General features: G+C 42.2%; 4 protein-coding genes and 1 pseudogene across 8 annotated transcripts; all 5 read left to right on the top strand.

Annotated features, from left to right (window-relative positions):
* The first annotated feature begins 11,378 nt into the window (after window positions 1-11,378).
* Window positions 11,379-26,180, top strand: LOC114444316 (alpha-2-macroglobulin-like). Its single transcript, XM_028418776.1, has 36 exons — window positions 11,379-11,512; window positions 11,615-11,795; window positions 12,054-12,210; window positions 12,776-12,828; window positions 13,208-13,228; window positions 13,436-13,601; window positions 13,682-13,766; window positions 13,845-13,989; window positions 16,118-16,235; window positions 16,334-16,443; window positions 16,525-16,692; window positions 16,828-17,055; window positions 17,453-17,516; window positions 17,613-17,758; window positions 17,917-18,066; window positions 18,398-18,541; window positions 18,784-18,874; window positions 18,966-19,116; window positions 19,206-19,431; window positions 20,007-20,133; window positions 20,246-20,367; window positions 21,577-21,628; window positions 21,810-21,893; window positions 22,015-22,191; window positions 22,277-22,352; window positions 22,884-23,040; window positions 23,294-23,368; window positions 23,660-23,822; window positions 23,897-24,084; window positions 24,812-25,024; window positions 25,116-25,234; window positions 25,362-25,452; window positions 25,534-25,602; window positions 25,680-25,785; window positions 25,911-25,952; window positions 26,107-26,180. Exons 1-36 carry the CDS (start codon window positions 11,427-11,429, stop codon window positions 26,109-26,111), a joined length of 4,356 nt encoding a protein of 1,451 aa, XP_028274577.1. The 5' UTR covers window positions 11,379-11,426; the 3' UTR covers window positions 26,112-26,180.
* Window positions 26,181-33,475: 7,295 nt separating this feature from the next.
* On the top strand, window positions 33,476-61,549 carry LOC114444313 (alpha-2-macroglobulin-like). The gene is made up of 36 exons (XM_028418773.1): window positions 33,476-33,620; window positions 33,723-33,903; window positions 34,130-34,286; window positions 35,003-35,055; window positions 35,457-35,477; window positions 37,318-37,483; window positions 37,564-37,648; window positions 37,727-37,871; window positions 45,342-45,459; window positions 45,558-45,667; window positions 45,749-45,916; window positions 46,056-46,283; window positions 48,056-48,119; window positions 54,416-54,561; window positions 54,722-54,871; window positions 55,046-55,189; window positions 55,376-55,466; window positions 55,556-55,748; window positions 55,838-56,063; window positions 56,664-56,790; window positions 56,917-57,038; window positions 57,181-57,232; window positions 57,414-57,497; window positions 57,619-57,795; window positions 57,881-57,956; window positions 58,463-58,619; window positions 58,843-58,917; window positions 59,212-59,374; window positions 59,449-59,636; window positions 60,050-60,262; window positions 60,366-60,484; window positions 60,624-60,714; window positions 60,796-60,864; window positions 60,942-61,047; window positions 61,173-61,214; window positions 61,371-61,549. The coding sequence occupies exons 1-36, from the start codon at window positions 33,535-33,537 to the stop codon at window positions 61,373-61,375; spliced, it is 4,398 nt and encodes a 1,465-aa protein (XP_028274574.1). The 5' UTR covers window positions 33,476-33,534; the 3' UTR covers window positions 61,376-61,549.
* A 2,167-nt stretch (window positions 61,550-63,716) lies between these two features.
* LOC114444315 (alpha-2-macroglobulin-like) lies at window positions 63,717-78,958 on the top strand. Its single transcript, XM_028418775.1, has 36 exons — window positions 63,717-64,062; window positions 64,165-64,345; window positions 64,572-64,728; window positions 64,875-64,927; window positions 65,332-65,352; window positions 65,565-65,730; window positions 65,811-65,895; window positions 65,974-66,118; window positions 68,913-69,030; window positions 69,129-69,238; window positions 69,320-69,487; window positions 69,622-69,849; window positions 70,198-70,261; window positions 71,149-71,294; window positions 71,455-71,604; window positions 71,764-71,907; window positions 72,093-72,183; window positions 72,273-72,456; window positions 72,546-72,771; window positions 73,371-73,497; window positions 73,624-73,745; window positions 73,888-73,939; window positions 74,121-74,204; window positions 74,335-74,511; window positions 74,597-74,672; window positions 76,064-76,220; window positions 76,424-76,498; window positions 76,801-76,963; window positions 77,042-77,229; window positions 77,451-77,663; window positions 77,767-77,885; window positions 78,025-78,115; window positions 78,197-78,265; window positions 78,343-78,448; window positions 78,574-78,615; window positions 78,765-78,958. The coding sequence occupies exons 1-36, from the start codon at window positions 63,977-63,979 to the stop codon at window positions 78,767-78,769; spliced, it is 4,389 nt and encodes a 1,462-aa protein (XP_028274576.1). The 5' UTR covers window positions 63,717-63,976; the 3' UTR covers window positions 78,770-78,958.
* Window positions 78,959-81,380: 2,422 nt separating this feature from the next.
* LOC114444448 (alpha-2-macroglobulin-like) lies at window positions 81,381-102,570 on the top strand (annotated as a pseudogene).
* Window positions 102,571-104,230: 1,660 nt separating this feature from the next.
* On the top strand, window positions 104,231-113,654 carry tbcela (tubulin folding cofactor E-like a). Of its 5 annotated transcripts, XM_028420506.1 has the most exons (12): window positions 104,240-104,307; window positions 104,427-104,533; window positions 105,815-105,936; window positions 106,062-106,129; window positions 107,726-107,908; window positions 108,012-108,151; window positions 108,235-108,416; window positions 108,516-108,772; window positions 110,960-111,086; window positions 111,239-111,355; window positions 111,702-111,813; window positions 113,350-113,654. In XM_028420506.1, the coding sequence occupies exons 5-12, from the start codon at window positions 107,758-107,760 to the stop codon at window positions 113,554-113,556; spliced, it is 1,293 nt and encodes a 430-aa protein (XP_028276307.1). In that variant the 5' UTR covers window positions 104,240-104,307; window positions 104,427-104,533; window positions 105,815-105,936; window positions 106,062-106,129; window positions 107,726-107,757; the 3' UTR covers window positions 113,557-113,654. The 5 variants fall into 5 exon arrangements, with proteins under 5 accessions (XP_028276310.1, XP_028276305.1, XP_028276307.1 ...); XM_028420509.1 differs by lacking the exon at window positions 104,427-104,533 and having other exon boundaries at window positions 104,231-104,307; window positions 107,749-107,908; XM_028420504.1 differs by lacking the exon at window positions 104,427-104,533 and having other exon boundaries at window positions 104,231-104,307.
* Window positions 113,655-113,963: the final 309 nt, after the last annotated feature.

The raw sequence follows: 113,963 nt of genomic DNA, 5'->3' as shown, positions 1-113,963 counted from the left end.
CTCATCCATCAGTTGCTCCTTATTCTCTTTCAAAGATAAAAAGAGCGCCCATTTGTTCTTTCCATGTGGTCGATAATCTCTCCATGTATACACAGCGCTTTTCAGCTCCTGGAGTTTCCTGTCCAGTTTACTATTTTCCATACCTTGCCTCTTCCATGAGACAATCTTATCTTTCCCAAGTGCCTCAGCCCAATCAAAAGCTACCTTGTACTGCATCACAAGAGCATCTATGTCTGGCTCTGCATACTTAGACCACAGGATTTCCAAGACTGAGCCCTCGGTTTCTGTAAACTTTTTCTCATTGGCATCTCTCTTCGCCAGGGCATCCAGTGACTCACTGTTGTCATCTGCTGGGTCTATCTGCTCCTGTGCTTCAATGTACTCATTACTAGCATCAAGGAGTTTCTCATAATCGTCTCTCAGTTTTGTTAATTCATCCGACAAATCAGCTTCACGTAAGCGGGCAGCCCTGATGCTGAGGCGGTTTATCTTTCTTGTAAAGCTCCGCTGTGCGTTAGCACGCTTCTGCTTTAAGCTCTCTACATCGGGCGCATTATCCATCATTTTTCTCCAGACTACTGACTTGTAGCTGAATGGTCTCACTGTTATATGTCCACAGCTGCGTTGTGGACTGATATCCTTATGCAGAGTTGAATCACTATGTCACAGCTTTCTGATTTTCTGATTAACTACGGTTTAATAGCAGCCCTTCAGTCTAGCAATCGCCATGTTATGAGCTCCGTAGCTTCCAGTAATCAACACAGCTTTACTCACTACTATGATGATTACTCCGCCTTCTAACGGTCCCGTTAGCTCTTGCCTTCAGCTCTCCCGTTGTAAGGCGTAATTGACGGTAGTTTCCTTCCAGGTCTCCGGTCCTGTCTGGTAATCTTTGTCTGGCTCGTGTACTCTCTTGCACGGCTCCGACCATGGTTTACAACTGTCCAGATTTACTCTTCGTTAGTCTCCCCTCTGGACAGGTTGTCGGAACAAGCACGGTGGATACAACTCGTAGTTTCCACACTCTTTATTTCACACACACACATACTACATGAACTGTGAGCTGAACTAACTTCCAGCTGAACTATTAGTAACTCTTAGAACCATTAGTAAGCCTTAGTGGTATTAGAACCATTAGAACTATTAGTAAGTCTTAGAACTATTAGTGGTATTAGGTTGTAAACCTGCAATAAAACACACGAACAAACCATTATTAACGGCTAACATTTTGACTGTAACATTTCAAAACTAATAATGCCTACTCACGGACGCGTCGTGCGGGTTCCGACGGGCAATCAGAAATAATAAACAAACTGTCGCTATAGCTGCACTCCAAAGCAACAAGCGTTGCTATGGCTACACTACAAACATCGTTGCTATAGCTGCACTACAACTGTGCATACTTCGCAGTTGCGTCATTCATGTATACATCTAACAGTCATGAACAACTATTACAGTCAAACACATGACACAGTACCTTAAACTTCCCACACCCTCATCAGGAAATACAGTTTTCTACTGGAAAATCCTACACCTATTGAGTTTGTTTTTATGCTTCATGTAGCTGAACAGCTATCAATGTGTTATGTTAGCATACCATACACCTATTCAGCCTGCTGTTCTCTATTCTATTGTTATTACAGTTTTTTCTGATTGCTTACAGTTTTTTCTGATTGCTTAAACACTAACAATGATTCTTATAGCACAATTTCTAAAACTATTAATAGTTTTAACAAAATCACTCACTGAGTTTGCAAAACTAAAATAGTGCATACGGCACTCCAGGAGATATTTTCCCCGGTGCCTTGGACTAGAAGACATTGCATGCGACGTTGATGAAATTCTGTGGCCGGACCCAGAGAGACAATGAGACTGATTTTCTCTCTCTTTCAGTGAAATTGTATGTTTTCTTGTGTTTGTTTTGATGTGTGTGAATAAACATTCATACTTGAAATTTGAATCCCTGTGTGTTTATAGAACTATTTATGACAAAAGTTTGACCTCACATGGACAGACCTTATGCACAGAGAAAGCAAAAGCCAGATGTGTTTTCAGTTAATACCATCAGTGTGTAGTTGGCACATTGTGTGCTTAGTAATATGATGGTTTGTGTTAACTGTGTGGTACAAAAATACCATTTTTACAAAGGTTTGAAGAGTTAAGCAAGATGTATTAGCTTTTGCAAGAGATCTACAATGTTTTGCTGATTTGGTGTAAGGTTTTTTTATTTGTGTGTAGAGTTTTGCACAAATAGCCAATAGTTACAGAAATGTGCTTAAGCAATCAGAAAAAACTGTAAGCACATTTCTGTAGAGTAAAAAAAAAAAAACAAATAAAATCAGTCTCGTCGTCTCTCTGGGTCCGGCCACAGAATTTCATCAACATCGCATGCAATGTCTTCTAGTCCAAGGCACCGGGGAAAATATCTCCTGGAGTGCCGTATCCAGGCCTGACATGATGCCTGGTCAATATCATCGCATGCCTCCTCCATTACAGTTTTTTTCTGATTGCTTAAACACTAACAATGATTCTTATAGCACAATTTCTAAAACTATTAATAGTTATAGCAAAATCACTCACTGAGTTTGCAAAACTAAAAGCAAAAAAACTGCTTTACACTCAGTTTGCACTTTTGTAACACACAATTTGCAATTGTATAAATATAATCCACTGCACAGCACTCTTTTTGCTGAACTGTAAACACAACTCACTGCTTAACACACAACTTCCAAATGATCAACACACTCCTAGTAAAACTACACACATTTATGGCTGGTATTTACACTATTTTGCCAACTGTCTGGCTACACTGTCACATGTGAAAACTGTTTTACATCATTAGTTCACTTTGCAATCAGCATGAGCTCTGTGAATAAGCCACAGGTAAGCTTCAGTGTGGAGAACAATGGAGGGAGAAGAAGACTGAGAAGAGTGAGAATTAGAGGAGGATGAGGACATGAGGAAGCAGGAGGAAGAGGAGGAGGACGAAGACTAGGAGGTGAATTTAGAGGAAGAGGACGAGGAGGTGAAGAGGAAGGAGGAAGAGTAAGAAGAAATAGAATAGCTACAATAGTGGATCATGTGATCAACCATGGAATGACCCTGTGGGAAGCTGCCAACGGGTTCAGCCTGAGCCGCTACACTGTAGCAAGCATCATAAGGACATATTGATGAGAATGGGTTAGTACAGTTCCCTCACACTAAGTTTTGTAGGTGTACCATACTCTAATGAGAAAAACAACAATACTGTACATGTAAAACTGAAACTGTTACTCCACAGAATTACTAGACATCCAGCATCTGGAAGGAGGCATGCGAGGATATGGACCAGGCATCATGTCAGGCCTGGATACGGCACTCCAGGAGACATGTTCCCCGGTGCCTTGGACTAGAAGACATTGCATGTGATGTTGATGAAATTCTGTGGCCGGACCCAAAGAGACAATGAGACTGATTTTCTCTCCCTCTCTCTCTCTTTCAGTGAAATTGTATGTTTTCTTGTGTTTGTTTTGATGTGTGTGAATAAACATTCATACTTGAAATTTGAATCCCTGTGTGTTTATAGAACTATTTATGACAAAAGTTTGACCTCACATGGACAGACCTTATGCACAGAGAAAGCAAAAGCCAGATGTGTTTTCAGTTAATACCATCAGTGTGTAGTTGGCACATTGTGTGCTTAGTAATATGATGGTTTGTGTTAACTGTGTGGTACAAAAATACCATTTTTACAAAGGTTTGAAGAGTTAAGCAAGATGTATTAGCTTTTGCAAGAGATCTACAATGTTTTGCTGATTTGGTGTAAGGTTTTTTTATTTGTGTGTAGAGTTTTGCACAAATAGCCAATAGTTACAGAAATGTGCTTAAGCAATCAGAAAAAACTGTAAGCACATTTCTGTAGAGTAAAAAAAAAAAACAAATAAAATCAGTCTCGTCGTCTCTCTGGGTCCGGCCACAGAATTTCATCAACATCGCATGCAATGTCTTCTAGTCCAAGGCACCGGGGAAAATATCTCCTGGAGTGCCGTATCCAGGCCTGACATGATGCCTGGTCAATATCATCGCATGCCTCCTCCATTACAGTTTTTTTCTGATTGCTTAAACACTAACAATGATTCTTATAGCACAATTTCTAAAACTATTAATAGTTATAGCAAAATCACTCACTGAGTTTGCAAAACTAAAAGCAAAAAAACTGCTTTACACTCAGTTTGCACTTTTGTAACACACAATTTGCAATTGTATAAATATAATCCACTGCACAGCACTCTTTTTGCTGAACTGTAAACACAACTCACTGCTTAACACACAACTTCCAAATGATCAACACACTCCTAGTAAAACTACACACATTTATGGCTGGTATTTACACTATTTTGCCAACTGTCTGGCTACACTGTCACATGTGAAAACTGTTTTACATCATTAGTTCACTTTGCAATCAGCATGAGCTCTGTGAATAAGCCACAGGTAAGCTTCAGTGTGGAGAACAATGGAGGGAGAAGAAGACTGAGAAGAGTGAGAATTAGAGGAGGATGAGGACATGAGGAAGCAGGAGGAAGAGGAGGAGGACGAAGACTAGGAGGTGAATTTAGAGGAAGAGGACGAGGAGGTGAAGAGGAAGGAGGAAGAGTAAGAAGAAATAGAATAGCTACAATAGTGGATCATGTGATCAACCATGGAATGACCCTGTGGGAAGCTGCCAACGGGTTCAGCCTGAGCCGCTACACTGTAGCAAGCATCATAAGGACATATTGATGAGAATGGGTTAGTACAGTTCCCTCACACTAAGTTTTGTAGGTGTACCATACTCTAATGAGAAAAACATCAATACTGTACATGTAAAACTGAAACTGTTACTCCACAGAATTACTAGACATCCAGCATCTGGAAGGAGGCATGCGAGGATATGGACCAGGCATCATGTCAGGCCTGGATATGGCACTCCAGGAGACATGTTCCCCGGTGACTTGGACTAGAAGACATTGCATAAGACGATGAAATTCTGTGGCCGGACCCAGAGAGACAATGAGACTGATTTTCTCTCTCTCTCTCTCTTTCAGTGAAATTGTATGTTTTCTTGTGTTTGTTTTGATGTGTGTGAATAAACATTCATACTTGAAATTTGAATCCTTGTGTGTTTATAGAACTATTTATGACAAAAGTTTGACCTCACATGGACAGACCTTGTGCACAGAGAAAGCAAAAGCCAGATGTGTTTTCAGTTAATACCATCAGTGTGTAGTTGGCACATTGTGTGCTTAGTAATATGATGGTTTGTGTTAACTGTGTGGTACAAAAATACCATTTTTACAAAGGTTTGAAGAGTTAAGCAAGATGTATTGGCTTTTGCAAGAGATCTACAATGTTTTGCTGATTTGGTGTAAGGTTTTTTTATTTGTGTGTAGAGTTTTGCACAAATAGCCAATAGTTACAGAAATGTGCTTAAGCAATCAGAAAAAACTGTAACTGTAAAAGAGCCACGCGTTGATGGGGATGACGGTCATAGACCTTCCAGCGCCAGGCAGAGAAGAACTCTTCAATTGGATTCAGGAATGGGGAGTAAGGCGGGAGGTTGAGTACAGTGAAGAGTGGGTGATCTGTAAACCAGTTGCGGACCAAAGCAGCCCTATGAAAACTAACATTGTCCCATATGATGACATACCTGGTCTGCTCTGGTCTCTGAACATTAGTGAGTATATGATGTAGTCTGTCCAAGAATGTAATAATGTGTGCAGTGTTATATGGGCCCAGGGTTGCATGGTGGTGAACAACACCATTTTGACTTATACCTGCACACATAGTTATGTTACCACCACGTTGTCCTGGGACATTGATTATGGCACGGTGTCCAATAATGTTCCTGCCACGTCTCCTCGTTTTACTGAGTTTAAAACCGGCCTCATCCACAAAAATCAGCTCATGACCCATAGCATCTGCCTCTAGCTCCATCACTCTCTGGAAAAGACAAAACAAATGCAGCACAGCAGGCCCATGCACAGCACTACAGTATACAATTCCAGATTCAATATCAACGATACTATAGCTTACCTGCACAAAATCATATCGCAGTTGTTTTATGCGTTCGCTGTTTCTCTCAAAAGGGACTCTGTAAATTTGTTTCATTCTGATTCTGTTGCGTGCCAGTACACGAGATAATACAGAGATGCTCATGTTGTTTATGTCTTGGAAGGTGGTGTCATCCTCTATTATGCGCTGCTGTATTTCTCGTAGCCTAATTGAATTATTTGTGATCACCATATTTACTATATGGGTCTCTTGTTCTTCAGTGAATGTTCTTCCTCTGCCCCCAGATGCTGGATGTCTAGTAATTCTCTGGAGTAACAGTTTCAGTTTTACATGTACAGTATTGTTGTTTTTCTCATTAGAGTATAGTACACCTACAAAACTTAGTGTGAGGGAACTGTACTAACCTATTCTCATTTCGAAATGTCCTTGTGATGCTTGCTACGGTGTAGCGGCTCAGGTTAGGCTGAACCCGTTGGCCAGCTTCCCTCAGGGTCATTCCGTGGTTGATCACATGGTCCACTATTGTAGCTCTGATGACATCTGTAATTCTGTTTCTTCTTACCCTTCCTCCTCTTCCTCTAAATTCACCTCCTAGTCTTCGTCCTCCTCCTCTTCCTCCTGCTTCCTCATGTCCTCGTCCTCTTCCTTGTCCTCGTCCTCGCCCTCCTCGAATTCTCACTCTTCTCAGTCTTCCTTCTCCCTCCATTGTTCTCCACACTGAAGCTTACCTGTGGCTTATTCACAGAGCTCATGCTGATTGCAAAGTGAACTAATTATCTAAAATAGCTTTCACATGTGACAGTGTGGCCAAACAGTTGGCAAAATAGTGTAAATACTAGCCATAAATGTGTGTAGTTTTACTAGGAGTGTGTTGATCATTTGGAAATTGTGTGTAAAGCAGTGAGTTGTGTTTACAGTTCAGCAAAAAGAGTGCTGTGAAGTTGATTATATTTATACAATTGCAAATTACAGTTACAAAAGTGCAAACTGAGTGTAAAGCAGTTTTTTTGCTTTTAGTTTTGCAAACTCAGTGAGTGATTTTGCTATAACTATTAATAGTTTTAGAAATTGTGCTATAAGAATCATTGTTAGTGTTTAAGCAATCAGAAAAAACTGTATTATAACTTGCCTTTCAAGATGAAATGTCTGTTCTTGGTCTCGGATTTGGTCAAATAAATTCTGCCCAAAAATGCAACTTATACCTGTATATGTTATTTTTTTTCCTTCTCTATTATGGATTTGTTTGGCTGGTGTGATTAATAGTCCGATGTGACTTATGTATGTTTTTTATTTCTTCATTACACAGTTTTTGTCTGGTGCGGCTAATACACCGGTGTGAGTTATAGTCCGGAAAATACGGTACTGTAGGTTTATCCAGCTAAAATTGTTTTAGGTGCTTAAACAATTTCAATCTCAGTGCCTATGCAGTGATTTGTATGATTTAGTGGAATAGTTCATTAGTAGTTCATATAGGCTATGTTTCCAAGGCTGAAAAATATGAGCTGAATGTTTTTGGTATGTGAAATTCTTTTGATAAAATATTAATGTTAATATTTTATATGTGCTGAGTTCCAGTCTTCATCTTCATCATGTTCTTAAATGTGTCAATTTTCATGTGGTTTTCCCTCTGGGGGAACTATAGTGAAAAGACGTATTACTCAATATAAATACTTATTGCTGTCATATGCTACAGGATGGAAACATGATTCTACTTAAAAATGTGAGGCATTAAAAATAGATATGTATGTTAACAAACTCCTGGTGTGTTTCAGTTTTAAATGGTTGTATGTAATAGGTGATATCTGTTAAACTATACAGGCTTCAGAATTGAGACCTGGCAGCCAGTTCAGCCTTGTTGACATGCTTCTCATAGTAAAACTGTGGTGCTGTAGTGCAACCTCTGACCACTTGCAAAGTCACAATATTGTAATGCGTTACAGCCTCTGTACTGCCTCGTGATATGCTCCTGCTTCTAGTTCACTGTTACTCAGTGTGCTGCAGCTCTTTTAAAGCTTCATCTGTAGCATGTTGTATGTGTTGCCAACAGCAGACAGTATTTGCAATCAAAATCGCAGTTTCTCCAGGAACCGCCATTCTAGTTTGATTTCTTAGACCAAGAAACCAGCGTGAGATGATCTAACCTTTGTTAAATCAATGGTGTGTTATCCTGCTGGAAGTATCCATCAGAACATGGTACATTGTGCTCAATAAGGCAGCAGCATAACTCAGGCAGCATTTCAGGTGGCATTTTAAGAATGCTGGATTGGTACAAAGGGTCCCAAAGTCTGCTTAGATTAGATTAGATTAGATTAGAGGGCACTACTATCGTGCCTCATAGTGGCCCTCTTTACCTGCAGCCTCTCAGCGGTAAAGATCAGCCAGATCAGATTAAGCCAACTTTTGCTAAATGGATATGGAACGAAGCGGACAATCATAACGCCAACACACATGAGAAGCGGCGTGTGGAGGTATTTTGGTTTCTACACATTGGATGGTAAAGTCGCGTGTTCTCGTTGGCAGGAAATATTGTGAACAAAAAAAAGAGCCGCACTTGAACCCGATCACGTTGATAAACTCGTGTTTCTTGCAAATAATATCAGGAAGTGATTCTGTTAGTAAAGTTCGACTGTTGCTCCGTTTAAACTTGCTACAAACCTGTCGAAGCGCCTCCCGTTATCTGTGATATATGTTTGGTTCAAGAAATTTTTTTCAATTGCTCTTCCTCCGACACTTTGACACTTACAGCGACAGGCATTAAGGCAAGTTCGAAAGTTCATAAATGATTTATTTTAAAAAGCAGATTGTTTTACAGGCTTTGCAGTTAATAAAAAAACAAATGAACAGAGCAATTACTGTGTTGTGGTGTATTGATGGGTTATATCGGTGTTGGAATATATTCGAACATTTTTCGTTTTTTTCTAGATTCGTTAAAACGTGACAACACACTAGATTAGATTAGATTAGATTAGGTTCAACTTTATTGTCATTACACATGTGCAACTATAATGCAACGAAACACAGTTTGGTATCTAACCAGAAGTGCAATAAGCAGCAAATGCAAGATTTATCATATCTACAGCAGGGGTGGCTTGCAAGCTACTTTTTACAATGATCAAGTCAAAATGATCTACTCTCTGATCTATCCTCCAAAAAAAAAATCATCCATATCCATTTTAGGATATAAACAGGTTAAAATAATCAAGAAAAACATTTAAAATTAAAAATGTGTAGTTAAATTACATTTTCAGTACAAACATCTTACAAAGATACCCATAACCATCAAGTCAAGTCTGTGTCATGGGGAAGCTTGTGGGCATCAAGTGAAGAGAGAGGCTGCTAAATGGATGATAATAAAGGGCAATAAAAAAAATTCCTCTTTTTACTATGTATTATCTCATAAAACTAGCTGACAGCAAGCAAAGTTTTCCTACTTTGGTTTAATGTTAATCAGCCCATCATTGACAGCTAAAAAGGTAGCCAAGTAACAAGTCAGTGCATCAAACAGTGATTGAAGGACACAGCGCACAGCATTCAGTCTAAACTCTCAGTCCAGCATTAGGCTGCAGTCCTCTGTCTCTGGGTCCGCAGCATTCAGCCATCTGTCCAGTTTGTTGTCATGGCCTAAAAACTTCAGTGTTGTAAAGATTTTGTAATAACGGTAAAAGCTCTTTGAAGCATCGTGAGGACAGATTATCGACCAACATTAAATCATTTTCTAAATGGCACGCGATCAACATATTTGGCACCCCTAATATGCAGAATATACAGGATAATGTGTAGGTGACTATGATACAATATATATTGTAAACATGATACACTGATGGTAGACATGCTGATTAAAATACTATGACCATACTATACAGATGGATGTGTGCAATTAAATGTGTGTTCAGTGTAGCTAACAGTAGTGCTGAAGTGTTCATCTGTCACACAGAGGTGAGCTGCTGTACAGTGTTACTGCAAAGGATAGGAATGATTTCCTTTAGTTCTTTACTGTTTAAATGGGCTCCGCTGTCTCTGCAGTGTGCTGTGAAGGGTGGGACGGACTGTCCATGATGGAGAGCACAGCACAAACATGGTGATCCTTGATAACAAAATGCTCTCTGGATTTGTCCCAGACCCAGAGTCCCTGAAGATGGTGAGTTATCACTGTGACTTTCACCTCAATAGAAATATAAGGATGCATCATTGTTGTTGTTGCGATGACAGTAATGTGGATGAGAATAAACATTGTAACATTGTCACAGCTCAAAATTGGTCAGCTGGTGGATCATGTTGAACATGATCATGTTGTGGTGTATCTACAAGAGGTGAAAAACAATTGATTATGCTCTGTGGCTTTTTGACTGACCGTGTGTTGTTAAATACCAACAGTTACCACAGTGTTTAAATATATATACAACCTCAGACAAACAACAAAAATGTGTAAAAATAAGTACCCTGTGTTCAGTAACCTGTAGATCCACCTTTAGCAGCAATAAGTTAAAGTAATGTTTCCCCGTTTTAATTAATCAGCCCCTCTCAAAACCTTAATTATTTCATTTTTCACTCATTCTGATGTAGATTTGCTGTTGTGCTTAGGATCATTGTCCTGTTGTATGTCACATTTTCCACCAGGTTTTCCTTCTTTCCTGGTTATTTTGGTATTTTCATGGTTGGTTTTGGTTGTTTCCTGTTTTATTTTGAAAGTCTGTTTCCTTGTGTACTCCTGTGAGGTTTGCTTGTTTTCCCTCCGTTGGAATTGCTTGCCCCGCCCTAATGTGTCTCACCTGTGTCTTGTTTACCCTCATGTATTAAGTCTTGTGTTCCCATTTGTTTTTTTTAGTCCGCCTGTTTTTCCACTGTGAAGTTCTGTGTTCCTGTGTTCCTTGGTGTGTTCTAATTGTATTCAGTTATCTTGGATTATCTATGTTTTGGTTTGTTACAGAATATTTTGTTTGTATTTTGTGGTGTTGAACTTTTGTGTTTCTGGATGGTGGCTTTTTATTTAGTAAAAGCTCACCTTTGTTTAATTTTAGTCTTTTGAGTTGTTTGGGTCCTATTAAAACGACCTCACGTAGCAATCGCTGCACAAAAGTTTACTCATTTAGTGAGATTATCTACTTTGGCTGTAGTAATAAGGTTAAAAGTTATTTGCATGACAAAATCCAACAACCCACACTGGGTAAAGGGCACAGAATCATCATAATCATGATATTAGATTTATTTTCAAACTGCTAACTGTTTAAAATTGTTTTTTTAATTGGAGCTAGTAACACTATATCTGTAAATGATACATGGAAATCAAACAGAACGCATGTGTGGTGAGTAGGTGTGTTGGTACTGATGAAGCAGGGGTGGGCTTCTGTCAGCAGATATTTAACAGAAGCCGACTCTGAGGATCATTGCAGTCAGTCATGGGTCGTCCTGGGACTCACATGTGGACGTGGACAATATGTGTCTTTTTGAGCTGGATGTGTGCGAGTCGAGCGGCGGCTGACCCGTAAGTGTATCTGTACTGTACTGATTTATAACATGAAAATAGTACTGGAGTTTCTTTAGTGTCAGATCCAGCTAGTTAACAGCTGTGTGGATGTGTCTGTAGGCAGTACATGGTGGCCATTCCTGCAGTCCTTGAAGCTGGAGCTCAGACCAAATTCTGTGCAAGTCTCCTACAGCCCACTGAGTCTCTGCTGATGACTGTCACTCTGAGATCCCAGGAGAAGAACACCACTCTGTTCACACAGACTTCCAGTAAAGAGTTCCACACCTGCTTTCAGTTTCAGGTCAGCACATGGGCAACGCTCTTTTTAATTTCCTCGAACATTCTTAGACAGTGTGTTGGGTCTGTTTGATGAATTGGAAAATACTTTCATTAGCTTAGAAGGAGCCATAAGATAGGACTTTATTGATCCCTGCAGGGAAATTAAGTATACCTCTAGGGGACCAGGTCTGTCATAAAGCCTGTCATGTGTGCACCACCATGTCTCCACTGTAGTCCAGAACTTTGAAAATAGGTCAAATATCATCCCCACTTGTCACAGGTTCCATTAGTGCAGAATGAAGCAGTGCAGGAGTTTGAAGTGGAGGTACAAGGCGACACCTTTCACTCAAGAGAAGTCAGAAAAGTCATGATCAAAACATATCGACCAATGACGTTCATCCAAACGGATAAACCAATCTACCTTCCAGGACAAACAGGTAATCGATTTTTAAAATGCCATGAATGTAAACCTTAGTGTTGGAAAGAGGTGTATACAGTTATCCACAGACTGTCTGCCTGTCAGTGTTAACACTGCTCTATTTGTTCTTGCCACCCGGGGAGCGAGAAGAAAGTTCTTTGTTCTCGTGGAGTATGGATCCAGCATTATGCTGGACTGAGTTTAGACTAAATGCTGTGTGCGGTGTTTTTATAATGTCCTTCAATCATGATGCCGGTGCACTGACTTACTTTTTAGCTGTCAATGGGCTGATTAACATTAAACCAAAGTAGGAAAACTTTGCTTGCTGAGTTAATGCACAGTAAAAATGGGGATTGTTATTTTTAATTGCCCTTCGATATCATGTATTTGGCAGCCTCTCTCTTTTAATAAAAATGTAATTTGACTACATATTTTTGATTTTAAAATATCACTTTCATGATTATTTTAACCTAAAATGATTATTTTATATCCTAAAATAAAATAAAATAAAATAAAATAAAGTACCTTGCGAGCCAAAAAAGTGTGGGCACTGCTGATATATGATCTTGTTTATTTCTTGTCAGTGCATTTCAGAGTAGTCTCTCTGGACACCAAGATGAGACCTGTCAATCGGCTGGTGAGTGTGAACTCTCATTTACACACAATGTGATAACTGTGCCTTATATTATATGTGCCCAAGTGAACTGGAGTACAAACACTAGCAGAGTGTTGTGTGGAGTCAAAGAGTTATGCTCTTTAACCTGAGTTGCATTAGTCAGTTTTCTCTGATGGATCAATAGTGGAACCAGGGCCTCTTGATGAAAACCTCTATGTGCTGAGTTAGAACTTTAGTTGCTGACGAGTTTGACATTTTGTTGCAGAGAATGTTGGATATTTGAACGGGGGTAAACTTCAGTATGAAAGATGCTCATTTTCACTTTAACGTGTTATCTGTCCACATGGATTCATATGTAGTCACACCCATGTTTTCCTCTCTCCCCCTTCTTTTCTCACAGTACAACATAATCGAGCTCAAGGTGAGAAATTACTTTTATTACTTTCCATCACATAGACACGATACAGCCAAACTTTCCATCAGATCAGATGCACTGAGTGTAGTGTTGCAGCTGTGACATTTCTGATTTCCTAATAGTAACATGATCAAAATGAAAAGAAGCAGCTTATCTGTATTTTCCTTCTTGTGTCATGAGAGCATGTTTTCCCTGATTCATTACATTTGACAGGATCGTCATGACAACAGGATCGGACAGTGGCTGAACGTAACATCCAATAGTAACATTTTACAGCTTTCCTACTCCTTGAACTCGGAGGCCCCAGAAGGATTGTACCAGATCACTGTGTCAGTGGGTGGAGATCAAAAGTATCACAGCTTCAAGGTGGAGAAGTATGGTAAGTTAGTGATTTTCCCCTTTTCATTCTCACTGTGTAAAGTAGGAGAATGGACACTAACATGCTTATTTTGTCCCTAGTTTTGCCAAAATTTGACATAAATATAAAAGTAAAGGAAGAGGTTAGCATTGTCCAGGAAGAAGTTGAAGCTGAGGTTTGTGGAACGTGAGTAAAAGTCTTTTTGGCAAAATGTCAACAGCAGGTTCACTTTGTACAGTAAATGACTTATTTTTATATTTTTAGGTACACATATGGACAGCCTGTTCCAGGAAGTGTTACAGTCCTGATGTGCCGACCTATTAATAATTATATTGATGCTTACCCTGCTGTAAGCATTAAAAGCAGTGAAGTGGAATTATCTCCTCCGTGCACCACAGAGACCAAACAGGCAAGTTGTTGCAGTGACAGAACACATGCATGTTGATGAAGATTCTTAGTCATCCAGGTCATCATACGTAGAGAAGATTGAAGCAAGTCGTCTGGACTTGTAGAGTTTTCTTGAAGACGTTTCGCTGCTCATCCAAGCAGCTTCATTGGTTCTAACTGTTTGGTGGGGAAACATGGTTTATATGTGATGGCAGACCTCAGTGGGTGGGTCTGGGTAAAACTTTACAAACAATAGCACTAAATGTTTCCATAATTACCTGTGATGATCTGGCTGACTGGGCCAGGTGTGTCTAACGACTATGAGACTGCTGGAGGGGGACTGGTTGACAGCCCTTTGTTCTTGCTGTGAGTATGTGACTTGGTGTGAAACTTCCTTGTATGTGGTAGAAAGATGTCTGAGACCACCACCTCTGTTAAGGGAAGGTTCTTCCAGCTTAACATAGATGGCTTCCTTGACTCCTCTTTCAAACCACCTTTCCTCTCTGTCTAGGATGTGGACATTGTTGTCCTCAAAGGAGTGTCCTTTCTCTTTGAGGTGGAGGTGAACAGCTGAGTCTTGTCCTGAGGAGGTGGCTCTCCTGTGCTGAGCCATTCTTCTGTGGAGTGGTTGTTTAGTTTCTCCAATGTACAGATCAGAGCATTGCTCACTGCACTGGACTGCATATATCACATTGCTGTGTTTCTCCCTGGGAATCTTATCCTTCAGGTGAACCAATCTCTGTCTCAGTGTTGTCATCGGTTTGAAATGGACCGGGATGTCATGGTTGTTGAAGATCCTGTGGAGTTTCTCCGATACTCCTGACACATGGAATGGAGATGTTTTTTCTCCGTCGGCTGTTGTCCTTCTTGTTGTTGGGGGGTTTTGTTTTTGTGGCTTTGAGTGCCCACTTGGGGTAGCCACAGGTTTGCAGGGCCTTCCTGATGTGGTGTTGCTCCTTCTTTTTCCCCTCTGAGCTGGTTTGTACAGTTTGTTCTCTGTGCTGCAGGGTCCTGATGACTCCCAGTTTGTGTTCCAGTGGGTGGTGTGAATCAAACGGGTACTGGTCTGTGTGTGTGTGGCTTTCCAGTACACTTCCACGTTGAGGCTCCTGTCCTCCTCAATGTGTACTGTGCAGTCCAAGAAGGCCAGATTGTTGTCCCTGGTGTCCTCCCGAGTGAACTTGATGTTGATGTGTTCTGTGAACCGTTCCACTTCATGGGTCTTGATTTTGACCCAGGTGTCATCCACATATCTAAACCAGTGGGTGGGGGTGGTTCCAGGAAAGGAACTCGGGGCTCTTTTTTCCACTTCCATGTAGAGGCTGACCACAATTGGAGACACAGTGATCCCATCGCACAGCCATGCTTCTGTCTGTAAAAGTTCAGATGTCGCAGATGCGGTCTGGTGTGAGGTTGGCTCTTTCCTTAAGTGTGCTGTCTTGTGTGAGGCATCTCCTTACCATCTCTGTGGCTTGTTCTTTATTGCTGACTCTGTAGCTGTGATGAGTTCCACCACTGGAATCTGATCGGGAGAGATGGCAAAGTTGAGTCCTTTGGTCAGCCTTCTTTTTCAGGCTAGCTCAGTTGTCTGTCTGAAAGGTTCTTCACCCATTTGTCCTGGGTGTCTTGCTGTGGCGGTGAGTGGTCTTCCCCCCCTCCGTGTGTGGGTCAGCTGAGTTTTTAACACATGCATGTGGAGAATTTCCTCTTCTTACTGTTATAATTAATGTATCACACGAAAACTAGTGTAGTACTGTGTCTTTGTATTATGTCCAGTCTCATGCCAACTACTATGTTGTGGCAGTCTGTGTGGTCAAGTGATCCTGAGAGCTCTCGAGGTCCAGACCAGGGCTGTAGTAGTTTCTGCTGTATAACAGGCGTTAAATGAGGAACATTGACAATAGCGACATTGCTAACCCTGCTAAATAGGAAGGTGGTATTCTTCCTGCAGTTGAACATAAATCTATATCATAAGATCTTATTTTTCCTCTATTACTGTTAATAACCTATTATGTTTGTATAACATTACACAGACAATCACCATTGTTTAATATATTGGTACAAGCATGCAGCAGGCCTGTTGGCTCAATGAGTTTGAATGTTAAATGTATTTCAGGCTGTTTTTAATGTTATTTTAATTTACTTTCTAGGCAGACAAGAGCGGCTGTGCTAAGTTTGTCTTTAAGATGTCAGCTTTCACCACACTTGACAAAAAGGCTTTGCATGATAATCTGGATGTCAGTGTGTCAGTGGAAGAGGAGGGAACAGGTACGTCATTAATGGACAGCAAATGAAAACAATGCAAGATCATGTATTTAAACGTAAACCTTTTGCGTTGTTGTAACATGGAGGCTTTTTATTTTCAGGTGTCACACATTCACAGGGGAGGAGATTAACCATTTCATATGTTATTGGGAGACTTTCTTTTTTTGACATGCCCAAAGTTTATGAAAAAGGATCAAATGTGGAAGGAAAGGTAAATCTTGTCTTCACTGTTGCTGTGCTTGCATCACACAGGGAACCCAAATCACATGGTCTGACTATCTTGTGGTTTCAGATCAAAGCAGTGTACCACAATAACACACCCATTCCTGACATGCCGGTGTACCTGCTTAAGAGTGAAGGATCGTCTTTCCGTCACCTTCTGAATCTCACAACTGACAGCAATGGCATCGCTGCATTCTCAGTTAGCACAGAATTCTTTGAAGAGGAAGTTAGTCTCCATGTAAGTAAAAAGTACCACACATGCAGTCTGTCATCAACATGTAACGCAGCCCAACAGCTGTTTGTTTGCATTTTCATCAACAAAAAGTGATCTCACATCCATCATGAGCTCATGGATATTTTTTCTCTAATCCAGGTTAAGAGCAATCCAACAGAGCAGTATGTTGAATATAGAACTCCTTTCTATGAGAATGGCCTTTACACACTGCCTCTGTCCCAAGCCTCCTCTCCTTATACTAAAACAGTCAGCTCACTGGAGGTGAAGACAAAGGATGCACCACTTCGCTGTGATACAGAAGAAGACATTTCCATCCAGTACACTGTAGTAAAAGAAGCCAGGGGCTCTGTGGATGTGGTGTATCTGGTGAGGCTCATTTTACTCCCCAAAAGCAGCCACATTCAGTGGAAGGAACGACCTTTGGGTCACACTAATTTAAAAGGCAAAAGTGAGGATGGTATGTTCCTCTTCAAACATGTCTTTGTGCTGATAACTTCTGATTAATCATCAAGATATACTTGTGAACTGCATCTTGACTGATGCTGAATAACATTTTAGCATGTAGTGATTAATGTAAGCCTATAATCTAATAATGGTTAGCCTGCACAGGATCAAAATGAATATGACTGTAGAGGATATGAGGAGCTAACTGTGGGTGAAATATACTCCAAGGAATAATGTATGTATTTATTGCCATATTTATGTATGAATGACTGAAACTGCCTTACTCACTGTTGGTGTCATTTTCTCCAAAACCCACCAGGTTCTTTCCAAAGGAGCGATTGTCATGCAAGGACATGAAGAGGTTGAAGTGCAGGATAAACCTGGTTTGTAATGTTCAAGTCACATTTGAATACTGTTATTGATTTTGTTTTTGTGTGGATGATCAGATTTCTAATCATCATTGTTTTTTTTTTCTTCAGTGAATGAGGGTGAAGTGTCCTTTAAGCTCAAGGTGTCTCCAGAGATGTCCCCTGAAATCCAGATTGTGGTCTATGCTGTCCTCCCCAGTGAGAGTGTGATCGCCCACAGTGCTGACTTCTCCACTGAGAAATGCTTCAGTCACAAGGTCAGTGTGAGAAGACAAAGGGGTACTGATTGCACTTTTAAGAGTTAGTTGTATAAACACACAAGATTATAGATGGTTGCAGTGAATACACTGACTGTACCAGCTCCACTGTATATAGTAGAGACGTCAGTTTAGAAGGTGTGTCTTGTATGTTTTAGGTATCAGTGGAGTTTACACCTCCTTCAGCTGTGCCAGGAGAGCAGACCAGCATGCAGGTGACGGCCCATCCAGACTCTTTGTGCGGTGTGAGCGCCATCGACCAGAGTGTTCTCATCAAGGAGCCCGGGGAAGCTCTGACTGCAGCCAAGGTAACTGGAGGAATCAACCACAAATACATCTAGAATTGTGAGATTTGTGGGATCACAAGCTGTCACAAATCCATCCACTGAAGATGGCACAAATCATCTACCACCAATATGTTACACCTAGTTGTTGGCTTTCAAAGATCCTCAGCTTGTTATGATTCCTATTTGTTGATCTGATTGGCTGAAGTTCTCCATACATGTTGAGTGATGGTGATTTTCACCTGCTAAGTGTTCTTTTCAAAGTGCTGGTCCATCCCAAACTGTCTGTTACTAGATAGAATGTATTGTAAAAGGTTTTTTTAAGGTCATGTTTTTAACCTTATTTCTTTTTCAGATCTTTGACTTCCTGCCTGTTGGGAAAATGACATACATCCCATATGAGGTTGAAGATCCTACAGAGTGTTTGCATGTCAGACCAAGAAGATACATTTTGCCACCTCCTAATCAAGAGACAAGGGATGCTTATTCAGTTTTTCAGGTATGTGTGCACTACAATAAATGTACAGAGTGAAGAATGATAATGTATATGAGGGTTGTAATTGATTTAAAAAAAAAAAAAAAAAAATTTGCTGCATGACTGTCCAACTCTTGATTCATCACAAATTCCTTGTTATTACTGGAGGATTACCTCTAACAGCCTTAATATATACTATGAGTAGTTTTTACATTGTAGCTGTAATGAACTTTGTGGTGATAGTTGTTTGTTGTTGTATCATCTAGAATGTAGGACTGAAAATGGCGACAAACATACCCATCCAAATACCTTCATGCCTGAAATACAAAGGAAGAGAGTACTACCAGGGCCCCTATGGTGAGTTGTTTTTTTCTCTGCCACATACAGAACATCTACTGACCTGTTATCTGTACATCAGTTTCACTATTTTCTACTTTTTTTTTTCCAGTTTATAGATACAAAGTTCCTATGTTAGCCAGATTGCCTGAGGGGGAAATTGCAGTTGTTGGATCCTTCTCTCCTCCTCCTCCTCCTCCTCCAATAGAGACCATCCGCACTTTCTTTCCTGAGACTTGGATATGGGACCTGGTGGAAGTTGGGTGAGCTTTGAAAGGGGCATTATGATGAGCACATTTATGGAACGAACAAACCTCACTCATGTGGATTGTCTGTATCACCTCTCATTTAGAGAGTCTGGAAAGAAGGACGTGTCTCTCACTGTCCCAGACACCATCACCACCTGGGAGACGGAGGCTTTCTGTTTGTCTCCTCAGGGTTTTGGTTTGGCTCCTCGTAAAAACTTCACTGTCTTCCAGCCCTTCTTCTTGGAGCTCACCATGCCGTACTCCATCATCCGAGGGGAGCACTTTGAACTGAAGGCAACTGTCTTCAACTACCTGACCAGCTGCATCATGGTAAAATATGACTCTACATGAACTGAATTATTGTGTCAGGCTGCACCTCATTGCTAACAACACAATCATGGCTTCAAGTAGAGATAACTCAAACATGTCTTTGTGCAGTGTAAAACAATTAGAAAGATATCAATCACTGAAAAGGAAAGGTGAATCCCTTTATTTTACAGATGTTGAAATAAAATGGTATCAGCTATCACTTCAACTACATGATTACAACTCCAAAGAACAGTTTTTCACTCTGTAATGCACATCAACTGTAGAAAAATCAACTTAACTGCTGCTCCAACATGGCTTTTTACGTGCACAAGGATTTTTCTTTTTTCAGGATTTTGTTAGTCCATGCAGATTTTTAAAGTGAGGTGTGGTTCAGAATAAATATCAGGATTTTATGCTTAAATTTGTCTGTTTGGCACCACATGGTGCATTTAAGTACCAGTTTCAGGGAGCGAGGATGATGTCCCTCACAAATCGTACTTGTTTACATGTGTTCATGAATCCATCTTTAATGTACCAAACGCCTGCTGCTTTTATTCAGCGTTCCATCACTGATGTGATTGTCGTCTCCTGAACAGATCAGTGTGACTCCCACACCCTCTTTGGAGTACAACCTCATACGTCTCTCTGGTGACCAGTACACATCCTGTTTGTGCGCCAGTGAACGCAAGACCCTCAGTTGGACCATGGTCCCCTCAGTCTTAGGTGAGATTCTGGGTTTTTCCCCTCACTGGTGTGAAGGGTGACTAATGTCCTTCATTTCATCTGTATGAAATCAGATCACCTCACCAAATAACTGTTTTACTAATCTTTTTAGGGGCCTTGAATGTGACGGTGCGTGCTGAGGCTGTGCCTTCTCACGCTTCATGTGACAATGAGATTGTGCAGGTACCTGAGAGAGGTCGCATCGACGTGGTCACAAAATCGCTCATTGTAAAGGTACTTGCCAAAAAATTTTCCCTGAGATACACTACTGTTCAAAAGTTTGAGGTCACTTGGAAATGTCTATATATTTTTGTTTCTCAATGAAGATAACATTAAAGTAATCAGACAACCAGGCTAGACATTTCCAAGAGTTTAAATCGAGGCCCCCAAGTGGCGAAACATCTTCAAAAAACAATCCTTGAGTCCAGTTGCCTCAGTTTAAATTCTTGGACATTACTATGACCTGGATGAATGAGAGCATCCACAGATACAGTAACGTAAATGTTTGAATATATTCGAATACCCCATCAATACACCACAACATTGTAATTGCTTTGTTCATTTGTCTTTTTATTAACTGCAAAACAATCTTCTTTTTGGTCTTAGTTTTTTGTGTCGGAGGAAGAGCAGTTGAAGAAAAGTCCCTGACCCAAACGTATATCACACATAACGGGAGGTGCTACGACAGCTTTGAAGCAAGCTTAAACGGAGCAACAGTCGAACTTTACTAATCGCTAACCACTTTCTGATATTACCGGTATTTGCAAGAAACACGAGTTTATCAACTTGATCGGGATCAACTGCAGCTCTTTTTTTATTTTGTTCACAATATTTCCTGCCGACGAGAACACGCGACTTTACCGTCCAATGTGTAGAAACCAAAATACCTCCACACACCGCTTCTCATGTGTCGGCGTTGTGATTGTCCGCCCAGGGCGGCTTTCCTCGTTATCCATTTAGCAAAAGTTGGCTTAATGTTGCTGATCTTTACTGCTGAGAGGCTGCAGGTAAAGAGGGCCACTATGAGATGTCAGTACGATGGTAGCGCCCTCTACAGGAATACAATGCACACTACTTCAAATGGTCTGATGTGCTTAAATCATACATTCAAACAGGCAATTACAGTTCGAATTCAAACTTTTCACCCCTCGTTTGAACTCATTTTCGAATATCAAATAAAAATTGACAGCCTTAGTACATTGTGTTAGTTAATGATGGTAAAAAGGCCAATTGATGAATAGAAAACTCCTGTGAAATTATGTTGGCACAGCTGAACTGTTGTGCTGATCAGAAAAGCTATAGAACTGGCCTGGTGACCCCAAACCTTTGAACGGGGGTGTGTGTGTATATATATTATTCCTGAGTTATAGCTGTCACTTTTCACATTGAGTTGATGATGCATTTTTGAGGATACGGTAATTGTTTCTTTCTTCCTCTCTGCAGGCTGAAGGAACCGAAATGATAAAGACGTACAACTGGCTGCTCTGCCCCAAAGGTCAGTGTGTGTTCCACCGTTTTCAAATGCCATTACTTCAGTACATTTTCCTCATTTCACTAACTGATCATACTCCCATTTCTGTAACATGGATTTCCAGTATGGCCTGTCATGCACTCAAGTAGAGGTACTGACCTGCTGTTGCAGTTTCTGTTAGACAGTTGTTTCTGTGTGCACACAGGAGATGCTCTGACCGAGGAAATGGACATACAGCTCCCTGAGAATGTGATCCATGGATCTGCTCGTGCTTCAGTATCAGTGCTGGGTAAACCTCTCATTTGTTTTAGTATAATTCCTGTGCTGTAGTTTTGTATTTCTTAAGCTCATCTTTATATTTGTATTCATTAGTTATACGTTCTCTTCCTGGCTTTGGTTTTTTTGTGAAGGTGACATCCTCGGTCGGGCCCTCAAGAACCTGGATGGTCTGCTGCAGATGCCGTATGGATGTGGAGAACAGAACATGGCTCTGCTGGCTCCAAACATCTTCATCCTGCAGTACCTGAAAGGCACACAGCAGCTGACTCCAGCCATCATGGAGAAGGCAGCCAACTTCCTGACCAGCGGTGAGTTTGAAATTCAAATCTGAGAGTGCCAGCTCATACTTATACCATACAAGATGTGACAAAGCTTGTTCTGTCTGCTCCACAGGCTACCAGAGACAGCTGAACTACAAAGATAGCACAGGTGCTTACACTACTTTTGGATCGGGACCAGGGAACACTTGGTGAGAACATTAATGATCAATGTTCCACACAGAATAATTACATTTATACCATAGCATCACATACAGGTGACCTCAGATTAGAGAATATGGAAAATATTCTCTAATCAGACGGAACTATTTTTTTCACCCACCTTGCCATTAATTTGGTATTTGAGGAGTCAACCCCTTTCCCATACCATGTTAATTGTATGTCTCTGTCACATGGGCTTCTCTGCTGCCTTGCCCCTTTGGACCTTTGTCACACATCTTCAAACATCATGACACACAGAGGACTTGTCATGACCTCACTATTTGGCAGCTAATGTTCATCCTAGGCAGCTTGTGCTTATGATACTCAGTATAGATGTTGTGTGAATATCTTATCCTAAGAAAACGTACACATAACAATTTAGATATGTACTGTTGCCAATGTTTGCCACTTTAATGTCAATAATGTAAAGCATCATTTTATCTGCCATCTCCACTTCATGATTCAGTTGTACAGTTCAGCATCTTAAAGTCATTTCTTTCTGCCTTTCTGCTCCTTCTCAGGCTAACAACGTTTGTGATGAGATCTTTTGCCAAAGCTCAGGCTTTTGTCTACATTGATCCTGCAACTATCGAGCAGTCCAGAGTGTGGCTGGAGCGTAATCAACAGGGAAATGGGTGTTTCAGGATGTCTGGAACACTTTTTCACAAGACAATGAAGGCAAGCTGACTGTCTGCGAGACGTACACAGTGACATCAGCCCTCTTCCTTTCATAGTTGGACAGTAACCACTTATTATCCCCTCTTGGGTGGACTTGGTTTTAGCAGCATGCTAGCTTCTCCTGACGGGTCAGGCTTGACTGTCAATAGTTTGTAAAGCAGGTTTCTGCCACTGTTTGCAGTGTGTTAAACTGAGCCTAACATCTCTTTTGTGATATCAGACCACTGGATTATGTGATGCTTTGTCTGTCCAGGGTGGTGTGTCAGATGTAGTGACTCTCAGTGCGTACATCACTGCAGCCTTCTTGGAGATGAATATGTCAGCAAGTGTGAGTACACATGATCTACACAAATATCCTTAAATTATATCAGTACAAGCATCATTACTAATATAACACTACTATGTACTACTGTGCAACAACAAGCAGAGACGGTCTTTCTCCTTGAAGATGGGGAAAGGTACATAAATGCTGTTTGCTATTATGACCATCAGTTTAGAAGGACATCATGGTCATGAGTAGAAGCAGTAATGAGTGAACAGTAGCATTGTTTGTGGACTTGATTTTACATCTGTGTGTAAACAGCCAAATCAGTTTTAAACTTGTTTTATTATGTTATAGAATCCTGTGGTGATGAAGAGTCTGTCTTGCCTAAAGGAGTCCCTCGGTGACCTCAGCAACACCTACACCACAGCTCTGCTGGCGTACGTCTTCACACTGGCAGGAGACATGGAGACCCGTGCTCAGCTTCTGCAGCACCTGGACACAGTCTCAGTAACAGAGGGTGAGTCATTGTCCTGAAGGAAATCATTCAGGTCACAATAACCTGGATGTTTCTTACATGGTGTCTGTTTGCAGGGGGTCTCCTCTACTGGTCTCAGACAGCAAAGGAAACATCAGCCTCTCTGTCTGTGGAGATCAGCTCTTATGTTCTCTTGGCCAAACTCAGTGCCTCTCCCACTGTTGAAGACCTGGGCTATGCCTCCCGCATCGTCAGGTGGCTGACGAAGCAGCAGAACTACTACGGAGGATTCTCCTCCACACAGGTACAACAGAACTCAAAGGTCTGGGACACATGGATACCAAATTCAGTGACATATCACTCTGAGGCTTTACAATTTTGTGGTAGCTTTGTTAAATCCATGGATTTATTGATGATATGTGTTGCATTGCTTCTAAATGATGATTGTTGTGTTATGGGGGAGTTTGGACCCAAATACAGACACCAAGGCTGAGGTAAACTAAAGGTGAGCTTTTAATGAAGCCAAAACGTTCAAAAACATAAAATCCCAGAACACAAAGTACAAATCAAAGGAGTAAACGACTAATTCAACAAGAACAAACCAGTAAAAAACAAACCAAACCTAACGGGGATCCAAAAGGGAAGATGGAAACACACACAGGAACACAGTATGGATAAACGGATGGACTAACAAGAACAAAGGGGAGCACAGTACTTAAATACAGAAGGGTAACAAGACACAGGTGAACACAGTCAGGGAGGGGCTGTTAATCACGGAGGAGGCTAGAGGAGGAGAGAGGGAAGGACTGAGGAGCAGAGAACAGGAGGAAGGGGAAACGGCAGGGAAGACTAGAGGATCAGAGAACGAGGAAACAAATCTCAAAATGCTAATAAATAACAAAAAATAAACAATATGAATACAAAACAAAGAACAAACACAGGATCATAACAGATAATGCTCAGTATAGCTCATAATATAGACTCTTACACTGCTGCCTCTACAAACCACAGTGTGTGTGTGTGTGTTGTAGGACACTGTGGTGGCTCTTCAGGCTCTGGCTCTCTACTCCACTCTGGTCTTCAGTCCAGAGGGCTCCAGCACAGTGACAGTCCAGTCTCCCAGTGGCCAGCTGACATTTGATGTGAATCAGGACAACAAGCTGCTCTACCAGGAGACCCTGCTGCAGGACGTGACAGGGAAGTACAGCCTGGAGGTGAAGGGCACTGCATGTGCTTCAGTGCAGGTCAGTGGCATGTGAGAGAGTTTACTGCTTAACCCTTTTTCATTTAGTGGATGTTTTCTATAAATATAACAATGTCAAACCATCCTTCCAGTTGTCTCTCCTCTACAACATCCCAACTCCGGGTGATGTCACCACGCTCGGGGTGGAGGTCCAATCAGAGGATGACTGTACCAGTCAGAGACCCAAACTCAGTCTGAAGCTCAAGTCCCTGTAAGTGATTGACACGCTGATGTGACAGAGGAAAGTGTGCATCTGTCAGTGTGGTGGACGTACATGAGAGACATCTCACAGGCTCAGATTAAGACGTGACGTTAACGTTGCTATTGTTCTATTACAGATACAGTGGTGAGCAGGACAGCACCAACATGGTGATCCTGGATATCAAAATGCTGTCTGGATTTGTCCCAGACCCAAAGTCTCTGGAGATGGTGAGTTATTACGCTGACTCACCTTAACAGAACGGAGAGTGGGTGTCACCTCTGTCTTAACTGATTATTCTCTTCTACCAGCTCAAAAGTGCCCTCCTGGTGGATCGTGTAGAACAGAAGGACGATCATGTTCTGATGTATCTACGAGGGGTGAGGATCCACGGTGGAGACACAGTCACTGATGCTGTATGATTTTGGGACTGACTGTGATGTCTCTGTCTCTTTAGTTACCGAAGGCCACCCCCATCAACCACAGTTTAGACCTCATACAGGAGCTCCCAGTGCAGAACCTGAAGCCAGCCGTGGTCAAGATCTATGACTACTACCAACCAAGTACACCTTTAAACCCCTTCACTGACACCACATGCTGAAACTGAGCCAGACGACAAACTGACCACAGTTTTGTTTGAAGTTTAAAATGTGTTGAATATAGTTTTACTGGTTTCTTTTTCTTTCAGGTGACCAGGCTGAGACAGAATACATCTTCTCGTGTGCTACAGGTAACAAACCATCAAAACACAATAACCCTGCAGCAATTCTCACAATATTCAGTGAAGGCATTGTTTGTTTTTTTTTTTTAGCTAAACACAAAATGTGTTTAACATCAGCCACACTTCCTCAGTGAGTGCTCACTTTTTATTCTTTCTTTTGCAGCTTGAAGAGCTCATCACTGTTTCCAGTGTGATGTAAAGATTCTTTTACTGACGTTTTGTACCTCCATGTCTTAATGTGTCATTTTGCAGTTAAACATGTGTTTGCTGCTTATTGTAACTGTGTTCAATGTTGAAATCAAGCCTAAAATACAGTAAAGTGATGTGAACATCCAGCTTAAATCTGGTCTCTGTTTCTACAGTTTCAGCTGTATGTAGCATTCTGTGCTCTTTTTCACTCAGTCACCAGAAACAAAACCTTGTGTGAGTAAAAGGAGGAAGATAAGAGTGCACATTATGTTTAACAAGTCTCACTTGTTACAGATGTTATTACATTTTAGCCGCTTTGTAATTCGCTGGTGGTCTGTATCTTTAAATGCAGATGAACTGTGTCTGCCAGCTATACGATAACATCATATGTGCGACCTATCAATAATATTGTCCCATATGATATCACTCCTCCTTTCACATAATTCAATTCAGTTCAATTCAGTTTTATTTATATATAGCGCATATTACAATCAGACATTGTCTCAAAGCGCTTCACAGGAACCCCCCTAAGAGCACTGTGGCAAGGAAAAACTCCCTTTAAGAGGAAGAAACCTTGAGCAGGACCCGTCAACTTAAGGGGGAACCAGTCCTGCTGCTAGTCAGAGAGGATGAGGGAGAGAGAGAGAGAGAGGATGAAGGAGAAAGAGAGAGAGGGAGAGAGGAGCAAACATGATACAAACATGATACAGTACAGAGCAAACATGACAGCAAGATGAAACAGTGATTATATTGTAGTAGATATCTATATATATCGTCGGTCCATAAGTAGGAATAGTAATTTGATAGTAAAGATGAGCAGCAGGGGCTAGTGAAGTCGATGAGCACCGGAGAGACTGCAGGTCAGTATGCAGGTCTTGAGACCTGCAAAGAGAGAGAGCGAGAGCGAGGCACAGAACTACAAGGAAGACAGTTAACACAGATTATGAGACGATATTACCCAGTATGATCCAGACTAAGGAGAGTGGAGGAGAGGTCAGAGGGTGTTCAGAGGATCGTGTTTGTGCCCCCCGACAACGTAGAGCAAGAGAGACTTCACGGGCCGGACTGCAGGTCATCATCCAGGTCTTGAGACCAGTGTGAGCCAGACTAAGGAGAGAAAAGGAGAGGTTAGAGGGTGAGAGGGAAACTGCTCAGTGGATCATGTTTGTGCCCCCCGACAACGTAGGCCTAGAGCAGCATAGCTGTGCTACACACTAGGTCTAAGGCTAACTGTACGCCTTACTAAACAGAAAAGTTTTAAGTCTAGTCTTAAAGGTGGAGGCAGTGTCTGCCTCTCGGACCCAGATTGGTAACTGGTTCCATAATAGCGGTGCCTGATAGCTGAAAGCTCGTCCTCCCATTCTACTTCTATGAATCCTAGGAACTACTAGTAAACCTGCACTCAGAGATCTGAGTGTCCTATTAGGAACATATGGTACAATCAGGTCCTGCAGATACAACGGAGCAAGTCCATGAAGAGCCTTGTAGGTTAGAAGAAGGATCTTGAAGTGTATTCTTGAGTCCACTGGGAGCCAGTGAAGAGACGCTAGGACAGGAGAGATATGATCCCTTTGGCTGCTTCCTGTCAGAACTCTAGCTGCTGCGTTCTGGATCAGCTGCAGACTGTTGATGGAGTAATGTGGACATCCTGACAATAAAGAGTTGCAGTAGTCCAGTCTTGAAGTGACAAAAGCATGGATGAGCTTTTCAGCATCACTCTGAGAGAGGATGCTCCTGATCTTAGTAATATTACGCAGGTGAAAGAAAGCGGTCCTGGAGACCTGCTTAATATGAGAGACAAACGACATGTCTTGATCAAAGATAACTCCAAGGTTCCTCACAGTCGTACTGGAGGCCAGAGTAATTCCATCCAGGGAGAGAGTATTATCTGATAAACTAGTTCTGAGATGTTTCGGTCCAAAAACAATGACCTCAGTCTTGTCCGAGTTTAATAGTAAAAAGTTGGAGGACATCCAGTCCTTTATGTCCTTTAGACACGCCTGTAGTCTGACTAGCGGCTCCGTTTCTTCAGGCTTCATGGATAAATACAGCTGGGTATCATCAGCATAACAATGAAAGTTTATGCCGTGCTTCTGGATGATGTATCCTAGAGGGAGCATGTAGAGGGTGAACAGGATCGGTCCGAGCACAGAACCCTGTGGAACACCGTGGTTAACCCTTGTACCTGTGGAAGACACATCGTTAGTGTGAACAAAATGAAATCTGTCAGATAAATATGATTTAAACCAGCGCAGTGCTGTTCCTGTAATCCTGATCTCGTGTTCCAATCTGTGTAGCAGGATGCGATGGTCTACGGTGTCGAAGGCAGCACTGAGATCCAGTAGAACGAGTACAGAGACGAGACCCCGGTCCGATGCCATGAGGAGGTCATTGGTGACTTTAAGCAGTGCTGTTTCTGTGCTGTGATGGGCTCTGAAACCAGACTGGAAAGCATCAAACAGACTGTTACTACACAGGTGGTCGTTTAGCTGACTTACAACAGCTCTTTCGAGTAGTTTGGAGATAAAGGTGAGGTTGGAGATCGGTCTGTAGTTTCCTAGGACGTCCGGGTCCAGTGAAGGTTTTTTAAGTATCGGAATGATCACAGCAGTTTTAAAAGCCTGTGGTACATATCCTGTTTCCAGAGACAAGTTGATCTGTCCTAATATAGAGTCTCCGATCAGAGGAATAGCATCCTTGAGGAGCTGTGAAGGGATCGGATCCAGAAGACAGGTAGTAGGTTTAGACTTGCTGATGCTGGTGGTCAGCTCAGGGAGGCCGATGGGCGCGAAGCAGTCCAGAGTTAGATCAGGATCCGTTTCCAGAAGTGGCGGTGTATCCTCAGCGGTCACAGAGAGATTGTGGTTGATTTGTCCTCTAATAGTGGTGATTTTATCAGTGAAGAAGCTCATGAAGTCTTCACTACTAAGAGCTGCAGGAATGCGAGGCTCCACAGAGCTGTGGCTCTTTGTCAGCCTGGCCACGGCGTTAAAGAGAAAGCGCGGGTTGTTCTTGTTTTCTTCTATTAGTGATGAATAGTAGGCTGTCCTGGCTTTACGAAGGGCCTTCTTATACGTCAGCAGACTGTCTCTCCAGATCCTCCGGGAGTCATCTGATTTAGAGGACTGCCACATCCTCTCCATCCTACGTGTAATCCGTTTCAGTGATCGGATGTTTGAGTTGTACCACGGAGCTAGCCTCTTCTGGTTTGTAGTTTTCTTCTTCTTCAGTGGAGCAATCCTGTTTAAGACTGAGTGTAGTGTGTCTGCAGTGTTGTTGACAAAGCGGTCCAGCTCTGCAGGAGTAACATTTAAGTTGGTACCCCCGTCAGTACTTGGGACTGTGGGGAGTACTGGTAGGATTGCTGTCCTAAACTGCTTTACGGCGTCTTCAGACAGACATCTGCTGTAGTAGACCTTTTCCTCAGGTGCTGGTAGGTCTGAAAGAGAGAAGTCAAAGGTTATTAATGAGTGATCTGAAAGAACAGGATTTTGAGACCACACTAGCAGGTTCTCAGCTTCCAGGCCGTAGGTGAGAACCAGGTCGAGGGTGTGACTGTGACAGTGTGTGGGTTCATTTACTAACTGAGAGAACCCAACTGAATCCAAGAGTGAGTTGAAGGCAATCTTCAGACTGTCGGAGTCGACGTCCATATGAATGTTAAAGTCACCCACTATAATGACTTTATCTGTGCTAAGCACTAAACTTGATAAGAAGTCTGAAAACTCCAGCAGGAACTCTGAATAAGCAGCAGCAGGTGGACGATACACTACGACGAGTAAAACAAATTCTGACTTCTTCCAGCTTCCGTGAGACAGGCTGAGAGTGAGACTCTCAAAAGAAGTATGAGTAGACTTAGGTTTAGGATTCATCTGAAGACTGGAGCGGTAGATTGCTGCCACTCCTCCTCCGCGACCTGTAACTCTAGGAACATGACAGTTAATATAACAGGACGGAGTTGATTCATTTAAAGCAACATATTCTTCATCCTGTAACCAAGTCTCAGTGAGACAAAGTATATCAGTGTGATGATCAACAATTAAATCATTAACTAAGAGCGACTTAGAGTGTAGGGATCGTATGTTAAACAATCCACACCTGAGTGTTCTGTTACCTTGTTCTATGTGTTTGTGTGTGTTAGTGTGTATTTTTATGAGGTTATTATGAGTAATATATCTTAACTTGTGTGCTTGATGAACTGTGGGAGGACGTGTGACCGTCACCACTTCAATAACATTATTAAGCTTAGTGTTTCTATGTGTATTTGTGTTTAATGTGTTTCTAACTGAGGGCGGCAGTCCTCCAGAAGCAGCAGAGAGGTGTGTAGGACAGCGACTCTGCCTCCTGGCCTCGACCCTGGGTTGTCAGGTTGGTCTAATAAACTTGGCTATGTTGCTAGAAATCAGAGCTGCACCACCCTGGGTGGGATGGATGCCGTCTCTCCTAATAAGGCCAGGTTTCCCCCAGAAAGTTTCCCAGTTATCTATAAAGGCCACGTTATTTTCTGGACACCACCATGACAGCCAGCGACGGAGCGAGGACATGCGGCTAAACATGTCATCACTGGTCAGATTCGGGAGGGGACCAGAGAACGCTACGGAGTCCGACATGGTTTTAGCTAAATTACACACCGACTCAATATTAACTTTAGTGACCTCTGACTGGCGAAGCCGGGTGTCATTAACACCGACGTGAATTATAATCCTACTGTATTTATGCTTATCTCTCGCCAGCAGCTTCAGGCTACCCTCTATGTCGCCCGCTCTGGCCCCCGGGATGCACTTAACTATAGCCGCTGGTGTCGGCTTTACATGCCGCAGAACAGAGTCGCCAATAACCAGGGACATACATCCTTACACCAGGGTTCTTGTGACCGTGCTTATCTCTTTTAACTCCAGGCCACATACGTGACCTGCCAGACATCTGCCTGACCACCAACCTTTTAGATGAAGTAGTAGAGTCAAGAACCCCAACTTCTTTCTCGGGAATTGCTCTGTTCCACTGGTTCAAAAATACCATCATAAATGCAGTGGATCAAGTTCACCACTCCTTGATCTCAAAGACGCTGGACTGGCTTGTGCACATGGAGGTATACAGGAATAACTAAAGAGCAAAAACAGCCTTGAGAATATGTGGCTACCCAAACTGGGCTCTGATCAAAGCTGGTAAAAGGTAGGACAATATTACAACTGGGAGAGAACCGGTCACAGTCCTCCAAGAAGCAAAAAGGCTCCAATAGCCACCATGCAAATCATTATTATAAAGTTCAAGAGTTTTCACACTGTACAAAATCTTAAAGGATGTAATAGAAAGCCACAAGTGACCCCCGTTTAATTTAATTGAATATATTGGCTACCGATAAGTTGTTGTCAAACAAGACAGATTTTATTAATGCTGTACTTTGCGAATGGGAAGAATGGGTCTTAAATTCTTTTGAATTTTACACTGTGCAGGTTGTTTGTTTGGGAGGTGGACCACCAGGCCTTAAGGTGCTTCCAGCAAAAAGAAGGCAACCCACCATCACCGCTGTTTGAGGTTGGAAGTGTCGCCTCCTTGGCATCCAGATAAGAAATAACAGACACGCATCATACAAAAGTAGGGAAGGGGATTAGGGCCACTGAAAACAATAATTAATAATTAAAATAAATCCAATGTCAGAATTCTGGTGAAGTGAGGTGATAAGGTTAGCCACACCCTTAATTGTTCATTAATTGTTTCCTGATCAGGAAATGATTAGATTAGATTAGAAGAGATTACAGGATAATGTGTAGGTGACTATGCTATATTGTAAACATAGATAGTACACAGATGGTAGACATGCTGATTAAAATACTATGACCATACTATACAGATGGATGTGTGAAAATAAATGTGTGTCCAGTGTAGCTAACAGTAGTACTGAAGTGTTCATCCGTCACACAGAGGTGAGCTGCTGTGTTACTGCAAAGGATAGGAATGATTTCCTAAACCGTTCTTTACTTCAGCGCAGCTGAATGAGTCTGTTTGAACGGGCTCCACTGTCTCTGCAGTGTGCTGTGAAGGGTGGGATGGACTGTCCATGAGTGAGAGCACAGCACAAACATGGCGATCCTTGATAACAAAATGCTCTCTGGATTGGGAGGTGGACCACCAGGCCTTGAGGTGCCTCATGAGGGGACACCTCACCAGAGTCCCTGAAGATGGTGAGCTATCACTGTGACTTTCACCTCAATAGAAATATAAGGATGCATCATTGTTGTTGTTGCGATGACGGTAATGTGGATGAGGATAAACCTTGTAACATTGTCACAGCTCAAAATTGGTCAGCTGGTGGATCGTGTTGAACAAAAGGACGATCATGTTGTGGTGTATCTAAGAGGTGAGAAACAATGGAATGTGCTCTGTGGCTTTGTGATTGACTGTATGTGTTTTAAATACTAACAGTTACTGCAGCATGTGGCCATCATCCACAGCTTACAGCTCATATAGGCGTTCCCAGTGAAGAACCTGAAGCCAGCCATGATCAAGATCTATGGGAATTGATGTTAGGACTGCTTTGTACATCCATGCTCAAAAGTTAGTGCCCCCTCTTCTAATTCTGTTTCTGGTGTAGGTACATAATACAGTGCGATATATAGCGGATATTAATATCATACAAACACAACCTAAGACAATAACAAAAATGTGTAAAATCATAGGTACCCCCATGATTCAGTAGCCTGTAGATCCACCTTTTGCAGCAATACGTTGAAGTAATGGTTCCCCGTATGAATTTATCAGCCCCTCACTTTGCTTTTTGATCCGTTCTTTAACGTTGTTTAAGTTCATTGAGGTTTTGGAGCATTCACTTATGCTCAGTCTTCTGAAGGTCCCACATTATTTCGATTGTGTTGAGGAATGAACACAATCAAAACAGTTGGACAAATGGACTCACATTTGTCTCTAGTATACTCTGGTATACAGAAGACACAAAAGCTTACTTACTGGAAAGATGATCTACTTTGGCCGGAGTCATGAGGTTAAAAGCTGTTTGCATGGCAAAAATCAAACATCCCACGCTGGGTAAAGGGCACTGTTGCAGGACTTTGCTGACTGTAACCTGAATGCCTCCCACTGATTTCAGTGACAGTGATGATCACAGACATCATGAAGGGAAACTATACTGAAGTGAAGCTGCATGGACAGAATCATCATAATCATGATATTAGATTTATTTTCAAACTGCTAACTGTTTAACATTGTTTTTTTAATTGCAGCTAGTAACACTATATCTGTAAATGATTACATGGAAATCAATCAGAAGGGCCTGTGTGGTGAGTAGGTGTGTGGTGCGTAGGTGTGTGTTGGCATTGATGAAGCAGGGGTGGGCTTCTGTCAGCAGATATTTAACAGAAGCCGACTCTGAGGATCATTGCAGTCAGTCATGGGTCGTCCTGGGACTCACATGTGGACGTGGACAATATGTGTCTTTTTGAGCTGGATGTGTGCGAGTCAAGCGGCGGCTGACCCGTAAGTGTATCTGTACTGTACTGATTTATAACATGAAAATAGTCCTGGAGTTTCTTCAGTGTCAGATCCAGCTAGTTAACAGCTGTGTGGATGTGTCTGTAGGCAGTACATGGTGGCCATTCCTGCCGTCCTTGAAGCTGGAGCTCAGACCAAATTCTGTGCAAGTCTCCTACAGCCCACTGAGTCTCTGCTGATGACTGTCACTCTGAGATCCCAGGAGAAGAACACCACTCTGTTCACACAGACTTCCAGTAAAGAGTTCCACACCTGCTTTCAGTTTCAGGTCAGCACATGGGCAACGCTCTTTTTAATTTCCTCAAACGTTCTTAGACAATGTGCTGAAGGATCAGTGTGTTGGGTCTGTTTGATGAATTGGAAAATACTTTCATTAGCTTAGAAGGAGTTTTATATCTCCAAGGGAGCAGGTCTGTCATGGAGCCTGCCATGTGTGCACCACCATGTCTCCACTGTAATCCAGAACTTTGATAATAAGTCCCCACTTGTCACAGGTTCCATTGGTGCAGAATAAAGCAGTGCAGGAGTTTGAAGTGGAGGTTCGAGGCGGCACCTTTCACTCAAGACAAGTCAGAAAAGTCATGATCAAAACATATCGACCAATGACGTTCATCCAAACGGATAAACCAATCTACCTTCCAGGACAAACAGGTAATTGGTTTTTAAAATGCCATCAATGTAAACCTTAGTGTTGGAAAGAGGTGTATACAGTTATCCACAGATAGTGTTACATGTGCCTGTCAGTGTTCTGTCGTGACCTTCCCTGGTCACCCCGGATTGTCAGATTCCGTCTCCTGTATTCAGAACATTGAGTGAAAGAAAATACCCTGGGTTTTGTAGTTTCACCTTTTGCAAAAGGGAGAACACCTAGTGAACACAGGCCTTTCAGTCTGCTTCACTCCCGTCCATAAGTGTTCTGCCCTTCCCTGTACACAGGCATGTTTTATTGAAAGTTGAGGTACATTTGCATAATAGATAAACAGTTCTTCAAGACCCTCGTTGGTATTCCCATATTGGGACATGTTACCCGTTATCCACACCTACTTATTATAATAATGTTATTTATGACTGTGAAACACTCTGTTTCCCTCCTATGTTGGATGATTTATCTTACGTCCACCTTCACCACAAAAAGGGCTCCAGTAATGTAAACATCCTCCCTAACTCTCTGTAAGGGTGTATGTGTATGTGTGTGTGTGTGTGTGTGTGTGTGTGTGTGGAGAGTCCCCCTTTTTCTCTGAGTGAAAGCATACATACGAGTAAATATGTGCTGTGTATCATATCAGCGCGTAGGTAACCTTTATATACTTCCACAGTTCTTAACACTGCTGTAGATGATATATATGATCTTGTTTATTTCCTGTCAGTGCATTTCAGAGTAGTCTCTCTGGACACCAAGATGAGACCTGTCAATCAGCTGGTGAGTGTGAACTCTCATTTACACACAATGTGATAACTGTGCCTTATATTATATGTGCCCGAGTGAACTGGAGTACAAACACTAGCAGAGTGTTGTGTGGAGTCAAAGAGTTATGCAATGAAGGGAAACACATGGGTATGCTCTTTAATCTGAGTTGCATTAGTCAGTTTGCTCTGATGGATCAATAGTGGAACCAGGACCTCTTGATGAAAACCTCTATGTGCTGAGTTAGAACTTTAGTTGCTGACGAGTTTGACATTTTTGCAGAGAATGTTGGATATTTGTACGGGGGTAAACTTCAGTATGAAAGATGCTCATTTTCATTTTAACGTGTTATCTGTCCACATGGATTCATATGTAGTCATCACATGTTTTCCTCTCTCCCCCTTTTTTTCTCACAGTACAACATAATCGAGCTCAAGGTGAGAAATTACTTTTATTACTTTGCATCACATAGACACGATACAGCCAAACTTTCTGTCAGATTATTTTACTACAGTGTTTATACCTAAATTGATGAAGATTCTCAGTCATCCAGGTCATCATACGTAGAGAAGATTGAAGCAAGGCGTCTGGACTTGTAGAGTTTTCTAGAAGACGTTTCGCTGCTCATCCAAGCAGCTTCATCAGTTCTAACTGTTGGTGGGGAAACATGGTTTATATGTGGTTACAGACCTCAGTGGGTGGGTCTGGGTAAAAACTTAAAAACTGAAAAAACAATAGCACTAAATGTTTCCATACTTACCTGTGATGTTCTGGCTGACTGGGCCAGGTGTGTCTAACGACTGGCTAACGACTATGAAACTGCCGGAGGGGGACTGGTTGACAGCCCTTTGTTCTTACTGTGAGTATGTGCAAACTTCCTGGGAATGGATGGAATCCACCATGGTCTCATTTGATGTCACCTCCTTGTTTACTTGCATCCCTACATCGGAAGCCACAGAGATGGTAAGGACGTGCCTCACACAAGACAGCACACTGAAAGAGAGAACCAACCTAACGCCAGACCACATCTGTGACCTGCTGGACCTCTGCCTGACCACCACTTATTTCCAGTACAATGGGAACTTTTACAGACAGAAGCACGGCTGTGCGATGGGATCACCTGTGTCTCCTATTGTGGCCAACCTCTACATGGAAGAAGTGGAGAGAAGAGCCCTGAGTTCCTTTCCTGGAACCACCCCCACCCACTGGTTTAGATATGTGGATGACACCTGGGTCAAAATCAAGACCAATGAAGTGGAACGGTTCACAGAACACATCAACGCAGTGGATAACAACATCAAGTTCACTCGGGAGGACACCAAGGATAACAATCTGGCCTTCTTGGACTGCACAGTACATATTGAGGAGGACAGGAGCCTCAATGTGGAAGTGTACAGGAAACCCACACACACGGACCAGTACCTGTTGTTTGATTCACACCACCCACTGGAACACAAACTGGGAGTCATCAGGACCCTGCAGCACAGAGCACAAACTGTACCCACCAGCTCAGAGGGGAAGAAGAAGGAGCAACACCACATCAGGAAGGCCCTGCAAACCTGTGGCTACCCGAAGTGGGCACTCATCAAAGCCACAAAAACAAGACCCCCCAACAACAAGAAGAAGGACAACACCAGGCGGAGAAAGAACATCTCCATTCCATATGTGTCAGGAGTATCAGAGAAACTCCGCAGGATCTTCAACAACCATGACATCCCGGTCCATTTCAAACCGATGACAACACTGAAACAGAGACTGGTTCACCCGAAGGACAAGATTCCCAGGGAGAAACACAGCAATGTGATATATGCAGTCCAGTGCAGTGAGGAATGCTCTGATCTGTACATTGGAGAAACTAAACAACCACTCCACAGAAGAATGGCTCAGCACAGGAGAGCCACCTCCTCAGGACAAGACTCAGCTGTTCACCTCCACCTCAAAGACAAAGGACACTCCTTTGAGGACAACAATGTTCACATTTTAGACAGGGAGTTTTTCAGTTTTTAAGTTTTTACCCAGACCCACCCACTGAGGTCTGTAACCACATATAAACCATGTTTCCCCACCAACAGTTAGAACTGATGAAGCTGCTTGGATGAGCAGCGAAACGTCTTCTAGAAAACTCTACAAGTCCAGACGTCTTGCTTCAATCTTCTTTATGTTTATACCTAATAGTAATATGATCAAATTGAAAGAAGCAGCCTGTCTGTATTTTCACCTGTATTTTCCTTCTTGAGTCATGAGAGCATGTTTTCTCTGATTCATTACATTTGACAGGATCGTCATGACAACAGGATCGGACAGTGGCTGAACGTAACATCCAACAGTAACATTTTACAGCTTTCCTACTCCTTGAACTCGGAGGCCCCAGAAGGATTGTACCAGATCACTGTGTCAGTGGGTGGAGATCAAAAGTATCACAGCTTCAAGGTGGAGAAGTATGGTGAGTTAGTGATTTTTCCCTTTTCATTCTCACTGTGTAAAGTAGTAGAATGGACACTAACATGCTTATTTTGTCCCTAGTTTTGCCAAAATTTGACATAAATGTAAAAGTAAAGGAAGAGGTTAGCATTGTCCAGGAAGAAGTTGAAGCTGAGGTTTGTGGAACGTGAGTAAAAGTCTCTTTGGCAAAATATCAACAGCAGGTTCAGTTTGTACAGTAAATGACTGTTTTTTACATTTTTAGGTACACATATGGACAGCCTGTTCCAGGAAGTGTTACGGTCCTGATGTGCCGACCTATTAATCGTTATATTCATGGTTACCCTGCTGTCAGCATTAAAAGCAGTGAAGTGGAATTATCTCCTCCATGCACCACAGAGACCAAACAGGCAAGTTGTTGCAGTGACAGAACACATGCATGTGGAAAATTTCCTCTTCTGTTATAGTTAATGTATCACACAAAAACTAGTGTACTACTGTGTCTTTGTATGTATATGTAGCCGACACAATGTAGCTGTTATAATACACTGGACTAGTATGTCAAAAGATCTAAGTGTCGCCTCAGGGAGGAACTTAGGTCAGTGTTTAAAATCACACAACACACATAAGTAGTGCAAAACACGTGATATATTGAGAAGTTTTTCACTGGCAATGCATCCGAATTCAAGTAATGCTTCCTCATAGTTCTCCTGTAGTCCAAAGTTTGGGTCCCTTTGAGTCGTATGACCTGGAAGTCAGTGTTCAGAGTCTATATAAACAGTTTCTTGTTCTCAGTAGTCTGTGTGGGTGAGTTGGGACAGGCTACAGCGCTGCCTACCGCATTGAGGAGGTGTTCACTTTGTTAATGTTGACCTGGCCTGTGTAAAACAGAGCCTGTATGCATTAACATAATATTTTCATATAATATTAACTTCTATGGAAACCAATGTTGAAAATAAACAATAAATACAATCAAGCATTCAATAATCAATACAACAGTAGAGATCTTACTAGTGCACCATAATACACAGCACAGGTAGCGTGTCGCTATTTCAGTGTACACTAAATACTAGCCTCTTAGGGCTTAGTGGCCACATACGCGGACAGCACTTTTTTGCTCTTATGTCCACAATGGTTTTCGCTGCTGAACCGGGAGTAGTATGGACATGTAGGTGGTCACTTACACTGCCATCCGGTGGTGTCAAATGAGTATAACACGCTACGGAAAAAATTCAAAATGGCAGCGAACACAAGGGAATTTTCAGGTGGCAGCTCTATACACAAACATCGACCAGGTAAGAACTGCTGTCATATTTTATGGCTTATTCTGATTTAGTTAGTTATATAAGCGTTGTACATTTGTCATGAAATGCAAATTTGAAAAAAAAGTGTAAAAATAATGAATTAGTATGTAGTTAAACATAACGTACACGTATGTGTACGTATGGACTGAAGCTCGTCGAAACAGCTGATATGCTGATAATCATGCACACATGTAAAATTTGAAAAACGCTATCTTTGCTGCAGCTAAAGAGTGGTACATTGTCCCAATGAAATAAATAACAATTAAATCATTAAATACATACCTATATACGTAAATTAGTTGGGTTGAAAGTGTTAGTAAAAATTTAATATTCTAGTAAAAATGTGCATGTGTAAGCTGGCTAATAAGCAATACATTGTCATGTTTTTATTTCCAGAGCATTTTTCTGTGCAAAGAGCATTGGAGCTACTTGGATTAATTGATGGAAACAACCTGGATGGGAATTACCACCCATCATCAGAGGAGCAAAGCAGCAGTGAGGATGAGGGTGACAGTAGTGATGAGGAGGACCCCATTCCTGAGCCCACTGAGCACAGCAGGGGATGTAAACGTCTCCATGGTGCAGATAATGGTTAGAGTAGACCCAATATATATTTATTTATTTTATTCAGTTAGGGCCTCAGGGCTATGTGAAGGATTGGAAGCAAAATCCTTATTTTCAATACTTGTTGACAGGCATAGGGACAGGGACAGATACAGGTTTATCCCGCACTCCCAGACGGTGCCGTCGAACTCAAGAGATAAAGGCTGATAGCTCAGAAGATGACTTAGAAGAAGAGCCAACACCAGGACCAAGCCAAACCAACAAAAAGGAAAAGCGAGAGTCCAAACAAGGTTATTGTTATTATTTTTGCCATGCCTTGATGGTACCTCTTTACATTTCATACAAACATCCACACAAATGTATATTATGCACCAATAAACCCCAGTTGCTTACATGGGTCAACTTCCTGCAATAAATTCTGTTTTTGTTGTGATTCTTGTGCAGGACATGGAATACGATGGAAGGCTTCTCCATTGATGCCAGACCTTGCAGAGTATCAGCATCAGGACGATGCAATGTTGAAAAAATGTGATGATGCAATGTTTTTTTACTCTAATATTTAAGAGTATGTGTTATTTACCTTAATTTTATCTTAGTTTTATCTTATTTCATGTTAATTATTATATGTTCTTTGTATGCACCAATCACTAAGGCAAATTCCTAGTAATGTGAATCCCCTTCACTTACATGGCAATAAACACGATTCTGATACCGATTCTGATTGTGATTCTGATTATTAATACATGCAAAGCAGTCAGGAAAAAACTCTGCAGTATTCAAGGTAAAATAAAGAGTTTTTCACTCTATTACACAAAGGTGACTTTATCGTTTTTTATGGAAGTTCGGAACCAGAGTCCACATATGTGGACATCATTTTTCTCTAAAAGTACATCATATCAAAAGATGATGCTTAGTTTTTATTCTAATTAGGTTCCAATTAGCCCAAATAGCAAAGAGAAATAAAAAATACATGTAAAAAAACAGCTTGGGCCTTAGGAGGCTAGGGGTGGAACGGTTCACTAAATCCACGGTTCGGTTCGTATCACGGTTCTGAGGTCACGGTTTTCGGTTCGGTTCGGTTTACAATGTTGAGGTTTTTTCTACTTTTAACACTCTGGAAATACCAGATGAGCACAAAATATATCCGAATTATCTAACATTCAACATATTTAAGAATCAGTTTAGTGTTTCCCCTGTTATTATATCAGGTCAAGTCAATTTTATTTCTTTTTAATTTCTATATAGCACCAGATCATAACAGAAGCCATTTAAGAAAACCTTTTCTATAGAACAGGTCTACACCTTGTTCTTTTGTGTCACTTATTTGCACGGCAGCATGACACACAGACACATGCACAGACACACACACACACGTGTGCGCACATACTCCCACCGTCGGACAGAGAACGACATAGTTCGACATAGTTGGATAGACTAAACTCTATGACTACGCTAAGCTATGCAATGCAAACACTACTGATGTCCATATTTTTATGTTTTTTTCCATATATGCTATTTACATCCCGCTCTGTAAGCACTGACGGGACCTTCGGCAGCTTTGCGCACGATTGGACTCAGAGTGCTGTGGGTCTCTCTGCTCTGCCTGCAGCTGAACCTGCTGCGTGAAGCTACAGAGAGACTGACCATCTGTGAGTGTTTTGAGGCAGGGGAGGAGCTCACGGCTGCTGCTTGTCGAGGGCAGTAGTCTGACTGCAGAAAGATTTCACGTCAGTCTCCAAAAGTCACCAGAGAGAGTCACTAGTTGCTTTTAATAGTTTGAAAGCCGCCAAATGTAGCGAGAGAGACGCCAAGTTACCAACACTCGTCTATATGCTGTGGTAAAAATGCCGCCCTGCGCATGTCCAGAACCGAACAGAACACGTCCCCCGAACCGAAAAACATGTACCGAACGGTTCTGATTTCTTTCCTGAACCATCCCACACCTACTAAATACAAAGTGGCCGTGTGGACAAGTGGCTGTGACGCTGTACCGGCTAGTCACAATACATTAGGCTGAAGCTAACGCAACAACAAAGGAATAATTTACCAGTTCCCCATTTGCACAACAGTTAACAGTGTACACACGGTGAAGAGGCATCCAAAGGTTGAAAAGTAACCAGTATACCAGTCAATAATGACTGTAAAGGTACGAATTCAATTTATAATGATTCGAAACTGACCTGTCCAGGGTATCAGAATCAGAATCAGAATCAGAATTACTTTATTTATCCCCGAGGGGAAATTCTTGTTTGTTACAGACAAATAGAAGTCAAAGAGAAACTGAAAAATGAAATAGAAATATATCAGAGATAGCATTTAAATACCAGAGTTGTTTCTAAAGAAGAAGAACATATTTACTATTGTATAAAAACCTTTACATAGTAAAGAGCATGACAGTGCCAGTATGAATGTACAGTGTCTGAGTGACTGTTACAGTTCAGAGTTCAGTAGTTTGATTAAGACAGGCAGGAATGACTTCCTGTGTTTCTCAGTGGTGCATCGTGGGAGTCAGAGTCTGTTGCCTATACCCCACCTCTCACCTGTACTTAGCTGGGATAGGCTCCAGCCCCCTGTGACCCTGCACCAGTGGACCGTCTCACACACAGCACTCACAGTGGAGCGCGGCGGCCATGTTTAAAGTTGAGGCGCGGAAGTCCTGCGACATCTTGCGAAGTTTCAGATGGAAACGGTAAAATAACAGGCAGTGAGAATAAAATACCTGGGTTACATATGTCCAGTCTCATGCCAACTACTTTGTTGTGGCAGTCTGTGTGGTCAAGTGATCCTGAGAGCTCTCAAGGTCCAGACCAGGGCTGTGCCCCGTGTGATCCCGACAGAAGCTTTAATTACACTACACCTTGGGGCTGGTATCAGTGACGTCTACGTCAGGAGGGACTGTCCTCCTCCTATATAATAGGCTGACATCGCTTCAGTCGCCATTCAAACACCTCTTCTCGCTTCTTCACAGCCGAAGTAGTGATACTTCTGCTAACAGCGGGTGCGTTAGCATCGTTTGTAGGTAGTAATACCACTATACAACTCATGCTAATAATACCCACAGCAGGTAGCGATACCTGACCACACGGTAGCCAGGAAAATAGCCATATTTCTGCTGCGTTTCGTGCAGGCAGGCGATTGGTTCACATCTGTCGACCTGAGGGATGCATATTTCCACATTCCGGTGTTTCCTCCACACTGGAAGTTTCTCAGGTTTGCCTTCCGAGGGACAGCATACGAGTTCACGGTGCTGCCGTTAGGCCTGTCATTGAGTCCCAGAGTGTTTGTGAAATGCACAGAGGCAGCAGTAGCCCCACTCAGGGAGAGAGGCATCCGCGTGGCCACTTACATAGATGACTGGCTTGTCGCAGCCTCTACACCCCGGGAGGCAGCCCACCATACAGATGTTCTCAGGAAACATCTGGTGAGTTTGGGGTTTCGCCTGAATATGGAAAAAAGCATGTTGACACCCTCTCAGTCCATCACCTTCATAGGCCTGACTTTGGACTTTCTCCAAGGCAGAACTTTCCTGTCTCAGGACAGGGTGGTGGCAATGAAAGGAAGTCTTGCATTGTTTCACAGGGGAAACACAGTCACACTCAGACAGTGTCAGAGGCTGTTAGGCCTGATGGCCTCATCTGTGGTGGTGATACCCCTGTTGACGCCAGGGGTACATGAGAGGGGCTCAGCGATGGGTAGCCTCCCTTGGCCTAGATCCTCTCCGAGATGGTCATCGAAAGGTGAGGGTTTCTGTGGACTGCTCACTGGCTCTGCACCAGTGGAAGAGCCCAGGTTTTCTGACCCAGGGGGCTACACACAAAGGGAGGACAGTGAACGGGAAGTGGGGCCCTCACATGTGCTTCACCCACATAAACTGTCTGGAGCTGATCACTGTTCATTTGGCTCTAAAACATTTCCTCCCCTGGCTGCGGAGACACCATGTTCTAGTGAGGACAGACAACTCCACCGTGGTAGCCTACATCAACAGGCAGGGAGGTTTGAGATCTTTGCGGTTGCATGCGCTGGCACACAGACTGGAGCAATAGTAATAATAGTCTGGAGCAATGTACACTTTCAGTCACTGTTCTTCTCCCTGCACGACTGAGTGGCTCCGCTGGGGATCGATGCACTGGCACACGAGTGGCCATGTGCTCTCCTGTATGCTTTTCCCCCAGTGGCTCTCATTTCTCCAACTCTGGCCAGAGTGAGGGAGAAGGGGCTGGTCGTGATCCTGGTTGCTCCGCACTGGCCAGCAAAACACTGGATGGAGATTTACCAGCTTCTGGTGGGCACGCCATGGCAGCTGCCATTATGCAGGGATCTACTATCCCAGGCACAAGGGGAAATTTTTCACCCTCACCCAGAGAGGCTGCTTCTGTGGGCCTGGCCCGTGAGTGGTTTAACCTGAACTCAACAGGACTCTCAAACAGTGTCAATGATACTATTCATACTATTGTATGGGCTTAAGTGGCAAGTGTTTGAGAGCTGGTGCTCAGAGTCCCAGGCCAATCCTTTTCAGTGTTCTGTAGGGGTGATTTTATCCTTTCTGCAGGACCTCATTGAGAAGGGGAAAATCTTTCTCAACCATTAAGGTGTACCTGGCGGCCATCTCTGCTTGCCATGTTGGTATGATGGTAAATCTGTGGGTCGACACCCTCTGGTGTGTCAGTTCATGAAAGGTGCACAATGTAAATTGCCTGTATCTAGGTCTCTTACGCCATCATGGGACCTGCCCACGGTGCTGGATGCTCTTTCTGGTCCACCTTTTGAACCATCAGGTGGACTTGAAGGTGCTATCTCTTAAGGCAGCTCTGCTCCTGGCCTTGGCCTCGGCTAAGCGCGTCAGTGAGGTTCATGCCCTGTCTGTGCACAAAGCTTGTACCCATTTTTCACCAGGGGGCGAGAGGGTCAGTATGCAGCCTAACCCAGCCTTTATCCTAAAGGTGTCCGGTCCGTGCACTAAGGACCTATCTGGACAGGACTCAGGGTGTTAGGCAGAGTGACCAGTTGTTTGTGTCCTGGGCTAAGCCATGTGTGGGCAAGCCAGTCTTAAAACAGCGCCTTTCCCACTGGGTTGTGGAGGCTATTGCTCTGGCTTACACGACCAAAGGTCTTCAGCCTCCTGCTGGTCTGTGTGTGCACTCCACTAGGGGCCTTGCTGCTTCCTGGGCTCTCTTTAAGGGGGTTTCAGCCCAGGAAATTTCTGCAGCTGCAAGTTGGGCTTCACCCCACACTTTTGCTAGGTTTTACAAGTTGGATGTTACAGTTCCAACCCTGGCACATTCAGTTCTTGGGGTAGAGCTTTCACAGGGTACAACCCACTCTTCGTGAGGCCCCTCTGGGACAGTTGTCATTTTTACAGGTATGTCTGGCAATCCGGGAATCAGTATTTCTCCCATAGTGAGACACGAAACGAATGCTATGAAAGAGAACTGGAGGTTATGGCTATAACTATGGTTCTCTGATTAGCATGAGTGAGTGTCTCACCAGACCACCCTCCTTGCTATGGAAGCGAGGAAGAGTTGAGAATGTTTGGTGACTGAAGCTATGTCAGCCTATTATATAGGGGGAGGGCGGTCCCTCCTGTCATAGACGTCACTGATACCAGCCCCAAGGGCTGGTGTAGCGTAATTAAAGCTTCTGTCGGGATCACGCAGGGGGCGTTCTCGCATAGTGAGACACTCACTCATGCTAATCAGAGAACCATGGTTATAGCCATAACCTCCAGTTTCTGCTGTATAACAGGCATTAAACAAGGAACATTAACTATAGTGACATTGCTAACCCTGCTAAAAGAAGAAGGTGGTATATTCTTTCTGCAGCTGAACATAAACCTATATCGCAAGATATTTTTTTTCCTCTATTACTGTTAATAACTTAGTTTGTATAATGTTACACAGACAATCACCTTGTTTTATATATTAGTACAAGCATGCAGCATGCCTGTTGGCTCACTGAGTTTGAATGTTAAATGTATTTCAGGCTGTTTTTAATGTTATTTTTTTTACTTTCTAGGCAGACAAGAGCGGCTGTGCTAAGTTTGTCTTTAAAATGTCAGCTTTCACCACAATTGACAAAAAGGCTTTGCATGATAATCTGGATGTCAGTGTGTCAGTGGAAGAGGAGGGAACAGGTACGTCATTAATGGACAGTGAATGAAAACAATGCAAGATCATGTATTTAAACGTAAACCTTTTGCGTTGTTGTAACATGGAGGCTTTTTATTTTCAGGTGTTACACATTCACAGGGGAAGAGATTAACCATTTCATATGTTATTGGGAGACTGTCTTTTTTTGACATGCCCAAAGTTTATGAAAAAGGATCAAATGTGGAAGGAAAGGTAAATCTTGTCTTCACTTTTGCTGTGCTTGCATCACACGGGGAACCCAAATCACATGGTCTGACTATCTTGTGGTTTCAGATCAAAGCAGTGTACCACAATAACACACCAATTCCTGACATGCCGGTGTACCTGCTTCAGAGTCAAAGATCGTCTTTCCATCACCTTCTGAATCTCACAACTGACAGCAATGGCATCGCTGCATTCTCAGTTAGCACAGAATTCTTTGAAGAGGAAGTTAGTCTCCATGTAAGTAAAAAGTACCACACATGCAGTCTGTCATCAACATGTAACGCAGCCCAACAGCTGTTTGTTTGCATTTTCATCAACAAAAGTGATCTCACATCCATCATGAGCTCATGGATATTTTTTCTTTTCTCTAATCCAGGTTAAGAGCAATCCAACAGAGCAGTATGTTGAATATAGAACTCCTTTCTATGAGAATGGCCGTTACACACTGCCTCTGTCCCAAGCCTCCTCTCCTTATACTAAAACAGTCAGCTCACTGGAGGTGAAGACAAAGGATGCACCACTTCGCTGTGATACAGAAGAAGACATTTCCGTCCAGTACACTGTAGTAAAAGAAGCCAGGGGCTCTGTGGATGTGGTGTATCTGGTGAGGCTCATTTTACTCCTCAAAAGCCGCCACATTCAGTGGAAGGAACGACCTTTGGGTCACACTAATTTAAAAGGCAAAAGTGAGGATGGCATGTTCCTCTTCAAACATGTCATTGTGCTGATAACTTCTGATTAATCATCAAGATATACTTGTGAACTGCATCTTGACTGATGCTGAATAACATTTTAGCATGTAGTGATTAATGTAAGTCAGAGGTGTCCAAACTACGGTCGGATTTTCTATGGCCCGCGGTTTCTATCTTAAAATGTGTTGTTTTTGGCCCGCCAGCCAAACATATCATACAATCATAAATCATACAAAATCAACAGGCAATTCTTATTTTTGTTTTTAACTCATTGTGTAACATTTGCATGAACATTATCACTCTCTGTCTGCATCGTGGTGCATCATGCAGTGTTGCAGGGCTTGGTTGTTGGTTACAGCTACGCAGAGGGCTCTGAAGCTGCACAACACCGGTTCAGCACTTCGACACAATTCACTACGAGACTAAACATGCTTCTGCATACAATCTCCTATTAGAGAGCGTCTGTACTGTAAGTGAAGTTCTCCAAAACTACAGAGCCCCTCTGTTACATGGAAAAAAAAAAAAATTGTGGCCACAAATTATGTATAACGTGCGCACGAAATATTGTTATTATTAGTTGTAGTATAGTAGCCCTATTTGAATTCATGGACAGGGCGCATGGCTGCCCGGCCAGAGAGCAGCCTCCCTGTGCAGCATTGAGCGTCCCTCTCTGGGGAATGTGCCGGAGTACTGGGGGGCTCCAGGAGTGCAGGGGAGTGGAGCGGAGAACCCCTGCTGCCCGCTCCTGCCCGCACTGGGCAGCAGGGAGCAATGCTAGAGCCATTAGAGAAGTTAAAGCGACATGATGGAGAGGGAGGGACGCTCATTGCTCCCTGCTGCACGGGCCTCAGGCCTTTTTACCGGCAGCTGGATGAAAGCACTTCTCCAGAAATGCGAACATTTGTAAACCATGAATTAGTTTGTTTCGTGTGAGCACACTGTCTGTTATAAACTGTGATGTTTTATTGGTGCAGTCCGTCTTTGCTTGTTAACGTTCTCTGTTGTTAAACTGTCAGCTGTACAGTGAGATGCGGCACTTCTCTCTTCCCGTCATTCAGTACGCATCTGTCGTAAGGCACGTCATCACATTTTTACATCTCTTTGGCATGCTCTGCAAACCTGTGTAAACATTAAATTACAGACCCGTTGAGATCAGCACTAAATGCACCTAGTCTACCTGACGTTTTTCTGATGTCTGCTGCACATGTCTGCCACATATGATCAGATCTCACCTTCACATAGAGTCGATAACTTGCCTGTTGCTCTGTTATCACAACCACACAGTTTCTGAATTATTTAAATTTTCGTGTATATTCAGATTTTCTGATCTGTCATCTGAATGCTAAGATGATATTTTGTTTGCTATGTAAGATGTAACATATTACAAAACAGCATACACAGTTTTTATTGTTTAAAATAATGACATCGGGGACTGTTGGCCCTTTCGCATTATCGAATCTGGCCCTCCCCGAAAAAGGTTTGGACACCCCTGATAAATGCCCATAATTTAATAATGGTTAGCCTGCACTGCATCAAAATGAATATGACTGTAGAGGATATGAGAAGCTAACTGTGGGTGAAATATACTCCAAGGAATAATATATGTATTTATTGCCATATTTATGTATGAATGACTGAAACTGCCTTACTCACTGTTGGTGTCATTTTCTCTAAAACCCACCAGGTTCTGTCCAAAGGAGCCATTGTCATGCAAGGACATGAAGAGGTTGAAGTGCAGGATAAACCTGGTTTGTAACGTTCAAGTCATATTTGAATACTTTTATTAGGGCCCGAGCACCCAGTGGTGCGAAGACCCTATTGTAATTGTAGTGTTTATTCTTATTATTTGCCTGCCTGTTTAACTGCATTTTCGCCCCTTTGCCATGCACGAAAACAGCAAACTTTGCACACTCATCAGGGGTGGTCGCTGCAAATGGGTGGGGCAAAATGGCTCTACAGCGCCCCCTTGAATTTTTAAAATACCCCTCTCCTTAGAGGTTTATTTAGAGTAGGAAGACAAAAATCGGGACACACAGAGAACACATCTAGACGCACATAAAAGTCTCTTGCACCATTGATCTAGACCACACAGGAAGTCAGCCATTTTCATTTTGGCGATTAAATTTCAGCGATTTCCACCTTTGGTTTGCGGACGAACTCTTCCTAGGAATTTTGCCCGATTGACTTCATATTCGGTCGCTGTCACGTAGAGACCATGCTGATCAAAAGTTATCAAAAAGTTTTCTCTAAGTTAAAGGGCGTGGCCGCTACGGCGTCACTTTGCCATTCATACACGAACAGCTCTGTCTCCTACATACTTGCTCCAAACAGCTTCAAACTTTCTGCACGTGGTCAGAGCCCCGCCCTGAACGTCTCTATGTCATCATGATCTGTGCCACTCCTGGCTCTCTCTTGTGGTGGAAACAGGAAATGCCATGTTCTACACCGACATGCACTTCTCTCACACAGTTTAATCCTTACACAGCTAAATGAAGATCACAGATTTGAAGTCCCACAGAGACACCTGTGTGGTTTCCTGTATCAGGCTGCCTGTGGCGGTGGCGACTGTCGAACCTTCGCAATGTCAACTGCTACTAACTTCGCAGTGCATCGTCCTAACGTCCTCAAATTATTTTTTTTTTTTTCACTTAAATCTTTATTAAAGTTGTTTTTCACTTGCACAGATGTGAAACCTAAATTAATACGATTTAACTCAAACAGAAATGTAAACATATGGGGGTTCCCTTCTTGACAGTCCATCCATATTCCATTTTCTTATACTCAATCAAGGTTTGAGTATTGTCGCTGCTCAGTTATATACATTGTCCACTTCATCCATTTCTCCGTGAATTGTGCTTCCTGCAGTCTTAGCCGATGTGTAATTTTTTCCATTGTGTAAATATCCTCTACAGTGTGTGTCATTGATCCTGCGTGGGGATGTCTTCCTTTGCCCATTTTCTTGTAATCGCTTTTGTAGCTGCTGCTAGCAATACTTTAACCAAATATAGGTCCTCCGTTTGTATACCCGCTCCACATAGATCACCTAGATATAACACCGTACAACACAGAGGGATGTTATATCCAAGGATTTTCAGTAACATATCACAAATCATGACATGACAACACAATTCCAAAAAATATGTGAATGATCAGCATTCAGTACTCCACAACCTCTCCAACAGGGCATATTTCTATTCAACTGTTTGCTTTTGACCTTGGGTGTCAGGAAAAAAACGCACCAGGTTCTTCCAAGAAAATTCCCTCCAGATCCATGAACTGGTGGATGTGTGATATATTTTCCACATGTTCAGCCATTGTTCATCTGTGATTTTTATCCTAAATTCTGACTCCCATTTTTCTTTTATGTATTTAGTTGAGTGTTTATTGGAAATCAACTGTTTATATAATCCAGATACAGTTCTAACTTTGGTTCCTTTATATGCATTGTAAATGGTTTGGATCACACCGTTCACTTCTCCAGAGGGAGCAACCCTGGTCTCTTTCATATAGTAATCCCTCAGTTGTAGGTATCTATAGAAGTCATGCTTATCCAAATCATATCTGTCTTTAATGCTTTGAAAACTCTCCAGCTGTCCATCTTTCACCAGTACACACCATGCTGTAATTCCCTTGGTTATCCATTGCTTAAATCCTTTGTCATATCTAGCTGGTTTAAAATTGCTATCATATGCTACCCACTTCAATGACTTAATGTCTTTTTGAATCTTGTATTTTTTTATTACGTTAAACCATAATTTTAGTGTGAACATCGTGATTGGATTTGTTTGGTTTTTGATCACCTTGTATATTTCCTCGTCTCCTATAATGCTCTGTATTGGGTATTCTCCAAACTGTTTTTCCACATCTTTCCATTTTGCAGCGTAATCTGGCTTACACCAGTCAACAATATACCTCAATTGAGCTGCATGGAAGTATGCATTTAAATTTGGTAGTCCCATCCCCCCTTCTTCTTTTGGCAGCTGGAGAGTCTCCAATCTTATTCTGGGTTTCTTCCCTCCCCAGACAAACCTTGAAATTATTCTATTCCAACTCATAAATTGTGACTGTGGGACCTCTACTGGTAGAGATCGGAACAAGTACAGAAGCCTTGGTAGGACGTTCATCCTGATTATTTGAATTCGTGAACTGAGATCTAGTGTTAACGTGGACCACCTTTCGATATCCCTTTGTATTTCTCGCGTTATCTTGTTATAGTTTGCTTTATATAGTTTACTTAGTCCTTTTGTAATTATAATCCCTAAATATTCAATTCTTTTAAGTTTCCAATTAAAATTAAATAATTCTTGGATCCCTTTTGGTGGACTGTAATTTAATGCTAATATTTGTGTCTTTGCGATATTTATTTTATATCCTGATAGGTGTCCGAATGTTTCCAAGAGTTTCATTAATGCAGGTAGTGATTCATTTGGGTGTCTAAGGTAGGTTATAATATCATCCGCAAAAAGTCCTATTTTTTGCTGTATGCCATTCACAGTCACTCCCCTGATCTCTTGGTCTTCTCTAATAGCCTGTGCTAATGGTTCTATAAAGAGAGCAAACAGAGTAGGCGATAAACAGCATCCTTGCCTTGTTGACCTCTGTAATCTGATATTCCCAGTCAAGCTTCCATTAATTTTTATTCTTGCAGTTGGTTGTTGATAAAGTGTCTTTATGCACTGTATTGATGTATTGCTGAATCCAAACCGCTCTAATATTTTGTATAGAAATGTCCAATTAACACAGTCGAATGCTTTTTCTGCATCTACACTTACTAATACTGTGCTCTTTTTGTCTTGTCTTGCTTGTTCCACTACATGAAGTGTTCTTCTAATATTATCCTGCGTCTGTCGTCCTCTTATAAATCCTGTTTGATCTTCCTCTATTATTTCTGGTATGAAGGAGTTCAGTCTTTTAGAGATTATTGCTGTATATATTTTATAATCCACATTCAGTATAGAGATTGGTCTGTAACTGGCACAGTGGTCCTTGTCTTTTCCTTGTTTCGGGATAACTGTGATTATTGCCTCAGCCCACGATGGGGGCATTTTGTTATTTTTGAGAGTCCAATTAAAAGAGGCAAGCAGCAGTGGGGACAGCTCTTCTCCAAACATCTTATACCACTCTGCTGGATATCCATCGCTCCCCGGTGATTTATTATTCTTCAATTTTTTTATTGCGTCTTTTACTTCCTCCATTGTAATTTCCACTGTTAATTCATCATTTTGTATTTGTCCAATTGAGGGTAGGTCTAGCATCTCAAGAAATGCAACCATGTCATTTTCTTCTGCAGATGTGGGCTGTGTATATAATTCCTGGTAATATCTTTGAAAAATCTGTTGAATACCATCAGGAGTAGATACTGTCTCACCTGTATGAGGGTCTTTGATCTTGGATATATTACTAATTGCTTGCTGTTTTCTTATACGCTTTGCCAATATTTTGGTGGCCTTCGAACCCACTTCATGATAGCCCAACTTAAAATATTTATTCTTCTTTTCAATTTCATCTAATAATATGTCATTTATTTTCCCTTTTATTTCTTTAATTCGTTGACATATCTTGGGGTCATTAGAATTTTGGTATTCCTGTTCCAATTCCCTTAACTTCTCAGTATGTATTCTATAACCCTCTTCCTTGGTTTTTTTAACATATGCAGATTCAGCTATGAGTTTTCCTCTAATGACAGCCTTCATGGCATCCCAAAATATAGTTGGATCTACTGCACCATTGTTATTTTCCTCTATATATCTTGCTAGTTCAGTTTTTACCTTCTTCCTTATTTGTTCGTTATTCAAAATTCCCAGATTGAGTCTCCATACTGTATGTCGTCTTCTTTGGCTGAAATGTATTGTTAAATAGACTGGGTTGTGATCTGACACATCTGCACCCCCTATTGTGCAGTCTTTTACCTTATGTTTATCCTCTATATTCATAAAAAAATAATCTATTCTTGAATGAACTTTATGTACTGCCGAATAATGTGTAAAGCCTTTTTCCAGGGGATGTAGACTCCTCCAGACATCGATCATTCCCATCTCTTCTAATGATATGTTAATGAATCTTGTCAAATGCATTTTATTCCTTTTTAAGCTAGTTGCATCTATTTCATGGTCTCTAATAACATTTATGTCTCCCCCACAGATTAACACACCCTGTGATTCTACTACGATAGCATCAAACAGGGATTTAAAAAACAATTTGTCACTTTCCGGAGGTGCATATATGTTCACTAATGTTACTGGCTCGTTCTCTAGTCTTCTCTCCCCAGGTCCCCGTTGGTGGGCGAAGGGGAAATCCTCATTTCTAAAGAGGGCCCCTCACTAGACTCAGTTCGTTTTTAACAGAACTCTGTAAGGTCTAGATATGTCCAACTATAAAAAAAAGAAAACTAAACATCTCCCAGTCGGGTTGAATATTCTCAACATTGAAGTAGTCTATAGATCCATGGTGTTACCTTCCTCCTCCCGTATATGATTATGTTTTCCTGTGAAATTCCTGCAGTTTCTCTCTGGCTCGGTCCGCATCTCGGGTCCTTTCCCCTGATCCTCTGCCACTCCGACGTTAGTCGTGTCTTCCCCGTTGCCGCAGGTGTGCTGTCATCACCTGGTGTGCCCACTACGTATCCCCTCTCTCTCATATCCCGGGCGGCTTCCATGGCGCTGTCATATGTTTTCACTCCATTGTTCCAATGTATCCTTATTCTGGTCAGCGGTGTCTGGAAACGTATCTTTTCCTCCTTGAGACCTTTTTAATGCCAATATATGACTTCCGTTTATGGACAACTTCAGCGGGGTAGTCGTGATCAAAAAAGATTTGCTTGCCACCTATTTGTATTTTTTTCTTCCACGCTGTCTTCAGGATCATTTCTTTCGTCTCAAACTTAAGAAAGTTAACTATTATGGACCTGGGTGTAGCATTTGGGTTTGGCTTTTGCGCAAGAGCGCGGTGTGCTCGTTGAATGTGGAGCTCCGTTTCTTCAGGTAGCTGTAGTTCTGTTTTTAGCAGCTGTTCTACGTACTTGCTGGGGTTCTCCTCCGTGTCCTCGGGGATGCCAAAGATACGGATATTGTTTCTCCTTGATTTCCCCTCGAGGTCGGTAATCTGTTCTTGCATCTGTCGCGTCATCATTTCCATCATAGCTTCTCCCGCGTCTGCTTTCCACTCTTCTAGCTCTGCTATGCGTGTCTGCGTGCCTTCTGTGTCTGTAGCTCGTTTACATTAGCCGTTAGCTTGTGCTCGATTTCTTGCTGCAGAGTGTTGATATCCTCTTTCAATTCTTTCTTCAACTCGTCTTTGAGAGTGATAATTTTGTGTCGTAACTCTTGTTTGAGGTCTTTGATGTCCCTGCTAATAGTGGCTAATCCCAGTCGCAGCATCTCGTTTTGATCTTGACCGTCCATTTTCTTTGCTATTTCGTCCTCGTGTTTGCTAGCTTCGTTTTCAGAGTTTGTCCCAGGTAGTTTCTCAACTTTCTTTTGTTCCTGATTAGTTTTCCCTGTTCTTCGGTTGCCTCTCCCACCCATTATATCACTCACAGTCTTCGAGTTAAGTCTTATGGTGGTTTTTGAATGCCCGACATGGGAGGTTAGTTAACTACACGTCTACTCTCTCAGCCATCTTCCCGCACACTCCTCAAATTATTTTTAATGTCATAACGGTCCATCCCAGGATAGTCTGCATGCTTATGAGTCACCTGCACAGCGCCACCTACAGGAAACCGGAAGTAACTGCTTTTTGACAAGTTTTATGTATGGATCAAATGTTTTTGGAGGTTTGATGCACAGACAGGTCTCCACTAGTCTCATGGGGTCTGGCTCCACCCAGTGGACACATAGGGTACTACAGCTGGTATAACTCCACCACGGATGCTCCCAAAATCCTCACATTTTTTACATGTGATACAGACCCGACCCCAACCGCAGCTCGTGGGGGGAGCGGGGAAGAGAAGGGATGGCATGATGGGGAGGGGGCGGTCGCGTGGAGTGCGAGGGCCCGATCATTGCTGCTCGCAGCTTTTATTGATTTTGTGTTTGTGTGGTTTCAGTGAATGAGGGTGAAGTGTCCTTGAAGCTAAAGGTGTCTCCAGAGATGTCCCCTCAAATCCGGATTGTGGTCTATGCTGTCCTCCCCAGTGAGAGTGTGATCGCCCACAGTGCTGACTTCTCCACTGAGAAATGCTTCAGTCACAAGGTCAGTGTGAGAAGACAAAGGGGTACTGATTGCACTTTTAAGAGTTAGTTGTATAAACACACAAGATTATAGATGGTTGCAGTGAATACACTGACTGTACCAGCTCCACTGTATATAGTAGAGACATCAAAGTTTAGAAGGTGTGTCTTGTATGTTTTAGGTGTCAGTGGAGTTTACTCCTCCTTCAGCTGTGCCAGGAGAGCAGACCAGCATGCAGGTGACAGCCAATCCAGACTCTTTGTGCGGTGTGAGCGCCATCGACCAGAGTGTTCTCATCAAGGAGCCGGGGAAGGCTCTGACTGCAGCCAAGGTAACTGGAGGAATCAACCACAAATACATCTAGAATTGTGAGATTTGTGGGATCACAAGCTGTCACAAATCATCCAATCACCTGGTGTTGGAATAAACATGTCTGTAGATATAGAAGATAGAGATAAAATATTTAAGGTTTGCTTTTTTACTTTATTATTTATTTTTTTTTCAGATCTTTGACTTGCTGCCTGTTAGGAAAATGACATACATCCCATATGAGGTTGAAGATCCTACAGAGTGTTTGCATGTCAGACCAAGAAGATACATTTTGCCACCTCCTAATCAAGAGAGAGGGGATGTTTATTCAGTTTTTCAGGTACTTCTACAAAAAATGTGAAGAGTGAAGAATAATATTGTATATATGAGGTTGTAAAAAAAAATCACAAATTCCTTGTTATTACTAGAGGATTACCTCTGACAGCCTTAATATACTTTGAATAGTTTTTGTGTTGTAGCTGTAATGAACTTTGTGGTGATAGTTGTTTGTTGTTGTATCATCTAGAATGTAGGACTGAAAATGGTGACAAACATACCCATCCGAATGCCTTCATGTCTGAAATACAAAGGAAGAGAGTACTACCAGGGCCACTATGGTGATTTTTTAACATCTCTGTCACATACAGAACATCTACTGATATGTGATCTGTGCATCTGCTTCACTATTTTCTGCTTTTTTCCCCAGGCATTGGATATAGATACCATGTTGGTTTGGGAGCAGTTCCTAATTTAGCCAGAGTGAATGTGAGATTGGGAGCAGCACCTCGTCCTGTTGGGGAACGTGGATCCGTCGGTTTTCTTCCTCTTCCTCCTCCTCCAATAGAGACCATCCGCACTTTCTTCCCTGAGACTTGGATATGGGACCTGGTGGAAGTTGGGTGAGCTTTGAAAGGGGCATTATGATGAGAACATTGATGGAACGAACAAACTTCACTCACATGGATTGTCTGTTTCACCTCTCATTTAGAGAGTCTGGAAAGAAGGACGTGTCCCTCACTGTCCCAGACACCATCACCACCTGGGAGACGGAGGCTTTCTGTTTGTCTCCTCAGGGTTTTGGTTTGGCTCCTCGTAAAAACTTCACCGTCTTCCAGCCCTTCTTCTTGGAGCTCACCATGCCGTACTCCATCATCCGAGGGGAGCAGTTTGAACTGAAGGCAACTGTCTTCAACTACCTGACCAGCTGCATCATGGTAAAATATGACTCTACATGAACTGAATTATTGTGTCAGGCTGCACCTCATTGCTAACAACACAATCATGGCTTTAAGTAGAGATAACTCAAACATGTCTTTGTGCAGTGTAAAACAATTAGAAAGATATCAATCACTGAAAAGGAAAGGTGAATCCCTTTATTTTACAGATGTTGAAATAAATAAAGAGTGAAATAATAATAAAGAGTTGTAACTACACGATTACAACTCCAAAGAACAGTTTTTCACTCTGTAATGCACATCAACTGTAGAAAAAACAACTTAACTGCTGCTCCAACATGGCTTTTTACGTGCACAAGGATTTTTGTTTTTTCAGGTATTTTGTTAGTTCATGCAGATTTTTAAAGTGAGGTGTGGAATAAAGTGGTTCTGAATAAATATCAGGATTTTATGCTTAAATTTGTCTGTTTGGCACCACATGGTGCATTTAAGTACCATTAGAGTTTCAGGGAGCGAGGATGATGTCCCTCACAAATCGTACTTGTTTACATGTGTTCATGAATCCATCTTTAATGTACCAAACGCCTGCTGCTTTTATTCAGCGTTCCATCTCTGATGTGATTGTCATCTCCTGAACAGATCAGTGTGACTCCCACACCCTCTTTGGAGTACAACCTCATACCTCTCTCTGGTGACCAGTACACATCCTGTTTGTGCGCCAGTGAACGCAAGACCCTCAGTTGGACCATGGTCCCCTCGGTCTTAGGTGAGATTCTGGGTTTTTCCCCTCACTGGTGTGAAGGGTGACTAGATGGATTAACAAATGTCCTTTATATCATCTGTATGAAATCAGATCACCTCACCAAATAACTGTTTTACTAATCTTTTTTAGGGGCCTTGAACGTGACGGTGCGTGCTGAGGCTGTGCCTTCTCACGCTTCATGTGACAATGAGATTGTGGAGGTCCCTGAGAGAGGTCGCATCGACGTGGTCACAAAATCTCTCATTGTAAAGGTGTGTGCCAAAACAATATTCTTTGGTATAAATAGAGATATTATACCTGACATTACATTATAGCTGTCACTTTTCACTTTCAGTTGATGATGCATTTTAGAGGATTTAATGTCGACAATTGTTTCTTTCTTCCTCTCTGCAGGCTGAAGGAACCGAAATGACAAAGACGTACAACTGGCTGCTCTGCCCCAAAGGTCAGTGTGTGTTCCACTGTTTTCAAATGCCATTACTTCAGTACATTTTCCTCATTTCACTAACTGATCATACTCCCATTTCTGTAACCTGGATTTCCAGTATGGCCTGTCATGCACTCAAGTAGAGGTACTGACCTGCTGTTGCAGTTTCTGTTAGACAGTTGTTTCTGTGTGCACACAGGAGATGCTCTGACCGAGGAAATGGACATACAGCTCCCTGAGAATGTGATCCATGGATCTGCTCGTGCTTCAGTATCAGTGCTGGGTAAACCTCTCATTTGTTTTAGTTTAATTCCTGTGCTATAGCTTTGTATTTCTTAAGCTCATCTTTATATTTGTATTCATTAGTTATACGTTCTCTTCCTGGCTTTGGTTTTTTTGTGAAGGTGACATCCTCGGTCGGGCCCTCAAGAACCTGGATGGTCTGCTGCAGATGCCGTATGGATGTGGAGAACAGAACATGGCTCTGCTGGCTCCAAACATCTTCATCCTGCAGTACCTGAAAGGCACACAGCAGCTGACTCCAGCCATCATGGAGAAGGCAGCCAACTTCCTGACCAGCGGTGAGTTTGAAATTCAAATCTGAGAGTGCCAGCTCATACTTATACCATACAAGATGTGACAAAGCTTGTTCTGTCTGCTCCACAGGCTACCAGAGACAGCTGAACTACAAGGATAGCACAGGTGCTTACACTACTTTTGGATCGGGACCAGGGAACACTTGGTGAGAACATTAATGATCAATGTTCCACACAGAATAATTACATTTATACCATAGCATCACATACAGGTGACCTCAGAGAATATGGAAAATATTCTAGCATGGTAGGGGAAAGGGGTTGACTCCTCCTTAAATACCAAATTAATGGCAAGGTGGGTGAAAAAATAGTTTCTGTGTCTCTGTCACATGGGCTTCTCTGCTGCCTTGCCTCTTTGGATCTTTGTCACACATCTTCAAACATCATGACACACAGAGGACTTGTCATGACCTCACTATTTGGCAGCTAGTGTTCATCCTAGGCAGCTTGTGCTTATGATACTCAGTATAGATGTTGTGTGAATATCCTATCCTAAGAAAACGTACACATAACAATTCAGATATGTACTGTTGCCAATGTTCTCCACTTTATTGTCAATAATGTAAAGCATCACTTTATCTGCCATCTCCACTTCAGTGTTACAGTTCAGCATCTTAAAGTCATTTCTTTCTGCCTTTCTGCTCCTTCTCAGGCTAACAACGTTTGTGATGAGATCTTTTGCCAAAGCTCAGGCTTTTGTCTACATTGATCCTGCAACCATCGAGCAGTCCAGAGTGTGGCTGGAGCGTAATCAACAGGAAAATGGGTGTTTCACGAAATCTGGAACACTTTTTCACAAGACAATGAAGGCAAGCTGTCTGTCTGTGTGAAGTTTGTATAGTTAGACATACACAGTGACATCTAGCAGCATGAGTGTCCAAATCAGCCCTCTTCCATTCATAGTTGGACAGTGACTGTCAATAGTTTGTAAAGCAGGTTTCTGCCACTGTTTGCAGTGTGTTAAACTGAGCCTAACATCTCTTTTGTGATATCAGACCACTGAATTATGTATGTGATGCTTTGTCTGTCCAGGGTGGTGTGTCAGATGTAGTGACTCTCAGTGCGTACATCACTGCAGCCTTCTTGGAGATGAATATGTCAGCAAGTGTGAGTACACATGATCTACACAAATATCCTTAAATTATATCAGTACAAGCATCATTACTAATATAACACTACTATGTACTACTGTGCAACAACAAGCAGAGACTGTCTTTCTCCTTGAAGTTGGGGAAAGGTACATAAATGCTGTTTGCTATTATTATGACCATCAGTTTAGAAGGACATCATGGTCATGAGTAGAAGCAGTAATGAGTGAACAGTAGCATTGTTTGTGGACGTGATTTTACATCTGTGTGTAAACAGCCAAATCAGTTTTAAACTTGTTTTTTTATGTTGTAGAATCCTGTGGTGATGAAGAGTCTGTCTTGCCTAAAGGAGTCCCTCAGTGACCTCAGCAACACCTACACCACAGCTCTGCTGGCGTACGTCTTCACACTGGCAGGAGACATGGAGACCCGTGCTCAGCTTCTGCAGCACCTGGACACAGTCTCAGTAACAGAGGGTGAGTCATTGTCCTGAAGGAAATCATTCAGGTCACAATAACCTGGATGTTTCTTACATGGTGTCTGTTTGCAGGGGGTCTCCTCTACTGGTCTCAGACAGCAAAGGAAACATCAGCCTCTCTGTCTGTGGAGATCAGCTCTTATGTTCTCTTGGCCAAAATCAGTGCCTCTCCCACTGTTGAAGACCTGGGCTACGCCTCCCGCATCGTCAGGTGGCTGACGAAGCAGCAGAACTACTACGGAGGATTCTCCTCCACACAGGTACAACAGAACTCGAAGGTCTGGGACACATGGAAACCAAAATTAAGTGGCATGATATCTTTTCCAAGAGTTTAAATCGAGGTAACTGGACTCAAGGATTGTTTTATGAAGGCGTTCTGCGCAGAACTGAAGAAGCCACTTGGGGGGTGGCGAAACGTCTTCAAAAAACAATCCTTGAGTCCAGTTGCCTCGATTTAAACTCTTGGAAATGACTATGACCCGGATGAATGAGAGCATCCACAGATATAGTGGCATGATATCATTCTGAGGCTTTACAATTTTGTGGTAGCTTTGTTAAATCCATAAATTTATTGATGATACGTGTTGCATTGCTTCTAAAAGATAATGCTCATAATATAGACTCCTACACATGAAACCTGCTGCATCTACAAACCACAGTGTGTGTGTTGTAGGACACTGTGGTGGCTCTTCAGGCTCTGGCTCTCTACTCCACTCTGGTCTTCAGTCCAGAGGGCTCCAGCACAGTGACAGTCCAGTCTCCCAGTGGCCAGCTGACATTTGATGTGAATCAGGACAACAAGCTGCTCTACCAGGAGACCCTGCTGCAGGACGTGACAGGGAAGTACAGCCTGGAGGTGAAGGGCACTGCATGTGCTTCAGTGCAGGTCAGTGACATGTGAGAGAGTTTACTGCTTAACCATAATTAGCCCCCTTTTTCATCTAGTGGATGTTTTCTATAAATATAACAATGTCAAACTATCCTTCCAGTTGTCTCTCCTCTACAACATCCCAACTCCGGGTGATGTCACCACGCTCGGGGTGGAGGTCCAATCAGAGGATGACTGTACCAGTCAGAGACCCAAACTCAGTCTGAAGCTCAAGTCCCTGTAAGTGATTGACACGCTGATGTGACAGAGGAAAGTGTGCATCTGTCAGTGTGGTGGACGTACATGAGACATGAAGTAGTTACTTCTCCACAGGCTCAGATTAAGAAGTGACGTTAACGTTGCTATTGTTCTATTACAGATACAGTGGTGAGCAGGACAGCACCAACATGGTCATCCTGGATATCAAAATGCTGTCTGGATTTGTCCCAGACCCAAAGTCTCTGGAGATGGTGAGTTATTACGCTGACTCACCTTAACAGAACGGAGAGTGGGTGTCACCTCTGTCTTAACCGATTATTCTCTTCTACCAGCTCAAAAGTGCCCTCCTGGTGGATCGTGTAGAACAGAAGGACGATCATGTTCTGATGTATCTAGGAGGGGTGAGGATCCACGGTGGAGACACAGTCACTGATGCTGTATGATTTTGGGACTGACTGTGATGTCTCTGTCTCTTTAGTTACCGAAGGCCACCCCCGTCAACCACAGTTTAGACCTCATACAGGAGCTCCCAGTGCAGAACCTGAAGCCAGCCGTGGTCAAGATCTATGACTACTACCAACCAAGTACACCTTTAAACCCCTTCACTGACACCACATGCTGAAACTGAGCCAGACGACAAACTGACCACAGTTTTGTTTGAAGTTTAAAATGTGTTGAATATAGTTTTACTGTTTTCTTTTTCTTTCAGGTGACCAGGCTGAGACAGAATACATCTTCTCATGTGCTACAGGTAACAAACCATCAAAACACAATAACCCTGCAGCAATTCTCACAATATTCAGTGAAGGCATTGTTTGTTTGTTTTTTTTTTAGCTAAACACAAAATGTGTTTGACATCAGCCACACTTCCTCAGTGAGTGCTCACTTTTTATTCTTTCTTTTGCAGCTTGAAGAGCTCATCACTGTTTCCAGTGTGATGTAAAGATTCCTTTACTGACGTTTTGTACCTCCATGTCTTAATGTGTCATTTTGCAGTTAAACATGTGTTTGCTGGTTATTGTAACTGTGTTCAATGTTGAAATCAAGCCTAAAATACAGTAAAGTGATGTGAACATCCAGCTTAAATCTGGTCTCTGTTTCTACAGTTTCAGCTGTATGTAGCATTCTGTGCTCTTTTTCACTCAGTCACCAGAAACAAAACCTTGTGTGAGTAAAAGAAGGAAGATAAGAGTGCACATTATGTTTAACAAGTCTCACTTGTTACAGATGTTATTACATTTTAGCCGCTTTGTAATTCGCTGGTGGTCTGTAGCTTTAAATGCAGATGAACTGTGTCTGCCAGCTATACGATAACATCATATGTGCGACCTATCAATAATATTGTCCCATATGATATCACTCCTCCTTTCACATACATCCTTACACCAGGGTTCTTGTGACCGTGCTTATCTCTTTTAACTCCAGGCCACATACGTGACCTGCCAGACATCTGCCTGACCACCAACCTTTTAGATGGAGTAGTAGAGTCAAGAACCCCAACTTCTTTCTCGGGAATTGCTCTGTTCCACTGGTTCAAAAATACCATCATAAATGCAGTGGATCAAGTTCACCACTCCTTGATCTCAAAGACGCTGGACTGGCTTGTGCACATGGAGGTATACAGGAATAACTAAAGAGCAAAAACAGCCTTGAGAATATGTGGCTACCCAAACTGGGCTCTGATCAAAGCTGGTAAGAGCTGGTAGGACAATATTACAACTGGGAGAGAACCGGTCACAGTCCTCCAAGAAGCAAAAAGGCTCCAATAGCCACCATGCAAATCATTATTATAAAGTTCAAGAGTTTTCACACTGTACAAAATCTTAAAGGATGTAATAGAAAGCCACAAGTGACCCCCGTTTAATTTAATTGAATATATTGGCTACCGATAAGTTGTTGTCAAACAAGACAGATTTTATTAATGCTGTACTTTGCGAATGGGAAGAATGGGTCTTAAATTGTTTTGAATTTTACACTGTGCAGGTTGTTTGTTTGGGAGGTGGACCACCAGGCCTTGAGGTGCTTCCAGCAAAAACAAGGCAGCCCACCATCACCGCTGTTTGAGGTTGGAAGTGTCGCCTCCTTGGCATCCAGATAAGAAATAACAGACACGCATCATACAAAAGTAGGGAAGGGGATTAGGGCCACTGAAAACAATAATTAATAATTAAAATAATAAATTCAATGTCAGAATTCTGGTTAGGTTAGTTAATTGTTCATGTGACTTCCTGATCAGGAAATGGTGGTGTATGCATACCAGGCCTTGAGGTGCCTCTTCAGGGGACACCTCACCAGAGTCCCTGAAGATGGTGAGCTATCACTGTGACTTTCACCTCAATAGAAATATAAGGATGCATCATTGTTGTTGTTGCGATGACAGTAATGTGGATGAGGATAAACCTTGTAACATTGTCACAGCTCAAAATTGGTCAGCTGGTGGATCGTGTTGAAGATCGTGTTGACGATCATGTTGTGGTGTATCTAAGAGGTGAGAAACAATGGAATGTGCTCTGTGGCTTTGTGATTGACTGTATGTGTTTTAAATACTAACAGTTACTGCAGCATGTGGCCATCATCCACAGCTTACAGCTCATATAGGCGTTCCCAGTGAAGAACCTGAAGCCAGCCATGATCAAGATCTATGGGAATTGATGTTAGGACTGCTTTGTACATCCATGCTCAAAAGTTAGTGCCCCCTCTTCTAATTCTGTTTCTGGTGTAGGTACATAATACAGTGCGATATATAGCGGATATTAATATCATACAAACACAACCTAAGACAATAACAAAAATGTGTAAAATCATAGGTACCCCCATGATTCAGTAGCCTGTAGATCCACCTTTTGCAGCAATACGTTGAAGTAATGGTTCCCCGTATGAATTTATCAGCCCCTCACTTTGCTTTTTGATCCATTCTTTAACGTTGTTTAAGTTCATTGAGGTTTTGGAGCATTCACTTATGCTCAGTCTTCTGAAGGTCCCACATTATTTCGATTGTGTTGAGGAATGAACACAATCAAAACAGTTGGACAAATGGACTCACATTTGTCTCTAGTATACTCTGGTATACAGAAGACACAAAAGCTTACTTACTGGAAAGATGATCTACTTTGGCCGGAGTCATGAGGTTAAAAGCTGTTTACATGGCAAAATCAAACATCCCACGCTGGGTAAAGGGCACTGTTGCAGGACTTTGCTGACTGTAACCTGAACGCCTCCCACTGATTTCAGTGACAGTGATGATCACAGACATCATGAAGGGAAACTATACTGAAGTGAAGCTGCATGGACAGAATCATCATAATCATGATATTAGATTTATTTTCAAACTGCTAACTGTTTAACATTGTTTTTTAATTGCAGCTAGTAACACTATATCTGTAAATGATTACATGGAAATCAATCAGAAGGGCATGTGTGGTGAGTAGGTGTGTTGGTATTGATGAAGCAGGGGTGGGCTTTTGTCAGCAGATATTTAACAGAAGCCGACTCTGAGGATCATTGCAGTCAGTCATGGGTCGTCCTGGGACTCACATGTGGACGTGGACAATATGTGTCTTTTTGAGCTGGATGTGTGCGAGTCAAGCGGCGGCTGACCCGTAAGTGTATCTGTACTGTACTAATTTATAACATGAAAATAGTACTGGGGTTTCTTTAGTGTCAGATCCAGCTAGTTAACAGCTGTGTGGATGTGTCTGTAGGCAGTACATGGTGGCCATTCCTGCAGTCCTTGAAGCTGGAGCTCAGACCAAATTCTGTGCAAGTCTCCTACAGCCCACTGAGTCTCTGCTGATGACTGTCACTCTGAGATCCCAGGAGAAGAACACCACTCTGTTCACACAGACTTCCAGTAAAGAGTTCCACACCTGCTTTCAGTTTCAGGTCAGCACATGGGCAACGCTCTTTTTAATTTCCTCAAACGTTCTTAGACAATGTGCTGAAGGATCAGCGTGTTGGGTCTGTTTGATGAATTGGAAAATACTTTCACTAGCTTAGAAGGAGTTTTATATCTCCAAGGGAGCAGGTCTGTCATGAAGCCTGCCATGTGTGCACCACCATGTCTCCACTGTAATCCAGAACTTTGATAATAAGTCCCCACTTGTCACAGGTTCCATTGGTGCAGAATGAAGCAGTGCAGGAGTTTGAAGTGGAGGTTCGAGGCGACACCTTTCACTCAAGACAAGTCAGAAAAGTCATGATCAAAACATATCGACCAATGACGTTCATCCAAACGGATAAACCAATCTACCTTCCAGGACAAGCAGGTAATCGGTTTTTAAAATGCCATCAATGTAAACCTTAGTGTTGGAAAGAGGTGTATACAGTTATCCACAGACAGTGTTACACGTGCCTGTCAGTGTTCTTAACACTGCTGTAGATGATATATATGATCTTGTTTATTTCTTGTCAGTGCATTTCAGAGTAGTCTCTCTGGACACCAAGATGAGACCTGTCAATCAGCTGGTGAGTGTGAACTCTCATTTAGACACAATGTGATAACTGTGCCTTGTATTATATGTGCCCAAGTGAACTGGAGTACAAACACTAGCAGAGTGTTGTGTGGAGTCAAAGAGTTATGCAATGAAGGGAACAACATGGGTATGCTCTTTAACCTGAGTTGCATTAGTCAGTTTGCTCTGATGGATCAATAGTGGAACCAGGGCCTCTTGATGAAAACCTCTATGTGCTGAGTTAGAACTTTAGTTGCTGACGAGTTTGACATTTTGTTGCAGAGAATGTTGGATATTTGTACAGTGGTAAACTTCAGTATGAAAGATGCTCATTTTCATTTTAACGTGTTATCTGTCCACATGGATTCATATGTAGTCACACCCATTTTTTCCTCTCTCCCCCTTTTTTTCTCACAGTACAACATAATCGAGCTCAAGGTGAGAAATTACTTTTATTACTTTGCATCACATAGACATGATACAGCCAAACCTTCTGTCAGATCAGATGCACTGAGTGTAGTGTTGCAGCTGTGACATGATCATTTTCTGATTTCCTAATAAAGTAACATGATCAAAATGAAAAGAAGCAGCCTGTATTTTCCTTCTTGTGTCATGAGAGCATGTTTTCTCTGATTCATTACATTTGACAGGATCGTCATGACAACAGGATCGGACAGTGGCTGAACGTAACATCCAATAGTAACATTTTACAGCTTTCCTACTCCTTGAACTCAGAGGCCCCAGAAGGATCGTACCAGATCACTGTGTCAGTGGGTGGAGATCAAAAGTATCACAGCTTCAAGGTGGAGAAGTATGGTAAGTTAGTGATTTTTCCCTTTTCATTCTCACTGTGTAAAGTAGGAGAATGGACACTAACATGCTTATTTTGTCTCTAGTTTTGCCAAAATTTGACATAAATGTAAAAGTAAAGGAAGAGGTTAGCATTGTCCAGGAAGAAGTTGAAGCTGAGGTTTGTGGAAAGTGAGTAAATGTCTTTTTGGCAAAATGTCAACAGGAGGTTCAGTTTGTACAGTAAATGACTTATTTTTATATTTTTAGGTACACATATGGACAGCCTGTTCCAGGAAGTGTTACAGTCCTGATGTGCCGACCTATTAATCGTTATATTTATGGTTACCCTGCTGTCAGCATTAAAAGCAGTGAAGTGGAATTATCTCCTCCATGCACCACAGAGACCAAACAGGCAAGTTGCTGTAGTGACAGAACACATGCATGTGGAAAATTTCCTCTTCTGTTATAGTTAATGTATCACACAAAAACTAGTGTACTACTGTGTCTTTGTATGTATATGTAGCCGACACAATGTAGCTGTTATAATACGCTGGACTAGTATGTCAAAAGATCTAAGTGTCGCCTCAGGGAGGAACTTAGGTCAGTGTTTAAAATCACACACCACACATAAGTAGTGCAAAACACGTGATATATTGAGAAGTTTTTCACTGGCAATGCATCCGAATTCAAGTAATGCTTCCTCATAGTTCTCATGTAGTCCAAGGTTTGGGTCCCTTTGAGTCGTATGACCTTAAGCAGCTGGAAGTCAGTGTTCAGAGTCTGTGTGGGTGAGTTGGGACAGGCTACAGCGCCTCCTACCGCTCTCGGGGAGGTGTTCACTTTGTTCAGGCTGACCTGGCCTGTGTAAAACAGAGCCTATATGCATTAACATAATATTTTCATATAATATTAACTTCTATGGAAACCAATGTTGAAAATAAACAATACATACAATCAAGCGTTCAATAATCAATACAACAGTAGAGATCTTACTAGAGCACCATAATGCACAGCACAGGTAGCGTCGCTATTTCAGTGTACACAAGTGGCTGTGACGCTGTTCCGGCTAGTCACAATACATTAGGCCGAAGCTAACGCAACAACAAAGGAATAATTTACTAATTCCCTATTTGCACAATGGTTAACAGTGTAAACACGGTGAAGAGGCATCCAAAGGTTGAAAAGTAAACCAGTCAATAACGACTGTAAAGGTACAAATTCAATTTATAATGATTCGAAACTGACCTGTCCAGGGTATCAGAATCAGAATCAGAATTACTTTATTTATCCCCGAGGGGAAATTCTTGTTTGTTACAGACAAATAGAAGTCAAAGAGAAACTGAAATATGAAATAGAAATATATAATAAATATATAATAAATATCTAAATACCTAAATATCTAGATAGCATTTAAATACCTGAGTTGTTTCTAAAGAAGAAGAACATATTTACTATTGTATAAAAACCTTTACATAGTAAAGAGCATGACAGTACCAGTATGAATGTACAGTGTCTGAGTGACTGTTACAGTTCAGAGTTCAGTAGTTTGATTAAGACAGGCAGGAATGACTTCCTGTGTCTCTCAGTGGTGCATCGTGGGAGTCAGAGTCTGTTGCCTATACCCCACCTCTCACCTGTAGTTAGCTGGGATAGGCTCCAGCCCCCCCTGACCCTGCACCGGTGAACCGACTGACACACAGCACTTACAGTGGAGCGTGGCGGCCATGTTTAAAGTTGAGGCGTGGAAGTCCTGTGACATCTCGCGATGTTTCAGATGGAAACGGTAAAATAACAGGCAGTAAGAATAAAATACCTACATATGTCCAGTCTCATGCCAACTACTTTGTTGTGGCAGTCTGTGTGGTCAAGTGATCCTGAGAGCTCTCGGGGTCAATTCAATTCAATTCAATTCAATTCAGTTTTATTTATATTGCGCATTTTACAATCAGAAATTGTCTCAAAGCGCTTCACAGAGACTCAGAGCGTGAGACCCAGAGCCTGAACCCCCTACGAGCACTGTGGCAAGGAAAAACTCCCTTTAAGAGGAAGAAACCTTGAGCAGGACCCGTCTACTTAAGGAGGAACCTTCCTGCTGCCAGTCGGCCAGGTAGAGGAGGAGAAGAAGAGGGAGACAGGACAGAGAGGATGAAGGAGAGAGAGAGAGAGAAAGAGAGAGAGAGGAACAAACATGATAGAGTACAGAGCAAACATGACAGCAAGATGAAACAGTGATTATATTAAAATGGATATCTATATATATCGTCAGTCCATAAGTAGTAATAGTAATTTGATAGTAATTAAAGCAAAGATGAGCAGCGGGGCTGGTGAAGTCGATGAGCACAGGAGAGATCAGGGGCCAGACTGCAGGTCAGTATGCAGGTCTTGAGACCTGCAAAGAGAGAGAGAGAGAGAGCGAGAGCACAAAACTATGAGGAAGACAGTAAAGACAGATTATGAGACGGTATTACCAGTATGAGCCAGAATAAGGAGAGTAGAGGAGAGGTCAGAGCGTGAGAGGGAAACTGCTCAGTGGATCATGTTTGTGCCCCCCAACAACGTAGGCCTAGAGCAGCATAGCTGTGCTAAAAGTTAAGATTTTATCGGCCCTATGACACCTGTTATACCTGTGGCTGAGGGTAAACCTGCACTCAGAGATCTGAGTGTCCTATTAGGAACATATGATACAATCAGGTCCTGCAGATACAATGGAGCAAGTCCATGAAGAGCCTTGTAGGTTAGAAGAAGGATCTTGAAGCGTATTCTTGAGTCCACTGGGAGCCAGTGAAGAGACGCTAGAACAAGAGAGATATGATCCCTTTGGCTGCTTCCTGTCAGAACTCTAGCTGTGCGTTCTGGATCAGCTGCAGACTGTTGATGGAGTAATGTGGACATCCAGAGAATAAAGAGTTGCAGTAGTCCAGTTTTGAAGTGACAAAAGCATGGATGAGCTTTTCAGCATCACTCTGAGAGAGGATGCTCCTGATCTTAGGAATATTACGCAGGTGAAAGAAAGCGGTCTTGGAGACCTGTTTAATATCAGAGACAAACGACATGTTATGGTCAAAGATAATCCGAGGTTACGTTACACAGACAATCACCTTGTTTTATATATTAGTACAAGCATGCAGCATGCCTGTTGGCTCACTGAGTTTGAATGTTAAATGTATTTCAGGCTGTTTTTAATGTTATTTTATTTTACTTTCTAGGCAGACAAGAGTGGCTGTGCTAACTTTGTCTTTAAAATGTCAGCTTTCACCACAATTGACAAAAAGGCTTTGCAAGATAATCTGGATGTCAGTGTGTCAGTGGAAGAGGAGGGAACAGGTACGTCATTAATGGACAGCGAATGAAAACAATGCAAGATCATGTATTTAAACGTAAACCTTTTGCGGCTTTGTAACATAGAGGCTTTTTATTTTCAGGTGTTACACATTCACAGGGGAAGAGATTAACCATTTCATATGTTATTGGGAGACTGTCTTTTTTTGACATGCCCAAAGTTTATGAAAAAGGATCAAATGTGGAAGGAAAGGTAAATCTTGTCTTCACTGTTGCTGTGCCTGCATCACACAGGGAACCCAAATCACATGGTCTGTCTATCTTGTGGTTTCAGATCAAAGCAGTGTACCACAATAACACACCAATTCCTGACATGCCGGTGTACCTGCTTAAGAGTGAAGGATCGTCTTTCCGTCACCTTCTGAATCTCACAACTGACAGCAATGGCATCGCTGCATTCTCAGTTAGCACAGAATTCTTTGAAGAGGAAGTTAGTCTCCATGTAAGTAAAAAGTACCACACATGCAGTCTGTCATCAACATGTAACGCAGCCCAACAGCTGTTTGTTTGCACTTTCATCAACAAAAAGTGATCTCACATCCATCATGAGCTCATTTTTTCTTTTCTCTAATCCAGGTTAAGAGCAATCCAACAGAGCAGTATGTTGAATATAGAACTCCTTTCTATGAGAATGGCCGTTACACACTGCCTCTGTCCCAAGCCTCCTCTCCTTATACTAAAACAGTCAGCTCACTGGAGGTGAAGACAAAGGATGCACCACTTCGCTGTGATACAGAAGAAGACATTTCCGTCCAGTACACTGTAGTAAAAGAAGCCAGGGGCTCTGTGGATGTGGTGTATCTGGTGAGGCTCATTTTACTCCTCAAAAGCCGCCACATTCAGTGGAAGGAACGACCTTTGGGTCACAGTAATTCAAAAGGCAAAACTGAGGATGGCATGTTTCTCTCCAAACATGTCATTGTGCTGATAACTTCTGATTAATCATCAAGATATACTTGTGAACTGAATCTTGACTGTGATGAATGAATATGAATGAATGAATGAATGAATATGACTGTAGAGGATATGAGGAGCTAACTGTGGGTGAAATATACTCCAAGGAATAATGTATGTATTTATTGCCATATTTATGTATGAATGACTGAAACTGCCTTACTCACTGTTGGTGTCATTTTCTCCAAAACCCACCAGGTTCTGTCCAAAGGAGCGATTGTCATGCAAGGACATGAAGAGGTTGAAGTGCAGGATAAACCTGGTTTGTAATGTTCAAGTCATATTTGAATACTTTTATTAGTGCCCGAGCACCCAGTGGTGCAAAGGTAATTGTAGCATTTATTCTTATTTGCCTGCCTGTTTAACTGCATTTTTCGCCCCTTTGCCATGCACGAAAACAGCAAACTTTGCACACTCGCACTTGCACACACGCGAGCCGACTGTCGATCTCTCGTCGTGTCATTACATTTGAGTTTTTAAATACCTTAACGACCTTCTATGATCATGGAAATTCATCCACACGTTCACGGGGGCGTGTCCTAGCAACTGATGGGGGTCTCGTAAGTGGGCGGGGCAAAATGGCTCATTGGCACTCCCTAGATATTTTTTTAAATACCTTAGGGGTTTTTTTGGAGTAGGAAGACAAAAATCGGCACACCCACAGAACACGTCCAGACACACATAAAAGTCTCTTGCACCATTGATCTAGACTACACAGGATGTCAGCCATTTTGATTTTGGTGATTGAATTTCAGCGATTTCAACCTTTGGTATGCGGACGAACTCCTCCTAGGGATTTCGCCCGATTGACATTATATCAGATGGATGTCCCCTAGAGACCATGCTGATCAAAATTTATCAAAGGCTTTTCTCCAAGTCAAACTTTCTGCACGTGGTCAGAGCCCCTCCCTGAACACCTCTATGTCATCATGATCTGTGTCGCTCATGGCGCTCCCTTGTGGTGGAGACAGGAATTGCCACCTCTGGCAAAATCACCGCAGCTCATGGGGGGAGCGGGGAAGAGAAGGGATGGCATGATGGGGAGGGGGCGGTCGCGCAGAGTGCGAGGGCCCGATCATTGCTGCTCGCAGCTTTAATTGATTTTGTGTTTGTGTGGATGATCAGATTTCTAATCATTGTTTTTTTCAGTGAATGAGGGTGAAGTGTCCTTGAAGCTGAAGGTGTCTCCAGAGATGTCCCCTGAAATCCAGATTGTGGTCTATGCTGTCCTCCCCAGTGAGAGTGTGATCGCCCACAGTGCTGACTTCTCCACTGAGAAATGCTTCAGTCACAAGGTCAGTGTGAGAAGACAAAGGGGTACTGATTGCACTTTTAAGAGTTAGTTGTATAAACACACAAGATTGTAGATGGTGGCAGTTAATACACTGACTGTACCAGCTCCACTGTATATAGTAGAGACGTCAAAGTTTAGAAGGTGTGTCTTGTATGTTTTAGGTATCAGTGGAGTTTACACCTCCTTCAGCTGTGCCAGGAGAGCAGACCAGCGTGCAGGTGACAGCCAATCCAGACTCTTTGTGCGGTGTGAGTGCCATCGACCAGAGTGTTCTCATCAAGGAGCCCGGGAAAGCTCTGACTGCAGCCAAGGTAACTGGAGGAATCAACCACAAATACATCTAGAATGTATTGGTGTCTGACAGATTTTCATCCATTCACCTGGTGTTGGAATAAACATTTCTGTAGATATACAAGATTATAAAAGATTTTTAAGGTTTGCTTTTTTATTTCATAATTTCTTTTTTTCAGATCTTTGACTTGCTGCCTGTTAGGAAAATGACATACATCCCATATCAGGTTGAAGATCCTACAGAGTGTTTGCATGTCAGACCAAGAAGATACATTTTGCCACCTCCTAATCAAGAGAGAGGGGATGTTTATTCAGTTTTTCAGGTACTTCTACAATAAATGTACAGAGTGAAGAATAATATTGTATATATGAGGTTGTAAAAAAAAATCACAAATTCCTTGTTATTACTAGAGGATTACCTCTGACAGCCTTAATATACTTTGAATAGTTTTTGTGTTGTAGCTGTAATGAACTTTGTGGTGATAGTTGTTTGTTGTTAATCATCTAGAATGTAGGACTGAAAATGGTGACAAACATACCCATCCAAATACCTTCATGCCTGAAATACAAAGGAAGAGAGTACTACCAGGGCCACCATGGTGATTTTTTTAAATCTCTGCCACATACAGAACATCTACTTACGTGTGATCTGTGCATCTGCTTCACTATTTTCTGCTTTTTTCCCCAGGCATTGGTTATAGATACCAAGTTGATTTTGAAGCAGTTCCAGTAAGAATGAATGTGATGAGATTAGGGGGAGCACCTCGTCCTGCTGGGGCAGCTAGATCCTTCTCTCCTCCTCCTCCTCCTCCAATAGAGACCATCCGCACTTTCTTCCCTGAGACTTGGATATGGGACCTGGTGGAAGTTGGGTGAGCTTTGAAAGGGGCATTATGATGAGAACATTGATGGAACGAACAAACTTCACTCACATGGATTGTCTGTTTCACCTCTCATTTAGAGAGTCTGGAAAGAAGGACGTGTCCCTCACTGTCCCAGACACCATCACCACCTGGGAGACGGAGGCTTTCTGTTTGTCTCCTCAGGGTTTTGGTTTGGCTCCTCGTAAAAACTTCACCGTCTTCCAGCCCTTCTTCTTGGAGCTCACCATGCCGTACTCCATTATCCGAGGGGAGCACTTTGAACTGAAGGCAACTGTCTTCAACTACCTGACCAGCTGCATCATGGTAAAATATGACTCTACATGAACTGAATTATTGTGTCAGGCTGCACCTCATTGCTAACAACACAATCATGGCTTTAAGTAGAGATAACTCAAACATGTCTTTGTGCAGTGTAAAACAATTAGAAAGATATCAATCACTGAAAAGGAAAGGTGAATCCCTTTATTTTACAGATGTTGAAATAAATAAAGAGTGAAATAATAATAAAGAGTTGTAACTACACGATTACAACTCCAAAGAACAGTTTTTCACTCTGTAATGCACATCAACTGTAGAAAAATCAACTTAACTGCTGCTCCAACATGGCTTTTTACGTGCACAAGGATTTTTGTTTTTTCAGGATTTTGTTAGTTCATGCAGATTTTTAAAGTGAGGGGTGGAATAAAGTGGTTCTGAATAAATATCAGGATTTTATGCTTAAATTTGTCTGTTTTGCACAACATGGTGCATTTAAATACCATTAGAGTTTCAGGGAGCGAGGATGATGTCCCTCACAAACTGTACTTGTTTACATGTGTTCATGAATCCATCTTTAATGTACCAAACGCCTGCTGCTTTTATTCAGCGTTCCATCTCTGATGTGATTGTCATCTCCTGAACAGATCAGTGTGACTCCCACACCCTCTTTGGAGTACAACCTCACACCTCTATCTGGTGACCAATACACATCCTGTTTGTGCGCCAGTGAACGCAAGACCCTCAGTTGGACCATGGTCCCCTCGGTCTTAGGTGAGATTCTGGGTTTTTCCCCTCACTGGTGTGAAGGGTGACTAGATGGATTAACAAATGTCCTTCATTTCATTTGTATGAAATCAGATCACCTCACCAAATAACTGTTTTACTAATCTTTTTTAGGGGCCTTGAATGTGACGGTGCGTGCTGAGGCTGTGCCTTCTCACACTTCATGTGACAATGAGATTGTGGAGGTCCCTGAGAGAGGTCGCATCGACGTGGTCACAAAATCTCTCATTGTAAAGGTGTGTGCCAAAAAAATATTATTTGGTGTAAATAAAGATATTATACCTGACATTACATTATAGCTGTCACTTTTCACTTTCAGTTGATGATGCATTTTTGAGGATTTAATGTCGACAATTGTTGCTTTCTTCCTCTCTGCAGGCTGAAGGAACTGAAATGACAAAGACGTACAACTGGCTGCTCTGCCCCAAAGGTCAGTGTGTGTTACACCGTTTTCAAATGCCATTACTTCAGTACATTTTCCTCATTTCACTAACTGATCATACTCCCATTTCTGTAACATGGATTTCCAGTATGGCCTGTCATGCACTCAAGTAGAGGTACTGACCTGCTGTTGCAGTTTCTGTTAGACAGTTGTTTCTGTGTGCACACAGGAGATGCTCTGACCGAGGAAATGGACATACAGCTCCCTGAGAATGTGATCCATGGATCTGCTCGTGCTTCAGTATCAGTGCTGGGTAAACCTCATTTGTTTTGGTATAATTCCTGTGCTGTAGCTTTGTGTTTCCTAATCTCATTTTATACCACCTGTATCCTGCTGGCTGGATTAGTTATCCACTCTCTTCCTGGTTTTTTTTTTTTGTGAAGGTGACATCCTCGGTCGGGCCCTCAAGAACCTGGATGGTCTGCTGCAGATGCCGTATGGATGTGGAGAACAGAACATGGCTCTGCTGGCTCCAAACATCTTCATCCTGCAGTACCTGAAAGGCACACAGCAGCTGACTCCAGCCATCATGGAGAAGGCAGCCAACTTCCTGACCAGCGGTGAGTTTGAAATTCAAATCTGAGAGTGCCAGCTCATACTTATACCATACAAGACGTGACAAAGCTTGTTCTGTCTGCTCCAAAGGCTACCAGAGACAGCTGAACTACAAAGATAGCACAGGTGCTTACACTACTTTTGGATCGGGACCAGGGAACACTTGGTGAGAACATTAATGATCAATATTCCACACAGAATAATTACATTTATACCATAGCATCACATACAGGTGACCTCAGATTAGAGAATATGGAAAATATTCTAGCATGGTAGGGGAAAGGGGTTGACTCCTCCTTAAATACCAAATTAATGGCAAGGTGGGTGAAAAAATAGTTCCTGTGTCCTCTGTCACATGGGCTTCTCTGCTGCCTTGCCTCTTTGGACCATTGTCACACATCTTAAAACATCATGACACACAGAGGACTTGTCATGACCTCACTATTTGGCAGCTAGTGTTCATCCTAGGCAGCTTGTGCTTATGTTACTCAGTATAGATGTTGTGTGAATATCTTTTTCTAAGAAAACTTACACATAACAATTCAGATATGTACTGTTGCCAATGTTTGCCACTTTAATGTCAATAATCCATCCATCCATCCATCTTCAACCGGACACCCAGACCTCCCTCTCACCAGACACCTCCTCCAGCTCCTCTGGGGGAATCCCGAGGCGTTCCCAGGCCGGCCGAGAGACATAGTCTCTCCACCGCGTCCTGGGTCTTCCCCAGGGCCTCCTCCCAGTGGGATATGCCCGGAACACCTCCCCAGGGAGGCGTCCAGGAGGCATCCGAACCAGATGCCTGAGCCATCTCAGCTAGCTCCTCTTGATGTGGAGGAGCAGCGGCTCTACTCCGAGCTCCTCTCGGGTGACTATGCTTCTCACCCTATCTCTAAGGGAGCGCCCAGCCACCCTTCGAAGGAAACTCATTTCGGCCGCCTGTATTCGCGATCTCATTCTTTCGGTCACTACCCAGAGCTCATGACCATAGGTGAGGGTAGGAACGTAGATTGACCGGTAAATTGAGAGCTTCGCCTTCCGGCTCAGGTCCTTCTTCACCACAGACCGGTACAGCGACCGCATTACGATGCGGCTGCACCGATCCGTCTGTCAATCTCCCGCTCTATTTTTCCCTCACTCGTGAACGAGACCCCGAGATACACAAACTCCTCCACTTGGGGCAACTCTCCGCCCACCCAGAGAGGACAAACTACCTTTTTCCGGTCGAGAACCATGGCCTCAGACTTGGAGGTGCTGATTCGCATCCCAGCTGCTTCACACTCGGCTGCAAACCATCCCAGTGCACTCTGGAGGTCCTGGCTCGATGAAGCCAACAGGACAACATCATCTGCAAAAAGCAGAGATGAAATCCTGTGGTTCCCGAACCAGATCCCCTCCTGTCCCTCGCTGCGCCTAGAAATTCTGTCCATAAAAATTATAATGTAATATAATGTCAATAATGTAAAGCATCACTTTATCTGCCATCTCCACTTCATGATTCAGTTTTACAGTTCAGCATCTTAAACTCATTTCTTCTGCCTTTCTGCTCCTTCTCAGGCTAACAACGTTTGTGATGAGATCTTTTGCCAAAGCTCAGGCTTTTGTCTACATTGATCCTGCAACCATCGAGCAGTCCAGAGTGTGGCTGGAGCGTAATCAACAGGAAAGTGGGTGTTTCATGAAATCTGGAACACTCTTTAACAACAGAATGAAGGCAAGCTGACTGTCTGTGAGACGTACACAGTGACATCTAGCAGCATGAGTGTCCAAATCAGCCCTCTTCCATTCATAGTTGGACAGTGACTGTCAATAGTTTGTAAAGCAGGTTTCTGCCACTGTTTGCAGTGTGTTAAACTGAGCCTAACATCTCTTTTGTGATATCAGACCACTGAATTATGTGATGCTTTGTCTGTCCAGGGTGGTGTGTCAGATGAAGTGACTCTCAGTGCGTACATCACTGCAGCCTTCTTGGAGATGAATATGTCAGCAAGTGTGAGTACACACGATCTAAAAAATATCTAAGTTAATATAAGTTATATCAGTACAAGCATCATTCCTAATATAACACTACTATGTACTACTGTGCAACTACAAGCAGAGACTGTCTTTCTCCTTGAAGATGAGGAAAGGTACAGAAATGCTGTTTGCTATTATTATGACCATCAGTTTAGAAGGACATCATGGTCATGAGTGGAAGCAGTAATGAGTGAACAGTAGCATTGTTTGTGGACGTGATTTTACATCTGTGTGTAAACAGCCAAATCAGTTTTAAACTTGTTTTTTTTATGTTGTAGAATCCTGTTGTGATGAAGAGCCTGTCTTGCCTAAAGGAGTCCCTCGGTGACCTCAGCAACACCTACACCACAGCTCTGCTGGCGTACGTCTTCACACTGGCAGGAGACATGGAGACCCGTGCTCAGCTTCTGCAGCACCTGGACACAGTCTCAGTAACAGAGGGTGAATCATTGTCCTGAAGGAAATCATTCAGGTCACAATAACCTGGATGTTTCTTACACTGTGTCTGTCTGTTTGCAGGGGGTCTCCTCTACTGGTCTCAGACAGCAAAGGAAACATCAGCCTCTCTGTCTGTGGAGATCAGCTCTTATGTTCTCTTGGCCAAACTTGGTGCCTCTCCCACTGTTGAAGACCTGGGCTACGCCTCCCGCATCGTCAGGTGGCTGACGAAGCAGCAGAACTACTACGGAGGATTCTCCTCCACACAGGTACAACAGAACTCAAATAAACTGGGACACATGGAAACCAAATTCAGTGGCATGATATCATTCTGAGGCTTTACAATTTTGTGGTAGCTTTGGTAAATCCATGGATTTATTGATGATACATGTTGCATTGCTTCTAAAAGATAATCCTCATTATAGCTCATAATATAGACTCCTTCACATGAAACCTGCTGCATCTACAAACCACAGTGTGTGTGTTGTAGGACACTGTGGTGGCTCTTCAGGCTCTGGCTCTCTACTCCACTCTGGTCTTCAGTCCAGAGGGCTCCAGCACAGTGACAGTCCAGTCTCCCAGTGGCCAGCTGACATTTGATGTGAATCAGGACAACAAGCTGCTCTACCAGGAGACCCTGCTGCAGGACGTGACAGGGAAGTACAGCCTGGAGGTGAAGGGCACTGCATGTGCTTCAGTGCAGGTCAGTGACATGTGAGAGAGTTTACTGCTTAACCATAATTAGCCCCCTTTTTCATCTAGTGGATGTTTTCTATAAATATAACAATGTCAAACCAACCTTCCAGTTGTCTCTCCTCTACAACATCCCAACTCCGGGTGATGTCACCACGCTCGGGGTGGAGGTCCAATCAGAGGATGACTGTACCAGTCAGAGACCCAAACTCAGTCTGAAGCTCAAGTCCCTGTAAGTGATTGACACGCTGATGTGACAGAGGAAAGTGTGCATCTGTCAGTGTGGTGGACGTACATGAGACATGAAGTAGTTACTTCTCCACAGGCTCAGATTAAGACGTGACGTTAACATTGCTATTGTTCTATTACAGATACAGTGGTGAGCAGGACAGCACCAACATGGTGATCCTGGATATCAAAATGCTGTCTGGATTTGTCCCAGACCCAAAGTCTCTGGAGATGGTGAGTTATTACGCTGACTCACCTTAACAGAACGGAGAGTGGGTGTCACCTCTGTCTTAACTGATTATTCTCTTCTACCAGCTCAAAAGTGCCCTCCTGGTGGATCGTGTAGAACAGAAGGACGATCATGTTCTGATGTATCTACGAGGGGTGAGGATCCACGGTGGAGACACAGTCACTGATGCTGTATGATTTTGGGACTGACTGTGACGTCTCTGTCTCTTTAGTTACTGAAGGCCACCCCCGTCAACCACAGTTTAGACCTCATACAGGAGCTCCCAGTGCAGAACCTGAAGCCAGCCGTGGTCAAGATCTATGACTACTACCAACCAAGTACACCTTTAAACCCCTTTACTGACACCACATGCTGAAACTGAGCCAGACGACAAACTGACCACAGTTTTGTTTGAAGTTTAAAATGTGTTGAATATAGTTTTACTGTTTTCTTTTTCTTTCAGGTGACCAGGCTGAGACAGAATACATCTTCTCGTGTGCTACAGGTAACAAACCATCAAAACACAATAACCCTGCAGCAATTCTCACAATATTCAGTGAACACATTGTTTTTTTTAAGCTAAACGCAAAATGTGTTTGTGACATCAGCCACACTTCCTCAGTGAGTGCTCACTTTTTATTCTTTCTTTTGCAGCTTGAAGAGCTCATCACTGTTTCCAGTGTGATGTAAAGATTCCTTTACTGACGTTTTGTACCTCCATGTCTTAATGTGTCATTTTGCTGTTAAACATGTGTTTGCTGGTTATTGTATCTACTGTGTTCAATGTTGAAATCAAGCTTGATGGAGAAATAAAATACAATTAAAGCTGCAAGCAGAGTCACAGGGTCCACCGCAGTCTCCTCTCCACTCCTCTCATTTCTAACACACACGTTCACCAAAAAACATGTAACATGTAACAATTTTTTTTATGTCTTCAAAATTACAAAACGGCAAATTACAGAAATTCTTCGGTTGAACAATTATTCATACCAAGTTTAGTGAGTTTTTGAGCATGTTCAGGCCTCCAAAAATACAATCATTTGAGGGGAAAAGAAAAAAAATTCCCAATGGTTCTAATGTGCATTTTACTCGGTCACCAGAATGAAAAGCTCAGGAAAGTCTTATTTATTTTGAGTGAATCATTAAGAGGAGTAAAGTGTAAGATTTTATTTTTAGAAATATTCTTTGTCTATAAAAATGTGTAAATGTTCTTTTTCACTACAATAATACAGGTACCCCTTTTTATAGGGGTCAAGCTTTACATGTCCTCACAATTTTTCTTTGAAGTTCAAAATACCACACAGATGATGTACTGAGATACAAGAGGCAGCGGCATGACATGCTCATATGCAGTTAAGGAGAACTCCCCCCATGAAAATGTCATTCTTTTTCCAATATTTCCCATGTTCACTTCCAAACATACCAGTTTGAGTTAAGGAGCTTACATTTTATTTATCTTGTACACAGAAACAAAATTACACTGCTCAAAAAACACAAGGAACACTAAAATAACACATCCTAGATCTCAATGAATGAAATATTACAGTTGAATATCTAATATCTAATATCGTCATTCATTACATAGTGGAATATGTTGACAACAAAATAACATAAAAAATAATCAATGTAAAACAAAATTACTTCATGGAGGTCTGGATTTGGAACCATACTCAAAATAAAAGTGGAAAATCGCATTACAGGCTGATCCAACTTGAGGGGAACTAAAGAAATGCCTCCCAACACCATTACTGACGCACCGCCAGTCATGCTGGAGGATGTTACAGGCAGCAGAACGTTCTCCACAGCATCTCCAGACTCTGTCACATCTGTCACATGTGCTCAGTGTGAACCTGCTCTCATCCATGAAGAGGACAGGGGAATCTGCCAATCTTGGTGTTCTCTGGCAAATGCCAGTGTAGGGCTGTAAGCACAAGCCCCACTTGTGGACGTCGGGCCCTCATACCACCCTCATGGAGTCTGTTTCTGACAGTTTGAGCAGAAACATGCATATTAGTAGTCTGCTGGAGGTCATGCTGCAGGGCTCTGGCAGTGCTCCTCCTGCTCCTCCTTGTACAAAGGAGGAGGTAGTGGTCCTGCTGCTGGGTTGTTGCCCTCCACGTCTCCTGGTGTACTGGCCTGTCTCCTGGTGTCTCCTCCATGCTCTGGACGCTGTGCTGACAGACACAGCAAACCTTCTTGCCACAGCTCTCATTGATGTGCCATCCTGGATGAGCTGCACTACCTGAGCAACTTGTGTGGGTTGTAGACACCGCCTCATGCTACCTCTAGGGGTTAGAGCACTGACAAAATGCAAAAGTGATCAAACATCAGGCAGGAAGGATGAGAGCATAGAGATGGTCTGTGGTCCTCCTGCAGAACCTCTCCTTTATAGGGCTTGTATTGATCATTGCCTCTCATTTCCACCTGTTGTCTGTTCCATTTGCACAACAGCAGCTGAAACTGATTCACAGTCAGTGTTGATCCTAACTGGACAGGCGGATTTCACAGAACAGTGATTGACTTGGAGTTACATTGTGCTGTTCAAGTGTTCCCTTTTTGATTTTTTGAGCAGTTTATATTATTGTTAAAAAAGGTCAATATTATGAGCTGGTCTGATGCTAATAGTCAATTGTGCATCCATGTTGTTTGATAGCAGCCTGGATTCGCTCGTCTCTTGTGTGGACAAGCACTGAAACTGTTACTGTGACGGTAATTCAGGCTGCATGTATACAGGATGTCTACATCATGCTGTCCATTTAATGTAAAAAAATAGATATTTAACAGAAAAAACTATAGTGTCCTGTATTTGTGCTTCTAATTTTGACTCTCAAGTTCTGACAGAGGTGAAAAGCAACCAAAGCATCTTTGGTTTGTGTCCAGTTTTCCATCTCCTTCCACTGTTTTCCTGATGTTTGCATATCTCCTCTCTCTGCCTTTGATTACAGCAACGGGCAATTATTGGACAGATGGGTGGGTGTTGAACTTTAGTGTGTTGTTTAAGGACAAGCCCACACAATCCAAACAGATTTGTTTACAAGAAATCTCCTCACTGTTGCCTCATCAGACAGGATCAGCAAGTTTAAAGGGCAAAGAAACCACGTGACTGTACCTGCTCTTTATAAAGACAATATTTACAAGAATAAAATAGATTTGTGTAAAATCAACTTGTTGATGCATCCGTCTGGATGATGAAGGGTCAGTGCTTTTGGTTCGTCTGTAAATGATTAACTCAAAATGATGGCTCAGGATGATGTGTGTTTGTGTGATATGGGTGAAAGGATTGGAGTTTATTTAACAGGGTCTTAGCCTCATCGCAGTCAGTCATGGCTTTTTCTGGGACACACGCCGGCATATGGATACTGTTGGCCTTCCTGAGTTACATATGTGCGGGCAAGACAGCGGAACGACCGTAAGTTTAGCTCTACTGTCTGAAAAAGTGGAAGTACTTCTGCATAAGGTGTGAATCATTGTCTGCAGGCAGTACATGGTGGCTGTTCCCGAGGTTCTCGAAGCTGGTGCAGAGACCAAATTCTGTGCCAGTCTCCTTCAGCCAAATGAGACCCTGGTCATGACTGTCACTCTGAAGTCCAAGAAGATGAACATGACCCTGTTCAGACAGTCTTCCAGTAAAGAGTTCCACATCTGCACTCAGTTTCAGGTCAGCTTTTATTCTCTTCTCTTCTTTTTTTCTTCTCCAAGGTGAAGGTACATCAAGAACAATGTTGTTTCTGTCACAGGTTCCCGTAGCACAGAATGAAGAGTTGCAGGATTTTGAGGTGGAGGTACGAGGTGACAACTTCTACGCAAAAGATGTCAAGAAAGTCATGATCTTTGTCTATCAGCCGATGACGTTCATCCAGTCAGACAAACACATGTACCTCCCTGGACAAACGGGTAACCCTGAGCTGATATGTTTAATGCAGTATACTACTGTGTAAGGACAAAACAAAATAAGGATAAGAAGTCTTTGGATTTCTCTCAGTTCATTTCAGAGTCATCAGCCTGGACGTCAAGCTGAGACCTGCCAGTCAGCTGGTAAGCTGGATTTTAGTGTAAGGACGTACAACCAGTAGCTTTATTTATATACATTATTATACATTATTTATATTACATTATTGACCTGAAAGGAACATTTTCCTTTTTTAATCAACAATTTTCTCTGTTTTTCAAGAACTATGACATTGTACTTGAGGTAAGACACATACTTCAATACTCTGAATATAGACACGTAATATTTATTAATTATGAAATTATAGACAAGTAGCTAATTTTATCAGTTTATTCTAATTCTGTATTTTGTAAAAAAAAAAAAAAACATCAAGCAGGAGTCAATAACAGCAGGGTTAGCAGCAGAATCTGTAGTCATGCCAGTGGTCAGTATAGTATGTCCTTAAAATGTTTTTTAAACTGTCCTAATTAGTAACATGAAAGATATTTTCCTATGTCTGGGATGTATGGGAGTTAAATGTACTTTTCACATATTTAACAGGATCCGGTGGGAAACAGGATCGCACAGTGGCTAAATGAATCATCCAACAGTAAAATCTTGCAGCTCTCTCATGCCTTGAACCCTGAGGCCCGTGAAGGACACTACCGTATTTTTGTATCAGTGGGTCCAAAGAAGTTGTTTTACAGCTTCAAAGTCAAGAAATATGGTAAGTTATGGTAGTTTTGTTTTTAAATAACTCTTAGTGTGCAAGATGCTAGACTGCTAACATCATTTTTTGTGCAGTTTTGACAAAGTTTGATGTAAAAGTAAACCTGCCCGATCAAGTAAATATCCTACAGGAAGAGTTCAGTGCTGGAGTATGTGCAAAGTAAGCAGTATACACTCTGACCTATGAACATCAATTTTAGGATATATTTTTAATACTAAATGTTCCATCCAATCAGATATACGTATGGGCAGCCGGTGCCAGGTAGTGTCAAAGTTGAGGTGTGCCGCCATTCTCATAGTGGATCCTACCAATCGAATGCAACCACTGAGATATGCTACACAGAGACACAACAGGTACAGCTGAGCGATCTCACACAGTATACTGTGCATGGTATGTCATATTTACAAGTAGCTAACATTTGATCTACAATGGGTAAATATGTGAAAATAAAAACATCAAATTCTATAGGTAACCCATTGAGAAGGAATAAACAGAGCTAAAGGGTTAACAACAAGTAACACTGTCAAAAGCTGAAGGTGACAAATGAGGTCACTGATATTATGGTCCTATGGGGTCCAGTAGAACAGTGGTAAGAGTACCTAAACTAGTCCAAACACTGTGTATGTAAATTAAAGAACATCAACATGTTATTTTCTTTTTAGAATGACAAGAGAGGCTGTGCTACATTTACCTTCAAGTTAGCAGCATTCACAGGAGTGAACCGAAGGCAGCTGTCAACTAAACTGTCTGTGGTGGTAAAAGTAGAAGAGGAGGGCACCGGCAAGATTTCATTGTTGTAATCACAAATATAACTGAATGTATTTATTGTGACCAACACGGTCGTCTTTGTAACAATGACTCTTTCTTACAGGTATTTCATTTTCACAAGAAAAACAGATAAGGCTTTCTTATAGAATTGCCACCATCTCCTTTATCGACACACCCAAGACTTATGAGCAGGGATCAAATGTAGAAGGAAAAGTAAGTCCAAAATGTGTTGGTCTGCCCGCAGTGCACTGTTTCACTCATACAACTCTGTGCTTCCAACAGGTTAAAGTAGTTCACTACAGCAACACACCCATTCCAAACCAGCTGTTGTACCTGTTTAAGGGTGAACCGCTGTCAGCACGTTTGCTACAGAACCTCACCACAGACAGCGACGGAACTGCTGCGTTCTCATTTAGCACAGCAGGCTGTACAGGCCCCATCAACTTGTTTGTGAGGCACTCAAACACCACATTGCATTACTCTTCCTGGAAGATGAAGGACATCAAGCATTATTTCTGTTCTACATTTAGGCAACACACCTGCCAATACCAATGATCCCAGACTATCAAACTGTATTCTATCAAGCCGGACATCACTTTCTGTCTCTGGCTCAACCTTCTTCACCTGATGTACCGTCAGCCAGCTCCCTGGAGGTGAAGACGAAGGACTCACCGCTTCTCTGTGACAAACAAGCAGATATCACTATTCAGTACAATGTAGTGGGAGAGATCCAGGGCTCTGTGGATGTGATGTACCTGGTGAGCGGTGGAGGGAATGTTTAGAATAGTTTTGTTGTAATCATGACAGAAGCAAAGTTATGATTCTTTGTTATTCTCTCTTAAATTCCTCAGGTCTTATCTGGCAGGGTCATTTTCATGCAAGGACTTAGAAAGGTTGAAATCCAGGCAAATATAAGTAAATGTGATTAACATGAATCTTTTTTGTTTTGACATTTCCCTGATTTCATACTAGAAAAGGATCAACTGCTGTTCAATTTGTATGCAGGCCCTAATCGTTTACATATGTTTCAGTGAATCAGGGTGAGGTGTCCTTTAAGCTAATGGTGTCCCCAGAGATGGCACCAAAAGTCCATGTTGTGGCCTATGCCGTCCTTCCCAGTGAGAATGTGATCGCCCACAGCGCGTCCTTCTCCACTGAGACATGCTTCAGTCACAAGGTCAGTGTAAGAGGAGGCACATGTACCGGAGAAACAGTCCATATGTGGCAGCTCAAAAGGACAAATATATGTGCGTCCTGACAAGATAAATTAGTGTGTTTGTGTGTGTGTGTGAGGTGTCGGTGGAGTTTTCTTCACCCTCAGCTGTCCCAGGAGAGGACACAACCCTGCAGGTGACGGCCCAGCCGGACTCCCTGTGCGGCGTGAGTGCTGTTGATCAGAGTGTCCTCATCAAGGAAGGAGCGAATGCTCTGACTGCAGACAAGGTAACAGATGGAATCTAACTAAAGTGTAATTCAATCAGTATTATCATATTTAGCAAACTTTTTGACTTCTTATAGTCTGTAATCTGAGTAGTAAGTAGTAATCTGTCCCAGGTAGATCAATTCCCCCCAAACCACTTACCTAAAGCATGATGCTACCACCACCGTTTTTTCAAGACCTCTCATCCATCTGCTTAATTTTAATTAGAATGTATTAAATAAAAATAATAAACTGCATTATCAGCATGCAATAAAGAAAACTAATTCACCCACCTGAGCTCAAAGCCTCCTCTGCATTTGAGAGCATTTAGCAGTTTCTCAGACAGATTCCTGTTTGTATGTATTTTATGAAAGACGTCTGTGGTGCTTTGACACATTTCATTTCTTTTCAGATATTGAATGTCTTGACTATCAGAAAAGAAAGCATTCCACGTGTCCTTCAACGTCGTGAGGAATGCATCCATGTTAGACCAAAGAGATACATTTCTACAGGCAGCAGAACCGAGGCTTCCTGGTTTTTCCAGGTCCTTTTTCTTTATTATTATTATTATTATTATTAATTTTAATTCCAACAAAACTCTGTTGTTGCTGTACATGTGATTGTTTACTTTTTCAGTGATGTCTCTATGTTGTCGGGTTATCTAGAGTGTGGGACTGATAATGTTAACTAATCTGGTCATTACAACCCCAGAGTGCCTCCAGTATAAAGGCACACAGTACATGCTGAGGCTCAGCGGCCCCTATGGTAGGTCTTTCATATTGCTCTGTGTTAAATCACAATCCATTTGTCATTGTGTTTTTGGTCAATTGCTGTGTGGCGACATTTCAGTGGTTCAAGCAAATAACCGGATGGTAGGACGAGGTGGTTACTGGATGGGGTTTGTAAATTATCCTCCACCCGTTGAGACAGTCCGCACTTTTTTTCCTGAGACGTGGATATGGGACCTGGTGGAAGTGGGGTGAGGGATCTCATGTAAAGCTGTTGTGGTTTTTAGTGTTTTCTCTGACTGTATCACCTCTCATTTAGAGAGTCTGGAAAGAAGGACGTGTCCCTCACCGTCCCAGACACCATCACCACCTGGGAGACGGAGGTTTGTCTCCTCAGGGTTTTGGTTTGGCTCCTCGTAAAAACATCACCGTCTTCCAGCCCTTCTTCTTGGAGCTCACCATGCCGTACTCCATCATCCGAGGGGAGCACTTTGAACTGAAGGCAACTGTCTTCAACTACCTGACCAGCTGCATCATGGTAATCAATAACATTTCACATGCAAAAACTTTATACAGCAATTCAATCATTGTTTGATTCCATCACTTATATTTTGTGCTTTATCTTGAACAGATCAGTGTCACTCCCACACCCTCCTCAGATTACAACCTCACTCCTCTCTCTGGTGACCAGTACACGTCATGTTTGTGCAGCAGTGAACGCAAGACCCTCAGCTGGACCATGGTCCCCTCAGTCTTAGGTGAGGATCAGCCATTTATACACACTAATGCTATCCATTAATAGCTGACTTTAAACACACAAATGTCATTTATAGGGATGTCCCGATCAGGTTTTTTTGCCCTTGAGTCCGAGTCTGAGTCATTTGATTTTGAGTATCTGCCGATACCGAGTCCCGATCCGATACTTTCTATAAAGGCACTCATTGCGGCAAAACCCGTGTGTGTGTGTGTGTGTGTGTAGGCCTGTCACGATAACAGATTTTGCTGGGCGATTAATTGCCAAGAGAAATTATTGCGATAAGCGATAATATTGTCAAATCAATGTTCAACTAACATAATGATAATGACATATAATGCAAGTACACCCTTTCAAAGATCAATAAACTTTAATTTCTAAAGAACATTTAACATTGGAAAGGCCCCCAATTATCAACACTATTATTATTATTGTTATTATTAATGATATTAATATTATTATTATGAGTAGTGGTAGGCCTATTAACATAGCTTATCTGAGCATAGTCAATGGAGTTAAGTCAAACCAACTAGCACGTCATGAGCAACAGAGCCAAACACAACTCTACCTGCTGCTGGGAGTGGGCTCACCTGTGCGCACATGTGTTTGTGTGCGCACGCGTTTGCGTGTGTGTATGAGCATCAGCGAATTTTAAAAACGCCACCATGTAGACAGAAACACATAAAATAGCAGAGATGGCACAAGAGGACTGGGCAAGAGGACTAGACTGGGTGGCGCTGCCGCGAGTGCCGCCAGTAAGAAGGCAGAGAACTTCACTCGTACAACGCGGACTCTCTCTGATGGCACGTTGTATTCATAAGCATGTTTAGTCTTGTGGTGAATTGTGTGGAAGTGTTGAACCAGTGTTGTGCAGCTTCACAGCTCTCTGTGTCGCTGTAACGTCCAAGCCCTGCAGCGCTGTGACGCACCGTGGCGACGCAGACCGCGAGCTGACAGAGGTCTGCTCAGAACATCCCGTAAACGTCACACAATGAGTTAAAAAATAAGAACTACCTGTTGGTTTGACACATTTTAAGACAGAATTTTGTTAGAAATTAGGACAATTTCATATGTTGAAATTGTATGTATAAAAGCCTGGCACCTCTTTCTAGATAATAAACCAGCTTTTTGTTGAGCCAATGGATCTTCTACTAACGGAAAGATTTTAATCTACTCATAATGTGATAAAAAGTCAATCATATAGATACTTCACTATGGGTGTTACATATACACTGGCTGACATAAGTCTTAAATGTGCATTCTAGGAACAACAAATAATAACCTGACTTGTATTTGATCAATTCAAATCAGAAATGGTATATATTAAAATTAAAGGCCTCTAGATCATGTTCATTATTCCAAAATAAAGTTCTGTGTCATCCATGTACTTAAATCATTTAATTAGGACAGAAATGTCAGATTTATTTGCTTGTCCCAAACAAAAATAATGGGCAAATTTAGAATGCACAAACATGCTACAATAGCATCAGAACATAAAACCCAGGTGTATTGTAAAAATAATTCATATCTTGTATGACTCCCTTGAACTTGGAGAACTGCATCCATACGACTTGGCAATGATTCAAATAGCTTATAGGTGAAGTCATCTGGAATGGCAAAGAAAGCAGCCTTGCAGCACTTCCAGAGTTCATCAAGGTTTTTTGGTTTTCATCTTCCAAGCCCCCACCTTCATCTTGCCCCAGACATGCTCAGTAATATTCATGTCTGGTGACTGTGGTGGCCAATCTTGGAGCACTTTGACATTCTTTGGTCTTGACCTTCTTTGACAGTGTGAGAAGGAGCGCCATCCTGCTGCAGAATTGGCCTCTCTTGTGGTTTGAAATGTAATGGGAAGCAAGGATTTCTTGATACTTAAGGCTGTTGATCTTGCCATATGGGTTCCAACAGGCCTTCTGCAATATTTTCAGCGATTGGAATGCAGTTCAATTGATGATTCATCAGAAAAATCAATCTTCTGCCACTTTTTCACTGTCCATCCTCTACGCAAGCTGTAGGCCGTGCCAAGTACAACACGCCTTTTCTGTTGTCTCATCTTGCCGGTTTCCTAGCACTAATTTTCCCATGGAGACCACTGTGTGAAAGAATTTGACTGTTCTTGTGCATACTTGATTTTCTGGTGTCCAGGCCTTATTTAGCTCGGCTGCAGTTAAAAAAGGATTGGCCTTGGAGAGTCGAACCAACAAGCGGCGATCTCGAGCAGTTGCCTTACAGAGTCTTCCTGACCTGGGCTTGTCATGAGCATCACTAGTTTCTTCAAATCTTTTTCATATCCTATTCACTTGCTGCTTAGACATTAAAGATTTCTGCCACCTCAGCAGCAGACTTGGTCTTCAGGCTCTTGATGATCAGCAATTTGTTCTGCGGTTGAATCTTTGGCATGTTGTCAGAGCTCAGTTTGCACTTCATATGAAGGTCTAGTATTCTAGTGGTCCTTTTAAACACACCTGAGAATGTGTTCATTACATCATTTGTCACAAGTGAAGCTCTAACATGTGATTGGTTGAGTCATATGAAAATGACACAAGACTTTTGTCCTTGCAAAAACAGAGGTCATGGGCTTTACTAAGCTTCTAACATCATGGCACTTTTTGATGGTTTCCTTTTGCACCCTTTTATTAATGCAAAGTCTCTTGGCATTAAAATGAACCATTAATTATAACAAATAAGTGATTAGAAATACAAACAGATGAAGTTATTATGTGCGTATGGGACAAGACATATTAATAACAAATCATACATATTTTTACACCTATTGTCCCAACATATGACACCACATAAGTATTCTTCATATAGATCTGTTTACTATATGTACATGTACAGTATACTAGAGTCTGTATGTACACCATACTAGTATATCACCAAACATAACATATATGGTTATATCACTCCGGTTTAAGAGTGATAGTCTAATGTTGCATATTAGATTTCTGTATAGGTACTGGGTTGTTGAAAAATGAAAAAAAATCATTTTTGTTGTTGTGTTTTAGGGATTGTGAACGTGACGGTGCGTGCTGAGGCTGTGCCTTCTCACGCTTCATGTGACAATGAGATCGTAGAGGTACCTGAGAGGGGCCACATCGACGTGGTCACAAAATCTCTCATTGTAATGGTAGGACCAAAAAGGTTAATCCAAAAACGTTTTTAATATTGTTAATACAATATTAAAAGACATTAAGGTGACATCATTTTGCTGTCTTTTCAGCCCGAGGGAACTGAGATGACAAAGGTGTACAACTGGCTGCTCTGCCCCAATGGTCAGTATGTTAGTAGTTAATGTAATGTAAATCACTGTTAAGTAATACATCCAGTCCTTACTCTCTGTAACTTGCTTGTTTCTGTGTGCACACAGGAGATTATCTGACAGAGGAATTAGAGGCGCAGCTCCCCGAGAATGTGATTGATGGATCTGTCCGTGCTTCAGTTTCAGTGCTGGGTTAGTGTCCTTACACATTCCATGTTGTCTTATCTTTCTGCTAAACATTTAACCATAGTTTTTGTGAAGGTGACATCCTCGGTCGGGCCCTCAAGAACCTGGATGGTCTGCTGCAGATGCCGTATGGATGTGGAGAACAGAACATGGCTCTGCTGGCTCCAAACATCTACATCCTGCAGTACCTGAAAGGCACACAGCAGCTGACCCCAGCCATCATGGAGAAGGCAGCCAACTTCCTGACCAGCGGTGAGTCTCTGTTGGTAATGTAGAAGTCAATCAGAACACCGTCAGATCGAAGGCTGAGTTTAGTTTGATTGAACTGGACATTTGGAATTGGCATGTTTTTATTGTCACACAGGCTACCAGAGACAGCTAAACTACAAGCACCGTGATGGCGCTTACAGCACGTTTGGATCAGGACCTGGAAACACTTGGTAAGTCTAAAATGGGTTAACACATATGGTATGAGGGTCGTTCAAAAAGTTCTAAGCCTCGCCCAGAAAGAGGAGCCATAGCTGAACAATTTTGGTTTTGCAACTATTTCTTTTAAAGCTAGACAAACTAATTCAGATATCTGTCTTAATTACTGTGCAAGTGAAGCACGTGCAAAGGTGAGAGGTGTGCGACAAATCCAAAAATGGACAAAACAAAGAAAACAACTTAAAGACACTGTACGGAGCTCCTGCTACCCCGAGGACCACATAATTATGTAATTCAAAGATAAAACTGTGTAGATGTAGGGAAAGCAGAACAACACCCAAAAAATCAATAAAAAGCATCCCTATGGATTGTTCTTGAATTTAAATCAACAGATAGTTTTTTTTGTTTTAATGCAAAGAGTAGTTATTTAGTAGTTAAGTTATCTTCATTTGTGTGTGTGTGCCTTTTGTACAGCTGTCCTTCTGAGAATCAGTTGTTCTTTTGACTGAGAACATTTTTGCTTGTTGTCAAGTGTCTGTTCAGCTTTAGAGTATGCTGACACTGAAATTAACAAAAGAATGTAATAATAATATAACCAATAACACCGTAATGCTATCTTTGCTCTTCAGGCTGACTGCGTTTGTAGTCAGATCTTTGGCCAAAGCACAATCGTTCATCTACATTGATCTATCAATTATAGAAAAGTCTGAGACATGGCTGAAGGAGACACAGCAAGACAATGGCTGCTTTGTGCAGTCAGGAAAACTCTTTAACAACAAGATGAAGGTAAGCTCACAGTGACTGATGCTGATTTACTAATGTTGCATGTCCAGTAATGTTAAAGTGTGTAACGCTGTCATTACAGGGTGGAGTGTCAGATGAAGTGACTCTCAGTGCTTACATCACTGCTGCCTTTTTGGAGATGAACAGGACACAAACTGTGAGTAGACTGTTGTGCTCAGTATATCTACTGGTCCCCATTCACTTCTTCCATTGTGGTTATTAAACTGAAGTGTCCTGAAGGAGCAGGGCACTGGTAATAAAGAGTGATAATAACAGTTTTTACTAATTCAGCCATTTTTTCTGTTAGGTATGGAAGAGCCTGTCTTGCCTAAAGGAGTCCCTCGGTGACCTCAGCAACACCTACACCACAGCTCTGCTGGCGTACGTCTTCACACTGGCAGGAGACATGGAGACCCGTGCTCAGCTTCTGCAGCACCTGGACACAGTCTCAGTAACAGACGGTGAGTCATTGTCCCGAAGGAAATCATTCAGGTCACAATAACCTGGATGTTTCTTACACTGTCTGTGTGTCTGTTTGCAGGGGGTCTCCTCTACTGGTCTCAGACAGCAAAGGAAACATCAGCCTCTCTGTCTGTGGAGATCAGCTCTTATGTTCTCTTGGCCAAACTCGGTGCCTCTCCCACTGTTGAAGACCTGGGCTACGCCTCCCGCATCGTCAGGTGGCTGACGAAGCAGCAGAACTACTACGGAGGATTCTCCTCCACACAGGTACAACAGAACTCAAAGGTCTGGGACACATGGAAACCAAATTCAGTGTCATATCATTCTGAGGCTTTACAATTTTGTGGTAGCTTTGTTAAATCCATGGATTTATTGATGATACATGTTGCATTGCTTCTAAAAGATAATGCTCATTATAGCTCATAATATAGACTCCTACACATGAAACCTGCTGCCTCTACAAACCACAGTGTGTGTGTGTGTTGTAGGACACTGTGGTGGCTCTTCAGGCTCTGGCTCTCTACTCCACTCTGGTCTTCAGTCCAGAGGGCTCCAGCACAGTGACAGTCCAGTCTCCCAGTGGCCAGCTGACATTTGATGTGAATCAGGACAACAAGCTGCTCTACCAGGAGACCCTGCTGCAGGACGTGACAGGGAAGTACAGCCTGGAGGTGAAGGGCACTGCATGTGCTTCAGTGCAGGTCAGTGGCAAACAGGTTACCAGACATTGACTGGTGCTTAATAATGCACAATAATGAAATTATTTTGTTATTTAATTACACTTATAAGAACAGTCTCTGTCCCTGGCATATGTCTTATCCTGGTTACAGTCACACAGATGTGTGACACAGAACACGTCTGGCTCTTTATCTGAGTTACAGTTTTCTTTGTGACTGCTCACTGAGCTTAATGTCAATATCTGTGTGTTCCACCTGTTTTAATATGACTATGTTTACATTACACAGCTCACAGTATATAATGCATCTGCATTAAAAGAATACTTAAATTTAAGAGTCCATAGATGACCTGCAGTGTTTTTGTTTTTTGCCAGTCTGTTATCCTAAATCTAAACCCTTCATTTTCAGTCAGAGCAACTTCATAATTCAAATGGAGTTATGTGAAAAATATGAGCACAATAAACACACTCCTTTAGCAAGGAGAAATTAGGTCCATAATAACCTAATCTCACAGAAAATAATAACCTTCAATAACCTCATCTACTGTAAATGCTTGAAACAGCTATTTTAAGTTCTGACTAGATATCTCTACTGCATAATAAGAGAAAAGGCTGAGAGAGGGAGAGTGGTTACAGAGGTGTGTCTGTATTAGAAAGTTAATGTATTTTCTTCCTCCGTTGCACTTTCACAATATGATAATGCCCTACAAATTCAAAAGGTGTCTGGTTGTCCTCACTGTTAGTCCACAAAACAGCTATCAATGATGTGACAGAAATGATGTATTGAAACACTGGGCTTGTGTCTTTTTTCCAGCTTTCTCTCCTCTACAACATCCCGACTCCAAATGATCCCACTACTCTTAGGGTAGAGGTCCACCCTGAGTCCAACTGCACCAGCATTCAAAGACTTACTCTGAAGCTGAAATCCCTGTAAGTATTATCGACAGCAAGGTGCACTTTATAATACAGAGGAGAACGGCTTCCCTGTATTTAACTGCGAAAAATAAAACTCTCAGAAGCTTCAGTTCAAACCTTGCATTACAGATACATTGGAGCAGAAAACAGCACCAACATGGTGATCCTGGATATCAAAATGCTCTCTGGATTTGTCCCAGACCCAAAGTCTCTGGAGATGGTGAGATATCACTGTAACTTTCACCTGAATAAAATGGATTGTGTTTATTTATTGTTGTTGGATGACCCAATGAAATATCATCTCCTCACAGCTCAAACGTGGGCAGCTGGTGGATCGTGTTGAACAAAAGGACGATCATGTTCTGGTGTATCTAAGAGAGGTGAGAGGAATCCACTGCGGATAAACAGTCAATGATGCTCTGTTGCTTTAAGACTGACGTGCTGACTGTGTGTTGTTAAATACCAACAGTTACTGCAGCATGTAGTCATCAACCACAGTTTAGACCTCATACAGGAGCTCCCAGTGCAGAACCTGAAGCCAGCCGTGGTCAAGATCTATGACTACTACCAACCAAGTAAAACCGATACACAGATGTCGATACAAACCCCCAAAACTTATTCATTCACATAAAAACCCCATGTTGTCAACAAATCCTCAACATGTAAAATTGAAAGTTTGTGTGTTGTTGTGTTGTTTGTGTATGTTTGAATTCTTCCTTTTCCCTCTCAGGTGACCAGGCTGAGACAGAATATATCTACGCATGTGCTGCAGGTAAGAGTCTGTAATAACATATATATATAGAAAACCCTTGTGCAATTATGTTAGCACAGCTGAAAACTGAGCTGCTTTAAAACTGGCCTATATGTATATAGAGAATTCCGTTCCCACAGGATCTTAGCTTGGTCATTCTCAATCACCTTTGGAGGTGTATCCCATTTTGACCATGGGACCGCCAGGCCATACTTGGCACAGATGTTCCTGTACACTATGCCTGCCACTTGGTTATGCCGTTCCATGTACGCCCTGCCTGCTAGTATCTTACACCCTGCTGTTATGTGCTGGATTGTCTCTTTGCACAGTCTGCACCTGGGGTCCTGTCTGGTGTGGTAGACCCCAGCCTCTATTAATCTTGTGCTCAGGGCCTGTTCCTGTACTGCTACCATTAGTGCCTCTGTGCTGTCTTTCAGTCCAGCTTTTTCCAGCCACTGGTAGGACTTCTCGATGTCTGCCACTTCCTGTATCTGTCAGTGGTACATTCCATGGAGGGGCTTGTCCTGCCATGATGGTTCTTGCTCCTCTTCCTCTGCATCAGGCTTCTGTTGGCCAGAGCAGTTGTGTGCTCTCACCCCTTTCTGGGTGGTGTGCCTTCCTCAATCTCGGGTCCTCTACCAGAGGCCTGGGAGTTTGAGGGTTCTTCGCAGTATCTGTGCTGCTCCTAGCACTGCGCTCTTCTGGACTGAAAGTTCTGACATTGTTCATGGGATCTGTTGGAATTTGGGGGTCACAGCCCCAAGGGTTCCAATTACCACAGGGACCAGTGTTACCTTCACCTTCCACATCTTTCCTAGCTCTTCTTTAAGCCCTTGGTATTTCTCCAGTTTCTCATGTTCCTTCTTCTGCATGTTGCCATCACTTGGGATTGCTACATCTACCACTACGGCTTTCCTCTGCTGTTTGTCCACTACTACTATGTCCGGTTGGTTAGCCATCACCATTTTGTCGGTCTGTATCTGGAAGTCCCACAGGATCTTAGCTTGGTCATTCCTGTTCCTGTACACTATGCCTGTCACTTGGTTATGCCATTCTATGTACGCCCTGCCTGCTAGCATCTTACACCCTGCTGTAAGATGAGGGGCTTGTCCTGCCATGATGGTTCTTGCTCCTCTTCCTCTGCATCGGGCTTCTGTTGCCTGAGGTGATGATGTAGACGTGGATTTTTGCTGTTTCATCTTAGATGGTGGCTCTGATGCTCACCAGCTCCCGGCGTCCTTCCTTCCTCTTAGTGTATAGCCTCAGGATGCTGGACTTGGGGTGAAGTCCTCCATGCATTGTGAGGAGCTTCCTTGTCTTCATCAGTGGCTTCTATGGCCTCTTTTGGCCAGTTTATTATGCCAGCAGGGTATCTGATAACCAGCAGGGCTTAGGTGTTGATGGCCTGGACCTTGTTCTTCCCATTTAGCTGACTCCTTAGGATTTGCCTTACTCTTTGTAGGTACTTGGTTGTGGCTGCTTTCCTTGCGGCTTCTTCGTGGTTTCCATTTGCCTGTAGGATTCCAAGGTACTTGTAGCTTTCCTCAACATCCGCTACGCTGCCTTCTGGGAGTTAAATTCCCTGAGTCTTGACAACCTTACCTCTCTTTGTTATCATTTGACCAAACTTGTCCAGTCCGAATGACATTCCAATGTCGTTGCTGTATATCCTGGTGGTATGGATCAGTGAGTCAATGTCTAGCTCACTCTTGGCATACAGCTTGATGTCATCCATGTACAGGAGGTGGTCTGCTAACATAAGTCCGTCCATCCATGACAGGCTGATTAACGGTAAACTAAAGTAATAATACTGCTCACTGTCAGCTGGTTTTATGAGTTAACTAGAGCGTAAAGTGGAATTGATTATTTTTTTTATTCCTTTTCTTATCATCCATTCAGCAGCCTCTCTCTTCACTCGATGCCCACAGCCTGGACCATCACAGTTATTAAAATGACTAGTTGTAGTAGTGTTTACACATTACAACCTTTTATGCTGCTTATTAAAATCTAAAAGCACTATCATTGCTAACAAAGAATTATATTGATGTATAAAATGCAGTCCTATTTTAGTATAGTGAAATAGTTTTGTTTTGTCTGAATAAGCAAGGACATATGTTTGATTCAGTACAATTGTAGTGCTCTAGTTTACACGCCTTATATTAATTAAATAAAAAAAATATATAGAAAATGGTTTAAAAAAATTATTTTCTTCTTCTCCTCTCTCTCTTTCATCCTCTCTGTCCTGTCTCCCTCTTCTTCTCCTCCTCCTCTATCTGTCCGACTGGCAGCAGGAAGGTTCTCCTTATGAGTCGGGTCCTGTTCAAGGTTTCTTCCTGTTAAAAGGGAGTTTTTCCCTTTTAAGGGGGTTCAGGCTCTGGGTCTCTGTGAAGCGCTTTGAGACAATTTCTGATTGTAAAATGCACTATATAAATAAAACTGAATTGAATTGAATTGGAGCCTTCATCCTTATTTAACTTGCATGACATGCAGATTGCATAAGAGTGGAATAAACAGATGATCCACATTTAGAGCCAGGTACTGTGACAGTATTGTTACATCACTATACATTTATTCATTCATTCAGTCATATTTATACAAGATTTACCGAAATCACGAATCACGAGGGATGGTGTAGTCGGCCATGTTGGGAAGACCAGAAAGCACACAGCAGCTCAGAGCACGGTGGCCGACGTCCATGCAGCAGGCCTGAGACCACTCATTCGTCTCACTGTCATAGTACTCAACATTAGAGGTGCTGGTGGTGAAGCGACTGAAGCCCCCGACAACAAAGAGCCGGTCCTCAACTACTTCGATGCCAAAGTTGCGGCGGGGGTTCATCATGGAGGACACATTGCGCCAGGTGTTGGTGTGAGGGTTGTAGACCTCAGCAGTCTGCAGCTCGGCTGTTCCATCGAAGCCACCAACCTTTGGAGTCAAAGATAAGTAGAAAATGCATCACTTATCAATTCAATTGTCACATAAAAAACTAGCTGCTTTAAACCGCTGATGAAAGCTGGTCACACATTTCTTTCATGCACTTACTGCGTAAACATGGTTTTTGTATGCAATGACTCCTACTCCACTGCGCCGGCTGCTCATGGGAGAGATCAGGGTCCACTGGTTGTTCTCTGGGTTGTAGCACTCTGCTTTTTGCAGGTGCTCACTCCCATCAGATCCACCACATATGTAGATCTGAATACAAAAAGAAGTGGTGGTGGGGGGGGGGCAATAAGAAATTGTCATTTTTGATGGCTCAAACTGGCAGCAGTGTTTTGTAAACAGATCTTTCTGTTCTCTGGTATGTTCCATTGTGTTCCACCCACCTTGCCGTTGAGTGCTGTGCAGCTGGCGCGGCTCCTCCGCTCATGCATGGGTGCAATTTGAAGCCACTGGTTGGTTTCTGGCTGGTAGAACTCAGCACTGCTGAGATATGTGTGCCCATCATGGCCTCCCATGGCGAAGATGCACCCATTCAGCACAGTCACGCTCACATAACCGCGGCGATAGTACATCGGTGCCACCTCTTGCCATGTCCGTGTGCTCAGGTCAAACCTGCGCACACTATTGGTGGCTATGAACACCTGGTCACAGCCGCCAACACAGTAGACATACCCACCGAGGTAGGCTGCACCATGATAGACGCGAAGAGGCTCACAAAGCTTTGTTATGTTCATCCAGTGGTTTGCACGGACGTCAAATGCCTTGATTACATTAGTTAGAGCCATCCTGTTGTTCCAGCCTCCAATGGCCAAGAGGATGGCAGAAGGCAGACGAGGCCGACCAAGGATTCTATCTTTGCATTCAATGACCTCAGAGACCATGGCCCGGCACCTCAAGTTGTCCGTCACCAGCTTATTGGACAGCACATGACTCTGTATGTAGTCTGTAGGCATCATGCTCAGCCTGACCTACAGCAATACAGAGAATAAAGAGGATATATCTTAACAGTCTGTGTAAAAATACATAAAAAATCATGGTTCCTAATAAAGAACATCACAATAAAAGTAAAACAATAAAATAATGGTCAGTTTTTTGAAATGCTATTAGCAACCGGAACAAACAAGGTCTTCATTCTCTTTGTTCTACATCGTGGCGGTCAGTCAGATGGACTGAGCCTTCTTTGAAGTCTGATCTTTATATATGTTTTTCATTCCTCTCATTCCTCTCCTCCCTTCATCTGTCATAGTATCTCTATCAGCTTATTGATTGTCTGAGTCGCATTAACCTGCACACAAAGCTTATGCAGATAGCCAGCATTACATGTATATGTTCCTTATTAGTTTATGTACTTGTACTAATAATAATAAATTATTATAAATGCTTGTGCCAGCGCCCAGCTTTAACAGGAGGTTCAGTAACTTTTGTTTCGTTTTCTTATATTTTCATTTCTTGCTCTTTCATAGGTCAATTGTCACACCACAAATGCTTGGTAAGGTTTTGGAAAAGATGATGATTTGCATAAATTCGCCTCCATTTTCAGAGTCACCCAGAAGACCAGCATGCACATGAGCACAATGCGTCACTCAGGTAGTCTGTGTTGCTTTCTATTGATCACAATAGATGATGTTGCACGTTCTGGCCTATAAAAGGGTAAAGGAAGGCTGTACTGGCCATCATCATGACATGGAGCACATCTAATAACTGATAACCCTCTATTGGGCTGAGGCTGGCTTCAGTCACTGTCTTGAAATAGATTAACCTATAATATGAAAATTATAATGTATAATATAAAGTACCTCTGACAAGAGAAGATCTGTGTATCCTTCACGTTCCTGAGGTTCATGTGTGATCCACCGAACGATGGCCTCAAACACAGCTGCCTCCTTTCTCACAGTGAGGTTGTCACGGCTGATGATGTCACTGACATCCCGGGCCGAGAGCTGCAGGAACTCTTCGCCGAAAGCCACTTCCTCAAAGTGACTGAGGACATAGTGGAATGCCTTGAGCTGCAGTTCAGGGGCGTGGTAGGTTTTTGTGAACTGCCAGATGCCGATGCAGTTGTCTGGGCAGAGCGTCTTTTCAAAAAAGTTGCAGCATATTTGCACCAACTCCACTATATTAAGGGAATCAGCTGCCATGAAAAGCCTCCGTGCATTGGACTCTGTCACGTTAACAGTGCCGGTGTATGCAAACTCAATGATGAGCTCCATCATGTCTAAGGATATGTCAGGAATAATGTAGACTTTCTTGTCAGCTTCAGACGAGGGTGTAAAGAGAGCTCTGAAAGACACAGAAAAGGTTCCACAACATCATACACCACTTTTATGCATTTCAGTTTTTAAAACAGATACTAAAATTAGTCACTAAGCCACTGGTGGGTTTATGGGTAACTTTATTCAACAGTCTAGTTAAAGGTCTAAATCTGATTGCTGTAACATTATCATCATCATATCAACATCTTCAACACTCACATCATACACTACAACAAATCCTTGTTTTTGTCTCCCTATGTAAAGGTTACTAACACATTAATTTAAAATTGAGATAATCAGTTACCTGAAGTAAGTGTACTTCGCCAAGATGACTCTGTGGATGGGAAAGTCCTCATCCTCCACTCTGATGACAGCATCGCAGAGCAGCCCCTGCTCACGGAGATCTGTGTACACGTTCATGTTGACTTTGCAGACTTTATATTTTCTCTGTTGCCTGTCTCCTCTCAGTATATAACAGAAGTTCAAAGACACACTGTGAATTGAACTCTTGTCATCAAAGCACTTCACATCACCATGGAGACAACTACATGTTTACATTTAAAAACCCCTCATTCTGTCATTGCATTTGTGTTTTTAGTTAGTTTGATTGCCGTTGCTAGGCAACTATTGTTCTTCACCCTCTTTGTTCTTCTTCTTCTTCTTCTTCTGGTGTGGAAGGAGTGTGATTTTTTTATGGTGTAGGGTGAAGGTTGATTTATTTTTTGGTGGTTGTGTGGGCTTTTTCCACTCTAGACACTTTGTCTAGCGGGGTGGCCAGGCAAATGCCATGGCACCCGACAATCAATACTCCACGCTTACCATCAAAGTAGCAACTAGTTCTCCGCGTAGTGTGGAGGATGTGGCGCTGGCTGTGGGAGAATTAATTGGGCATGCATCTGTTAAATCTGCTGCCCGAATGAATAAAGTGATTGTCTTGTTTGTAGATCAAATTGAGCATGTCTACAGACTTGTGGAGACGGGAATCACAGTAAATGGAATGTTTGAATCGGTTTTGCCTCTGACACAACCGGCAACAAAAATCACGCTTTCAAATGTTCCCCCTTTCATCAGTGATGATTTCCTGTGCAAAGAGTTATCGCGGCACGGGAAAATTGTATCGCCGATCAGAAAGGTACTGTCGGGGTGTGAGTCTCCACTGTTAAAGCATGTAGTGTCTCACAGGAGGCAACTTTACATGATCCTGAACGATCAGAGTTTTGATCATCGGTTTCATGTAAAAGTGAATGGTTTTTATTATGTGCTTTTTGCTACGTCCTGTGATTTGAAGTGTTTTGGCTGTGGTGGAGAGGGGCACATGATTAAAGCCTGTCCTGCACGAGTCTGTGAGTGTCTGTGTCAGGCGGTGTTACAGCGGAGGACTGTGCAGCGAGGGCCAGGACCTCCTGGGCTGGAGTTGCTTTGCAGAAAACTGTTCTGAAACCGCCACAAAAAGACATAAACACATCTGATGCAGGATTCATGTGAGACCAGCATGTTACTGAAGCAGGTGCAAAGGTAGGCAGTGCAGTTGTTGAGCTTAGTGAATACGAGGCAGATGGGGGAAAAGTCATGCGGGAAAATAAGCAATGTGAGGCAGAGGTGGTGAGGCAGTGGTGAAGTGGGGGAGCATTCTGAAGAGACAGGTGATGGGGGGAATAGGCACGAGGGTGAGGAGAGTGGCATGGATGCTACCCAGACAGGTGAGGAGGGGAAGAGAAGTGACACAAACAAAATAAGAGAGACGAGTGTAGTTGTAGGAGCAGTCGAGATGAATGAGGCTGGGGGGTGTTGGTGATGGGAGTAAAGAAAAAGAACACATGTCTGATGTGTGACAGGCAAAAAAATCAGGCAGACAAAAAGTGTTGGTGAATGACACGTAGTTGATTCTGCAAAAGTAAGCAAGGATTCCCAGAGGAAGAACACAGGGCATGTACTGTCTGACAGCAGTGACAGTGAGGCCTGGCTGTCCGACAGTACTGATGTATCTCTAACACAAAAGTCAATGCGTAAAGAAAACAATAACTATGCTGTTGATCTGTTCAGAACCTTTCTACTGAAAACAAAGGGCTTAAGGGGGTTAATGTTGGGACTTTCTTTTCAGATTTAGAGATGTTTTATAGTTCAGCTAGACTCCATATCAGAAATAATGAGTTTATGGATCAGGAGAAGTACAGGTTAAAAAAAGTGATGATTAAAGTTAGAAAACTACTTTTTTAGAATGATTAGTAAAAAGATGACCAGTGCCCTTTTTATGTGCTACTTAGCCTATTTTTCATTTTTCTCTCAGCAGTAATGAATAATTTTAGAGTTTAAATTTAAATGGAGCAAGAGAGGCAAAAAAAGAGCTGTGTTGTTTGAAATGGTCAAACTGAAACACATCGATGTAGTTTTTTGTTACCAGAGACACACAGTGATTGGAATAATGAAGTAGATTGGCACAGAGAATGGGAAGGAGAGGTGCTCTTAAGCCACAACACTACCCTTAGTGCTGGTGTGGGTTTTCTGTTCTCCAAAGCTTTTACTCCAGCATCTATAGAAACAGAACATTTTGTCCAAGGGAGGTGTCTCTGTGTGAGGGCTCGTTTTGACCATTTTAATGTTGTTTTTATTAATTTATATGCTCCCAACAGCGGTGCAGAGAGGAAGGAATTTTTAGAAAAGCTTAAAGATAAATTGAACAGTTACGGGTCAGCTGACTATTTATTTTTAGGCAGGGATTTTAACTGTACTGAAAATGAGTTGTTAGATGGTAACCATTCAGAGCCCCATCCAGTCTCTCAGCATGCTTTGAAACAGATGGTGTACTCCCATGGCCTGGTGGATGTGTGGAGAAGGATGCACACAAGCTCTATGCAGTTTACATGGTCTTATTTTAAAGATAATAGAGTTTCTCTAGCCCGGCTTGATCGTTTTTATTGTTTTAAACATCATCTGAGTATTTTTAGAGCATGTTCTGCCTGTTGGTTTTACTGACCACTCGCTTGTTTTATGTAATGTTTTTATTAGGAATATTTTACCCAAAAGTGCATATTGGCATTTTAATTCGGTTTTAGTTTCTGATCATAGTTTTAGAGAGGGTTTGACTTATTTATGGAATAGTTTTAGGCAAAAGAAGAATTATTTTACCTCTTTAAGACAGTGGTGGGAACATGGAAAGACCATAATAAAACAGTTGTATCAACAGCACGCTCTCAATGTTCCATCAGAGATCTGGAGACTGATATTGTGCAGTTAGAAAGTTTGAGTGACTCCACGGGAAACGGAGAATATATTGAAACCATGAAGAACAAAAAAATGACTCTGGCTAAACTGTTAGACACAAGAGTGCAAGGTGTCTTGGGGGGGAAGAGGGGGAGGGGGGGGGGCGAAGGAGGAAGAAGAGGGTGAGGAGGATATATATATATCTGTGTGTGTATTTCCATAGGGCTCTTGACATAACCTGTTTTCTTTCATTTGCAGCTTGAAGACAGAGTGTGAGTCCAGTCAAACAGAAAAGGCAAAACAAAAGCACATCTGATGCCTAGACCTGCTACTTGAAGGTGATCTGCTGTACTACAACCACTAGATGTCTCTAGTGCACAATGTGAGAGAAAATGCTGAGCCAGTGGTAGCAGCTGTGGGACATTGTTTGTGGTTCAGCAACAAAAATAATCAGCAGTGAAGGCATCCTCGCTCTTACTCTCTCACCTCTCACTAACTTGTGAAACATAAGAGTATGACAGTAAACTTTTTTTGATTTTTTTGTTATTTTACATAGATAGTGCAGGTGCATTGTTTTTGTTTTCATCATACTTTTCAAATATTTAATGTATATTACACACTATGTTTCAGACAAATAAAGTCATTTCTTTACATTAACATTTGCAAAAGTTATTTAACATGTTGAGAAAGTTGCTTGGTCATAAGATATATATATATTTAGTTTGATTGCCGTTGCTAGGCAAACTTCAATTTTTTTCAAAAAAATAGTTTTTCAAATATTAGGCAATTTCGGTGTAATTTTTAACATGGGAGTCTATGAACGTCTTAAAACGCTCATTAGATGCTGCTCTATCAAACTTGTATTCAGAATTTTCTAATTCCGAATCATTTCCGCATGCCAGGCTCTCAAAGTTGGAGTGGTTTTTGAGGTCTCCTCTGCTGTTACCATGGTGACAGGTTGACACACAGAGGCATACAAAGCTCTGGATTGCTCTGATTCTCCAGCAATTCAGAGCAATCCTTCACATCAGCATTAAAGCAATGCTTTAGCTGCAGCAATCAAACTTGCATTTTCTTCAGGAAATGCCCTTTTCTAGTATTTTTATTATTTTATTATTTTATTTACACAATTTAACACATGGTAGAGTAGCTGAAGACATTAATGTTTGTTATGAGCTGTACTGCCTGTTCTCATAGAGATCTCATTTGGCCTCATGCCCCTCAACAACGTGGAACATATTGTAGTTTATATTAGTTACATCTTGACATGTTTTATTACCACTTAGATTTTTTTTGACCTTGTGTGAAAATGCATCGTCTTATTAAAAGTATAATTACATTTAAAAAAGATAATTCACCTAGGACACTTTTCACTGCAGACATATTGATTTGTCATAGCAGAAATCGTGCAAAAGTGCTACCAATTAAATTAGCCAGAGGGTAGTGAGATAATAAAAAGTCATTAAAAATCAAATTAAGATTTGTACAGACACATATTAAATCTTGTGTAGTACTACATGCTGTGAAGGGTGAAGGTGTAAAATCCCTATAGCAGCTAAAATGTATAAATGATTGATTGCCTTGTGATTGTGAAAAGTGTCCTAGTGAGCCACAAAGCACAGAACCAGAGCCCTAAACTAAGTTAAGCCATCAATAATGTTATTAGTTAAAATATCTGCCGTGACAAAGATCTATCACAATAACATCACATTAATGACAGAGTATCAGGGAAGCTGCACATGAAACGAGGCAACGTAAATCATCAGCAGTAATGACATCACAGCGCTATTTATTAAGGTTTTTGGTTTTATTTATTTTTTTAATTACAGTATAATAGTCAAAGAAAATATATAGATACGTTACTAAAATTATTAATAAAACTATGTATTATGTTATTTAATAAAAAAAAAACCCGCATCTGCTTTCCAGCTACGTCACTTCCGGGATGTAGGGGATAGCAGAATGACAGTTGGTTTGTTTTCATCAACAAGGGGGATTCAAAGTAGACGTTAAAGGTATGTACAACGACGACCCAATATTTGGTGAGTTTCTGACGTGTTGTCTGAGCGTACTGTCATTAACTGTTGATTACTGAAAGTGTATTTATATCGCTGCCATCTGTAATCCATCTCAGGCTCCATCGAGCTGCTGCTGGGGGTCAGACTCTGATTGTGAGTCTGGACTGGACTCTGTCTGCTTCCCGGCTGTCTGCAGCAGGCAGTGTGTCCTCACCGTTTATCAGTTAAACGCTGTTTTCTTTACTTCGTACTCAAATGCAAAGTGATGTTGTTGTTTACTATATTGGCTTTCCTTTGGGAGAAAAAAACAAAACAAACTCCGTTTAAAAATCTGTGAATTTTAAGGTTGACGTGATTTTTTCGTCCTGTTTAAAATATTAAACGACACCGATTAGATGTTTTTCTAATCAACAAGGATTTGACATCAGATCGGTGTACATTTTATAGAAATATTAACTTCCACAGCAGCAAATGTCCTACTTTTATTATCGCTTTCTTGTTGTGTCCAGCAGCGTTTTGTCCAAATGAATGACGCCTTGTAGCCCGGACTGAAGCCAGAAAAGTGAAACTTTTATTCAAATAACTCGTTATTTATTAAACACAAATATGCCGAATTTATGTATGCATCGATTTTAATCGCACAACGATGCATTTTAAATCTGTGAGGTTTCATATTCCCTGAGTAGCTAAGAAGAGGGAAAACACCAGAGTCTTCAGTGGAGCCTGGCAGCTGTGCTGCTGTTACAGAACATACATAACTCCAATACAAAGCCTGTCACTTTATACATGCCTTCTTCCTATTGGTCGGTGCCTTAAGTAACAATGCCATTTAAGATCTTTTACAAATCACAACGCGTTACACAACAGTTCGGCCTGAATCAATTGTGAATTGTTGCACAACTTGAAAGAAAATATCCACTTTATTAAGCAGTTGACAGTGAAGCGACGTTCACGTTCCTGCATGTTAAGCATTGGCTGGAAAGCTTTAAAAATAATGTTTTCATCCAAACAACTTTGTGGTTTTTAACCAGATGTGTGCCGAATGTAAGTGAATTTCCTGCCTGTTCATTCTTGCATGTGTTTTAAATCTGTTAAGCACATATGATACTGAAAACAGCAGAAATGTAAAGTGTGGGGATTTCAAGGGGACTCCGCGTAGAAGGATTAACTCCCAACACAGCTTGTGTTTTTAACGTCTCTGTCTGATATTCAAATTATTTATCCTATTTAGTTCACACTAGTTAATTATAGTTTGAGCCTATATTGGTGACACCCACAAATAGACACAGCATAATTGTCTTGTGTTGGTTGAAAATATGTTTATTATTTGATGTTAGCATGAACTGTTGCTTTAAACCTTGTGAGGAAACTCCTGTCTGATTTATGCTGTGAAGGCAGTTTGGCTGGTCACAGCAGTGTGTCCATGCTCCTGTGCTACAGTATACTGATACTGGCAAATGATTTACAAATCAGAAAGTGATCTTTGCCCTTGTTTGTTCTCAAGTGTCATGTGGTGAGTGCTGCTCCGTTTCTGGCCTGTCTGGAGCAAAACCCTGCCAGCTGATCAGGAAGGAGCAACATCTGGTTTTTCTGTACACATCTGTCATCCTCACCTGCCACTCTGGAGTAAGAGCATCTCTCTCTTTCACCTACATGTTGTCTTGTGCATGGATTTTGGGAGCACCTAAATAGATTGAATAAATATGTAGTGCATGCAAGTGAAGCAAGGTTGCCTGTGGTTTCTTTGACAGGCCATCAGTACACAAACAGAAGACAGTGAGCACTGATAGCGGCCATAATAAAGCAGACGTCTCTTCAGGTAAGAGCTTTTCTGCCACAGAACCATGATAGTTTAGAAATAGGTCGATGTCTGATGTGTATTTTTTTGTCTGCAAATACTTTATTGATCCCAGGGGGAAATTGCTTTCATTCCAGGTGCTCCATGTATACTCAAAAAAACAGGTTAGAAATATAAAATAAAAATAAAACCTAATAAATTCTAAACATTAATAAACATTCAAGTAAAATCCAGGCGTGTGAAAACTGATAGTCATATATAATACAATCACATTGTAATGCCCTAATTTAATAGCTGAAGAGTAACACATGCAGTCCATTTTTATCAAATTAGATTTGGTAACAGGATTCCACTATTTTTTATTCTAGCAAATCTCTTACATAATGTATGCTAGCCTACAGCAGATTCCACAGTGAGTCTCTGCCCACCAAGCATTTTAAAACAAGTTTGGTCAGAAAGGCCGTTGTTGCATTGTGTTTTATTTTTTAAAGTCCAGCAGAAAGCTTCTGTTTGTTCTTCCCCAGACAAAAAAGGAAATTTTTTAGAATCTATATCTATCAAATCTGTAAATCTGTATTTTTTTTGTCCATAATGTTGCCTCTGCGAGCATCAATCACAGATGAGCTACTCACTGAGGGCTGCTATGGTCCTTTTTCTGTAACTCCACACCCTCAAACATTTTTTTTTATTATTTTCAAAACACTCACTTTAAAGATGAGGTTTTCAGATGTTTGTGTTTCCCTGAAAAGCAAACATTATTCTAAGAAACGTGTTGGATATTCAAGAGTAGATGGCCAATTAAACTGAGTTTCCAGTTAAAATTATGGGTAAATTAACTGCAGTACTTTAACTTTGTGCGTCTGTAGATGCTGTCATTACTTTGCATATGGTCTCATTTTGATACAATATTTTCTCTACTGGGGAATCCTGTTGCATCATCACAGGATAGCACAATGAAAAAACTCAGCAGCAAGTGATTACACTACAAGTTCCAAACTTCCTGCAAGTTTGGCCCAGCAAAATATATTACTTTTAAACAGATCACATATTGTGATGATCGGTCATTTCTTTTAATCACACAGAAAATGCTAAGAACTCTAGGTTACACACCATCCGTACTGTAGAAACTGTGTGGGTAAACCATCTGCCTGCCACAGTCATTTACAGGTTAACAGCCAATCAAATTGCTTCTTACTGTTGTCGTTCTCCTCTGATTGGTTGGAAACAAACCCAGAGCTTGAAGCCTGGTAAAATGGATTTTGTGTGATCTTGTATGATCTAGTTGCAGTTCAACATAATCTAAGGATTTACTTCATATTATTTCAAATAGTGCATTTTAGCTGTGAGTGTGATTGTCATTTTTCACTAATGCATGTGATTTACTGATTATTTAAAAAAAGAATTGCATTTTTTATATGTTTAACTAATTGAAAAATGATAGACCCCAGCCTGGAGTGATTTTTGTTAGGACTGCTGTAGAAAAGGTTTTTAGAGTTCAAGTGTTTACTACAATAATGTAGTGGTAAACACTTGAACCACCCACATGCTGGACTCCCTTGCACCAGTGTTCCCACTGCCAGATAACTGTGAATGTTTCGTTTCCTCACTGCTGGCCAGCTGAAGGGAAGTCTGCTCAGCAGGAAGGAGCCATGGAGCCACCAGAGGACATGGAGGAGGGCCGTTCCTTTGTGGAGGTAATGAGTGAGAAGTACAGCCCAGAGAACTTCCCATACCGGAGAGGGCCCGGTATGGGGGTGGTAGTGGTGCCAACAGCAGGGCCCCAGGGTTCCCCTATGAAAGGTGAGCTGGAGAGCAATGTTTAGTTTTCAAATGCTTTGCGTTTGCAGCATCAACATACAAAACTCCATTCGACTGATTCTTATTCATGTCTCTTTCTTCTCAGACCGTCTGAACCTGCCCAGTGTGCTGGTGTTGCATAACTGTGGGATCAGCAGGGCAGGAGACCAGGCTGAGATAGCTGCCTTCTGTGCTCACGTCATAGAGCTGGACCTGTCTGGTAACAAGCTGCAAAACTGGCACGAGGTGTCGAATTTATTACAGTCATGAATTATGTCAGCAAATCCCTTTTATGTTTTTTAATCTAAAAAAATCATCTTATTTTTCAGATCAGTAAAATTGTGTCCAGCATTCCCAATTTGGAGTTCCTCAATCTCAGCTCCAACCCCCTGGCAGGAATGATCCTGGAACCACGATGGGCTGAAGCGTTTTCCCGGGTCCGACGGCTCGTTCTCAACAATACCCAAGTGTCCTGGGACACTGTGCTGCTGCTCACTCGTGAGATACCTGAGTAAGAACAACACTTACACAAGATCAGTCTCTTTCAGTAATACACCATCACATCACATCATCGTGTCATCGTGTCACTCTGTCCTGTGCTCTTCTGCAGGCTGGAGGAGTTGTTCCTGTGCCTTAATGAGTACAGTAGTGTGAGTGCCTCGAGCGTGGCCTGCCCCACCCTGCGTCTGCTTCACATCACCGACAATAGCCTCCAGGACTGGGCTGAGGTCCGTAAATTTGGCTCCATGTTCCCCAGCCTGGACACTCTGGTCATGGCCAACAACAACTTGGCCTCCATTCAGGACAGCAAGGACATCCTGCAGCGCCTCTTCCCCAACCTACGCAGCATCAACCTTCATAACTCAGGTCAGTGTTACCCAGAGGAAATGCTGAATTCTTGTTTGTCAGAATATTGCATTCTATCCAAAATGATAAAATTAGCACAAGCAAATACATCACTGTATCTGGAAATCTTTGTGTTGAGCGTCACAACAGATCCCTCTTAATGTCAGCTCTTATCTCAGAAATCATTACTATTTTTGGGAATATCAGACTAGGCTATTTTTAGAGTTCTTTAGAGAGGGGGGAAAAAAAACAACATCTGAAGACATGTTCAGTGCATCCTTTTGTCAATTCTCCTACGCCTGAGGCGCAGAGAAACATCTCTTTTTCCAGTCATCTCTTAATTCTTTTCCTTCAAAAAAAGCTCATTTTCCAAACATGGAGATAATGTCACAGCTCATGGGATGATAAGGCCACAGGGCTTTACATTCAGTAGTGGATTAATGCAACCGTGTTGTTGTAATATAATGTAATAATGATATATAATATATATTATGTGACATTGTCTAAATTCATTCTACTGATGCACTTGGACACACCAGACATATTCAGGGGTTTCGGTTCTTTCGACTTCAGGCCCCCTCCTCCTAGAAACCTGACTGGTACTGATCATTTGGTACTGATTCAGCCTGTGTCCGAGCAGCATTGGACCACAGCTTGTCCCTCCTGATCCACAGCTATCTTGAGGTCTTCCCTGCAGCCTCTGAAGCTCTGCTGATGGATTGCCTTTTGCACGCCCCAATGATGCCCAGGAGGCTGTAGGCCCTGCATAATGAATTTCCCACAAACCTTTCACCCCTGTCTTGGACAGACAGTGTGCAGCCACTCCTGTCTGCAGCAGTCCTATAGCAGTTAGGTGTATTTATCCCTCTTGCATTGCTGTCTTTCTTCATATGCTCCTCCCAGGGCACCGTTAGCTTCAGTATGGCCACTTGCTTGAGGGATGCTGATACCAGCATGAAATCTGGTCTAAGGGTGGTTTCCACAATGCTAAGAAACAAGGGGCACTGATTTTTCTTTTTTTGGCATGTTTAAAAAAAAATTTAATTTGGTTTAATTTACTACTTCTAATAGTAGGATAATGTATCTACCTTTAATAATAGACTCTTGTTTCATTCCAATGATTGTGAGACTCTTTGCTGTCACTCAGTGCTTACTTCTCTGTCCTCCCCTCTCTGCTTCTGACCTTATGCAGGTCCGTGTCTGTCTCGGGTGCACACTGAGTCTCCAAACACACAGAGTTCAGAGCACACACAGATGAAGTATTCATAACTTTACATAAGACAGCTGGTAGAGTAAAAACTAGCAGAAATATGCATTTTAAGATGGCCCAACGAGAATGCTGTTCTTGTTGGGCTGCTGCGGCAACCGACGGAGAAACATGCCGGCAGCAGCATGAGCGAGCGCGAGAGAGTGAAGGAGCGAGGTCATAATGTGTGACTGGGCCTAACTCTGCGGCCATTAATTGATTTTTGGATAGTCATTTTGTGTTGGGTTGATAGGGAGAGGTGGGCTTACTCATGACCAGTAAGCATAGAGTGCTTGACCTGTTCAGTGTGATGGCATTTGATGGCCCAGAGAGCCTCTTTAGTCGTATTTAGCCACTTTTTAAGCACAATTTTTAAGAGTTGTAAAACATGCACTTTATTACATTCTGCTGGACTTGACCAAAATACCTCTGTCTTTTGTATTTTTGTATTTATTGTCATTTGGATATATTGCCTTTTCTCTTGTGCCAAGAGCTGCTGGACAAAATTCTGTTGTGCTATGCATAACGACTGATGCAGACTTAAACATGAAAAACATTTGAGCTCATTTCAGATTTCCAAATCAAAATCACTGCTGACTTTAAACAAAATATATACTAATGTGAATCTAGCTGCAGATTACTTGGTAGCCTCTACATGTCTGTAGACAACCCAAGCATGAGAGGCGTCCATCATTTCACACATTTATTCTTTACATTTGTACACCACATTGACTTATAGTGCACTGGAAGTTACTATGAGTGTTACTTAGTTACTAAGTGGAACACACTTATGCATTCAAAATAGTCCGTGCCAGTGTGAAAGCCCTCTGTAGAATATTTCTTAGTCTTTTATACAGCTCCTATTTTACAATTTGTTACCATTTCCACAGCAGTCAACCTTCACATCATCTGTACACAGACGTTAAATGTATTGAATTGATGAATTGTGTGTTTGTTGCCAGGTCTCAATCGATGGGAAGACATTGAGAAGCTCAACTTCTTCCCCAAGCTGGAGGAGGTGCGACTGCAGGGCATCCCCTTACTGCAGACCTACACCAATGTAGAGCGACGCAGCCTCATGATAGCACAGTAAGTCCTATGAGTGTGAGTAACATAGCACTCAAAGGGCTTGACTCTGCATTAGACACTCAACGGAATTGGCCCTTGATAATGTGGCACATTTTCAGATATGTACACTGTCTCAAATATCTGCTCCTTAACAGCATCGTATTTCCCCCCAGGCTTCCCTCAATATCAGTGCTGAACGGCAGCGTCGTGTCTGACAGCGAGAGAGAAGACGCAGAGAGATTCTTCATCCGTTACCACTTAGACTACCCTGAAGAGGAGCTGCCTTATAGGTACACTGCACTGTTTCTACGCTAGCTACAAACTCTGGAAAAAGTAAATCAGTTAGTCAGCAGTGTGTGTAGTGTTGGGTGTGTGCATATGTGTGTGACCTGCATGAATGTAAAACCAAGCAAAAACCAAACAAAGCTCACAAAACCCAAAATCCAGGAGAAAAGGAAGGAGAGATTGTCTGACAGCCCAGGCATCTATATAGTGCCACCATCAGGTGAGCCAGGTGTCAGCCAAGCCTCCTGATAGACCACCCCCAGGTCCCAGCACACTACAACACATAAACTGGATCTGAGTCCTGGGAGTGTCCCACAGTGTCATGTGTATGTATGTTTTTCTTCTCCTCAGATACCATTCTCTAGTAACCAAGTATGGGAAGCTGGAGCCGCTTGCTGAGATTGACCTCCGACCTCGCTGCCATGCTCAGGTGGAGGTCCACTGTGAGGAGAAAGTAGAACAGGTCAGTGAAGCATTTAAGGCTGCCATGCAAAATGCATTAATAAATACAGTTTCCTCTACAGTCACAGTGATGTTGGAGTTTACCTAGAATATCTATCTAAGTTATCTCTAAGTGTATATTTAATAGGCTTATCAGCACCAAGGCAGCTCTAAATTAGGCTATTTATGGTTGAAACCAACAGATAAAGCTGCTACATGTGTGTCACAAACATCTTTTTACTGTATCAACTTTGCTTGGGGATACATTTTAGTTCTTAAAATTAAAAAAATGCCAATGGCTCATGATGAGCAATCATAGAAAATTAACCCAACCAAAACAACATTGTGCTGTTAACAAACTCATCTTTGTGACTCATGACACTGTTTGTTGTAAAAACATTCAATTCAAGAACACTTAACCCACCAGCAGTTCAGTGCAAATTCAAACCATGTGTCCAAACTCAAATACACGGATCCCATATTAATACTAGATATTGGCCTGAAATGGACTGCAGCCAGATTGGGTATGTATGATAATGGGGTTTATCCAGGAGGGTCAGAGCTATTCATTTCTGTTCTATTTCCAGCATATACTACATAATTTGTCACACACAGCATGCCAGTGAGCTTGACTCATGACTAACACATAAGACAACAGCATGTAGTGAGAAAAAAGAGCCGGCTGCATTTAGATATTTCACACATGCTACCGCAACAAGTTTGACAGCTACTTACAATATCAGCAAAAATCACCAGCTTTAAAGCTACTTAAGTGAAAACTTGTAAATTGTAGTTTAAAGGTTTAGATATGGTGAAGTTCTTCTTTTGAAGATGTTTTTTTTGTTTTCTACCACGCTACACATGGTAATTGTATCACTCGGGATGTCACACTGTGCTCGTGGACGTAATCAATAATGGCATCCTTGTCTCCTGAGCCAAAGCAGCAACCTCTAGGGGTGAGATATAAGGCCCATGTTGGAGTGTAAATATGGCCTCTATGGCCTGGTTGCAAAAGGGAGTCAATCCCTCTAGACTCCCATGTTAAAATCTCCACCTGCCTCCCTCACGGTACATGGGAATTCAGGTGGACCCATATGCTGCCGACATGGCAACTGTTGAAGCCTCCTACACAGACCTAAAACAGCTCTTCATTCATATTTGTTTACAGTGTTTGGCTTAACCATAATGTTTCCCATAGATGCGTTCTGCCTAGTAAGTAGTTGAAAGTGGAGAGGTATATAATATTTCCTTAATGTAATTGTTTGCTACAAAGGTCTGTCCTTGAGTATCTGGGTCATGATTTAGAGTAAGGGGCAATTCTATTTCGTTTTTTGGTGGCGCTTTGAAGTCAGAGCTTTGTATTAGAGAGAAAAATGATGTCTACAAAACTCACACCATAACGGTTCAGATGGATACATGGCACTGCAGACTACAGGTACAGTATAAACATTTAAATTGAGCATGAACGTTCCCTTTAGGAATGAATCACACAACTCTGTAATGTGAAAGGATTTATTTATAACGGTTTCATGATTTCATCTTTATTTTTGTGTGTCAGCTGAGCATCCGTTTGGACCAGACAGTAGCTGACCTGAAGAAGCAGCTGACGACAGTGGTCCAGCTGTCCACTCACAGCATGAGGCTCTACTACATCGACAAGTGCAGCGCCTTCGGCCCGGAGGAAATGAAGTACAACACACGGGCCCTCCACTCCTACAGCATCCAGGATGGTGATGAAATACTGGTGGTACCCAAAACTAAGTGAACAGCCAAGTGCCGAGCTAACTGATGAAAGGGAACTGATTAAACTGGATTATTTGTTGATTGGCTAAATGACACAATAAATGGAAAATGTGTATGGAACAGCAGTGGTTGCCCACTTTTTGGAAACGGGAGAGAGAAAATCAATGAGCACCATAATGGAGGCTGGACAGTGAGCTGCTGGGAGGATCTGGCAGCCAGTCTGAGGAGAATTACTTCTTTTTTTTTGTTTCCGCTTTATTTGAAGGGGATCCACTGGTGGACTAATCTGTCACAATGAAGAACAGGCTGAAGGAGCAACTCGCAGTCGGCTACAAAAGCTTTAGCGGAGATACCAGCAAAGCTTCGCTGCAGCTCTGTCTCTTAGCACACGGCATGTATCATAGCACCTGCATAGGCAAGTATCCAACA

Source organism: Parambassis ranga, chromosome 13 (genome assembly GCF_900634625.1).
Source record: "Parambassis ranga chromosome 13, fParRan2.1, whole genome shotgun sequence".
Taxonomy (NCBI): domain Eukaryota; kingdom Metazoa; phylum Chordata; class Actinopteri; family Ambassidae; genus Parambassis; species Parambassis ranga.
This window is presented reverse-complemented; position numbering and strand designations above follow the sequence as displayed.

Bases quoted from the DNA above. Each gene is read 5' to 3' on its own strand.
- LOC114444316 (XM_028418776.1), top strand. From the start codon at position 11,427: ATGGGTCGTCCTGGGACTCACATGTGGACGTGGACAATATGTGTCTTT. The intron at 22,192-22,276 runs GTGAGTTTGAAA...TCTGCTCCACAG, and splicing joins AGCCAACTTCCTGACCAGCG to GCTACCAGAGACAGCTGAAC. The intron at 24,085-24,811 runs GTACAACAGAAC...TGTGTGTTGTAG, and splicing joins GAGGATTCTCCTCCACACAG to GACACTGTGGTGGCTCTTCA.
- tbcela (XM_028420509.1), top strand. From the start codon at position 107,758: ATGGAGCCACCAGAGGACATGGAGGAGGGCCGTTCCTTTGTGGAGGTA. The intron at 111,356-111,701 runs GTACACTGCACT...TCTTCTCCTCAG, and splicing joins GAAGAGGAGCTGCCTTATAG to ATACCATTCTCTAGTAACCA. The intron at 111,814-113,349 runs GTCAGTGAAGCA...TTTGTGTGTCAG, and splicing joins GTGAGGAGAAAGTAGAACAG to CTGAGCATCCGTTTGGACCA.
- LOC114444313 (XM_028418773.1), top strand. From the start codon at position 33,535: ATGGGTCGTCCTGGGACTCACATGTGGACGTGGACAATATGTGTCTTT. The intron at 57,796-57,880 runs GTGAGTTTGAAA...TCTGCTCCACAG, and splicing joins AGCCAACTTCCTGACCAGCG to GCTACCAGAGACAGCTGAAC. The intron at 61,048-61,172 runs GTACACCTTTAA...TTTTTCTTTCAG, and splicing joins CTATGACTACTACCAACCAA to GTGACCAGGCTGAGACAGAA.
- LOC114444315 (XM_028418775.1), top strand. From the start codon at position 63,977: ATGGGTCGTCCTGGGACTCACATGTGGACGTGGACAATATGTGTCTTT. The intron at 65,896-65,973 runs GTGAGTAAATGT...TTATATTTTTAG, and splicing joins GAAGCTGAGGTTTGTGGAAA to GTACACATATGGACAGCCTG. The intron at 69,850-70,197 runs GTGAGGCTCATT...AAAACCCACCAG, and splicing joins CTGTGGATGTGGTGTATCTG to GTTCTGTCCAAAGGAGCGAT.